This window comes from Carlito syrichta, unplaced genomic scaffold (assembly GCF_000164805.1).
Source record: "Carlito syrichta isolate Samal-C Ts95f unplaced genomic scaffold, Tarsius_syrichta-2.0.1 Scaffold132658, whole genome shotgun sequence".
In the NCBI taxonomy this organism is placed as follows: domain Eukaryota; kingdom Metazoa; phylum Chordata; class Mammalia; order Primates; family Tarsiidae; genus Carlito; species Carlito syrichta.
Window position 1 is genome coordinate 1605 of NW_007076754.1, and position 128368 is coordinate 129972.

The 128368-nt window shown below is 38.1% G+C and overlaps 2 protein-coding genes across 6 annotated transcripts; one reads left to right on the plus strand and one right to left on the minus strand.

The window, feature by feature from the left end:
* Positions 1 to 20947: 20947 nt before the first annotated feature.
* Positions 20948 to 39597, minus strand: COMMD6 (COMM domain containing 6). Of its 4 annotated transcripts, none has more exons than XM_021708186.1 (4): positions 31751 to 31817; positions 31650 to 31661; positions 24176 to 24367; positions 20948 to 22076 (listed from the first exon to the last, which is right to left on the minus strand). In XM_021708186.1, exons 1-4 carry the CDS (start codon positions 31790 to 31792, stop codon positions 22026 to 22028), a joined length of 297 nt encoding a protein of 98 aa, XP_021563861.1. In that variant the 5' UTR covers positions 31793 to 31817; the 3' UTR covers positions 20948 to 22025. The 4 variants fall into 4 exon arrangements, with proteins under 4 accessions (XP_021563861.1, XP_021563863.1, XP_008047542.1 ...); XM_021708188.1 differs by lacking the exons at positions 31650 to 31661; positions 31751 to 31817 and adding exons at positions 37866 to 37868; positions 39594 to 39597 and having other exon boundaries at positions 20950 to 22076; positions 24215 to 24410; XM_008049351.1 differs by having other exon boundaries at positions 20950 to 22076; positions 24215 to 24367; positions 31751 to 31818.
* Positions 39598 to 41387: 1790 nt separating this feature from the next.
* On the plus strand, positions 41388 to 100520 carry UCHL3 (ubiquitin C-terminal hydrolase L3). Of its 2 annotated transcripts, none has more exons than XM_008049352.1 (9): positions 41388 to 41486; positions 41602 to 41613; positions 52105 to 52233; positions 58165 to 58321; positions 58659 to 58744; positions 60578 to 60625; positions 86142 to 86217; positions 99077 to 99135; positions 100303 to 100520. In XM_008049352.1, the coding sequence occupies exons 1-9, from the start codon at positions 41445 to 41447 to the stop codon at positions 100384 to 100386; spliced, it is 693 nt and encodes a 230-aa protein (XP_008047543.1). In that variant the 5' UTR covers positions 41388 to 41444; the 3' UTR covers positions 100387 to 100520. The 2 variants fall into 2 exon arrangements, with proteins under 2 accessions (XP_008047543.1, XP_021563860.1); XM_021708185.1 differs by lacking the exon at positions 41388 to 41486 and adding an exon at positions 47154 to 47163 and having other exon boundaries at positions 41609 to 41613; positions 52117 to 52233.
* The last annotated feature ends 27848 nt before the right edge of the window (positions 100521 to 128368 follow it).

A 128368-nucleotide genomic window follows, 5' to 3' on the forward strand; every position in this document is an offset into this window, starting at 1 on the left:
ATTCAGAATCTATCTGCTGATCCCAGTATCCACCAACAGGTGTATGGGCACACTGGAACCTATTCCCCACTGCCTTACAATCTGTCCTTGCAGTGGGGTGTAGGTTTGGTCCCTGGAACAAAAGGTTTGGTCCCTGGAACAAAAGGAGGTACGAAAAAGGAAACTAATGGAAGAAGGGGGAGTCAAGAGGAAGTTAGAAAGAGAGAAGAGTAAGAGGGAAAACAGACATACATACCAACTAATGGGTGAAATAGAGACACAAGGCTAGAAAAGTGAAAAACAGACACACAAACCAAATTCCCTAAAGCACACCAGTAACCACACAAAGACAGTCCAATAAAATCATGCCTTTTGATGCATTTTCCCCAACACAAACAGGTAGTCTAAATAAAAAAGCAAACAAAAGTGAGCAAAACAAACAGTTAAAATGATAAAAATCCAAAGTCAAAATAAGAAACCAGACTAACTCTAGAATCTTTCCTGAGTGTCTAAAGTCTCTTCAGCTCTGATCTCTAACCTCTCCCCTTTGCTTTCATTGCAGGCAGATAGATTTATTCCCAGCTTGGGTTTGTTCCATTAGCTTACTGCCTGAGAGGTCTGTGACACTGAGTTGCCTGTATCTGATTCAGCATAGGGGAGGGGCTTTTGTCTCCTGTTTAGCGACGTTACCTTAGAAACCTAGGTGGAGGCTGCTGTTAGGTGGGCGGGGCAATGCAAATCTCTGCCTGGAAAATGGCCGAGGTGGGCGGCTCCTCTTTCCCAGATCTCCACCCATCCTTTCTCTCTACTCATCTGGGTCTGTGGGCAATCCACTATGACTGGCTGTGGTGGCGTGTGAGGCACCGGGGGCCAGCAGCACAGCTGGGTGCTGGATCTGGTGTGCCACCAGCGGCCTGGGGTGGAAGAGGGAGCTGGGAGTTCCCTCTTCTGGAGCTGAGAGCTGAGAGCGACTGATCAACACCTCCTTAAAATATACTGTTCCCTTAGATAACCATGGGGTCACACTCTGGGTGCCTCAGCCAGAATGGGACCAGAGCTCTAAAGTACAGGTGGTGATTGGTGACAGCGGCTTTGGGGACCTCACAGGGCACTTCAGCCAGACATGGAGCTGGAATCTCTGAGGGGCGGGTGCCTAGAGCCTCCCTGGGTGACGGCGGCTTGAATTAGGGTTGAGCAGGGGCCCAGAACCCAGGGTGGGGAGCTGGAACTCTGAGGAGTGAGCACTGGGCCACTGGGCTGGGAGTCCAGTCAGGGTGGGAGCTGGCAGCAGCTGAGTGCCAGGCAGATCAGTGTAGCCAGCAAGGGAACCCAGATCTCCACAAGGTGGTATCCAAGCGCCTCCACAGGCAGCAGCTTGGTGCTGGGTGTGACGTTGTAGCCCAGGAGGAAGTTGGGATCTCCGCAAGGCCAGGTCCGGGGCTGCCTATAGTGGAGCAGCAGCAGCTGGGGTCCTAAATAACTGGCCTGGTGTGAGACCAAGGGTCTCCAGACCTCAGACCAGTGCAGCTGACAGTGGGCAAGGGGTTGGGGGAAGGAAAGTAAGAGTCTTTTTGGGAACTCATGTTCAGAGAATCTCACAGTTCCACCTATGCCATCGCCATCTTACCAGAACTCCACCTATTCTTTGAAAGTCTGGTACTGTATGGCTGTGAGTCAGTCAAGGTCTCTGTTTCTGTCTGATTCAATATTAGGAGATTGAATTTCTCCAAGAACTATCCATTTCCTCTAGATCATCTAGTTTGTTTACATAGAAGTATTAATTATAATCTCAGATGATCTTTTGTATTTCCAGCACATCAGTTGCAATGTCTCCATTTTCGTTTCTGAGTGAGCTAATTTGAATTGTTTCTCTTTGTTTCTTAATTTATCTAGCTAGTGCGCTACCAATTTTGTTTATCTTTTCAAAGAACCAATTTTGTGTTTCATTGATCCTTTGTATTTTTTTAAATGTCAATTTCAATTAATTCTGCTCTGATCTTCATTATTTCTTTTCTTCTGCTAGATTTGAGTTTGGTTTGTTCATGTTTTTCTAGTTGCTTATGGTGTGATGTTAGATAGTCAATAGCGATCTTTCAGTTTCATTAATGTAGGCCTTAAGCATTGTGAATTTTCCTCTTAGCACAACTTTGGCTGTTGTTTCACTGCTGTCATTCATTTTGAGGCATTTTAAAATTTCCATCTTGATTTCATTGTTGACTCATAGATTATTTGAAATAGATTGATTAACTTCCATGTTTTTGTTTGGTTTTGGAAGCTGTTCTTGGAGTTAATTTCTAAATTTAATCCATTGTGGTCTGAGAAGGTGCTTGATATGATTTTGATTTTTTAAAATTTATTGAGACTTAATTTGTGGCCAATCATCTGGTCTGTCTTGGAGAATTTTGCATACAGTTTAACTCCAATTTTCTTTGTTGATTCTGCCTTGATGATGATCTGTCTATTGTTGTCAGGGAAGTGTTTTAGTCTCCTGCTATTATTGTATTGCTGTCTATATTTTAGGTATAGTAGATTTTTTAGGTATAGTAGAATTTGTTTTATAAAGCTGGAGGCTCTGGTGTTAGACACATATGTACATAAAATTTATATGTCTTATTGGATTGATTCCTTTATCATTACATAATAACCATCTTTGTCTTATTTTACTGTTAATTTAAAGTCTGTTTTATCTGACATGAGAATGGCTACCCTACTTGTTTCAGGTTTCCATTTGCATGAAGTATGTTTTTCCACCCCTTTACCTTGAGTCTATAAGAAGTCATTGTGCATTAAGTGGGTCTCTTAAAGGCAACAGATGTATGGATTGTGGTTTATTTGTCTGTTTTATCTATTCTGCCAGTCTATATCTTTTTAGTGAGGCATTTTAACCATTTACATTAAGGATTAATAATGATATTTAGGATACCATTCTTTCATCATGCTGGTTTTATCTGATTGCTTTATTTATTTATTCTCTTTATTCTCTTGATGTTCTATAAAACCTGTTGACTTTATTATTTTCAACATTTTTCTACTGGTGTATTTTGACCTTTTGTTTCAGTATTTAGAACTTCTTTGAGTATTTTTTATAGAGCTCGTCTAGTGATGACAAATCCCCTTCGTGTTTGCTTGTCTGCAAAGGAGTTCATTTCTCTTTCATTTATGAAACTTAGTGTTGTGGGTTACAAAATTCTTGACTGACAGTATTCTGTTTGAGGAAATTGAAGATGGGGCTCCAGTACCTTCTGGCTTGTAGGGTTTCTTCTGAGAAGTCTACTGACAGTCTGATAGGTTAACTTTGTAAAAGTTATTTGATGTTTTTGTCTCCTTGCTCTTAAAATTCTTTCCTTCACATTAACTTTGCATAACCTGATGCTTATATGCTATGGGGATGACCTTTTTGCAAAGAATCTTCTGGGGATTCTTTGGGCTTCTAGTATCTGGATGCTTAAATCTCTGGCAAGGCCAGTGAAGTTTTCCTCCATTATTTCCTCAAATAGGTTTTTCAGAAGTGTTGTTTTCTCTTCTTCCATAGAACACTTATGATTCTTAGGTTTGGATGTTTTACATATTCCCATATTTCTTAGAGACCTTGTTCATTTACTTGATTCTTTATTATTATTATTATGGTCTGAATGGGTTAATTAGAAAACTTTGTCTTCAAGTTCTGAAGTTCTTTCTTCTATTCATTCTAGTCTACTATTAGAACAAAATGTTATATTTTGCATTTCCACAAGTTATTCTTTCATCCAGAATTTCAGCTTATTTTTTTAAGGTGTCTATCCCTTTGGATAATTTTTCTTTTTATTTATTTTTAATTTATGTTAAAGATATGTGGTACAATTCAAGACTAGGTATACAAGTGGTCATCATACAGATAAAGACTGGGTCTCCATTTCACCTGGTTTGAGATCAAGTACCCTTATTGATGCTATGTGCCCCTCTGCCTCCCCTGGCAGTGTCCCACTTCTACCAATCCCTTTCTTATAGTACTATGATAAATGTTCAGAGTTTGCTTAAAAGTGTGAACATATGATACTCAGATCTTTGTTTCTGTGATAGATCACTGAGTATTATAGACTCTAAATCTATCCAAGTTGCTACAAATTCCATAATTGTGTCCTTCTTTATGGCTGTGTAATATTCCATCATGTATATTACCACTTTTTTTTTAATCCAGACGAGTTTCAATGAGCAGCACTGTTGGTTCCATGTTTTTGCTATTGTAAACAGTGCTGCAATAAACATGTGTGTGCAGGCATCTTTTTGGTAGAATGATTTGAGTTCTTCCAGGTATATTCCCAGTAAGGGGATTGCTGGGTCATATGAAAGGTCAATTTGTAGTTCTTTTAGAAGTATTTTTCATTCATATCCTGAATAATTTTAAAAATTTCCTTATGTTGGTTTTCAACTTTTCCTGAACCTCATTGGACAATTTTATAACCAGCCTTTTTAATTCTATTTTTAGAATTTCAAAAAGTTCATTTTGGTTACAGTTCATTGCTTAATAGTTAGTGTGGTCTTTTGTGGCTCTTGTAGAACTCTGTTTCATACATATTGTCAGACTTGTCTTTCTGGTTCCTTCTAATTGGGCAGACTATTTCTTCTTATTTGACGTTTTCAGGGGACTGATGTAGGTAATTTATGGTTCCCTTGGTTATGTATAGCCTTGATGTGGTGACTTTCTCAACTGTCAGCTGTGGCAATCCTGTACTGCATACCTGCACAGGTTAAAGATGTCCCAAGTGGCTAGTATGGCTTTGATAGTGGTGTTAGCTTGGGTCTGAGATCAGAGCTTTCCCAAAGCTGAGATATTGTATCAGTTGTACTGGTTTGTGTTTTTGACCTCTGGCCAGGTGGTGGCACTTGCGGGAGAAAGCTAACTGCAATGGTGAGTTTTCTGCCTGACCTGTGCTGCTCCAAGGAAGTGCCCAACCAACCAACTCATAGTTTTCTGTCTTCTTTGAAATTTTTGAGAGGAGAATGCTGGGGAAGAGAGCTCAAGCTCCCCATCTGTGTGCACTGTTGGCTACCCCAGAGGGTGAGAGAGAGTCCCTGGCCACTGGGTTAATGCTGATGTGTCAAGGTTACCAAAAGAGTTTACCTTGGGAGTAAGAAGTTGCTATGACAAAGAGTCCCACCAAGCTCCCCCACTGTAGTCTCAGGCAATCTGCATTCCAAACAAAGTGCAGCTCACCTCAGGGCCTCAGGTGTTCTCACAGTAGCCAGACCCATCATGAAGTTTGCTGCTGGGGCCTGTCCCCTCCCAGGCTGGTTAGAAAGCTGCTGCCAGCAAGAGTCAAGTTCCTGGGATATGGATGCTGGCTTTTTTTCCTGCACCACTCAACATAGGTTTAGGCAGAGCATGGCTGTGGTTAAGGCAGCTTCCCTTGAGAGACTGGGTTCCCACAAAGCTCAGGGAGACCTCCAAGTCTGTGGTAGAAGTATAGAATTCCTGCATTTCCTTCAATCACCTTCCCCAGGGTGTCTGGAGGCTGCTTATGGTCTGTGCCATGACCAGATGCAAGTCCGGTCAGTTCCAACCTTGGTGACCAATTAATTATTCACTCCTAGCCGGGCTCAGTGGCTCAGCCTGTAATCCTGTGCCTTGGGAGGCCAAGGTGAGTGAATTTCCTGAGCCCACAGGTTCGAGACCCGCCTGGGCAACTTGGCAAGACCTCATCTCTACAATAAATCAAAAAATTAGCTGGGCATGGTAGCGCACACCTGTAGTTCCAGCTACTTGGAAGATTGAGGTGGAAGGATCTCTGGAGCCCAGCAGGTTGAGGCTGTGGTGGCCGGGAGCAGCCACTGCACTCCAGTCTGGGTGACAGAGTGATACTCCAACTCAAAAAAAAAATTATTCACTCCTTTGCAGTATGTGGCTATGATCACTTCTTTGATGATTTGTGGGATTCACTGCTGGTTCCACTCCTGTCTGGGTGCCAAGGAAACTATTTTTGTTACTGCATAAAAGAAACACACTCCAACTGCCTCTAGTTGGCCATCCTAATCCTGGTCTCTTATTTACACTTAAATAGTTACATGTGGCTACTGGCTACAGTATTGTAAAGCCAAGATGTATTTTTAATTTTAATTTTAATTTTTTTTTTGAGCTGGAGTTTCACTCCATCACCCAGACTGGGATGCAGTGGCATGCTATCGGCCACCGCAGCCTCGACATGCTGTACTCTGGCGACGCTTCCGCCTCAGCCTTCCAAGTAACCGGAATTACAGGCATGCGCTACCACACCTGGCTGATTTTTTTTATTTATTTATTGTAGAGAGGAGGTCTTGCCAAGTTGCCTGTGCAGGTCTCAAACCCATGGGCTCAGGCAATCCACTCACCTTGGCCTCCCAAAGCACTGGGATTACAGGCTGAGCCACCAAGCCCAGCCATCTAGAATCTTGATCAGACTTAGGGTAGAGTTTTTTGCTTTGAAATAGGGATCGAGCGCTTAATTCACAGACACTGACGCCAAAAGTACAAGTTATAAAAAGGAGAGGTTTATTAGCCAAGAGCCGGCCAGCAGCCACTTGCCTGCTGAACATGCAAGTCCCACAGCAAGGGCCCCCATTTGCTGTAGGGGCTTGCTTAAATGGGCAAAACCACATTGGGACTTGCCAAGTGGGCCAAACCACAATATCCTGGAGGCCTAGGTACTTTTCAAGCAATGCCAGTGGGGTTTACAGAAGTGAAAAAAAAAAACTGTTAAACAGTTTAACCTAACCAGCGGGTGCTGTTGCCAGTTTCCAGGAAGGGAACTTTTTAATTGTGCAAAGGCTGAGTTCATGCTTAGATTTTTTAAAGCCCCCTTTCACATTTCCCCCTTTCAGTTGTTTCTGGAGTCAAATTATTGACTCTTTATACAGGGGATTATATTGAGTTCTGAGGACCATTAATTTTACTGATGAGACACTATTTTTAACATAACCAAGGAGGCTTATGTATGGGTCTTGGTTTTTCCAAGGAGCAATAGTTTTGCACCCCCATGCAGCACAGTGGTATTGTCCTGCTTTGTGGCAATGGGCTGGTCCTGATGCTAGGCAAGCATAAAAACCAACAGATTTAAGTCCTTTTTCATAAGCTAAGGTGCCGCATTTGTCAGTGTGTGTGCCCCCGAGGGTTAGATCTGGCTATAATTTACAAAGGTCAAAATTAAAGACAGGCTGCCCGCTTCCTCTGTAGGTGGCAATTATGGTCCCAGTGATGGTATTTCTCAGTTCCCAGGAATAGCTCCCTGGAGTATAGGGATTACATGGGTTAGGCCAATAGACCTTAAGCTGGGGAAAGTATGCAAGGAATATGATTAAGATACCGGGGTCTACAAAAGTCTTATCTTTAGAGGATTTTCTCCAGTCTGGTTTGATGATTTTTCATGTTTCTGGGGGTGCAGTGGTGGCTGCCTTTACTTGTGAATGATGAATCCAGGGGTGGACACCACTGACTTTGACGGCCGTAGGAGTAGTAAGGATTACTATGTGGGGCCCTTTCCACCTTGGGGTGAGAGCCTCAGCTTTGTGCCATTTTACCCAGACCTGGTCACCAGGCTGGAATGGGTGTGGATGTTCTGGAACTAGTTTCCAGAAGGCTGCCTGCACGGTCTCAGAAGGCTGCCTGCACGGTATCTTTGAAGAGCCTGCTGTGACTGAGTAAATTATGGTTAGACAGTTCTAGTGTTTTTTCCAGTCCAATTTTTGGAAGTAACGGCGGGGGCCATCCAAACAGAATTTCGAAGGGGGTTAGACCCTTGATGTAGAGGGTACACCTGGCCCTTAAGAGGGCATAGGGAAGGAGTGTTACCCAGGCTTCACTGGTCTCCAGGGTTAACTTGGTCAAGGTTTCTTTAAGCGTCACATTCATTCTTTTTACCTGTCCTGAACTCTGGAGATGATAAGCACAATGTAAGTTCCAATTTATCCCCAAGGTTTTTGCAATACCTTCAGTAAGTTTAGAAATAAATTCTGGGCCATTATTTGAACCTATTGAGATAGGTAGATCATATCTTGGTATGATGTTGTTTAAGAGTTTTTTTTTTTTACTGTTACAGAAGCAGTTTCAGTTTTTGTAGGAAATGCCTCGGCCCATTCCAAGAAGGTGTTTACCAAGACCAATAGTATTTATATTTACATTGCCCAGGTTTGACTTCTGTAAAGTCTATTTCCCACTGTCTCCCAGGGGTTAGTTTCCTATCTCAGACACCTTGGGTGGATACACTGACCTTAGAATTATTAGTCTGCTAGCATGACATGCAGCTAGAATGAGCTCCTGGGCAAACTGGTCCAGATGAGGGAGATAGGATTCTTTCCTTACAAGTTCAATTAGTTTTGTTCTTCCTAAATGAGTACCTTCATGGAGCTGCCTTAGGATTTGTTGTCCCAGGACTCGAGGGAGGAAGGTTTTGCCATCCTGAAGTTGAAGCCATCCATCTAGGTTTGAGGTTGTTTGCAATTTTTGTGCAGTGAGAAGGTCCTCTTCTGTATATTTTGGTGGCTCACATAGAATCAGAGGAGGCAGTGCCAGCAGGCAGATGGTTCTGCAGTAAGAAGCTTCTTTGGCTGCTTGATCTGGTTTTTTATTTCCTATTGCCTCTTTTGAGTTTTCTTTTTGGTGGCCTGGGCAATGGATGATGGCAACTTGTTTGGGGGCCCATATTGCTGCCAGGAGGCCTAAGACCTCTGCTTTATTTTTTACAGTTTTCCCCTCTGCGGTGAGCAATCCCTGTTCCCTGTAAATTGTTCCATGAATGTGTGCAGTTGCAAATGCGTACCTGCTGTCAGTGTAGATGTTGACAACTTTTCCTTCACCAGCTTTTAGGGCCTCAGTTCTGCTTTTTGGGCCGATGTTCCCTGTGGAAGAGGCTTAGCCCAAATAGTTCCCTGTAAAGTGACCACTACTGCCCCTGCATACCTTACCCCATTCTGGATGAAACTGCTGCCATTCGAGAAAGCGTTAGGTCAGGGTTTGTTCTCGGGACATTATTTAGGTCCCAGCACAGCTTCTGGAACTCAGTTGTTTCATAACAACAATGCAGTGGTCCCACGGGACTTTCTTCTGGTAGCAAAGTTGCAGGGTTTAAGCTGGGGGTATGCTGGAACTTGATGTGGGGTTGATCTAAAAGCAGTGCTTGATAATGGGTTTTTTGGGCATTTGACATCCATTTGTCAGGGACCCCTTGGAGTAAAGACTCCAATGCATGCGTGGCCATGACAGTCAGATTCTGCCCCAATGTTAGTTTGTCTGAGTTCTTTACTAACATGGCAATGGCTGCTATAACCCGCAAGCAGGGTGGCCAGCCGAAGACTACTGGGTCCAGTTTTTTTGACAGGTAGGTGACCAGCCTGTTCCATGGGCCAAGTTTTTGGGTTAGGACCCCCTGGTTGACACCTCATCTCTCATCCACATAAAGATGGAAAGGTTTTTTAATATCCGGCAAGGCCAGGGCCAGAGCTGAGACCAGGGCATTTTTAAGGGCTTGGAAAGCTTTGTCCTGCTCTGGTGTCCATTTAAAATTAGCCTCTGGTTCCTTGGTTATTTATAGAGGGGTTTTGCAAGTTTAGCAAACTTAGGGATTCATAGTCGGCAGTATTCTACAGCTTCCAAGAATTCCTGGACATGCCTTTTGCTTCCTGGGGCCAGGATGCCTTCTATAGCCTGAATGTGCTGGGCAGTCAGGGATTTTTTACCTCCTTTGAGGTTACACCCAAGGTATGTGGCTACAGTTACACAGAGCTGAGCCTTTTTTGCTGACACCCGATACCACAGAGTTTGAAGTTTTTTAAGCAGGTGTCTGGTGGTACACAGGCACTCACCTTCTGATGCAGCTGCGATTAACAGATCATCTACATACTGTAGCAGAGTCACTTTAGGGTTCTTTTGCCAGAAAGCTCGGAGGTCTTGGCGGAGAGCTTCATTGAACAGTGTGGAAGAGTTTTTAAATCCTTGTGGGAGTCGTGTCTCTAATGGGAGGGTCTCCAGGCCACCCCCAGGTGGCCCACAAATTTGTCTAGGGAAGTGAGGTAACTCAGGGCCCACAGAAATCTCCCATGATTTTTCTGGAATACCTTATGGAGGCCATTAGGTTAACTGGCCATTTTCCCCTTTTTCAGGATCTGTTCATTCAAAGGCAAACAAGGGTTGGCTCTGCTTAGCCAATGGGATGCTGAAGAAGGCATCCTTAAGGTCCAGACAGTGTATACCTGCCTCTCTGGAGTTAACCCGCTGAGGAGGGTGTACGGGTTGGGGACTGTGAGATGGATATCCTCCACTCACCTGTTGACCTCCCTGAGGTTCTGGACAGGGTGGTAGTCTCCCGTGCCCACCTTTTCAACAGGAAGAAGCGGGGTGTTCCAGGATGAGTGGCACGGCACTAGGATTTCAGCTTCCCGGAGATGCTGGATGTGGATTGCTTTGTCTTTTCAGGCCTCTGGGGATATAGGGTACTGTTTTACCCTAATGGGCATTGCCTGACTTTTGAGCTGTACAATGACTGGTGGTTGATGAGATGCCAGCCCAGGGGAGTTTAATTTGGCCCAGACTTGCAGAAACTCAGTCTGCAGCTGAGCCACCAGTATGGCGTTTGAAGAGTCAAGAGGGGCCCCACTTTCTGTTAACATGTATTCCTCACTTAGGGGAACAGTAACAAGAATTTTTGATGCCCCTGGTGGGTTTAGGCTTACTGCTGCCATGGTTTCCTCAAACCCTATGTTGGCCTTAAGCTTGTGTAACAGGTCACATCCCAGGAGTGGGTACAGGCAATCTGGCATTACTAGGAATGAATGAGTTACTTTCCTTTTTCTCAAATTCTTTAATTTTCTGCAATTTCTTTCTTATATCAGGGGCTGACTGGGAGACAAAGGCTATAACTAAAGCTCTCCAATTTTCTGGAGCCTCTGGGTCTATGGGAGTATATGTCCGATAGGCCTCCATAAGGTGTTCCAGAAAAATCATGGGAGATTCCTTTGGGCCCTGAGTTAACTCACTTCCTTAGACAAATTTGTGGGCCACCTGGGGGCAGCCTGGAGACCCTCCCATTAGAGTCTGGCGATAGGTGGTGAGACACTCCCTACCGTGATTGGTGTTCAAGTTTCAACTAGACCTCTCAGCAGGGAAGACACGGTTCACACAGTCCTGCTCTGCCAGTCTGCTGTCCTGTCCCAGGACCAATTTTCTTGCCTCCTGACAGATTCATTCTCTTTCCTCTGCAGTAAAAAGGGCTTGGAGGAGCTGTTGACAGTCATCCCAAGTGGGCTGGTGGGTGAGGAAAATAGTTTCAAAAAGGCCTATGAGGCTCTGAGGTTTTTCAGAGAATGCCAGATTTTGGTGCTTTCAATTGTAAAGATCACTAGTAGAGAAAGGGACATAAACCATAAAGGGCTGGCCTCCTGAACCTCCTGCGTCTAGTCCTGGGGTCTGTCTCAGGGGGAGCACTGTGGAAATTTGAGGTCCTGAGTTCCTCAAAGATGAGTTGGGGCTAGTTGGTTTATCGGGGGTGGTTGGGCCCACGGGAGAAGCATGGGGAAGAGGGGGATAAAGGGGCTGATACGAGTACCCATTCCTGGTGAGTGACTGGCTGAGAACCTTATAGGCCCCCTGCTCCCCCACTCAGATGTAGAGTAGGGTGGGGGAATTTCATCATCCTTCAGTGGGCTCTGGAGGACTGGGAGTTTGGCTTTTGGAGTTTCCTGTAGGGCTAAAACACGAGAAGAATTAGCTTTCTTTTCAGTTTTCTTCATCCATGATGGCTGCTGCATTACCAGGAGGTACCAGGCAGTGATGTACAAGATCTGGTGGTGTCGATAGACGAACTGTCGGACCTTCCCCACTATGGCAGGGTTGAAGGTCCCCTCTGGTGGCCAGCTGCAATTAGGAAATGTGGGCCATTCAAGGGAACAAAAGGTGGTTAGGTTTCCTTGGTTTACTGATAACCCGACTGCTGTGCCACTCCTTGGAAATTCTTGAAGTGGCATAAAACCAGTTGCAGAGGGGTGTCAGGCTTAGAGCACTGCTGCCCCCTAATATTGTTAGCAATGACAGACACAACAGTGACTAACACTGAACAAATAAAGACAATAACACAAACTCAACAGACAGACCTAACTGCCCGAGGACAATACCGGAGGGCCCAGTAACGTAATGTCTCACTGGGACCTCGGACCCAGGAATTAGTGCTGCATTCAGCTTTCCTGCGGGTCCAACCAGAAGTGCACACAAACAGAACAGGAACTTGACTCATCTCTCAGAGGGCTCTGGGGATGTTGTGAGTCTGCCAGAGATGACAATCAGCCATTTGTGACTTCACAGACTCACCAGGTCTGACAAACACTGAGATTTGCGGGTATGCAGACCCACAAGGTCAGCTGGTGATTGAGGCTGGGAATTAAACTCTTAGATATCCTGGATGAGCCCCCAAATGAAATAGGGACCGAGCACTTAATTCATAGACACTGACACCAAAAGTACAAGTTATAAAAAGGAGAGGTTTATTAGCCAAGAGCTGGCTGGCATCCACTTGCCTGCTGGAGGTCTAGGTACTTTTCAAGCAATGCTAGCAGGGTTTACAGAAGTGAAAAAAAAGCTGTTAAACAGTTTAACCTAGCCAGCAGGTGCTGTTGCCAGTTTCCAGGAAGGGAACTTTTTAACTGTGCAAAGGCTGAGTACATGCTTAACTGTTCAAAGGCTGAGTTTATGCTTAGCCTAATTTTTGACATTGTAGATGTTTTTTTAAGCCCCCTTCCACAGCTTGTGCTTTGTTTTGGTTTTGACAAGATCACTTCATAGGCAATGTTTCATACTTTCAAGAATACACTGTCTATCTTAACTTTGAACATAATTTCCTTGATCTATAAATTCTTAGGACTTGTGAAATTTTATTATATTGTGGAAAATGAAACATACATAAAAGTAGACAGAATCATATAATGAATTCATGTACCCAACAACCAAATAATAGTAAGTTGCCTAAACTATAACCCTGCCTACTTTTTTACTGTTATTGTAAATGAAATTCCAGATACCATACAATTTCATTCATAAATATTTCAGTATCTCTAAATACTGAAGCTAAAGATGCTTTTTAAAAATAAACATAATCTTCATTCTCACACCTTTAAAAAGTTAACAATATTTTCTTAATAGCACCAAATATACAGTCAGTGTTGTTATTATAAACTCCAGATTTAAACATATTTGATGTGTTTCACTTCATCTAAGTTATTATTCTTACTGGTGTTCAAATTGTCTCCTCTTTGGGCAATTAGACCTCTTCCCCAATAGTTGGTTTAACAATATGTTCATCTTTAAATTTTCTGCCCTAGACTATGAATCTACCATTTCTCCAGAGTTCTAGTTTATTCTTGCTACACCATAGCAGGGGATATATGATAGCAACATGATTCATAACTTGTCATATTAACCTTGACCAGGTGGTTAAAATAATGTTTGCCAGGTTTTTCCACTCCAAAGTTACTATTTTTTTCTCTTTTCGTATTCTATTATTTTTTGAAATCCATTATTAAGTCCAGTCCACACTCAGAGATGAGGAGTGGGGAATAAGTTCCAACTCCAGGAGGGGGAAGAGTATCTACATATAATATCTGGAAATCTTAGTAAGAAAGATTTGCCCCTTTTCCCCAGATGATTTATTTATTCAATCATTTATTTATAGCATCCTGGATTTGTGAATATTTATTATATTTGGTCTGTAACCCAATATCGTGTTATTTATTTTGTTGCCCAATTTGTTTCAGCTTTGGCAATTGTGAGCTCCTTCAGACTGAGTCCTGTATCCTTTCACATGTCCTACCCTTCCTCCCTCTTCTTGTTAGTACTTCTTTGCTTTTTAGTATTATGAGATATTCTAGGTTCATCTTGTATTGTGCCTGTTCCAGTCCTAGAATCAACCATTTCTCCACAGAACTTATAACAGAATTTTTGCATATCAAATTATGAGGCTATGATTTTACTTACAATATGTTCAAATCTATGTGATGAATCCTAATAGCATCTTAGTGAATTATATCCCAGTAATCCTGTGCCGACCTATGGGTGTCCTTTTTCATCATAGAAAACTCATTATTCTGATCACATGGAGGAATTAGAAGTCTTAAAAGAGATTTTAATTCTGATCTGTCTGAAGTATCTTCACATATAGAAATTAATAGATGCTTGTATTTCCACTTTAATGTGTATAGTGCCATCTCTTGCCCACAATATAAAATCTGAATAATACTGAATGAACATTGGTTTTGGCTGTCAGTCCAGAATGAATTAACAGATTTATTGGGGCAAATATTAAAGTGACTTCTAGTAATGAGTCAATGTTCTCAGTAATTGCCAAAGATTGAACTGCACCAGCAGCTCTATAAATTTTCCATTGATAACAAAATAACACCATAAATCATCTCTAAAATAAGAATGTTTCAGTGTAATATGGCATTGCAACTTGAAAGTTCTGTTGGGCTGACAAGCTTTTCATATTTAAAAAGTTAAGTATGGAACAATTAAATAAAAAATTAGTCTTCCTAATATCCACATCAGAAAAGCAACCTGAGGCACTAAGCAATTGTTCTATCTTGTTCAATCTTATGACTGTTGCCAAAGTCACTGATTTTATAAATGCTGATTTCATTCTGCTGATGCTTCCAAGTTTTTAACTTCTGAAATTTCCTTTTAGGAGACTGACTCACTTTGTCAAAATAAATAACATTACAACTTTCTAGGGATGCATAATTAGCCAGTTTCCTCATCAAATCTGATTGCTAGCTTCAGCAAGGTCTTTAATGCTGCTGTCTCTCCTTGTGCACATATCTGTTAATTACTTTTCCCATTCTTCTAAGCAGTAATTCAAAACCTTTGTCACTTTCTACAAGCTCTAATCTAACCTCACTCCTCCTCTTATTCTCAGAACAGTGTTCATGTTCCATTAATTATGGACAAGAGACCACCAGATATCACTTTCTGTATCAGACAGTTGCAAACAAGAAACAAACTAAACAGAAAATAAATTTATAAATACTTATTGAATAGCTTACAAGCTCTGAAAGACAAAGAGTCAGACTTGAAATTCATAGAACTAACAACTATGCCTATTATACTGAAACTCTGATGTTGCCATGAGTAGAGAGGATTTATTATTTGAAAATATTTTCTCTTCTCTGCAGAAATTGTATATTCTCCCATCCTACCGTATTACTACTGTATTTGAGCTTAGTAATATGACTTCCTGTCAGATTGAATGTGAGTGGAAGTGATGTTTATCCCTTCCCAACACAAATTTTAAGAGCCACTGAGTGGATTTACCGCCCCTCTTTTCCAGATGCGACAAGACTTGCAATTCCATAATAGCAGCTGCTCCTGGAATGAAACTAGCAGAGAACAGAACCTGAGTTAAACAGGGAGAGACACCAAACAGGAATTAGAAGACTAGGGAGTTGTTTGTAACTGCAGCATAATTTGGGTGAACCGACTGATAGAGAACAGCTGAATAAAGCCACAAAGCCCATTGTGGATGGAAACATCAGCTCAGGGAATGTTCCTTAAAAGGTTGATATATTCATAGCATTCTAGAATCTGAAATATGATTTGTGTATTGAGGTCAAGATCGGTGCCTTAATTATCCAAGTATGATGAAACATTGTAAACAAAATATTTTTCCACCTGAGTTACATGCTATTTTACATTTTTATTTATTTTTAATTTTTTGATGAGGGGTCTCATTCTGTTGCCCACACTGGTTCTTTTATGCTTATAAATTGAAGAGGTGACTTGTTTTGAAAAATAGTATTCTAAACCACCATAATATTCCTCAAGAAAGTGACAATTGATAATGTTTTTATTTGTGAACCCTGAAATAACCAATTCATCAAGACAGAGCCTGAGTGGCTGAATGAGTCTAAATCAAACTGGAACCAAGTGCCCCTTGCTGACTACAGGTCACACACTTACTCTGCATTCTGAGAAAACCAACACTCCCAGTAACTATGGGACTGTCATAGCTGTCTGTGCCTATTTACCCATAATCAGCAGCTGGGGGAAAAATCCCCTTTCTTCTCCTGCACCTAACCAATACCCCGTGGCCTGCTTCAACCAATCAGAACCAAATAACCATCAACCAATCAGAACTAAACAAGTATGCATCCCTCATTTACATAGCTGATCAGAGGGGAAACCTGGGTAGGAACTTTCTCTATAAAAGACAACCCCTCAGCCTACAGGCGCGTGCTGTAACAACAACAAAAAAGACAACCCCTTTCTTCATCCTCTTTGAAAGCACATTTCTTTTGTACAGAAGACTGTTTCCACAGTTTGCAAATTGTACACTAGAATAAAATCTTTCCTTTTTAAAAAAGAAAATCCTTTTTAGTGGATTTGTTGACATATTGCAAAACAATTCTCACTGTAGTTCAGAGACTTTCTGAGCAAATGGAATAGGAGCATGACAGTGCTAAAAGTGATTCAAGTAATTCTGTATCCAATTACTCATGATGAAATAGAGGAGGACCAAAAGACAATTGGAAATGCTTTAAGTAAAAAGCAAATATTTTATGAATGCATAGTTATCTGTAGCACAAAAAGATTCATGTTTTCAGTTCTCACTTCAAAAAATAAAAATAAGAGAAGCCATTTCAAAAAGATGTCCTTGTGGGCTCTAAGAAAGACAAAATCTCACCTCTGTGATAGTCCTGCCAAAGATGTAAAATTGTTTCTAGCCATAAGGAAATATCAGGCAAACCTAAACTGAGAAGCATTCTACAAAATAACTGACCTGAACTCTTTAAAAAATGTGTCAGCATCAAAAAAGACAAAGACACACTGAGGAATGGTTCCAGATTAAACTAGGTTAAAGACACATGCAACTAATTGCAACACATCCTCTTGGATTTTCTTTTGCAATAAATGGTATTATTGGGACATTGGCAAAAATTGAATAAGAATCAAACATTAGATGATAATAACAATGTTAATTTTCTGATTTTGATGTTGATTCTGTGGTTACATAAGAGGCCTTCTTCATTCTTAGAAAATATGCAATGCAATATTGAGGGGTGAAAGGTGAAGTGTGAAGACTGTATGAGAATTATTTGTGCTAGACCTGCAACTTTTTATGAATCTGAAATCATGTCAAAATAAACTGTTAAAATAATGTAAATGAAGGGATTGAAATGGGGAGGAAAAAAATCTTAAAGATGTTGATCAGGAGATCGTTTGAAAGTAATAGAATCACAAGTATGTCCTTACCATTAGGAAGTCCATAAGAAATTAAAATAGCAGCTGGAAAAAATTTTTTGTTGTTTTGAGTCCGAGTCTCACTCTGTCACCCAGGCTGGAGTGCAGTGGCATGATCACAGCTCATGGCAGCCTCGACCTCCTGGGTAAGGCAATCTTCCTGCCTCAGTGTCCTAAGTAACTGGGCCTACAGGCATGTGCCACCACGTCCAGCTAGCAGCTGGAAATTTTTGCATACAAATCTGATCACCACACAATAATGACACCAACAACACACTATATCTTTAAGACATCTTTTGAAAAGAAGATAAATATTATTTCATTCTCAATTTTTCATGAGTAATTTTTCATTTCATATAGCACATGGTTTGCTATTTTAAATAATTTACTATATTAATTATATCTGCAAATGATTAATTTCTAGGATAATATAGTGTTCATATTTTTATAAATGTTTTGATTTTTAAAATATTACACATTTTTGTATTTGAAATGTTAGATATTTAGTTCCCTGTACTTTTGATTGTTTGGATTTTGAACCTCTTTAAAAAGGTAATTGTGCAATTTTGGTATTTAACAAAATAGTATGAAAATGTGAAAGTGTCATTTTCTTCTGGTACTGTAGTCACTTGTGCTTTGAAGTCTGATACTGATGCACCTGTTTGGCAGAGTCTAGGTATAATGCTGGCAGCCTCACTGCAAGGGCAACTGGGATAGGATGTTAAGTATCTGGGAGGTAGTACTGGTGTCAATTTTTAAAATTGTGGTAAGAACCCTTAACATAAGATCAACCCTGTGAAGTTTTTAAGTGTATAATAAAGAATTGTTAACAATGCAGCAGTGTCGTACAGATCTCTAGAACTTAAGCATCTGACATAGCTCAAAAGTTATACCCATTAATAATTATTAGCAACTCCCCATTTCACCTTCCCTCAAGTTCCTGACAACCACCATTATACTTTCTATGTGTTTGACTATTTTAGATACATCATATAAGTGGAACCATGCAATATTTGTCCTTTTGTGACTGGCTTATTTCACCTGGCTCAATATCCTTAAGGTTCATTCATGCTGTCACATAACAGGATTTCCCTCTTTTCGAAGGCCGAATTATGTTGCATTGTATGTATATACCATATTTTCTTTATTCATTAATCAATGAACAGTTTAGTTATCTCTTCAGCTTGGCTATTGTGAATAATGCTGCAATAAATATGAGAGTGCAAATATCTCTTTGGGATCCTAATTTAAATTAAGATGAACACCCAGATAGTATTTCTTTTTTACTTTTTGAGGACCATCCATACTGTTTTCAATAGCAACTGCACCATTTTACATTCCTACCAACAGTCTACAAGGGTTTCAATTTTTCCACATCCTCAACAACACTTACCTTTCTTTTTTTTTGAGTTGGAGTATCACTGTTGCCCAGACTGGAGTGCAGTGGCCGCTCCTGGCCACCACAGCCTCGACCTGCTGGGCTCTGATCCTTCCGCCTCAGCCTTCCAAGTAGCTGGAACTACAGACGCGCGCTACCATGCCCGGCTAATTTTTTTGATTTATTGTAGAGATGAGGTCTCACCTGCCCAGGAGGGTCTCGAACTCGCGGGCTCAGGCAATCCACTCACCTCAGCCTCCCAAAGGCGCGGGATTACAGACTGAGCCACCGAGCCCGGTCAACCCCCTAATTTTTAAAGAATCACTTGATTTGAGGATCTGTAGTTTGTACCCCAACATAAGAAATGGTATATAAATGATGTACTAATTAAAAAATAGAAACTCTAAGCATTATAATTCAAGAATCTATAACAATTGATTATAACTGCAACTCTTATGATTTTGTATCAATGCTACAAGCCATTGATAAGGAATTCTCTTTTAACTGCTGTCAGGATGTTGTCCACAATGACATCTGACCCATTATAGATTTTGAGGCAGGATCCACAGGCAAAATTCAGATCTCTGACCTTGAGTAAGTTAGGCTTATCTTGAACTACATGTTGACTTTTACCTTACAGTGACTCTGAGTGGCATGAGTTTTTTTTTTTAACTTTAGAAAACTCAAATTTGCAATCCAACCTAAACTACTGTACAGAATTACCTATACGTACATTTCTCTGCACTAAACTCACCTTAGATTCACTATTTTTTTTTTTTTTGAGTTGGAGTCTCACTCTGTTGCTCAGGTTGGAGGGCAGTGGCACACTCACGGCTACCCCAGTGTTGACCTGCAGGGCTCCAGTGATCCTTCCACTTCAGTCTTTCAAATAGCCAGAACTACTCGCGCACGCTACCACACCTGGCTAATTTTTGATTTATTGTAGAGACGAGGTCTTGCCTAGTTGCCCGGGCTGGTCTTGAACCCGCGGGCACAGACAATCCACTTGCCTTGGCCTCCCAAAGTGCTGGGATTACAGGCTGAGCCACAGAGCTCGGCCACTATTTTCTATTCTTAATGTGTCCTGATTTCCTCAATGTTTTTGTAACTCTTTGTATTGTATGTGTTATTTTTAGGCACATCAAAACCTTCCAGATTATCCATAAAGGAAGACAGGAAGGAAGGAAGAATACGGAATCTGTAACAAGACTGAAGAAATATGTGAGAAAAAAATCACAAAAGTGGAAAACTATTATCATGAAAAACTTGTTTTGTAAATTCAAAAGATAAATGTAAACATGCAATTTAAGTTTCAAATATATCACCCACAGGACTTGAGCCAGGTGCTAACTTTGGGTCTCTTTGCATACAACCTTAAACCTAGAAATGCTACACTGCAAATGGGAAGGGGAAGAGTAGAGAATTAAACTGCTGAGCACCATGGCTCAAGACAGTAATCTCAGCACTACGGGAGGCAGAGGCAAGAGGACTGTGTAAGCCCACATGTAGAGACCAGCTTGTGTAAACTGGTGAGACCTCATCTCTACAATAAATCAAAACATTAGCTGGACATGGTGGCACATGTCTATAGTTCCAGCTACTTGGAAGGCAGAAGCGGAAGAATCGCCTGAGCCCAGCAAGTCAAGGCTGTGGTGGCCGTGAGCTTGCCACTGCACTCCAGCCTGGACGACAGAGACTCCGACTCAAAAAAAAAAAAAAAGAGTTAAACTGGAGTAAAGAGGACAAAGGGGCCTTATGCACAGTTTGAGAAGGCAAGTATGCTGTTTTAGCCCGATAGAGAGGTTTTTACTCTTATTTCTCAGAGTACAATCAAGTTGGTACCCCACAGGAGAGGAAGAGATATAGAAGGGGACTTTCATTTCTCATAATTCTAGAATCATTAATATGCTAGTGTCCAGAGTGTGGGTAATAGAAATGTCTGTGGTCAGTTGGTAGACATAAATGGTTAGTCAACTAACTCCTCAAGCTGGTGGGATCCTGAGTGCACAGGTAGGCTGCAGCAGGCAGCAGACCTGGACTCTTCACAGCACTGTACTACCTAGCAGGAAAAAAAAAAAAAGAAAGTAGTTCAGAAAGGGGATCTGCAGAAATGCCAACAGGTTCTGAAGGGGATATAAATTTCCTCTGTGGAGGATCAGAATGCCTTAATCTGTTTCTAGGCTACCTATTCTATTCCAGTGATCCATTTGCTTATTCCTAAACCAATGTCATACAATGCTATGGCTTTAGGAAACATTTTAACAACAGGTGTATAAATTTGCATTCAGGAGATCATGTAACACAATCAATAACAGGTTAGCGCAGTTATTCAGAGTATAAGATATATATATTTAGAATAAAACGTATCTTTCCAAACCCACACTTTTATTTGAACTTTCTACAACAATAACAATTGAATGTTTGACTTCATACAGGATAACGGAGAGAAAAGAAGCCTCATTCTTCTCACTGATTGCTGTTAATAGGTGAATGTCATAAAATTAAATTTGTAAAGCTATCCTAATCAAATAGTACTTTTCTAGTTCATTTATATTTTATATTAGACTGATGCATAAATCTGTGGCATGTCAACACTGCTATGTTGGGAGATTGTCATTTGGAGTGATAACGTGCTAGTGAATACAACTTGCATTTTACAGATTTGACAAAAGTTAGTGCTACTTGTGAGCTAAAGAAGATGGAGTGTCAAGTGGAAAAAAAACACTTCCAACATATTCTGTTTGAGGTCAACAGAGGAGTAAAGGTAGCAGAGGTGATTCAAAACATTTGTGCTGTGTACGGGAAGAATGCCATCGGGGAAAGCACAGCAAGAAAATAGTTTTGTCATTTCAAAGAGGGCCACTTTGACCTGAGGGATTCTCCATGTTCAAGAAGACCACTGAGCCTTGATGAAGATCATTTAAATGCTTTAATCCATGATGATCCACATCAGTCAACCTAAAAACTGGCAAAAATGATGACTGTGACCAGTCAACCATCCTTTGACATTTGTATTCCATGGGCAAGTGAATGATGCTATGAACTTAATGCATCAACCCAATATGTAGGACTCCATGTACAATTTGCTTATAAAATGGGTTCCATAACTAGTACATTTTAAGACTATGGTTCTAATACATAAATGTGCATTGCCTTCAATATTATTCATTCACCTGTTTGATTTTTTGGAAATATAATTCATATACCACAAAGTACACTCTGTAAAGTATTCAATTCAATCCTTTTTAGTGCCTTGACAAAGTTCTGCTTCAATGACCACTATCTATTCTTGTTTGAGTATTTTATTATTTAAAAAAGTGAAAAAAACCAAAGTGCAATTTTCATTCAATAAATATCATTTGATCCTTATGCGGTTTTGTTGCAGAAAATGAAGTTCAAGATTTTAGAATGATGATAGCAATTTATCAACCAAATAATCCATTTTCATACAGTTTCAATAATTGCAGCAATTTCCTTGAACTGTCTGTAGAAATTCTGGAGATAAAGGGAAAAAATTATATTAATTTGCTTTTAAGGGGATATCAAAATAGTTATTTTAATTATGTCTGACTATCAGACATAATACTAATACTATAATGTGTTAGCTTGCATTTTAATGTCATATCATCAACTATTGAAGATTGCTATAAGAAACAAACAGATGCAATTTGGTACAGCAATCAAAAGTACTATTTAGATTTAGATAACTAGCTTATGACTACATTTAAAAAAAGATTTATTAAATATCCAACACTGTCATAGACACTGAAGTTAGAAACAAAAAATGGCAGGCCTCAAAGACACTTCAAATCTAGTGAAAAACTGTACTTAAGAGTGGTAGGGGCTATTTTATTTAAGATTACGGGTTCCATAATAATAAGTGAGACTCAACATTTACAATGGCGTGGCAAAAATTAATTTTTCTGTCATTTTAAAATTGAGCTGGTCTACTCCAGAAGATCCCAAGAGTTAGAGGCTATAGTGAGCCTTGATCCTGTCACCGCACTCCAGCCTGGGTGACAGAGTGAGACCACAACTCACCAATAAGTAAATTAATTAAATAAATAAAGTTGATGTGGTCATTAACCTGTAGAATTCACCTTCTATTTTCAAAATCTTGAGTAAGAGAGGAATCAAACACTTTGAAAGACATAATTTTTATAGGTCAATTATACCTTAATAAAGCTGGGGGGGTGGAAAATTTGTTTCATTTCTGATTTTTTTCCTTACAGGAAAAAAAATATTCTAGAGGTGGAATCAGAGGGCATGAATGCTATACAGAAAAGTAAGAATTAGGCTGATACTACAAATTACAGAAAAGATTGAAACCCATATTCTCCTTAGAAGCAGTTTCAGCCCTTATATTCACCTGAAGGCTACTTCCATATCACAAAATACATTTATTTCCTTTACCAAGTCACAATTCCTTCCAAGACACTAATCAACATTAATAATGTTAAATCTGTGACCCTTATTTTTGTATTAAAGCGGGGATATATATATTTTTAAAAAAACAAAGGGAAAGAAATCTCTCAAAGTATAGCTTATTTTAAAAAGAAATGAAAAGTATTATGACATAGTGTATGAAAGGCTTTTTTTAGGTCAGGCATAGTGGCTCAAGCCTGTAATCCCAACACTTTGAGAGGCTGAGGCAAGAGGACTGCCTGAGTAACTTGGAGAGACCTCATCTCTACAACAAATAAAAAAAACTAGCTGGGCATGGGGCCGTGCGCCTGTAGTTCCAGCTACTTGGAAGGGTGAAGTGGAAGGATCACCTGAGCCCAGCAGGTTGAGGCTGCGGTGGCCACTCCAGCCTGGGCAACAGAGTGAGACTACAACTCAAAAAAAAAAAAAAGGAAGCCTAGGACCAATCCATTTTCAGCCAGTTTAACAAAGAATTCACTTTTTATTTTAATTTCATTTACAATGGTTGCTTTTCTTTGACTTTTAGAGTACTTACTGCTATAAACATTTTTATCTATTTACTCACGAAAGGTATCAAAACAAACAAATGCAACTGTGCAGGACAGTAAATGACAAAACATCTCCTAATATGTACTTATAAAAGTGTGATTGCCCCCACTTTTTTCTTCTTCCTTGGTTACAGAAGAGGTAGAATGATAATATGAATATTATAATTCTAAGCATAAACTATGATTACTTAAATCTCTAGCTGATAAAACCAGTCAAGTACAGTTGCTCTGATCTGCATTTCGTAAATATTACTAGTCAGAAAATTCAGAGTCAACATTATTCAAAGCAAATTCATTTAGCTTAACATTCCTGAGTATTAAGCCTAAAGAAAGAAGAATGAAGCAGTTAAATGCAAAGTAAATATCCTGCCAGAGATGATGAAAATTTCCTATTTATACTCAGAGGAGTACTCTTCAAGCAATCAAAAGGCACAGTACACAAATTGAGCACATTTTATCAAAATAATTTATTAAATTCCCAAAGAAAAAATGCAGATCTTTGGTGTGGACCACTAATAAATGTAAGGCACATCAATTTACAAATAAGAATTAAAATTTTTCTTAAGGAATATTGTCTACATCGTTATAAACAATAATGAACTAAATGAACTACATTTTTACAGAAAAATGAACTAAAGCTGAATGAGTTAAATCACAAACCTGAAACTGTGGAATTGTCATTTCAAAGGACTTGGTCTTCACTTGGCCTGAGTGATCTGCCACTTTGAGCATCACTGTCACATAAGGATACTTGAGAGATCTGCAACTGTCTGAGCTCACAGCCATTCCCAGTTTCCATTGAAAATCTATAAGCTTTAATGAAACAGTACCAAAAAATACATTAGTAGTAATGGCACTTTGAAAGGAGATATTCAATTTTACTGCTCTCACACTCAACTTTTAGTTTCATAGTAAAATAAAATATCTTTCATTTTAATATTGTCAGAGGAACAATAATCAAATAAAAATGGAGAGGTAGTAAGAAATAAACAGAGTTAGAAAACACTGTCAATGTTAAAAAAGGAAAAAAGCAAAAAGTGAAAAAAACCAAAGAAATCTCTACCCAGCACCTAATGGAAGGGGAACAAAGATATGGCAGTATCAGTTTTCTTTAACAGGCTTAGACTTTGCTGCTGCACCTCAGGGGACTCCAATGCTTTGGAGCATCTCTTACCTCACTTTCCTGTCCCATGTATGCCCTCCCCCATTCCATCCCAAAAGTCCTAAAACAGATGATGGGTTGTATGATCTTCTTAGTTGATTGAGGCACAAATGGGAACCATTCCATTTCTTTCCTAACCATAGTCCTCAAGCTCACACCTTGCATTAGCATAAGTAGTGATAAGGTTTTGAATTTTATCAGTGTTCATGATGAATACATGCCCCAGGTGACATGCTATACAGTTCATATATTAAATATGTCACTGAATCACCATATTACAGGTTATTATTTTCATTGAGCGTATGCAAAATCCAATTTTTTTTAGAGCACTTAGGAGGTTGTGCAGGTTACATCTTTCTAGAATCAGAATTGAAACCAAAGTCTATCTGACTCCAAAGATTACATGCTTATTGACTACTGACTGCCTCAACACTTTTTAATCTAACTCCTGTCAACGATTGTTCAGTGATGTCATGGCACAAAACAGGACTGGGTAATTGCAATTCTTAATACAGACTCTGCAACATAGGACTGTGGGTGGAGGAATCTTGTCTGTCTTGTTTCCAAAGCTGAGCCTGGCACACAGCAGGTGCTCAAAAAGTGCTTGCTCATTGACTAATACCTTTTGCTACCACACTAATGCTGACCAGGTAAAAAGTTTTGCTTATTAATACATTTCTTTTTAAAAGGTGGGATTGGTATGTGGACCAAAATTTCTCCTGTTTCAGACAAGTTTTGGACCTGTCTTTTACATCGTTAACGCCAAGATGGTGCTGATAAAAGGTTAAGTAAAAAGACTGTATAAATTCATTTTAATAAAATTCTCCACATAAAAATAGAGAACAGAAGGTAAATCACAAAATAATTACAAATGGCTACTAAACATGAAAATGTGCTCACTTTCATTAAAAACAGGGAAGTACATGGCAAGACCTTGTCTCTACAGTAAATCAAAAAATCAGCAAGGCATGGTGTGGCACATGCCTGTGGTTCCAGCTTCTTGGAAGGCTGAGGTGGAAGGATCACGTGATCCCAGCAGGTCAAGACTGCGGTGGCCATGGCGTGCCACTGCACTCCAGCCTGTGCGACACAGTGAGACTACAATCCAAAAAAAGAAAAAAAAAGGAGGGGGGGAATACAAATTAAAGCCATAATGTGACACCACTATACATCTACCAAAATAGCAAAAATTTAAGTTTGGTAATTGCAAGTATTGGCAAGGAAGGATGTGAGACAACAGAAGGGTCACATGCTGGTGATGGAAGTCTAAACTTGGCCAATCTTTAAAAAACAAACAAACATAAAAACTGGCTTTACTTGCCTAGTAATACAGGAGTTATACATAACGTATTACAACAATTCCACTAGAAATATGACCTAGGAAATCTTGTGCATATGTACACAGGATACCTATATGGGAATGTCCCTAATAAGTTTATTCATAATAGCCCTAACCTGAAACAACCCAAATGTTCATCAGTAATAAAATAGATAAATGAGATGCTCTATAGCAATGAAAATAAATGAACTTCAGTTCACTCATTTAACAGAACTTAACACCAAAAATGTTAAAAGGAACAAGTCAAAAAGTTATATAAGTCTGTCTACTTACACTTGAGAAAACAACTGGTAAAACTATAAAGAATGTGATTACCACAAGAGGATAACTGCAACACTGGAGTGGAGGGAAGGAGGAGTTGATTGGAGAGGGGCATGTGGTAGGTTTCTGGAGTATTGGTAATACTCCATTTTTTGACTTTTGATTGTGGTTACACAGGTGTTCACTTTTAAATAATTCATTAAACTGTCCAGTTTATGAACTTCTTGATATATATGTTATCTTACACATATAGTCAGGGGAGAGACAAATACAAGTCAATTGGTATCATATTTTTGGCTGAAAGGAAAAATTGACTGTAAACTTAGATTAAGAGTGTGCTTTATAGAGGAGATAAGCTTTATGCTTCATTTTGAAAAATAAACTGAACGAGAATAGGAAAATGTGCTTTATTTATATAGTCCATAAATATACAGCTAGCAAATAAACACATAATAAGCATGAAGCTGATCCAACTACAGATGCAAACAGTAACATCTGGTTTAGGGACAGAACATGTATCCATCTTAAAGTAGAAGGCATTTGTGAGGAATTATGGAAAATAAAGTTGACAGAAGAGATTTTTAAAAAGCTAGTCGTCCTTTGCAAATTGATCTCTCAGAGGTTTTCAAAATACTCTCATATACTTTACCTTATTATGGAAAATGGTAAACAGTGAGGACTCACTGAAAGTTTGAGTAAAGAGAATATCAAAGTATTGATTAAGAAATATTAATCTGGGCCAGGTGTGGTGGCTCACAAGTTTAGGAAGCTGAGGTGAGAGGATTGCTTGAGCCCAGGAATTTGAGACCACTCAGGGCAACACAGCAAGACTTCATCTCTACAAAGTAAAATCAGTCCCACAGGAGGCTGAGGCGGAAGGATCACCTGAGCCCAGGAGATCGAGGCTACACTGAGCTGTGATCATGACGCTGCACTACAGCCTGGGCAACAGAGTAAGATACCAACTCAAAAACGAAACAAAACAAAAACACTAAAAGAAATATTCATCTGATGGCAGCAGAAAACAATAATCTAAGCATGAGGCTCTAAGTGCCTAAATTAAGGTGGTGACAAGTAGGATTAAGCCTTAGCTAGGTCTTAATGATTGTCTACACAGTTAAGGGATACAACTATAAATAACTAAACATTTGTGCCTGGAAAACTGGAAGACTGCTGATATCATGTGTCAATCAGGAATTTATATATTTTAAGTCCAAAAGTATCATTAAGAGACGATGTTAGGGATATCTCAATAGGAATGTTAGGTAAAGTGGCTAAAAGTCCAAGAACACAATTCAGGTAAGTTCATGAATATAGAAAGTTTTTACTTCAGTTCAACAGTGAGATCAAAAAATCAAACCAGGAATTTCATATTCCTATATTATACAGCCTATACAACTCCTTGATGGAAGATGATCCATTTTTACCACCCACATTAAAATGGTAGAGGAAATAATTCTACTTGATAATTCTACTTGACTCTCAGAAACTGAAATAAAACTAGATTATCTAGAACATTGCAAGCACAAAAGCAATTAAGGAGCACAATGTTGGAATTCACTGACCATTAAACAGTAAAGTTGTAAGACAAGGAAATAGGGAGAGCTGCCATCAAGACACTTACTGTGTCAAGTTAGTATTCACAAGTGTAAGAAAGCTAAATTAGGTTTATGAGATGAGAGTTTCCAAAATTCTCAACTCAATACTTAGATGCAAACTAGAAGCAAAACTACTAATAAATGTGGTTTAGCCTTAAATGAGAATTAACTGCAAAGGCGATTTTAAAAAAATAATAAAAGAATCTGAAAGAAAAAAATCAGACGAGAGCATGATTACAATTTACATGGTAGTTCCAAAATTCTTGTAGAATGAAGAAAGTTATTTTCAAAAAAAACATACAAAGGAAAAAAGCTAGTAGTGAAAAAATACAAAAATATCCAGAAGTAAAATGAATACAAAGAAAAAGAATCAGAAAGTATATATAAAAAGATAAAAAAAGAAATTAGCCGTAGTCACACTAAAAATTAACTGAAATATAAAATAAGAAATATAAGAATATCACTATTAAAAGTCCACAAGCCGGACACAGTGGCTCATGCCTGTAATCCCAGCATTTTAGGAGGCTGAGGCGAGAGGACTGTCTGAGTCCAGGGGTTTGAGACCAGCCTGGGCAACTTGGTGAGACCTCGTTTCTACAATAAATCAAAAAACTTAGTCAGGCGTGGTGGCACACACCTGTAGTTCCAGCTACTAGGAAGGCTGAGGTGGAAGGACTACCTGAGCCAGCAGTTGGAGATTGTGTTGGCTGTGAGTATGCCACTGCAATCAGCCTGGGCAACAGAGAGACTCCAACTTAAAAAAAAAAAAAGCGTCCACAATTCACATATTTTGAGTAAGGAAGAGAGGTCCCATTATTCACTAAGTATTTACTAGGTAATACTATGTTCTAGTCATTGGTGGTGTAAAAAATAAAAGTTCCTGTAAATTCCAAAGATAGACATAAATAAATATATAATAAAATTATAGTAAGCATTATAAAGTGTAAAAAATGCAGGGTAAGGTGACAGAGTGACTAGAGAGGCTATTTAGATAGAGGCTGGCTCTTTGAGGAGGTAGCTTTTCAGTAGAGCGACCTGAAGCAGGGCCATTGCCTTGCTAGACTCTGGTGTGGCCATGTGCTCTTTGAGCTATGACTGTCGCCATGCTTCCTGGCTTTGGCCTCCTCCCCCATCTTGGGGAGGTGAATCTTCTTTCTCCCTTCTCTCTAATTTACTTTTAAGTAAATTTTTCTTTAAAAAAAAAAAAAGAAAGTTTGAGCAGTGGAGAAGCCTGGTCTAACTTAGATTGCAAAAGGCACATCCAGAGTTCTGGATGAGGCACAAGTTTAAGAGAGAAAGCAGGAGACCCAGTTAGGAGGCTACTGTATTCTAAAAGAGTATGGTGGCTTAGACTCAGGTGGCTGGAAAGGGAGATGAATTTAGATTATATTTGTTTTTAAGTAGTGAAAACAGTATGCTAATGGACCATATGTGAGGTATGAGAGAAAATGAGTTCCCAAGATTACAACATATAACTAATATTTAAGGCAGATAGATATTAGCTTGAATTCCTTGAACTATAGTGCTTGCTTGCTTTCTTTAAACAATTCTTATAGAATTCTTATATGAATTAACAATTCTTATATGAATTAGCAAGGTTAATTGGAACCACACCTCCAGTAAGTGGCCAGAAAAATGACAAGCTAGTAATTAAAAATCAATGTTCTCAATGCTGTTACTAATAATAGCACCACAGTTACTATAATGGGTCCTGAAATTAAAGCTCTTCAATGGAAAATAAGTATACATTTTTTTACTAAGAGTCTGTTTTTTGGTTTTTTTTAAACTAAGAGTTAATGTAAGAAAGGATTTGGGAACTGTTAACTGGGAGCGAAGTCCTTAAGAAACTTTGAGGTTAATATTACCTTGGGGAATTAGTTAAGTTGCATTCATAAAGAAAAGGCAGCCATAATTTTGGAACTTAGGCTCTGCTTCAAAAATTTTTGATTTGCTTTAACTCAGCCCTGCTCTCTTCCTTAAAGTTATTGATGTTAGTAAATGATAGCCACTACATTTCCCTAAATAAATTTAGTTTACATTTTTTGCTTTTCAGTCAATAATAATGTTTGGTCACTAAAATTGTTCTGAGAGATGTATACACTAAATATAAGTGTCATAATAACCCCAGGGGTGAATACAGTTATCCTCGTTTACTTACTTTTCAGCTCTTTCTTACTTCTCTCTCCAAATCTTGAATATTACTCCCTCAACCTCTGCTGATGACCCTGCTTTTATAACTAATCTCACAATAAAAAAAAAAAATTAGCCGGGCATGATAGCGCGCGCCTGTAGTTCCAGCTACTTGGAAGGCTGAGGTGGAAGGATCACCGGCGCCCAGCAGGTAGAGGCTGTGGTGGCCGGGAGCGGTCACTGCACTCCAGTCTGGGTGACAGAGTGAGACTTCAACTCAAAAAAAGAAAATAGAAACACCTAGAACAGAATATCCTCATTTCTCATCACCACATTTAGCATTCTGCCTGCCTTCCTTCTCTGCCCTTTCTTCTGTAATTATGGTCTGTCTAAAGCCAACCTCTTTCTAAAAAAAAAAAAAAATTTATTTTAAAGTTGTGGGTTACAAGTCAGGATTGGATACATAAGTGGTTTAGGTATAGGTGAAGTTTTGGACCACCCATTGGACCTCACTGGATTAGGATCAGACACCTTTACTGCCTTAAATATTAGCTATACCGGGTATATTTATAAAGTATATACAGAGACTTGACGATGGAGTTACATCCTGCAAAGTCTGTAAACTGAAGATATCATAAGTCAAAAGTACATTTCAATACACCTAGCCTACCTTTTAATGATGCTTAGAACACTTAAACTAGCCTACAGTTTGGCAAAGCCATCTGGCAACATGGCATGCTGTACAGCATAGGTTACTTACCCTTGTCATTGCAAGGGTGACTGGAGTTGGTGATAGCTGCTGCTGCCAGCAATATAAGAAAGTGCCCTACCACTTTCTATGGAATGCATACTGCTTTCACACCATTGTAACACCAAAAACGTGTAAGTCAGACCTTCATGAACCAGGGACCATCTGAATTACAAACCTAAGTGACTCGTAGCTAGGTACTGGATTTTTTCCCCTCTATAACTCTTGAAAACGCATTACCATTTTGTCTAGCAGTCTATTAAAAAACACATCATGGGCAGGGCGCGGTGGCTCACACCTGTAATCCCAACACTTTGGGAGGTCTAGGCGGTAGGGCTGCTTGAGCTCGGAAGTTCAAGATCAGCCTAGGCAACATGGTGAAGATCCGTCTCCACAAAAAAAAAAAAAAAAAAATTAAAAATTAGTCGGGTGTGAAGGGCCGCATACAAAAATATATGCTCTAAAAAGTTAGAAATTAAGTTATACTCTATCTTCAAATAACTTTCTTAAAAATTAAGAAAATGTCTGCAGTGCTATCTTTGTCAACTGTAATAACTGATATCTATCACATTCTAAAATACTGTGTTCCCAGCTTCAAACAAGTGTTGCCAAATGAAACACGAACGATGCGTGGTCTGTATTCTGAGCTGGGATGGGTGGGGGAGCTTTAATGACAATGGCGGCCACTAGCAGCCCAGGTGCAGAGGAAGGCGGAATGCCGGGAGGCGGGCTGAAGATCGTAGCTCACGGACAGGACCTTGCCGTCTCGCAGCTGTGTGAAGCGAGCCCGGTGCTGCCGCCCACCCCTTGTCCAGCGGAGGCCGGCCGAGGACAGGACGGGGCGGCCACTCACTCACCTGGTTGGTGACCTGAAACGGAAGCAGAAAACATAATGTAGGGAAAGACCTTTCTTGCTCCGGAGCCCAGCTGTCCCCTCTCCTTCCAGGCTGTGACTTGCCTGGGACTTAGCATCCAGCCGCGGCTCGCTAGACCCTTCCATGACCAGAGACCAAGGTCTGCGCCGCGGACTCAGGTGGACGCCAGCCAACACTTCCGCTTCCACTTCCTGCCCCTCGCGGGCCGACGCACGCAGAGGACGTGGGGGGGGGGACAGAAACAGGCATTGGTGTAACGCATCTTTCGTCATAACTAAACATCAGCTTTAAAGAAACACTGAGTAAACTTTAATAACTGTGGAGAGAAGGTCCAAAAACTTGGGAGGTCCTTTGTGAAGGGAAGTACTATTGAAATTGAGGATGCTGCCTCCCCCATCGAAGGCTGTAGACGTGGGTTCTTCCAAACCGGAGCTCCACCCCCCCCCCCCAGCATGGCCTCTGCGCCTGCGCGAGCGTGTGGCTTCGCAAGTAATTGATCCTAAGCAAACTTGGAAGTAATTCGGTGACCGCACCTGAGACTTGTAGAGGATTGTCTTGCGAGAAAATTGCCTGTGGGAACTATAGAATGAGCTTCCGTCACTCGGATTTACTTCCCTAGACTAGCTGTGTGCGGGGGACGCTTTTGTTTATCTCCGCCGTCACTGTCCTACTCCAGTTTCATCTTGACTTCAATACCTTTCCATCTGGGCTTCCCACTTCTATTCACCTCAAATCCATTCTACACAAAACAGATAAAGTGATTTTTTTCCTCGCTAGATTTTTGTTTAGAAAAAAATTTTAATTTATCCAGAAAAGCCCAAAAATAAAATGTCAATGAACATCCATATACCCTTCATCTAAATTCTCCAACTGTTAACAATTTATGCACTTGCTTTTTCTCTGCCTAGGTACATAGCCGTGATGTTACTTCACCCCTAAATACTTGAACATGTATCTCTTAAGAACAAGGGCATTCTCCTAAAGGACCACAGTATGACTTTATACGTGGGAAATTTAACATTGATGAAATACTATTATCTAATAAATAGGCCAAATTGAAATGTCCCCAGTTGCGTCAACACCATTCTTTAAAATTATTCCCTATCCCATCCACCACCTGAATCTAATCAAGGACCGCCTTCAATATAGTTATCATATCTCTTAGTATTCTCTCGTCTAGAACTGCATTGGCAAAGTTTCAGCAAGTCGCTGTCCCTTATTGGAAGTTCTGGGGAAGAATCTGCTTTCAGGCTCATTCTGGTTGTTGGCAGAATTCAGCTCTATGCTGTTGTTTTCTTGCTGGCTTTTGGATAGGGATTCTCAGCTACCAGAGGCCGACAACACTCCTTGGCTTGCAGCCCCATTCTTCCATCTTCAAAGCCAAGCCAGCAATGACAGGTCAAGTCCACCTTGCAGTTTGAATCTCTCTGATCTCCTCTTCTGCATCATCTCTCTTGTACCTTCATTTATCACATCTGACTCCTGCCTGGGAAGGTTCACTATTTTTAAGGACTCAGGTGATTATTAGACCAGGCATCCCCAAATAATCCAGAATAACCTCACCGTCTTAAAGTGCATAATTTTAATTATATCTGTGAAGTCCCTTCAGGTTAGTGCCTAAATTAGTGTTTCATTGAAAATCTTTGGAGGGGAGCATCTTTAGAACACCACTTACTGCAAACAGCCTCATAGGATTGTTGGAAAATTACATTAGTTAATGCAAGTTAATCTCCTAAAACTATCCTTAGCGTGTGGCTCTAATAATCTAGACAACAACAACAACTACTGACTCAAGGTTATCGGACCAGGTTAAATGCACTAATTAACTTGGGAACATAGTCCTTGAATGAGTCAGATAATTTATTTCTCATGCAAGTCTGATGAAAAGGTAGAACACTGTTGTGCATCCAGCTTGTCAGTACATCCATTACATTAGTCAGGAAGTCTTTTTCTTAAGTTATCGGTGCCATCAAATGTATGCTTCATGGTTGGGGGCTGAATGTACACATGAATCTCAACTTTGTAAAAATGTTTCAAAAAGTGAAAATAAACAGATTTCAAAAGTTAATTTTTGTTTCTTTGTATTTTTTAATGCATTCTTTAAAAAATTTTTATTAGTAGTAGTATACAACATGAGTGCTCCTTTCAAAAAAACTGTTGATCTAATTTGAGGAGCATAAAATGTCAGTACCTTTTAGGGTAATTTTTGCCAATTGTTACTCTTATTTTTTGTGCACTTGACCCTCCAGTAACAATGTGATAAACCTATGTGATGTGAGTTTTTTGTTAATTTTTCACGACCTCCATCTTACAAGAGGTCAGAACCTATACAAACATCACACTTGGGGAATACAGATTTTATGAATAGAGTCAAGAAAAATGCTAAATATAACTTTTGTTTTACTTATATTTATTTTTACATTATGACATGTAAGTAGAACACATAAATCAGAAAATGCTTTTAGAGCTCTTACAATAAACTTACTACTGTTATATGCATAGGAGAAAGTCCATAGAACATTGGTATAAACTCTGATCGTATGAGGATTATAGTGCAAAGGAGAAAATAAAATTGACATATATGAAGCAAATAATACTTCAGTTCAAGCACGTATTTTTATGAGCTTTTTTGTGCAAAGTAATATACAGTCATTCCTCAGTATTCAGAGGACTGGGGACTGGTTCCAGGACCCCGGAGTGTACCAAAACCCAGGGTTATTGAAGTCCTGCCTTTAGCCCTAAGAAACCTGCCTACAGGAGAAATTGTCCCTCTGTATATATGGATTTTGCATCCCTGAATGCTGTATTTTCCATCTATATTTAGTTGAAAAAAAAATCCCTGTAGAAGTAGACCCATGAAGTATTTATTGCTCAAGGGCCAACCATAATTCCATCTCAAGGTAGCATAAGCAAAATAGCAGGCATGATTGTCTCACAGGGCAGCCTCTGAAATGTGCAGCCATCTGCAGGATCAAGAGAATTGGAAGATTTGAATAGCAAGAGTGCCAGTCTCTGCTTCAGAGTTGTGATCTGGCCTTCTACTTCTCTGTTGACTTCTCTCTTCAGCTTCTCCACATGTTGTTGGGGAGGGTATGTGTCTATAGACAAATGACTTTGAAGGTGTTGTCAGTCAGAGGCTCAACAGGGAGTTGCTGGGCCAATGTCCTCAACATGACCACCATCACTAGGGTCATAGCCTTATAACTCAATCCAAGGACAAAAAAGTTGACCTTTCATCTCGATTCTCAGAGAAGGACTCTGATTGACATACTTGGGTCATATGCCCTCTCCTTGGACAAATATTGGGTCTGGTGATGCACTATTATTTTTGTCCCATTTCCCTTATTGTGTCCATGAGGGGTAGAGTTGTGTTATCAGAAGAGTCACGAGCAGCAAAAGGAGTGAAAAGATGTGTCCTATAGGAGATAGAGCTGAAGATGATATGACAAAACTCGGATAAGATACTAGAGAAACAAAAACAATAAATGTCCACTAAGCATATTTACTGTACTATATTATACTATACTGTACTGGCCTATATTATTAATGGGTGTGGTATACAGAATAATGGCCCTCCAAAGATGGCCACTTTCTAATCCCCATAATCAACAAATATGCTGTTGCATGTCAAACTAAATGACAAACAGAGAGAGCCTTTCTAAAAGAAAATGATATTTACTCTAGAATAGGACATTGCAATGGGAATGTACATGCTATAGTAAACTGTGTGTGCATTAAGGGAGGCAAAGGAAAACAAGGCTTTTTAAAGGAAAAGTGAGGAGAATTATATAATTGTTTTGAGATAATTATTCTTGGCTATAAGAATGAGGGGGAAACCCAAAAAACCTGGAATCTATTTATTTAAAAATTGTGTATTTATTCTTGTATGTTTAAACTTCAGTCACCTTCACTCTCTGTTTCATGCAATACACCTACCAAGACGCTTTTTCTACTGGTCAAAACAGTTTTTGAACTTATCAGTTTTGATGCCTTTTAGTGCTTCTGCCATTTTTTGTTTCACCTTTTCCACATTGGCAAAATGTTTCCCTTTGAGGACTTTTTCCATCCAGAGAAACAACAACAACCAAAAGGCACTTGGGTGATATCGGTTGAATAGGGAGGGCGGGGCACAGGGTTCATGACATTTTTTGTCAAAAACTGTGAACACTCAGCATGGTGTGGGCAGGTTGTTTGTGTACATTATCCGTCATAAAATGGACCAACACACTGAAAGAATCTGCAAAAAGAATTCATTGAAGCTGAATATAGCCTCTCACAACAATGCTAACTGGTACACTGATGGGTTCCTGGAACACTTACCTAACAGGGGTAGCTTGTACTACAGAGGACCTACCCTCCAAAAATAATTCCGGGGTTTTTTGGGTCTCCCTTCGTATGTATAACAAGGGCGTTGCCAGTCAGAGACTGGATAGGCAGTTGATGGACAGATGTCCTCAAAGAATTATTTTTTGTGTAACGGTGCAATGGCCTTTGTGCAAGGTGGTGGTTTGGGCAGAGTCTTTTGTGACAGTTTTTGTTACCAGGCATTTACACACGAAAGTCCTCTCTTCATGGTCTTCCCTGGCTGTTTGTCAAGGTTTTTTGTTTGTTTGTTTGTCTTTTTAACGCAGGTGACTCTATTTTTATTCAGACAATTTTCACAATTACATGGCAAGGGGGAATTAACGATGCTAATCAGTTAACTTTAAAAGAAGGAGAGTTTCCAGATTATTCCGGTGAGTCAACATATTGACAAGGGTCCTAAAATGTGGAAGATGGAAATTGAGCAGTTAGAATCAGAGAAAGAGTGTCAGAGTGATAAATACCATGTAAGAACGACTCAGCTAGCCTTTGCTAACTTTGAAGATGAAAGCAAGTCAAGAGTCAAAGCTGAGGCTGCCGGCTGGAATAGGAAACAAAACGGATCCTCTCATATATCTCCTGTATGGGTTCCAGAAGGAGAAGAGCCCTGTCAACCCTTTGATTGTAGCCTAGTGAAACCCATTTTAGACCTCTGACCTTCAGAGTATACAATAATAAATTTGTGTTGTGTTAAGCCGCTAAATTTGTTAGCAGTAGGAAACTAGTACAGTGGAGAATGAAAGTGTGACTTCAGTGAAGTTAGCCTTTCTGAGCATCAGCTTTCTTATCTGAAAATTAGGGCTATCAATATTTGTCTCACCAAGTTTTTATGAAAGGATAAGTTAGATCTTGTATGTAAAGCATGTAACAAAGTTTCTGAATACATTAAGTGCTCAATAAATACTAGCTGCTATTATCATCATCATAATTGTCAATTGTCCAAAGACGCCTGTAAGATATCTAGATCATACCTTCTCTTCATTTTATGGGTGAGAAAACTGAAGTGCGGGGACATTAAGCAACATCACCTGGTTAATAGGTAAAACTTTAAAGTCAGGTTTTAATTTACGATCTGCAGTCTAATTTCAGACAGCTCTGGAGGGATTCTAAATTCTCAGTGTATCTCCTTAAATGTTTCTCAGTTACTTTCTGCTAATAGAATGTTTTACTTGTAATCCAGGTTATTCAAAAGATGAGTGATTCTGTGTGTGTTATGTGATCAGTGAATAGCATAGACAGGATGCAGAACTGGGAAAAGCATGATCACGAATCATAGAATTATAGAGGTGTCAGAGCTTGAAGTTGGACTCAAATTCCTAGCCCTTGGGCCAAACCTAGCCTGCCTCATATTTTTTTAAAAAACAACAATAGTTTTGTTTTTTCCTCATTCGAATGCAGTGTGCCAGTAAGTGTGCCAATTCACACCCTTACTTGAAAACTTCAAGACAGTTTTCCATCTTTGGCTGTTAAGATAAATAATATAAGATAGTTAGTAGTGAAGGCAATGTGCCATGAATGAGTTACAGGTGTTTGAGAGACTGACCCCACCCTACCCCCATATCCCTAGGGGCAACTGTGGGGGACATGAACCTGGAAGATTCCTGGGCTGGTTACTACTATAACAAACAAGTCAGGTGTGTGTACACATACTGAACTGCATCAGTTCTTAGACATGATTTTTTCACATTTAACATCTCAGGAATTATAATGCACACTGCACCAGATGGCTTCTTACAGTAAGGGTTAACTGGGCAGCAGTTAGGACTCAGTTGTTTTTGCAGGTGTATTGTGAACTGTTCTTCTACACTTCTGTTTTGAATATTGTTGACACTATACTTACTGTGTTTAAGTGTCATTTTAAATGTCTTTTAAAAGATGATGCTGTGATTTGGCATAACAAAAAGTTACAGGGTATGGAAATGGTATGAAAACAGAACAGCCAGTTGTAAACTTGTATTCATGAGGCAAATATGGGTTAGTGGAGGAAGAGCCACAATTCCATGTTTTCTTGAAGCGACTAAATAATTTAAAATTCCTAAAAAAAAAAAAAAAAAAAAAAGGAGGGGGGGAAGGGATAGCTTTGAGCAGATAAAGCAAAAGAGTTGCTTATTCCAGTTTAAGGTGGGAGAAATCACCAAATCCCTCAGAATATAAGAAAGACATTCATAACGATGAGAGAACAATTTTTGAGTCACAGGTATTCTTGTTAAGACATCAAACACTAATTTGTCAAAAATGTCCTGCTGTCTTGACTAGAAGTTACTAAATTTCTAAAAATGTATGATTCATTAGTTGCTGAAAAATGTAACATAATACAACATGAGACCTCATCTCTACCAAAAAAAAAAAAGCCATACAGGGTAACCCACAGCTGTAGTCCCAGCTACTCAGGAAGCTGAGGCAAAAGGATCACTTGAGCCCTGGCGGTCGGTCGAGGCTGCAGTAAACTGTGATATTATGTCACTGCACTCCAGCCTGGGCAACACAGTGAGACTCCAAATAAAAAAAGAGTAAAATATTTATTAAAATTTTCCCCTATGATAATATTGCATATACTCACAAGATGCAACGTTTTAGTTGATGGTATATATAGTTGGCATCAACACTGAACTAACAAATACTGAGCCATTGTTTCTAGTGGAAATACAGGTTAGATTCCTGTGAGCCCGTGGTCACAACATTTTATTAGTCACTCAATACATACCCTTGTTTTATGTGCATTTATGTTCAGAGAACCTTAATATATATTGTTGATTCATTAACATTGAACTACAGCCAATAGCACTGCAACTCAAAGCCTGAACTAAACTTATCTAACACACATAATTCTTTATAAGGCACATTGTAGCTTTCTTGGGCTTAGGAATATTAGAAAGCACTTGAGAATTATGTTTGGGGGCCATTTTAAATGGTTAATTCATTTTAAAAAATGAGAAAAATAGCACCAAAAAGAAAGGGACATTTGTTTACAGTAAGAGAAGGTTAAAAAATTGGGACCAATGATTCCAAATTTTGGGCTTCATCTCAGACTTATTGAATCAAAATCTGCATTTCAGATTCCCTAGGTGTTTGCAGACCCACTCAAGACTGAGAAATACTGCCCTCAATACCATGGTAGGTGCATTCATGCCAGAGGTGGAAGTTAAACTGTACCAAGATTAGAGACTTGCTACTTTTGTAAAGTTTTTATGGGTCCAAAGGGCTGGGGTTTGCTAGGACAACCTCTTCAAAGTGAAAGACAAGTTACTGTCCCCTTGCAATTCCAGGAAAGAGGCATTGGTGGGCTTCTTTGGTTTTCGGAGGCAACACAGCTTCAACACATTAACTGGGTGGCATAAGGCTGCCAGTTTGAGAGCATTCCTGAGAGAGTGTCCTGTGGTAAATCCATGCTGAGATTCAAACTGCCTTGCCATTTGGACCTGTGTTCAGCAGACCCAATGGCGGTAGTGTTTATGGTGGATAAGAATGCTAAGTGGAATCTTGAACATGTCCTTACACAGTGCAGAGCCTCAGGGTTCTGGAGCAAGGCCATTATTTTGACAGTAAGTCATTTGAAAAGCAGACCCTGGAATGCACATGAGATCTGGCCATGCAACACTAATGATAATGCAATTAGGCCCATCATAAGCTAAACATTGCCAGTTTTACGAAGTCAAAGTGTTGGGTGGGTATAGCAGCAATCCATCAGGTAGATAAGGAGAAAGAGGAGTTAAGGGACTGAAATGGCTTTGAGGTCAAAGAACAGTGCCAGAAGAACATGGGTGGGAGAGCTGGAAGTTCTCTAGAAACAGCATGTCCAGCATAATAAAATTATCTTTTTCCTACTCCCTAATGCCTCTCTCCCTGAATTTCCTCTATGAGGTGCAGGATGGTAATATGTATACTACCCCAGGTCAAATTTCTGGAATTTTCATGGATGACTCCTGCTCATCAAATAAATAGTTTTTTAAAAATAGTATCTCTTTAATCTGTGCCTGCCTTTCCTTCTCCATGGCTACTGTCTTAATTTTTTCAGCATTTCTTTCATGCAGATTTTCCCTATTACTGACAAGTGTTTTTTGCATATTATGTATTATGTGTATGTATGTATGTTGAGGTCTTACTCTGTCGCCTAGGCTGGGGTGTATTGGCCTGATCATGGCTCACCACAGCCTTGATCTCCTGGGCTCAGGTAATCCTTCTACCTCCAGAGTAGCTGGGACTACAGGCATCACCACACAAAAAATTTTTTGATTTTTTTTTTTTGTAGAGACAGGAGCTTGCTATATTGCCCAGGCTGGTTTGCATATCTGGTTAACCCATTTATTCTTCAAATATTCACTGTATAGCAGGTACTGGGTTAGGTCCTGGATAAACCATATGAAGAAGAAAAAAGACACTGCTGCTGGTCTTCTGGAATTTACAGTTTGGTGGAGAAGAGATTAAAAAAAAAATTCTTCTTAACATCCTTCAGTGCTTCTCTGCTGTTTTCAGGACGAAGCCCAGATGTCTTGACCAGGTTGCCTCTGCTTATATCACCAGCATCAGTTTTACCCGGGGCCATTTCCTCTAACAAACTCTGCAGGCACCGTGCACTTTCCCTTCTTCAAATATGCTCCTCTCTGCCTAAAGTCTCCTATCTCTTAAAGGAATCCACTTCCTCAGGAAACTTTCTGGACACTCTCTTTTCCTCCTTGCCTACACTTTTTCTGTAATGCTAGTACAACTCTTGCTATCACTACCACATACGTTTAATCGTGATTCTCAGTTGTCTTGTCCAACGCCTGTACCCTGAACTCAGCTTCGCGTCCCCAACACAGTACAGTGTCCAATGTCAGGTACTTGACATGTTCTGTCAAAAGGAACTGAATAGATGTATACAAACTCCTCCACCCCCCGCAACAGCAGACAAGGCCAACACATCACTTCTGCACCCTGACAAAGGGGGCAACAGGGCCATGATTCCAGGCGTCCTCGAGTCTTCCAGTTTTCTGATGGATAGGAAACCTGGTCCCTATCTCTCAGAATAGGACTCAACGGCGCGCCCTCTAGCGCCTCCAGCTGATACTGCAAAAATGGGAGGGCTCCGGCGAGCACGCGGTCCCAGACCAGCATACGGCGCATGCGTAGAACGGAGCGCTGGGCTCTGCTAGGGAGAGTTCAAGTGTGAGGGGAGCGGACTGTGGATCCCTATTCTCTTTTCCTCCCGAAATAGGGATGTGGCTCCTGTGATTTTCCTCTCCGCCTGTTCCTTAATTGGAAATATAAGGCTCGACCTATAGCTGTGCAGGGAGCGGTTAAGGGGGCTAAGAGTGTTGTCAAATTCTTCTTCGTCCCCTGCGAGACGGTGGGTTGGATAGTCCCAGGTCAAGGCGCGCGGGGGCGGAAGAGGCGGTGGCGGCTGTCAGAGCTGGAGAGGGGCCGGGCGGAGCAGCCATGGAGGGTCAACGCTGGCTGCCGCTGGAGGCCAATCCCGAGGTGAGCGCGGCTCGGGTCCGGTCCTGCGGCCGCGGGCAGGGGCGGAGGGAACCGGGCTGCTGCGACGAGTCCACGGCAGTTTGTCTCTAAACCGTGTCCTCTCTTTGGTTTTCAGGTCACCAACCAGGTGAGTGAAGTGTCTGTCGCTCGGGACCCCGGAATCCTTTCTGTCTGCTCGGTGGGCCGGTTTCCCTGCTGGCCTCCCCCTCCACGCTCCCAAGGATTCTGGGATGTCATTCCGCGAGGGCCCCTCTTGTGCTGCTCAGGCGGGTCCGCCCCTTTTCTCCCTGCCACCTGGCTCCCGGGGATGCGCCCAGCTCCTCAGCCGCTCCGGTCCCCTGCCCCGGCCATCACGTTTCCTGGGGATTCCGGGTTTGAGGGACTTTTACCCTGCATCCCTGTTCCTCTTCCCTCTTCGTTTTGCCTCCTGTAAGTGCCGATTCCATGATTTACCTACTCGTGCACCTTTTGGATGACTAATTTGCCGACACTTCCTGACTCCAAGCTTTGTAAACTCGCCCACCTAGTCCATATAATTTCATCCACCGCCTGAACTATGAAATCATCTTCCAACCATCTTCTCTTGCCCCATCAAGTCACTTTGCCGCCACGCCCCCTTTCTCTTCCAGTCTTTTGGAACTGGAAATTTAGTTGCTTTTATACCGCTGGAAGCTCAATTCAGGCGTTCCCACGCCATTGTTTGCCATCTACAGCCCTTCAAATTCCATCTGGGTATTGGAGGTTGGGGGTTTAAGGAGGGAAGAGGGAAGGAACATCTTCCAGCCACCTGATTAGCAGGGCTACCATACATGCACTTTTGATTTGCTCAGGTGTACCTTGTCTTGTCCTGTTTTTTCACTCTCAACAGCTCGGTTTTTTTTTTTTGCTGCCCTTTTAGTTTATCATGTGGCATACTCCCACCATCCCAAGCTTCCTTCTCACCACTAGGGAATAAAGTTTCATCTTGTACTTAAAAAACTCGTTTTTGGTTTTCAAAGCTTGTAGCAAATTCCCTGGAGAGAGGGACATTCTTGTCTTGTTATCGATCTTAGGGCAAAAACATTTGCTCTTTTGCCATTAAGTGTGTTAGCTATAGGTTTTTGGTAGATGCTTTTTATCAGGCTAAGGAAATTCTCTTTTTTCCCTAGTTTCCTGAGAGTTTTTATTATAAATCAGTGTTGAGTTTTCTCTTGATTTACTGCTTCTTTTGAGATGCTTATTTAAGAAAGAATACCAATTCTACTTAGTATAAACCCATTTATGGCCAGTAAAGCCAGACAAGTAGTAGTAAGAAAAATGCAGACTAATATCTTTCATGAACGTAGACATAGAAATTGTCAACAAAATAGAACACAGCAATAAATATATCAAAAGAGTAACATTTTGTGACCAAGAGCAATTTTTTCTGGTGTTACAAAGCTGATTCACCATTCAAAAATCAATAGACTTTTTAAAAAGTACTGTTTTTAGATGATATTGTTTTAATGAAATATTAGCTTATATAACTAGAAACATTCTGTGATTCAGCTTTTAGTGAACCTTGTTAAACTGTCTTAATAAGCTATAAAATACATTCATTCACCTTAATTAAATAATATTTGGGGGGCACCTTTTTTAATGCCAGTAGTCTGAGCAGGAGGTGGTTATTCTTTGATTGCTAAAAATGTCATAGTTTTCTGCTTTTCATTTCAGTGGGAAAACAGTAAACAAGTAAGCAAACATAATTAGCAGTTGTTATAAGAGCAGTGAAAAAAATTCCAGGGTGCTGTGATGGAGACCATCAGGGAATATTTAATAGGTTAGATAGTGACAGGAGATCTTTCTGAAGTGACAAATATCAGAGAAAAGACTATATTTAGTATATGATTGTACACAATGACATGCTTTTGTGTGGTTTAATTTTGAATTGTTTATTAAATAATGTGCTTTTTAGTGAGAGAATGGCCAAATGTCTAAGAAGTGGTTAATTTTAACTAAAAATTTTGTGGTTTTTTTCCTTATTCTTATGTATTAGAAGCAGAACTAAGAGTAGAAAATAAGCAGAAATTTAATAATTGACTTAGGGTTTGGAGAATTAGTATACCCCAACAATATCCATCCCATCCTCTCTTATTTCCTCAACTTAATGGAATTGTAGGATGTTGATCTCACTCTGTTACTATCTGGTAATTGCCTATGTTATTATTCTACTCTTGGTTTAAGCAAATTCTGCTTTATGCTCTAATGATGTCTAGTGTTGTAAAAGAATGGTCATTACATGTCTACTATATGCAGATCAGTATTAATTGCTAGATATTATCTAGTAACCATGGGTCCCAGTAGATGTAAGCGGTGATTTCTCTGGTTGGTTAGGATGTTGTCAACTGTTTTTAATGATGTTTAGTCTTGCTACAGGTAGGCATTACTTAGAATAAAATCAGTTAAGGGATTAAAAAAACTACCTATGCATTTAAAGGGGTAAAAGCCACTTGCAACTGATGGAGAGTTAATTAAGCATCAAAAATTATAACATTCTTTAAAGTACAAAATGTGGTATGGGCAGTCATTATGATGTATGACCACACTAGAGTTTCATTGTGATTATTTTTTGTGATTTGAGTACAGCATAGCCACATTATATGTATTTTATATATTGTGTTTTAGAACCAATGATTGTTTAATATGGACCCCTCCCAGAGTTATTCCTAATTGGGATTTTACCGAAGAGGAAACATGTTTTAGCACAGGGAAATAAATTTACTGCAGCATAACTGCTCTATTTAGCTTAGATGCTTAAGAGTTAGAAAAAGAATTATAGATCATCTGCTGGATTATGCCATGAATTATATAAGAATTCTCTAGTTAGTAGATCCCACTTTAGGAAAGAAACCCTTGCTATCCTGTCCTTCTTGAGCTATTGTTTCATTTCTGTTTCTCTCCTTTTTAAGCTTTCTGCACATAATTGTCCATATCTACTACCACTACTACCTCAACTCCTGTTGTTCTTTTTCTGTATTCACTCCTATATAGCTTGTTCCTGTTTCTACCATTTCATAGTAACCGATTTTGTCAGGTTTACTAATTATCGCTACTTTACCAGATCCTGTGATCACTTTTCTTTCACTGTATTTCTTGACCTCTCAGCAGCATTTGGTAGAGTAGCCCAGTCTATCCTTTTTGCTGTTCTGCTAATGAAAATAGTCTTTATGTGGAGGCTATTTCTCATTAAGAACTTGGGGACAGCATAATAATACATGTGGAACAACCAGTAACTGCTCAGGTCTACACAGGATCATTCACTCAGTGTAACTGTAAACAAATAAATAAGCTATTTGAGGAAACCATAGCAATTTAAAATCATTTATGTAATTGTTAGCTAAAATGTTTTTCAGTAAGTTGTAATTCATTAATCATTATCTTTTCTTAGTTTGTGTGATAATTTTGATTTTCCTCACATTTCCCTGACTGCTTCCTAGAGTCTCCTTTGCTAGGTCATCTGCCTTCCAACTTCTCAGGAGCTCCTCAGGGCTTCATCCTAGACTGCTAATCTTTTCTATGTGCATTCTCTCCCTAATGAGTTTTTTTGCTGTATAGGTTTAATACCATCAATTGTCATATAATTGATCCCATGTTTCCTGACTTCTTCACCAATTTGGAAACCTGTGTACTCAACTACCTCTTTGATATCTCCATCCAAATGTCTTGTAGGTATCTCAGACTTAATGTGGCCAAAAAAGAAGTCTGAATTTTTCATCCTTCCATCTGTCCCCTAAGCCCATTTCTTTCCCAGTCTTCTATCCAATATTCATGTTGATGCCATTGATTCTTCTCCCTAACTATGCTGGTTTGAAGAGGCCATAGTGTATTGATTTGATTTGTTGGATTGGAATCTCTGCTCTGTCATTTACCAGCTCTGAGGCCAGGGGCAGTTATCTAACCTCTTTGTACCTTAGTTTTTTTAATTTCTTATAGTCTCTCCTAATTTTGTAAGGTTGTTGTAAAGAATAGATAAACTACTACATGTAAACTGTGCAGAACGATATCTGGAACTAAGCATGCTCTCCATGAATGTCAGTTGGTTTTAATATTATTTTTCTCATTCCTCAGATCCAATTGATCTGCAACTCTTCTAGACTCTTCTTTCAAAACCTCTTCCAAATCTGACAATTCTCTTCATTTCAGCTAACACAATGCAAGCCATCATTATTCTTAGCTTGGATAACTGCAGTAGCGTAGTTCTTTTGCTTCTCCTTTTGCTTCCTTAAAACCTAATTTCCATACACAGCCTAAGTGGTCTTATAAAAATGTGAATCACATCTTGTGACTCTGGCTTCTAATGGTCTTCCGTTCTTTGTCCTTAGAATACGCTTCAAGCTTCTTACCGTGGCTGAATGAGGAGGTACTGCCCATCTCTGTCCCACTCATGCTGTGCTGCAGTCTTCAAATGCCAAGCCTTTTCCTGCTTCAGAGTCTTTGCACTTGCTCATCCTTTGCTTGAATCATCTACTTCGAGTTGTTTCATGGCTGATTCTTTCTTGTCATTTGTGGCTCCACTTCAAGTCACCTCCTCAGTGAGTCTCTCCTTGACTACACAGCTAAATTATGCCCCACCCCAGTTCTGTACTGTCATCCTGTCTTGTTTTATTTTCTTCATAATACTTCCTACTTTGTGGAATTTTCTTGTTTATTTATGTGTTCACTTGCTTATCGTGTGTATCTTGCCACTAGAATGTCAGTTCTTTGAGGTCAGGGATGTATCTGAATTACCAAGAATTACCTGACCCATAGGGGACTCTCCACAGATATGTAGTTACCAAGTGGAAGAATGAGTAGATCTTACAAGTCTGCTTTCTTTCTCCAGAAATCTTTCCCAAAAGTTATCTTTAGTGTGGTCATGAATGTTTTGCCTGATTATTTTAATGAGCATATTCTATTTTGTAAGGTGGTTGAATTTTTTTTCTTACAATAATAATAATATACAGGTAGACGAATTATATTTATTTTTATTGAAACAAAATCTATTTTCCTATAACTTCCTCCAGCTATCTATCAGTCTTTTCCTATGAAACCACGCAGAGTAAATCTAATTGCTCTTATTTTTTGAGATGGGGCTCTCACTATGTTGTCCAGGCTGGACTTGAATCCCCAGCCTCAAACAGTCCTCCTGTCTCCTGAATAGCTGGGCCTACTGGCATGTGCCACTGTTCCCAGCTCCTAATTTCTCTTTTATGATATTACTAACAATATCTGGTGACAGGGATCATAATAATTTTAAATGTTCCCTGAACATGCTCAGAAATGTCAGCTGTGATGTCTTCTAAAACCTTATCCTTCCTGGTCACTTTCCATTGGACTCTCTTCTCTTGGTCATTGACCTTCATAAAATATGCCTGCCAGAGCTGATATCATATTCCATGCTGAGTAAACTGTGCTGAGAACAATGGGCTATTCTATTCTCCTAAAAGATCCTTTTAAAGCAGACTAGCATTGTATCTATCATCTTTGTTGACAAATTTGTAGTTAGTCCATATTGAGGCCCTTTTTTCTTACTCCCCACATAAAATATTTTCAGTATTTCCATTCTATGCTTAAATAATTTCATTTTTAAAAATTCAGTTGCTATTAAAATTCATTTTTACTAGTTTCCAAGCTGCTATTTTCTCACTTAACTATTATTTATTTTTCTAGTTATTTAACAGTTATTACCAGTATACACCTCCTGGTAGTAATATTAAGCATTTACTAGATAAGTATAATAATATAAGTATAATAAGCATCGAAATTCAAGTCATTAATAAATTAGTAACAAGGCAGAATCTGTGGCTGCCCTTAGCAGACCATTAAAGACCAGAGGGAGTGACTTTAAAACAAATTTGGAAGGATAGCAAATCTTACTTTTCTATTTTTAAAAATTTATACAATCAGAGTTTTTGTTATTTGACCGTCATCTAAAGAATGAGGAGAAATTTGTTTTAAGTTAGAGATGGGGACTAACAGTTTTTTAGATGAGAATTCTAGTTTGTGTGCAAAACCTGGAGGAAAGAGGTTGTTAGGGACACTTTGAAGACTCTTAAGATTTTGTTGTGGGAAAGTTAGAGACCAGGGTATAAAAAGGATACTCTGAGCAGAGAGAGATGAAGCTGGAAAAGTAAATAGCTGTCAATGTCCAGAGGCTTGACTGTGAGTTCTCCAGGGGGTGACCTTGAAAAATCACTTAATCTCCCTGACTTGATTTTCTTATTGGTAAGAGAATACAGTGAAACCTGCCCTGCCAGTGACAGTCAAGGTGAAGTGGGTAAAAGCTCCTAGCTCCTCATGCATGATGGTCTCAAAAAACATGTATAATTTTTTTTTTTTGACTTGGGGTCTCACTCTGTCACCCAGACTGGAGTGCAGTAGCATGACAGCTAATTTTTTAATCTTTTTTTTTTAGAGGCAAGGTCTCACTGTTTCCAAGGCTGGTCTCAAACTCCTGTGCTTAAGCAACCATTCCTCAAATTCCCCAAGTACTGGGATTACAGGAGTGAGCCACTGTGCCCAGCTTATAAATAACTTTAAATATTCTTTACCTGATGAAAAACTAGTCATTGGGCCATTGAATAAAATGAATAAGTTGACTAAAGATTCCTTAATGGCCACTTATTATGATTATTATTATTATTATTTTTGAGTTGGAGTCTCACTTTGCTACCCAGACTAGGGTGCAGTGGCATGCTCATGGCCACTGCAGCCTTGACGTGCTGGGCTCAGGCGATCCTTCTGCCTCAGCCTTCCAAGTAGCTGGAACTACAGGCACGTGCCACCACACCTGGTTTATTTTTTTATTTATTGTAGAGACGAAGTCTCACCAAGTTGCCTAGACTGGTCTTGAACCCCTGGACTCAGGCAGTCCTCTGCCTCAGTCTCCCAAAGTGCTGGGATTACGGGCTTGAGCCACCGTACCTGGCTTAATTATTTTTCTTGATTGGCCAAAATTTTAGCAGCATTGTGAAAATTTAGTGAGCTAATGAGTCAGAATTTTTTTAATACTTTGTTACCCATTATTGAAATTAGAAAAGCCAGAAAACACGGTATTAGAGGTTATAAAACCCTTTATCCTCTGCTTGATGTGAACAGGATGCTTCTAATTAAGTGTATAGAGATGGCTTTACAAATGCATATATGGATAACTCTGTGAGTAGTTTGGAGAGATGTTTTTGGTATTTAAGACTGTCATTTTTGAATTATTCCCAAATTTTCTCTCGTCATCCCACACAAATTCTCCACCTTCAGATGAACACATTACTCTAGAAGCTGGTCAAGTCCATTTGTATATCTAATCCTGAATTGTACCCTACATCCTTAAAAAAAATATATATATATATAATTTTAAAAAGACTGTCATTTTTGATTTTCTCCAATTTTGTAAATTTAAATAAACTACATATGTGTATCAGTTCTATAGACTTATAACTTAAAACTATGTATAATTGTAAAAAAGAATACATTGCCCAAGTTAACTGCTGTTAACATTTTAGAAAATTTCCTTATCTTTCTCTACTTGCATATGATCATTTTAAATACAATGTGTTTTTTAAAATTATAAAAGTAGAGCATTTTCATGTTTTTTTTTAAAGTGAGAGATAAAAGTTAAAGACCCTTAGCCTTTCTCCACTTTCCAGAGGTAGTTATTTTTTTTTTTTGAGTTGGAGTTTTACTCCGTCGCCCAGACTGGAGTGCAGTGGCACACTCCCGGCCACCGTAGCCTCGACCTGCTGGGCTCCAGCGATCCTTCCGCCTCAGCCTTCCAAGTAGCCAGAACTACAGGTGTGCACTATCATACCTGGCTAATTTTTGATTACTGCAGAGATGAGGTCTCACCAAGTTCCCTGGGTGGGTCTCGAACCTGAGGGCTCAGGCAATCCACTCGCCTCAGCCGCACAAAGCGCTGGGATTACAGGCTGAGCCACCAAGCCGGCCAGCCCGTAGTTACTTTTAATAGCTGCTTTTGTTCTTTATATTCATTTGATGACTTCCTGTGAGTCTGACTTACGATAATCAGACTCACAGGGTGTAGTCAGACTCCAGAGTGTAACTAATGTATTTAATAGACATTAATTGAATTGAACGTCTTTATTTCATTTGATTATTGATGTGAATACAAAGAAAAAATATAATTCTGGTTAAATTTAACCAATTTACGATTTAATTTAATCTGCTATTTAATCAATCATTGTATCCTCAGTTTGATACTAATCAGTCTAATTATAGTTGCTTCCTCTGGATCTTGGTATTTTTTGTATTGTTAGTAATGAAATGATTCACAGTACTTACCAATATTGTCTAGACTTTTTTCTAAAATATTTTAACTGTTACTTTTAGTTTGTAGCACAGATGTGAAATTGCTCTGTTATATGCTCCATCTTGTTTTATAACTTTATAATCATATGACTTTTGGGGTACATAAATTTATATTTAGCTTTTTAAAAATCAGGGTTCATGATACTTTTCCTTGTGGTACACCTTGTAGATCTGTCAGTGCTATATTGATGTTATTCAGAGTTGATTAAATGAATGCCAGGTTTTAGATTAGGACCTAAATACAGGGGGTGCCAAAAAATGTATACACATTTTAAAAGATGTTATCTATGTATTACTTTTTGAAGTTGAATTAAATTATGGTAGCAATGTATAATATAACGTTTGCTCAGCCATGCTTCTGCCATTTTCCTTGGCTCCTGCATGGTGACACTAGCATTCATTTGATTAATGCCATCTTTTGAACAAACATCATACTTAAAATGTGTATACATCTTGTTCGCACCCCCTGTATGTCTTTTCTACCTTTTTAACTTGGCATAAATAAAAATAAATATAAAATATTCATTATAAACAGGCTTAACTGACACATGTAGACATACAGATGGCTACATTATCTATTAAAGTAAAGCTGTACTCTTTAGTTAGTTCAAGAAGTATAACTTGGAGGTCTGTGGTTCAGACGGGTACAGTGCTAAGCAGTGGGATTAAAAAGATGAATAAGAGACCCTTTTTTCTATAGTCAGTTTTTATCCTTTTTGATACCTAGGTAGATTTGAATACTGAAAAGGTCCTAGCTAGAAAGTGTGCAGAAGGGAGAGGGAAGTAGGTTGGAATTCTTTAGTGAACTTTCTAAAATTCTGGAATCATAAATAGGAATCAGATGAAGAATGAATATACTATAGAAGAATCCATTGATCTCCACAGCTCAGGACTCTTCGTAGGGCTTGTGACTCAATTCAGGAATAGACTGAATAAATGCTGAGCACATTAAACATACCTAGGCCTTATTTTTAACCAATGATATTGTTATTAAGTAGAGTCTCTTCTGCAAGCAGAAAAATGGAGGGATAAAGGGTGTTGCCCTCTAAACATGAAGGTCTTGTCTTATAGAACACGAATGTGTGTGAAATTAATAATACTTTTTATGTAAACTGGCATGGCTTCCATTGGTTTTGCATTTAATGATCTAAGTACATGTGATCATTCTTTAGGGGGAAATGTCTGGCAAACCTTTTTTTGGAGTGGGGCGGGATTCAGGGTCTCACTCTTGCCCAGGTTGGAATATAGTACCATGATTACAGTTCACCACAACCTCAGAACCTCCTGGGCTCAGGTGATCGTTCTGCCTCAGCCTTCCAAGTAGCTGGGACTACAGGCACACACTTCCATACCTGGCTAATTTTTGTGATTTTTTTTTTTTTTTTTAGAGACTAGGCTGGTATGATGGTATACTTTAAAAAATTACCAGTCTATTTACAGACAGTTATTTTGAACTTGTGAAGTTGGTATTATTCTTGTTATTTTTTTCTATGTGATATCTTAAGATCTGGCATTTTATTTTCCTATGAAATTGTAAGGGTTGTAAAGAACCATTAATCTTTTGGTATAGCTGTCTTGCCAGATATAAGAGAAGCAATGAAGTCAATGACTAGGTTTCATTGAGTAGTAGTGGTTAGGAAGCCAGTGATTTACTTTCTGTGATAAGCATTTTCTGTGGTTTATCCAAGTCACTTTATTTTTTGGCTTATGTTACTCTTTGCTATAATTCTTAGCTATTCATCTGTCTTTAAGCCTGACTTCATTTTTGGTAAATAGGGTAAATTATGTCGATCTTCTACTAAATGATTATTTATTTACTATAACTGAAATGTCTGTCCTTAAAAATCAAGTGCTGGAAAGGAGTTTAGCATATCAACCAAGCCTACTTGTTTTTGGTGAAGTTCTGACTTATAGTCAATCTCAAGGTAATGAACTTGAAAAAAAGGGGCTTTGTTTCACGTGTTATAAATTGTAAATGTTTGTTACATAAATAAATAAATAGTTATCTCTTCTCACCCTATTCATGGAAAACCTGCTTTATTTACTGCATTCTCTACCCCTTGCAGCTTTATTAAAGTACGGTTGACAAGTAAAAATTGCACATATGTATGGTGTACAATGTAGTGTTTTGGTATCTGCAGCTTTACTGTGTCCTTACTGTACATTAGTGATGTTTGTACTATATCCCTTCATATATATTAGATACAGAGTACGTATCAGTTGATAATTTCCCTGTTAACAATATGTAGTTTTTTCTTTTATCAACTAACATTCTACAGTTTTTTTTTCCTTTTACCAGTTTCTCAAACAGCTAGGTCTACATCCTAACTGGCAATTTGTTGATGTATATGGAATGGACCCTGAACTCCTTAGCATGGTACCAAGACCAGTCTGTGCAGTCTTACTTCTCTTCCCTATTACAGAAAAGGTAAGTGTTGAGTAAGATATCAAGTGTCTTGTAAAGAGAATGATTTTGTTTTGTTTTGTTCTTACAAAGTCTTTGGTTAATACAGTCTTTAGCAACAAATGTCCTTCTTGCATAAGATCAGATGATCTAGGCAGTGAGGAAATCTTAAACATGTTTTATTAAAGAGGTGATATTTAGATTTTGATATGTAGATTGACAGTAAAGCCCTAGGTTAGTCTTTTAAGCTTGGATAGTTTCTTCTTTTATAAAATATGGTTAGTTTGCATCAATTGTGGTGTGATGTGACATTTAATCACATTTTGATTTACATATTTTAGAAATTTTAAGTACCAGAATACTCTTTTTAAAAAATTAGAAAATATAGCTTATTTAGAAAGTAAATTTGAGAGAGAAAGAGAGAGAAAGAGAGAAAGGAGATTCACTTCCCCCAGGTAGGGGAGGGGGCCAAAGCCAGGAAACATGGCCTGGCCATAGCTTAGCAAAGCAATGACCTAGAATGCTCTTGAATAAAATTATTGTAATATACATTAAAAACGAAAGCTCTTTAGCTTATTTTTAGGAGGTAAGGGTAACTGGTGATGTGAGTTACATTATTTTCAAACTAAACATGATTTGGTTGGGAATCACTATTTTTTTTAAAGACACAAATTCTTGCTATGTCACCCAGGCTGGAGTGCAGTGGCATGATCATAGCTCACTGTAACCTTGAACTCTTGGGCTCAAGTGATCCTCCCTCTCAGCTTTCTGAGTAACTAGGACTACAGGCATGTGCCATCACACCAGGCTTTTTTTTGTTATTTCTGTTTTTTATTTTCTATAGAGATGGGGTATTGCTGTTGCCCAGGCTTGTCTCGAACTCCTGGCCTTAAGTGATCCTCCTGCTTTGGTTTCCCAAAGCTTTGGGATTACAGATATGAGCCACCTCACTTGGCTAGAATCACTAATTTTAATCACAGTTTAATTGGTAGACTTAGAATGTGTTGGGTATTATAAATAGCTATTCTTAGATCTCTGTATTTAAATTTAAATAGTCATATTTTAGTCCATCTAGAATGATGTCATATATACATACAGTGTGGAACTGAACTTTTAAGTACATTTTAAAATGACTTTTGAGTCTATATTATTTGGATTTTTTAAAAAATTTTATTTATTTATTTTGAGTTAGTGTCTCACTGTGTCACTCTGTCTGTAGTGCAGAGGCACAGTCACAACTCACTGCAGCCTTGACCTCCTGGGCTCAGACTATCCTTCCATCTCAGCCTCCTGAGTAGCTAAGATTACAGGTGCATGCTATCATGCCCGGCTAACTTTATGAACTTTTGTAGAGATGAAGTCTTGCTGTGTTGCCTAGACTGGTCTAGAACTTCAAGCAATCCTCTTGTTGAAATCCTTGGCCAAAGTGCAGGGATTACAGGTGTGAGCCTTGGGCCTGGACTGATTTTTATTTTTAAACTTAGAAACAAGAGAATGAATTCAGTAGTTGTAAGAAATGAGGAAATAAATGTTTAGGACAATGTAGAATAAATATGGTGTTGATGATTTGGCATATACATGCTCAGGTCATCCTTCAGAGGGAAATGGAGCCAAATCTCACAGAAATTAAGAATCAGGCTTTGCTCAATCCTAGAAATTCCTGGATCATTTTCTTTAGGCCATCACTAATTTAGCCTCAGTTAATTTACTCCTACTTAAAGGTTCTACAAAACAAATTATTTAATAGTATTAATAAAAGAAATAGTATTTTTGTATATTTGCTACTTGTAATATTCATAGAAATTTAGAGTTAGCATTTTTCTTTGTAATTATCCAGTATTAGATGAAACTCTTATTTTTAGTGGTAAAGTTGTGATTATTCTGAAATTTGTAGAAGAGTAACTTGTTTACTTTCAATCCAGTGTTACTTTCACTTTTTTTTGATTACTAAAGTAAGCCAGTAGGTAATTATTCCAGGACCCCAATTATAAAGAGCAGGAAAGAACTGAAAAAGTCGCTTAAAGCTTAGGCTTTCTTAGGTGATGTGATACAAATATGAGTTTATTGTTTGAATTGGAAATTTCAAACCATTAATTTTAATTACCTACTTTTTAATTGGTAAAGAATAAATTAGCTGGCCACAGTAGCTCACGCCTGTAATCCTGGCACTGATATTTAACCGGGCATGGTAGGATGTGCTTGTAGTCTTGGCTACTTGGGAGGCTGAGATGGAAGGATTGCCTGAGCCCAGGAAGTCAATGCTGCAGTAAATTGTGATTGTGCCTCTGCACTACAGACAGAGTGACACAGTGAGAGGACTGCCTGACCTCAGGGGTTTGAGACTACCCTGGGCAACTTGGTGAGAACTCATCTTTATAATAAATCAAAAAATTAGCTGGGTGTGGTGGCACGCACCTGTAGTTCCAACTACTTGGAAGTCTGAGGCAGAAGGATCGCCTGAGCGCAGCAGGTCGAGGCTGCAGTTGCTGTGATCATGCCGCTGCATGTGAGCCTAGGTGACAGAGTGAACCTCCAACTTAAAAAAAAAAAGAATAAATTAGATTTGATCTTTTTCATTTCATGAGGCATCAGTATTTAAAACACATATTATCTTTATCGATAGGACTTCTTTGTTTAGTAGATTATCAGAACAAAAAAATTCTTGTTAGGAAGAACATAATTCTAAAGTATTTATGTTTATATGAGTAGAGAATTTATGTAAGTATATAACTAAGTGTAAATACTTATATAGGTAGAGAATATAAGTAGCATGTACTACTTTTTTTTTTTTTTTGAATTAGAGTCTCACTCTGTTGCCCAGGCTGGAGTGCCATGGCACATTCATGGCCACTCCAGTGTTGACCTGCTGGGCTCCAGTGATCCCTCTGCCTCATCCTTCCAAGCAGCCAGAACTATAGGTGCACGCTACCATGCCCAGCTAATTTTTTATTTATTGTAGAGACAAGGACTCACCAAGTTGCTCGGGCTGGTCTCGAACCTGTGGACTCAGACAGTCCACTCACCTTGGCCTCCCCAAGTGCTGCGATTACAGGCTGGCATGTACTACTTTTTGATGCCGCTTACAGTTTTGTAGATCCCTATTTTAGCTCCTAAGTGACATATTAAAAGTTATTCACGACATCTAGTGCATGTTTTAGGAGATACAAATTAGTTGGATCTTCTAAATTCTCATTTAGAAATTGAATGTGTAGTTGTAAATGACTTAATCATACTAATAGCAAAGGAACTGTCATGGATACCTTATTACCCTTTAAATGTCAATGATGATAGTTTTTAAAAAAAATAATTTCATTGTGTATGTTTGAAGTTTACAACATTATGTTACGGGATTCATATACATGTAAAATTCATGTACATGTACATGCTTATAGAGGTAAAGCAGATTAATGTATCTGTCATCTCACATAGTTACTTTTTTGTGACAAGAACGGCTAAAATCTACCTATTTAACAAAAATCCCTAATACAATATAATTTTATTAATTTCAGTTTTCATATACGTAAGAACCCTAGACTTGTTTACCTACATACCTGCTATTTTGTGTCCTTTGACCTACATCTCCTCATTTTCTCCCCCTGTCCCATTAGTTTACATTTAGGTTGCTTCCATATCTTGGCTATGGCTACTAATGCTGCAGTGAACAGGGGAGTGCACATGTCTTTAGGAGGTGGTGATTTTATCTCCTTCGGGTATAATACCAGAAGAGGCATTGCTGGATCATATGGTAGTTATATTTTGCATTTCTTTAGGAATCTCCATACTAATTTTCATAATGCCTGCAGCAATCTACATTTCCACCAACAGTGTACTAGGGTTCCCTTTTTCCCACACCCTTGCCGACATTTGTTATCTCTTGTCCTTTTGATAATAGCCATCAGTGATAGCATTTTGAATGTGTCCTTTATAAGAGTGCACATCAACCAGTGAGTAATAGATAAAGAGGTGATAAATTTATTTCTCTCTGATATTTATGTCTCTTGATCTTGTGCTTTCTCTTTGGTCTGCCATAATTTTCCTTTTTTCCTATATTTTGTATCATTTTAGGATTTTTTTCTAAACATTAAATCTTAAGAGGTTATCAAATCTTTTTTGCTTTTTTAACAGGAGCATGAATATTTACAATCAATTAAATTATAGAACCATAACTTTTTAGTGTAAAACTTTAATATACTGAAAGTTTTTCAGTTTTTATCAATTGCACTTTATATGAATAAGTTAATATTGGTTTATTCTGAAAATATTGCTTAAAGGTTAATTTAGAATCACAGTCATAAAATTCATATTTTAAGCATAATCTATTTGTTGTAAGAAGCAGTTTCTTAATTCTGGGTTTTCTCTAGACATCATTTGTTTCCTTTATTTCAAGGATCAGCAAAATTTTTCTGTAAAGGGTTAGCTGGGAAGCATTCTCAGGTTTGGATATCTTAAAGTCTCTACTGCAACTGGTCAACTTTGCCTTGAAAATAGTTGTACACAATAAATAAATGAAATTTTACTTGTGAAAACAGGCAGTGGGCGGATTTGCCCCATGGTCTGTAATTTGCTGACTGCACTCTATTGAAAGCTGAAAATTATAGAAAAGCACTAAACAGTAAAATCATCTTTCTACTTCCTCTTCTCCCATTTTTTAACCTCTTTTGTTATTTCTTTTTTATTTTTTTGAATTAGGGTCTTACTCTGTCACCCAGGCTGGTGTGCAGTGGCAAAATTACGGCTCACTGCAGCCTCAACCTCCTGTTGAAGAGATCTATGTCAAATGATCCTTCCATCTCAGCCTTCTGAGTAGTTGGGACTTCAGGTGTGCACTACAGTGTCTGGCTAATTTTTAAATTTTTTATAGAGACAGGGTCTCGCTATTTTACCCAGGTTGGTCTCAAACTCCTGGTTTCAAGCAGTCCTCCTGCCTTGGTCTCCCAAAGTGCTGAGATTACAGACATGAGCCACCACCCATCCTAACCTATTTGTTATTTTTAACCTTTTTTTTTTTTTTTACAATTAGAAAACAAATACAAAGACTTTAGTTTGCTGAAGTCACACAGCTCACAGTGGCTAAGCCAGGATGTAGGCCCAGGCACTTATTTTTCTACCCTATTGTTTTTATAACCAGTTATTATAGATAATGGCTAATGTTACTTATGAATAACATAGGATTATATAGTATACATTTTTATTAATATGGTATGATTTTTTTAAAAGGAAAAATATTTTTGCTAACGATAAATATAGAAATGTAAAATAGAAACGATGGAAGGATCGTTGAACCCAGAAAGTTGAAGAAATTAGAAAGTGGAAGTCCTCCAGTAATCTCTTAGCCCAAAGATAGCCAGTTATGTTTTTGCATATCCTTTCAGATGTTTCTATATATATAAATATTTTAGAAATACAAATGGGAATCACATTAATATGTGCTGCCTATAATCACTCTTAGTCATGGACAGAGTTCTAAGTCAGAATATGTAAATCTGCTTTATTCTTTTTAAAATGCTTTATAGTATTCTATTATGATGTGCCATAATGTGTGTTAACTAAATCTCCATTGATGGATATTTAGAATTTTTTCAGTTTTATGTTCTTTGAACTGTATATATCATTGTACATTTTTAAGATTATGTCTTACACTAAACTTCTATAAAGGAAATTGTTTGTTGGAGGATATGAGCATTTAAAATGTTAATACATATTACTATATGCTTTGTAGCATGGTTGTACAAATGTATACTTTTAATAATGCCTTTTTACTATATCCTTACTATCACTAGCTACTACTACTAATTTTTCAATCTTTTGTCAGTCTGGTAGGTGACAAATGAATTATTTTATTTTAAACCTTTTTAAAAAATAATTTTAATTATTTGCATTTTTTCTTTTACAAATGGAGTCCTTTTTAATGTAGATGTCCACATGTAGACAATTGACTTTTTTTTTTTTTAATAGTATGAAATATTCAGAACAGAAGAGGAGGAAAAAATAAAATCTCAGGGGCAAGATGTTACATCATCAGTGTATTTCATGAAGCAAACAATCAGCAATGCCTGTGGAACAATTGGACTGATTCATGCTATTGCAAACAATAAAGACAAGATGCACTTTGGTAAATAATTTCATTACTGCTGTTTTTCCTCCTTAAGATGTAAGTTAATTTCATTGAACAGTAGGTGGTGCTCTAATTCTTCCTTTCAAATTGTAAAACAAAGCCTGCCTCCTTTTTTTTATAGTGGGAATGTATATACTATTAGAATAAATGTTAGTCCTTCCCATACTTCTATTTTGTTGATAGAGGTTCAACAAATGAACAAATAACTTAAGGCCTGTCATTTATACGAAGATTCTTATATTTCTACTTACCAGTGAATGGGTTTTACTTGAAAAATAGTATCGGTTTCTTTGCTATCAAGCCTTTTTAATTTTATCTTCTTTGATATTGTTAGAATCTGGATCAACCTTGAAAAAATTCCTGGAGGAGTCTGTGTCAATGAGCCCTGAAGAAAGAGCCAAATACTTGGAGAACTATGACGTCGGTACCTTCTTTTTATCTTGATCTTATATGTGGGCAAAGTTTTGTGGGATTGCAAATTCTGTGGGGAGGGGTTTGTCTTGAAACCATAGTTTTGAGCAGTTATGGATTTTATTGTATCCATTAAGGCCTTCTGTACTTTTCAGATAACTTTATCTGAAATATCCATAAATGTTGACAAATTGCTGCTTCTTTTCTCAGTCCATAACTAACTGAACAGATAAAAGCAGTTTGATTAATTAATATAATATCTCATGATTGACTATTCTTTACCTTTTCCTCTCCATAATAAATATATGCCCTACATCTTTTACTGGGAATTTGAAACAAGGCTGAAGACAAAAGAAAAAAGCAAATGTAGGCATTAGGCCATTCTCTAGCTATTTTACCAGTTTAATAACCAGGCCATATAAACTAGATGTTATATATAAAATAGATTATATTTAATGCAGGTGGTAATGATTGTAGCAATCCTTCGGACTGTTTTAAAGCAATTTTTAGAATGTGTGACTTTTGGAATCAATTTTTATTTTCAAGTCATGTTACCTTTTAATACCATTATTAAATAGATAGTAAATTCTTTGAAATTAGAAACAATATAATCTGCAAATTATTTGGCTAGAAAAATGTCTTGTGTAGAGTTTATGCCCAATAACTTAATTGATTTGACCATGTTGTTTAGCATTCTAATATACTTTGAGTATTTTAAATTGTTTTTTCTTAAAAAAAAGAAAACCCAAACTGGAGCTATAATAAAACATCTTTATTATACATAAAAATAAACTAACAGCATGAAAGTCACCAGTAATCTTACAGTGAGAGGTAGCTAAACATTAATGCTTTTATAGGGAGTAGACAAGTATATACACAATTTTTAAAACAAATTTGATCACACTGTAATATTGTTTTATAACTTGCTTTTTTCACTTAACTTATCACAAACGTATTACATACCAGTAAGTATATATTTGATATTATTTAATGGCTGCATAGCTTTGTATTATATAGTATTTTATTTAACTGATAAATTGCAGTTAAGAATTTAATCATTTTTTCTCTTTTTCACTATTAAAAAATACTACAAGGTACATCATTGTAGCTAATTATTTGCAAATATCTTTAATTATGTATAATTATGTATGAGTATATGTGAATATATAAACTCCTAGAAGAGAAATTGTTGGATCAAAGAGTTTGCATGTTTTTAAGGCTTGGGTACTTAATCGCTAAACTGCTATTCATAAAGATTTTACTTTCATCTATAATTTACTATTGTGCCCATTTTTCTGCATCTTTGCAAATAGTGGGTATTATAAGAGCATTTTATTTTTTAGTTCAGGAAACTAAATTCTCTAGCTTCTAATAAATGCATGCTTTTTGCTCCACATTTCTAAATTGCCGACTGAAACTGCATGATTAAGCATAAATACAGCCAGAGCTACAGAGGAGCATGGAACCTGGAGAAACAAATGAGATAAGCTTCTTCAGTCTCTGTCTGTGAGATGCTGACTTTGTTTTAGTCTCAGTTGAATAAAGTGTTAAATGTTAGTTCTAAATAAGTTAAGTGCCCTCTACTTACACCCAGAAATTACAAATAATCAGATATTCGTTTTCCTAAGTCTTCAGAAATTTGTGGGTTAGGTAGTACAGCAATTCATTTGATTACCCGGATATCATTCTTAAATACCCAGTGTTAAGCTGTTCCTAGATTTCTCCAATTTGTTGTTTCTTTATAAGACTTTAGATGTTAAAATTTAACTTTTTGCTGCTTTCATTTAAAAAGTTGAAAATAGTCATTTTTTAAAGTATAAATTCCTTGTATTCTTATTACAGGCCATTCGAGTTACTCATGAGACCAGTGCCCATGAAGGTCAAACTGAGGTATTTCACATCTTTTTTCACAATTTTTCTTGGTATATATAAATTTAACCATAGTGTTATTATAGGACATGTAGTTTTAGAAAATCATTTGGCCTTTTTTTTTCCTTTGAAAGAATTTGCTTAAGCAAAAGCCATCATAAAGTAGCACAAGAGCATGTTTTGATAGGCTGTTGGTGTGCTACTATCTGCCATCTGAGTTTGTCTAATCATTTAGATGCAGATTGTGTGGTTTTTGTGTGGTTAACAGTTGGTCTATGTCTCCCCATTACATTCCTGTGACTTGCAAGTATTTTGAGAAAAATACCTGCACTATTGTACAGTTAGATAGCCTGTGTGATTTTTAAGAGTCTTTTATCATGCCCAGCATCCAGTAGAAAACCACCTCATTCTCTTTGCTTAATAAATTTTTTCGGGAGTAATGTAATATTCTTTACTATCTTTACTCTGTTAACTAGTTCGGCAGGGTGACTTCTCCTTTCCTTCTGCTTCTTTTTTTTTCATTTATTGGTTTCTTTTATTGTCCCATTTTTTCTTTCCTGTCTCCTTTTCTTCCAGCCTTTCACTCTACCTTTATAAAGGTTAAGTTTTGTCAGAAGTCAAAGTGAATAGAATTAAATTAAAACTGCTTGGTGTGTTTATAGCACATTTAAATGTTACTATAATAACAGAAAACTATAGATTTTCTTCTTTCTTATTCCATATGTTACTTGGAACCACATTTTTTTATGTACAGGATGTCGTTACCTTTATACTATAAAAGTACTTGAAAAAGCACTGGGTTGAAAAATATTTATTTCAAATATTCACACTGTCTTAAACGATGTTTTTAAGGAGCAATTTGATGCTGTGACATAACTGCAGTTATTCTTAGATTGAACTGGATAATTGTGAATGTTTATACTGAAACCATTTAGGAATTGAAACAATCCTCCCTGAAATTTTATTATACCTTCCTGGTTGCTCTAGGTGCCCCTATAGAAGGTGTGGTCTACTGTTTTTGACTAAGTTTAACACATACACACACAGTGGCATGTCTGTCTTTAACGCTAGTTTAGAAATTAATAAAATGCTCTGTGTTTTTAATTGCTTTATATGATCCTAAGCATACTCTTTTTTTTTTTTTTTTTTTTGAGTTGGAGTATCACTCCATCGCTCAGGCTGGAGTGCAGTGGCACGCTTACAACTACCCCAGCGTCGACCTGATGGGTTCAGGCTATCCTTCCGCCTCAGCCTTCCAAGTAGCTGGAAATACAGGCGCGTGCTACCATGCTCAGCTATTTTTTTTTTTAATTTATTGTAGAGATGAGATCTCTCTAAATTGCCCAGCCTGTTCTCGAACCCATGGGTTCAGGCAGTCCCCTCACCTCGGCCTCCCAAAGTGCTGGGATTACAGGCTGCATTTTCTTTTTCTTTTTTTTTTTTTGAGTTGGAGTCTTACTCTGTCGCCCAGACTGGAGTGCAGTAGCCGCTCCTGGCCACCGCAGCCTCGACCTGCTGGGCTCCAGCGATCCTTCCGCCTCAGCCTTCCGAGTAACCAGAATTACAGGCATGCGCTGCCACGCCTGGCTGATTTTTTGATTTACTGTAGAGATGAGGTCTCGCTGCCCAGGCGGCTCTTGAACTCATGGGCTCAGGCAATCCAGTCACCTCAACCTCCCAAAGGCGCGGGATTACAGGCTGAGCCACTGAGCCCGGCTCAGGCTGCATATTCTTAATCTTCACTATGCATTGCTATTTTATTTGCAAATATGTAGTGTTAAAATTAGTGCTGATGAGGATCAGCATAAGTTTATTGTAAGATACAAAAACAATTACTTGTTATAAAGCAGTTGAATGTTTTAATACCTATTTGCTTCAAAAAATATTTATTTTTGTGATACTTCCTCTTGCCCTTTTTTGGCGTTTCATCCATTATTTTACCTGTTTCTTATAATAGCTTCACCATTTATTTTTCCTACTGTAACTAATCTAATACAAATTTGCTTGACTTCTTGAATGGAAGATCATTCTTATGCAGATTCTTAGTATTCTAAACTTACTTCATTTTACACAACTCTGAATCAGTTGAGTACTCAAATTTTTCTAGAAGCTTCTTAATGCATAGAACAGTGTATTCTCAAGGCGGACAGGAGGTAGCAGTTAGGATTTTCTGGAGGGCCTTTTTAGACTACTGTATTCTCCCACAAGAATTAATCTTTTCTGCTCCTTTTTCATTTCCCTTAATTTAGAATCACTACTAGAGCAAACCCTATTTTTAGTGTTTATCATACATAAATGCTAAAATGGGATCTTCAGACTAGAAGTCCAAGATCAAGGTGTCATTAGTTGTTTCTAGTGAGACATTTCTTCCTAACCGTTTTCCTTTCTAACTTTTTTTTTTTTCTGCGTTGGAGTCTTACTCTGTCGACCTGCTGGGCTCCGGCGATCCTTCCGCCTCAGCCTTCCAGGTAGCTGGAACTATAGGCACGTGTTACCACGCCCGGCTAATTTTTGATTTGTTGTAGAGATGAGGTCTCGCCAAGTTGCCCAGGTGGGTCTTGAACCCACGGGCTCAGGCAATGCACTCACCTCAGCCTCCCGAAGCGTGGGATTACAGGCTGAGCCACCAAGCCCGGCTCTTTCTAGCTTTTTGACAGTATTTCTCTTTAGATATTTCTTTCTGGCCATCCCTGTTTCATTATTGCTGTTCTAGCAGTACCCTGTTTTTGAAACGATCCTTCCCTCCATCTCTGCATTTCTTACTTGTACCCATTTTCCAAGACTCAGCTTAAATATGAATTTCAACATGAAATAGTCCATGATACCAGACCTGGATATATTTCATCCTTTCTATGAACTTTTTTATATGACTACGCCAACTATTTTCATATTCTTTTTTATTTTTTTAAGATGTGTACTTTTTCACATTTTAAAAACTGAATTTAGGATATATCTTAAAATTGATTTCATAGTTTACTTGGTGTTAGTCCCTTCTTTAGTGATACGTAAAATGATATGTTTTATAACTAATGGTGGCTAAGTGTGATGCAGTATGGCATCCTAGCTCCCTTACTGTGCCTCTTAGGCCTGGGTTTGGAGTCTAACTTGTTTTTGCATGGTCCAAATTATCCAACACCATTCCTTGCATATAGGCACAACTCATATATAGTACATCACCGGAATTAGAGCTGTTTTGGTGTAGTAAGAACTACAGAAAATGGCCAAATCTTAATTTTCTTAGTTCCTTGAGGAAATGAAACATATCTATTAGCCATTGTTCCTGAACAGGAGAATGCTAACATTTTGGAAAGCATTCAATTCTTTGTTGTGTGGTACTGTTTTGTGCATTCCAGAGTGGAATATTGTAGTCCTGAGTCACTGAAAGAACAAAAAACCTACACTACATGTTTCCAAATCTAGTTGCCAGTCAACTTAAAACCCTTGCACCAGGGTCTGTTTTTCTGGTCATCTCATTTCGGGTTCATCCAGAGTCTTAAGAGTCTTTGATGTATTATTATCTCCATTGCCCCTGGATTCCAGTCTACTGATTTTTGTCAGTTCCTATAAAGTACCTAGAATTTTTCTGTCTATATTAGTCTGCTTAGGCCATCATAACAAAATATTAGTGGGTGACTTAAAGAACAGAAATGTGTTTTATCACAGTTCTGGAGCCTAGAAGTCCAAGATCAAAGTGTCAGCAGGGTGGTTTCTAGTGAGATGTTTCCTCCTGACTTGTAGACAACTGACTTCTTGCTGTATCCTAACATGGCCTTTCCTCTGTGTGCCCATGGAGAGAGAGAGAGAGACATACACACACACATACACACACATACACACACACACACACACACACACACACACACACACACACACACACAGACACACACAGACAGACAGACTGATACCTATCTGGTTTCTTTTCTTATAAAGACTTCAGTCCTCATGAATTAGCGCCACCATCCTTATGGCCTCATTTAACTTATTACCTCCTTAAGATCCCTGTCTCCAAATACAGCTACATGGGATATTAGGGCTTCAACATAGGAATTTTGGGAGGATACAGTTCAGTCCATAACACCATCTTTGCACTTTCTAACAACTCAGTACCCTTCTGGGTATACCCCTCCCCTTTTCAGAGTTGGTGCCTTCTCTTTCAGGTCTTACCTTAGAGGTAGTTTTTCAGAGAAGCCTTCTTTCATGATTGTTAAGTAGGTCCTCTTGTCTTATTTTCTGTCATAAAATCCTGTTTATTTTCTTCCTGGCACTTTTAATAATCTATAGTAAGTTTTACTTCCTTTTGTTTATTTGTTTATTCTGTTGACTTATTAGAATGTAAATCCCATGAGGGCATAGGCCTTGTTTGTCGTGTTTACTTTGAATCCTCAGGAAAATGCTGGAAATATATGGGCATTTATAAGAAATCACTTAGACTGAGTATGGTGGCTCTTGCCTGTAATCCCAGCACTTCGGGAAGAGGAAGTGAGAGGATTGCCTGAACCCAGGGGTTCAAGACCATCCCGGGCAACTTGACGAGACCTCATCTCTATAATAAATTAAAAAATCAGCGGGATGTAGTGGTACATACCTGTAGTTCCAGCTACTTGGAAGGCTGAGGTGGAAGGATCACCTGAGCCTAGCAGGTCGAGGCTGTGGTGACTGTGAGTGTGCCACTGCACTCCAGCCTGGGCAATGGAGTGAAACTCGGACTCAAAAAAAAAAAAAAATTACTTAATATAAAAGTAAGAGCATGGGATATAGGTTTATATGCTGACTCTAGTGCTTATTACCTTAGATAGGACACTTTCCTCAGTGTAAAATGGAGATGACAGCATCTACCTTATGGGATTGCTATGAATTCATGAGTCAATCATATAACTGCTTAGAATATTGACTGGCATTTAATGGACATTCAGTAAATATTAGGTGGTAATTTTATTTTGCTAGGCATTCAGAAAAATCTGTCTGAATAGCAGGAGGTGAGGGCCGAAGTAATAGAGTAAAGCCATATCAAGGGGGGCATGAATTTTATGGAAGGTGAGCCCCCACAGATGGTATGTCTGATTTCCAGCTTATTATATTTAAGGTGAGTTGTTTGGGTCATCTGTGTAGGAATCTAAAGCTGAGGTGGAATATCTGAAGTCTTTTGTATTGGGTAGTAGTTAGAACCTTGAACATTCTGTAGAGGGAGGATAGTGGTGAACCAACAATAAATCTTGGGGGAATGCAGGTATTAGGGAGTGGGTAGAGGGTGAGGGACCAGTAATAATACCATGTAATAACAATTGCAGTCATCGCTGACATCACTGGTACTTTCTGTCAGAACATTTTCAGGAATGGAGGAGGCAGGAACCTTACTATGTGCTGAGATTTGTAGACTAGATGAGAAATCAGTAAGTTTGGGCCACCAGAATAATGGTAGTTTTTTCAGAAGATTGGCTGTAGTGTACTGCTATAGAGTAATTGTTTACTTACATGTTTTTCCCTACCCTACCATGATTGTCTAGTTTACATAGGCTAATCCAAAAATTTGGGTAGTAGCCCCACCTCACTTATGCTTCATTAACTTATACTGAAAAGTAATGCTTTCATTGTTCACTTAAGATCAAAAAGATAAACAGCAATGTGGTATGAGGAAATAATGAAGAAATTAAATTATTAGTGTCAGAGAGAGTTATTTTTTTTCCCCTTTAATTTTCTACTTGCTACAGCCACCATTTTGTGCTGGTGAGGATAAAATAGTGTTATTGGATTTATATCTCTTTAATAATGGCTACAGAAGTTTGATATTATGTGTTATTTAATTCTTATAGCAGCCCTACAAGGTATTACCATTATCTCCCTTTTACAGATGAGGCACAGAAAGGTGTAGCTATTTGCCACAAAGCCATAAACCTTCTAAGAGATAGAGCCAGAATTTGAGCTTGGGTGGTCTGGCTGCAAAGTCCAATTTCAGTCCCTCTGTCCTCTCCACCCCCCTGTCCTCTTCATCCTTCAAACAAACACTTTTTAATAAAATTTTTTTAGCTGGCCAGGCACTGTGGTTCAAACCTGTTATCCTAGCATTTTGGAAGGCCGAAGTGAGAGGATTGACTAAGCTCAGGGGTTTGAGACCAGCCTGGGCAACTTGGCGATACCTCATCTCTACAATAAATCAAAAAATAAGCCTGGCATGGTAGCACGCTTCTTAGTTCTAGCTACTTGGAAGGCTGAGGCTGAAGGATCGCCTGAGTCCAGCAGGTCGAGGCTGCAGTGGCTGTGAGTGTGCCACTGCACTACAGCCTGGGCAACAGAGTGAGACTCCAACTAAAAAAAAAAAAAAAATTTTTGATAGCTGATTTTGTAACTATTTTGTTGGACCAGTGCTTTGTATTAGTCTAAAGCTTGGAATAGGAAATGGCAACAGATTGAGAAATAGTAAATTGATAGTTTTTCGGTTACTCCTGAATTTCATCTTTCTGTAGTGATTTCATGATTTGATTTTGAAGTGCTATGTTAGAAAAATTAATGAGATATATAAAGGTAAACTCAGTTAAGAAATTTACGAATGAATGCGTACAGTTGGCCCTCTGTGTCCATGGGTTCCCTGTGGATTCAACTAACCGCATATCAAAAATATTTGAAAAAAAGATGGTTGTGTCTGTACTGTACAGGTACAGACATTTCTCCCCTGTCATTATTCCTTAAGCAATACAATATAATAATTATTTACATAGCATTTGCATTGTATTAAGTATTATAAGTAATCTAGAGATGATAGGAGAGTATGCGTAGGTTATATGCAAATATATCATTTTACACAAGAGACATGAGCATCCATGGATTTTGGTATCTGCAGGGGGTCCTAAAACCAGTTGCCCATCTAGGGATGATTGTATATTCATTCCAACCAAGTCCTTTCAGAATGCCTGTTGAATTATAAGTTGGCAGGGAGTTCAAAGGTGATTTGTTCTGGGCTTCCACTAAAGTATCTAGCAGATTAAAAAAATCTCATTTTAAGGTTTTTCTAGTCACAGAAGATTTTAATAATGTGTTTTTTAAATTGTGCACAAATATCAGTGATGCAATAATGGAAATAGTCTGCAAGTTAATGTGAAGTCGAGAAAAATCCAAAAGAGTATTTTTATTTGCCTTTAGACCCTACTATTATTACTTCATTGACACTTGACTAAAAAGTAATTTCTAAAATTTGTGATTTGTTTGTATTAATCTAGGAGCTATCCCAGTTATGAATAGAGATCTCCTGATAATGTTTAACTTTTTACAAAAAGAGTAAGTTTATTGTACTTTTTAGAACCCTCCATGTAAGTTAATAGTAATAATGAAAAATAGAAGTAATAATAGGAAGCACTATTGCTTTATTTATGTTTTAAAATAAGCATGCCAGTGTGAAAAATATGGCAAAAAACATGTTTAACATGTATGTATATTTACTTCCAATTTTACTTTTAGTGCATTTTTAAACCAGTTGAGATCAAGTAATTTTGTAAGATATCTTTCTTAACATATTACCACGAGCATTTTATTGTTTTATTCACATGTCTTCATAAATAATTCTTTGTAACTGTATGTTGTCAGGTGAGTGAATCATAATTTCCTTTCCACTTCCTTAACTTTTCATGTCTAGAGTATTTTCAGTTTTTCAAGTTAAAATACAACTTCATTGAATATCCTTGTTTATCCAAATATTCATCAGGTTCTTTATTTATGATAGTTCTTATAGGTGAAATTGCTGAGTAAAAGGGATGAACATTTTTACAGTTCTTGTAATGATGTGAAATTGTCCTTTATTTGATCAATCAATAACCTGTTTGCATACCTACTATACTAGACACTGTGTTAGGAATTGTATATACACAGATGAATAAGACATAATTTGTGTCTTCAGATATTTTTTTACTTCAGCATTAACAACAGCTTCAAAAATAGCCCTTGCCAGTTCTGAATTCTATTTCTAAATTTTTGCTTGTTTGAAAGAGGGAAATAATGTTTACTTGCTATATTGATACTTCAAAGATGTTTAGTAAAAGTTTATAAAATTAATTTAAATCATGAAATAAACTTTATTCTTAAAACTGAAAAATGCTCTGGGAATTTCTAACTTGCTTCTGTCACTCTTTTTGTTTTTGATTCTTTGGCATATCATTCCCTAGATAGACGCTTTCCTCTTCCCCTTCCCCTTCTCCCACACTCTTTTCTTCTCTATCCCTCTCCTTCTCCCACTCCTTCTTCTTTCAATCTCAGAGTTTTAGAAATGGAGATATTAAACTTGACTTATTCTAAAGAAAAATTCTTAGACCAAACTCATCTGTTTGCTCTTTCAGGTCTGACTAGATGTAACTCATCTGTCTAAAAATGTCTTCAGAAGTAAAAATAGTATTGAGGTAGTGTTTGGTGACTGTGAGGTTTTTCTGTTTGTTTTGTTTTAAATCACAACTTTCCAGAACAGAGAGTTATGTTAGGATTTAATATATTTTTTATTGTAACAAATGAGAACTTTACTGAGGGCTACTCTTATATTATAAAGAAAGGAACTTCTGGGAATTAGTTTAAGCAGCTTAGCAATAGGAATCTTGAATTTAACATAATATGTAGAGATATGGATCATTCTATTAATAGAAATTTCTAACATGGAAAATTCTAAACTGAAGTGAGAAAACATAATTGTTAAACCAGTAAGGGAAAAAAAGTCTTTTAAGAATTTAAATCTTGAAGTCTGTGGTCATCTTGATTTATTAGGTGAGCAAAATGAAGAAACTTGCCATTATTCATATTTTCCATGGACTATGTAGTGGTATTTTATGTATTTTGATATCTAGCCCATATTTAACTTTGACTTCTTTGCCAAGTGAACATGGATGCCCTGTAGGAAAGTTTGCATCTTTTGCATGGATCTGGTTTTTCTTTCCTATTTTAAATTTGAACTTTAAATTTCTATAGTCCAATAAATTGTACTGAAATTGACTCAAATATGTACAGAAATCCATTATAATTTTGATTTTGCACTCTTAATGTTATATATGTATATACGTGTTCTCATGCGTGTACACACACATTTATAATCTTTTTATAGCATTTGGCAGCCCTGGAGACATTCCCAGTTATTTTCTTTTCTATGTGCCATATTCAAGACTCGTGTCTCTTTCTTTTCTTTTCTTTTTTCTTTTTTTTTTTTGAGTCAGGGTCTCATTCTGTCGCCCAGGCTGGAGTGCAGTGGCTCGCTCATGGCCACCCTAGCATCGACCTGCAGAGCTCAGGTGATCCTTCTGCCTCAGTCTTCCAAGTAGCTGGAACTACAGGCACGTGCTACCATGCCTGGCTAATTTTTTTAATATACAGTAGAGACAAGGTCTCACCAAGTTGCCTAGGCTGGTCTTGAACCTCTGGGCTGAGGCAATCCTCTCGCTTGGATCTCCCAAAGTGTTGGGATTATAGGCTGGAGCCACTGCACCCAGCCTCGTGTTTCTTTCTCTTAGTTGGGTGCTCTCTCTGTCACCCAGGTTGGAATGCAGTGGCATGGCCACAGCTCACTGCAGCCTTTATCTCCTAGGCTCAGACAATCCTCTTGCCTCAGGCCCCCAAGTAGCTGGAACTATAGGCATGTGCCACCGTGCCCAGGTAATTTTAAAATTTTTTTTGAAAGACAGTGTCTCACTAATGTGCTCAGGATAGTCTCAAACTCCTGGACTCAAGCAATTCGCTCACATCGCCTCCTAAATTACTGCGATTACAGGCCTGAGCGACCATACCTGGCCTTTTTTTTTTTTTTTTTTGAGCATAGGGGATCTCACTATGTCTCCCAAGCTGGTCTTGAACTCATAGGCCAAACAGTCCTCTCACCTTAACCTTCTGATTAGCTGGAATTACAGGTGTGCACCACTTTGCCTGGCTAGAGTCAGTGGTGTTTTTTTTTTTTTTTTTTTTTTGGAGTCACACTGGTCTCCCAGGCTGGAGTGCAGTGGCATGTTCATGGCGATCCTTCCACCTGAACCTTCCAAGTAGCTGGAACTACAGGCATGCACCACCACACGTGGCTAATTTTTTTATTTATTGTAGAGATGAGATCTCGTCAAGTTGTCCAGGTTGGTCTCTAACCCGTGAGCTCAGGCAATCCTCTCCCCTCGGCTTCCCAAAGTGCTGGGGTTATAGGCGTGAACCACCGTGCTCAGCCTCAGTGGTGTTTCTGAAGTCTAAAAGGACATGCCACATTCAGAAAATAACTATTAAATTTAATTGTCATGATCAAGTGTATATTTTATTAAAAAGTCAGTAAAATGAATTGTGATTCTAATAATCATGTTATGAGTAACCAAGATTCTTTTTTTCAAATCATGGAATTTGTTTTTTATTCCCATTTCTACCCTGTGAAGGTATTGTGAAGGCAGTGCATATTGTTCCCTACTAGAAATCCAAAAATGTTGTAGGCCCTCGATCCAGAAGAGTCTTACCACGAATTTATAAATTAAGTAGCTAAAACAAAAGAAAGAAAATTAGATTTTTTAATTTAATTCTACCCTGAAAGCAGCTAATAATGTAATGCTGGTATGTAATAAACTACAAGTGATCATTAAGAGTTGTGCTGAATACTTTGTTTTTTGTTGTCCTAACAGCTAAATCACTTCGTAGTCAGTGTAGTAAATTTTTTCTTTGTTAAACATGAAGTCTTACCCATAAACCAGCCATAGTCGTTGGTATTCATGTTACATATATTTTAAAAAACAGTAATTATTTTAAGTACCTACTAACTGGTGATTCCTACATGTTCAGGAAATTGCATGGTTATAATAATTTTTCTTAATAACAGTATGTCAGTTTAAACAATGCTTTTGGGTATAAACCAAAATTTACATACTTTATTTTAGTATTTCAGAATAATTTAGATTTAAGCACTTGTGCTTACATACCAAACACTTGATTTCTTAATAGAGAAGTACTTTTAGGCAGACCCTTCCCTACCCCCCATTTTTAAAAAATCTGGGTCATTTCTTTTTTACCTTCACAACACTTCTAATATTTTTGTAATTATTAAACAGTTTAATGAGTAAGTTTTTTATGTTTTTGTATAAAAAAGTACTTGCATGTTAACTGTGAAGGAAAAGTAATTTGACCTTTTAGGATCTGAGTGGTTGTTTTTTTCTGATTAGTTGTAAGTTTGACAACTAGAAGATTAGATTTGAATTGTTTTAGAGAATACAGATAGAAATAGTAATAGATGTGTCTCTATGAATCAGTCATATTAGTTGACAGTGGGTCGGTAGCTCTGCGTATAATGGAAAACACTGAAATTGGAGCCCAGGGTCATGGGTCTGCCTCTGGCTTTCACAGGCAATAGTTATGTGACTTTGAGCAAGTCCTCGTGCTTCTGAATATGTAAAAAAGCAAGCAAACAAACAAAAAGAACAAAACAAAAACCCTGTAATGTTTATGGTTTGTTTCCAGGTAGCTTACTCTTTCTGTGAGAGAGAGAGAGAGAGAGAGAGAGAGAGAGAGAGAGAGAGAGAGATAGAGAGAGAGAGATTACGATTTAAACTGGGAGGATTTCAGTCAGAATCAGAATGTTAAAAATCTCTCAAAATAAATGCCTTTGCCTACTTCTTTCATGCAACAGTTACCAAATTTCTTAGCATTCTTCTGAAGAGAAATACCTGCTTTTGATCTGCTTTTAAAAATGATTGAGCTTTCTGAAAAGCTTATTCTAGGTTTTTTGAAATATAATGAAGAGATAGGTTTATATTACATGGAAAGTGGTATATAAAGTCACACTGTACTGTTGCAGTACGCATACAGTCAGCAGAGGGAACATGGGTTCACTGTTAGTGTCCTGGCAAACACTGATGTTATTAATAGTTTTAATAAAATAATTGTTTGTGATTTTGTATTCCTCATCAGAACTGAAAAACTGAGGAAGTAAGTTCTTTATTCAGATCCTCTAGAAAGTAAGCTCTTTATTACAATTCTTCTGAAAGACTCAAACCGTAGATATTTAATATTTTCCAATTCGTATGGAAAATACTGTGAAAAATTAGATGTATGTAGTTCAAGATTCAGCTCCAGTTGTCATATCTGAAAGCAGAGTTAACTTAGATTAGATTACTTAAGCAATTGCGTTTGCAGCTATATTTTAAAGGTTAAACGTTGGTATATATGCCCCTAGTCTTTGTGATTCTAAGAAGAAAGTCTAGAAATTTTAAGTCTTCATAATACCATGCTTCATTTCAAAGCCCTTCTATCATTTGAAATGATACTGCTTGGAAATCTTTTTCGAATTACCATGTATACTTTCTTTGAAAATGAAAATATATGATGTATGGTATTATGTCTATATTATGAGTTATCTTTACAAATTGTACAGCTGAAAATATATGTAGGTTGTGCTATTTAGCATTAGAAGATAGAAATAAACATGACTAAAAATTTAGAATTATTGGTTCTAATGCTTAACATTTATTTTTATTTTTATTTTTTGAGTTGGAGTCTCACTCTGCTGCCCAGACTGGAGTGCAGTGGCACGCTCCCGGCCACCGCAGCCTCAACCTGCTGGGCTCTGGGGAATCCTTCCACCTCAGCCTTCCAAGTAGCTGGAACTACAGGCGTGCGCTACCACGCCCAGCTAATTTTTTTATTTATTGTAGAGAGGAGGCCTCGCCAAGTTGCCCAGGCAGGTCTCGAACCCGTGGGCTCAGGCAATCCACTCACCTCAGCCTCCCAAAGCGCCGGATTACAGGCTGAGCCACCGAGCCCAACTGTGCTTACCATTTCAACGTATGTATTTATTAATGATGTTTAATATGCTGTCACTGGGGCATAAGATAGTGGATAAAAGCTTTGCCTGCTCACAAGCCTTACAAAGTATTTGCAAATAAAATAGTTGTAGTATAGTGATGTGCCAACCTATTTTGAATATTGTAGAGCAGTGGCTAGATTCAAACCCATGCTCATACAAACTTTGATGTGTGAAGCTCATTCAACAGGGTATACTTTTAGACCCTTTATTTTCTTATTTCTTCTTCTGTTATATAAGGTTTTTTTGTTTTGTTTTGTTTTGTTTTGTTTTGTTTGAATTGGAGTCTCACTCTGTCGCCCAGACTTTGGAGTGCAGTGGCCGCTCCCGGCCACCGCAGCCTTGACCAGTTGGGCTCGGGCGATCCTTCCGCCTCAGCCTTCCAAGGAGCCGGAATTACAGGCATGCACTACCACGCCCAGCTGATTTTTGGATTTATTGTAGAGATGAGGTCTCGCCAAGTTGCCCAGGCAGGTCTCGAACCCGTGGGCTCAGGCAATCCACTCACCTCAGCCTCCCAAAGGCGTGGGATCACAGGCTAAGCCACCGAGCTCGACTGTTGTTTTTTTTTTTTTTTTGAGTTGGAGTCTCATTCTGTTGCCCAGGAGTGTAGTGGCACGCTCATGGCCATTGCAGCCTTGACCAGTTGGGCTCAGGTGATCCTTCCACTTCAGTCTTCCAAGTAGCTGGAACTAGGGTGCATGCTACCACTCCAGCTAATTTTTTGATTTCTCACCAAGCTGCCCAGGCTGGTCTTGAACCCCTGGGCTCAGGCAGTCTTCTCGCCTCAGCCTCCCAAAGTACTGGGATTATAGGCTTGACCCACTGTGTCAGGCTTTGTTATATAAGTTTTTATTGGAATATATGATGATCAAAAAGAAGGCTAAAATCACTAATACATAATGATAATGTTTAAGAAAAAATTTTATCTTCATTTTTAAAATAGAAATGATCAGCCGGGCTTGGTGGCTCAACCTGTAATCTTGCGCCTTAGGAGGCTGAGGTGAGTGGATTGCCTGAGCCTGCGGGTTTGAGACTTGCCTGGGAAACTTGGTGAGACCTCATCTCTACAATAAATCAGAAAATTAGCTGGGTGTGGTAGCGCACGCCTGTAGTTCCAGCTACTTGGAAGGCTGAGGCGGAAGGATCGCCGGAGCCCAGCAGGTCGAGGCTGCGGTGGCTGGGAGCAGCCACTGCACTCCAGTCTGGGTGACAGAGTGAGACTCCAACTCTCAGGGAGGAAAGGATCCCTGAGAAAACCTTGTCCTTTGTATCCATGGACAAAGGATCTACCTATGACAAGCTGAACCAAAACAATAAACAATGCTTTCACATACCCAACATTAGACTAGCAGGCACCAATAAACAAGTGTCAAAATAGTGGGAATGGATCAATAACATGCAGAGAGACCTTCTCTGAGGCACAGACTGAGCAAAATCCTAAAATTGAGGATGGAACAAGAACGTTGAAAAAGAAAACATCCAGCATCCCAGCTTCCACCATAAGCCCAAGGTAATGCCAGATGAATTTTAAGCAAGTGTTATGCTGGGGATAGTAACCATAGCAACAATAAAACCCAAATAGCTCAACTCTTGACTAGGTAGGCTCATCCCCACACACTAGTCCTAGTAGAAGATGAGGCCTGCCAATTTCCAGGCATAAATATTTATCTCAGTCATTATGCTCTTATACAAGGTTTCTAACTTTTAACCAAAGATTACAAGATAATAAGAAAACAAGATAAGCACCAATAAAGTGTTAAGAGAGAAAGCAGTGATAGAACTAGACTCAGATATAATCCAAATGTTGAACTACCAAACAAGGAAGTTAAAATAATTGTGTTAAAAGGCCAAGTAGAAACAGTGGAAAACATGTACCAATAGGTGGAAAATATCAGCAGAGTTGGAAACTATAAGAAAGAATCAAATGGAAACAAATGCTAGTAATGCAAAACATGGTACCAGCGATGAAGGTTGCCATTAACAGATTCACTGGTAGAATCAACCAAGTTGAGAAAACAATCAGTGAACCTGATGATAAGTCACCAGAAACAACCCCGACTTACCCACAAAAAAGGGAAAAAAAGGAAAAAAGGAAAAACCAAAACTAGCAGAGCATTCAAGAGCTGTGGGGCAATTTCAAGTAATATAATATGTGGAATCCCAGAAGGAAAAGAGAGTGGATAAAGGTGGTGGGGATGAGAGTGGCTGGGGCATGGGGCCTTGGGACAGAAAAGATATGTTAAAGTTTAATAACCAACTATTTAAAAAAAAATATTAAAGACATCAAACCACAACTTTAAGAATCTCAGAGATACTAGGTAGGATTAATACCCCAACAACAAGTAGGATTAATACCCAGATTCTCAAAAAAACAAACACAAATACACACCCACTGAAATACATAAAATTCAAATTGCTAAAAAACAAAAATAAATATAAAATGTTTAAGGCAGCCAGATGAAAAAGGCACGTTAGATGTTAAGAATAATAACATTAATAACATAATAATATTAACATTATAATATAACATTATATTATATAACATTATAATTATAACATTATAATAATAATAGTAACATTAAGAATGATAGCAGATTTCTTACCAGAAATTATGCAGGCCAGAGCCCAATGGGAAGATATTTTTAAAGTCATAAGAGTTCAATAAAAATAACTTTCAAAAATAAATAAAAACTTTGAGACAAACAAAAACTGAGACAAACATTACCAGCTTGTCTACACTACAAGAAATGTAAAGGAATTTCTTCATAATGAAGCAGTATAACACCAGACAGAGACTTGGATCTATGCAAAGAATTGGGAAATGGAGCAAATGATGGTAAATATAAAATAAATTATGTTCTTATTTTACATTTCTCTAAAAGATGATTAGGATGACCTAAATAAAAAATAGCAGCCATGTAATTTAAGTTTATAGTGTATATAAAAATAAAATATGACAGTAGCACAAAGGATAGGAGGGAAAAATTTGTATAATACTGCTGTGAGGTTCTCACACTACAAATGTAGTGGTATAATATTATTTGAAGGCACACTGTGACTAAAGATATATAGTAAAACCTAGGGAATTACTGAAAAACTTAGAAAGTATAAACAGTAAGCCCATAGTGCAGATAAAATAGAATCATAAAAATAATCCCTAAAAAGCAAGATAAACAAAGAGCAGATGGAAATAACAGATAACTGACAATATAGAAGACTTTAATCCAACCATATTAAACATTACATGAAATTAATAACATGTAATGGTAGATAGATATAGACATGCAAATTGAAAGAAAGATTATTAGCTTGGTAAAAAGCAAGACTAAATTATATGCTGTTTACAAGAAAGTCACTTTTAAAGACACAGGAAGATAAATAAAAGATTGGGAAAAGATATTCAATGCAAACACTAATCAAAAGAAAGCTGGAGTAGTTACATTAATGTGAAATGAAGCAGACTTTGGAACAAGGAATATTACCAGTGACAAAGAAGGCCATTAGACTGGGCACAGTGGCTCACGACCTGTAATCTTAGCACTTTGGGTAGTGGAGGCAAGAGGATTGCCTGAGCCTATAGGTTCTAGACCTGCCTGAGCAACTTGGCAAGACCTCATCTCTATAGTAAATCAAAAAGTTAGCTGAGTCTGGTGATGTACACCTGTAGTTCCAGCTACTTGGAAGGCTGAGGCGGAAGGATCGCCGGGAGCCCAGCAGGTCGAGGCTGCGGTGGCTGGGAGCGGCCACTGTACTCCAGTCTGGGCGAACGAGTGAGACTCCAACTCAAAAAAAAAAAAAAAAAGAAAGAAAGAAATAGATCTATAGCATTACATGCTTATAGTAGAAAGGGAAAAAAGACTTCAAGTCAATGATTTTTACTTTAAGGTAGCAAAAGAGCCAGGCTCGGTGGCTCAGCCTGTCATCCCATGCCTTGGGAGGCTGAGGTGAGTGGATTGCCTGAGCCCGCGGGTTCGAGACCTGCTTGGGCAACTTGGTGAGACCTCATCTCTACAATAAATCAAAAAATTAGCTGGGTGTGGTAGTGCGTGCCTGTAGTTTCAGCTACTTGGAAGGCTAAGGCGGAAGGATCGCTGGAGCCCAAAAGATCGAGGCTACGGTGGCCGGGAGCAGCCACTGCACTCCAGTCTGGGCGATGGAGTGAGACTCCAACTCAAAAAAAAAAAAGGTAGCAAAAGAAGAGCAAATTAAATCCAAAGTAGAAGGAAGAAATAATAAGGATAAGAGCAGAAATCAATGAAATTCATTATTGTACTGGAGTTCTTAGCAAACACAGTAGGGCAGTAAAAGGAAATAAAAGGCACATAGGTTAAAAGAGAGCATGACTTAAAAATAGAAGATGGGGAAGGGATTAGTTATTTAAAATGTCACACACACAAAAGACGGTTAGGAATGTTCCAGGTTAAAGGATACAAAAAAGACAAGATGAGTAAATTAAATATCTGCTCCTAGATTAGATCCTGGGGGAAAATGCTGTGATGTACATGACTAGATTAACTGACAAAATTGAAAGATGGTGGGAAATTAAGCAAAAGTGTGATATCAATATAAATTTTGAGGGTGATAACTGCACTGGTTTTAATGTAAGATAATTTCCTTAGTCTTAGGAATTACTCAAGAATTTACAAGGAAAGGGTCTTAATGTATATAACTTACCCGCAAATGATTCAGGGAAAAAATTTTGTAGACCAAGAGAAAGAGTTAAATGCTGGTGGTAAAGCAAATACAGACAAAATGTTACAGGCAAATCTGGATGTTCCCTGTACTATTTTTGTTTTTGTAACTTTTATAAATTTGAAATGATTTAATAAAATAATTTTTCAGAAGGTTCTTCAAAAATGGCAAAAGAAGAAGGCCATCATATGAAGTTGGAAATCACATTTCTCACAGGTGTGTTTGTGGTTAGCAACATTATGGGATGTCTTTGCCTCCAGGACAAAAAGCAGATTTGCTTACTACTTGTTATAAAACAGTGGTTTCCCCAACTCAACGCTCCTTCCTGTAATGCAGCCCACTGCCTGTGTAGCCATCTGTCCTGGCCCTGTCTGTTACCCTTATGTGAATTGACACAAACATATTGATGTTCGTGCTCCTTGCTGTGCTATGAGTAATAAAGTCTTTTTTCTCTGACTTTTTCTCAGCACTCATGAAAAGTAGCAGGCTAACTTATTAAGTTGAAAGGGTAAAATCAAATTACAGACCTGATAATCTAGTCTTCTGAGCATGTCCTCCTTGTTTCTATTTCTGTTTTTTCTCACACTGGATTCTTTGCCAGGAGTACCTCTTCATTTCACTTGTCCTAATCTTATGTATTTTTTTCAGTGTACAATTCTGGCTTAAATTCTTAGAAAAAATATTTTTCTCTAGTATTCATTAGTGACCTCTCCATTCCTCTCTTCCTTTACTCCATTTCTTTTTCCTTTTCATTCATTCTCCCTCCCATTCTCTCCTTTTCTCTTCCTATTACTTGAATGTAATCAGATCAGATGTGACAGACTTACGATTAGACTCTGTCTGTGAGAGCAGAACTTATAGACACTGTTGTCCTGATTTTTGTAGAACTAAGTATAGGATTCATTTACTTATTTCTGATTTGTTTTTATTATGAGCAGCTGGAGTGTTCAAACATTTTGTAAAACCCCAACAAAAGGATAGCTTTGTTTTATGTTAATGTATTGTTTACATAGATTGAAAGTACTAAGTAGGATTATAGAATTTTCAGGGTTGAAAGAGTTTTAGAAATCCTTCAAAGAGTAAAACTCTTCATTTTCCTAAAGAGAATAGGTTATGGTTAGTGAAATCTATTATCATTAAGCAAGGACTTATGACACTATACTTTTTATTCCTTCCCACTGTGCTTATAGAGATTGTAATTTTTTCATATTCCTTGAAATTAATTTTATGTACTGGTGTTATTAATTGAAGGTAACAATTATAAAGTCATTTGGATTGCCACTATTAAATTAGTTATTGTACCCTAGATTATTTTATGGAAAACTGTTGGCCAGGTTTGGCTTTTGTGGTACAATAGTGTTCAAAAAGATGATTTCCAAAATATCTAACTTTATGATAATTATTCCTCTCCTTGTTAGGATCTGCTTTAGTAAGTTAGTATTAAAACATTTTTCTTTGCTACTTAGGCTGTACACCATAGTGATTAAAATCATTGGACTCTAGAATCTAATTTCCTGGGTTTGAATCCTAGCTCTGCCACTTGCTGGCAACTTAACTTGTTTGTGCTCTGATTCCCCATTTATAAAATGGGGATAGTTGTACCTATGGGTACTGTGAGGTTAAATGATTTGATAGATGTAAAGTGCTTAAAGTAAAAAGTACCTGACATAAAATAAGAGATACATGTTTTAATTGATGTTATTGTTTACTAAAAGATAGCTAATAGGCCATGATATTTTCCATGGCAGCCTAAGTAGAAGGATAGTTTATTCAGGTCTTCAGCTTTAGAAAGGTTAATTTCACTCATGTTTATATTTTGAAGTTTTTTTTTCTCCTTGGAGTGTATTTCCTTCAGAAAATTCTTTTTACCAATGCCTATCATCATATAGTTTTCTTCTACATATTATTCTTCGTGTGTTTTGTATTTGTTACATGGTTCTTCTGTGTGTGTTGCTTTTTAAAAACAATTTGATGTAATAATTCCATTTTAGGGACTTTTCAATATTCAGCTCCCTAAGTCTATGCAAATGAGGATATGTGAATATTTCAAATGTGCACTAACAGGACTATAGCAAATAACCTGATACTTGGTTATATATTTTTACTTAACCCGCTTTTAACCAATATTCATATGTGGTCTTTTTGCTAGATTATGCTTATTAAAGGTAATAGACCATATGAATATAAGTCATGACCATACGTTGCTTTTAAGAATACATGATCACCTAGTAACGTGGTCTAAGTAAAATATTCTCTTTTTCAATTATGTAGTCCTCCTCGCCATCCTCATCACAGCCTCATTCTAGCCACTGCAGAACGAAGGCCTCATCATTGTGTCACCATGCATCCCTGCCCTGGGTCAAACGTAACCATGTAGGCCCTGCAAAGGCTGCCAGTCCATCTCTCCGTCTTCGTCGCTGGCGACCCTTCTTACGCCTACCATCTATGGGTCTCCATTCTGTTGTAAGTGTAGTCAATCTTCCATCTCTTCTTCCAGTGACAAGGGCAGTCTGTATTTGTTTTTCCTTAAACGTCTTCAGTCTTCAGAGTGCTTTTCTCTTGGTTCACTCAACCATTAGCTTTTTCTCCCCCAATAAGATTGCAAGCATACCTCTATGCTTTGCAGTCCAGCTTGACTTGCGCCAGTGCCTTGGTGAACATCCATCTTTCCATTCCATATCCTGCCAACATAAGGGCATCTGCCTTTTGATGATTACTGATTCACATTTGTGATAATGTTTAAGTTCCTTTTAGTTATTAAAGTAAATATGTGTTCTCTTACCCTTCAGCTTTCTGATTTCATTTAGTTGACTCAGGTCAACAAATGCTATGTACCTTCTGAGTTCTTTGCCATCTATTTATTTTTTTCATGTTTCTGAGCATGACTTTAGTCTCTTGCCATGCTCTGGGGTCACTTTACTTACTCTATCCTCAATCTAAATCCTTCATGGTGTAGGGTGTTTCATCTAAGATATTTTATTCCCTGAGGTGGCTCAGGTACTTGGTTTAATCTTGATCCGATCTTCCCTGCCTATTCAGTTTCTAAAGATCTTTTCCAAGTGGGAGATGAAGATTTTCTCCTTCTGTATTGATGTAGGCTTCCCACAAATTTTATGATTTCTCTTTCATAGGCTAATAATATTTGCAAACTATTAAAAAGTATATTTTTCATATAATCTTGCTAATTATCTTAAATGTTGAGGTTGACAATACAATTCTAGTTCCCATAATTGAAATAAGTTGCAGGATTAAACAACTACAGTTCTTGTCTTTGTGATGTTTTAGACTATGAAAGGCATGACTGTTTGGCATAGCATACCTGGAAATGCAGTATCTAAAAGCTTTGATGTGTGCCACACATTTTTAAGAAACTTGACATTTCTGTAAATCATCATGACTTTTAAGCCAGAGGAAGTCTAATTATGCATACATTTAATACTTAAAAGCAATTAATAGTCATTGTCAAACATTCTTTACTTCTCCTTATTTAACCTTCTAGAGTTATATCCAAACTGTGAAGTGGAGTCTTTCCTTAAACATTTGCTTTCACCAGATATCAGCATAGCCATCCATTTGTGCCAAATATCAACAAACTGGTCTGTCTGTCTCTCTCTCTCTCTCTCTCTCTCTCTTTCTCTCTCTCTCTCTCTCTCTGTCTCTCTCTCTCTCTTCCCCCCCCCCATTTCATTATTCTCATTGGGTCACAACATTCATTTATCATTTTTTTTTCCATTCATCCATTTGATATTTGTTGTCTCCCTACTGTGCTATGCACTGTTTGGCACAGTGAGAGATAGAAGGTGAATTAGATGTCCAGGGAAAAAGCCTAAATTTGTGAATTCTGACCTGGCACAATTGATTCAATTCTAAACATGAATAATTTCCTTTCTATTTAAAAAATACTCTAAATATAAATGAGTGTCATAAAATTTGGCATTTTCAGTTTTATATGTCTTTATATGTTGATCTTTGCTCCATATTAATTCCATTGCCTTATAGCTTTAAATATGTTCATGGCATAGTGGTTAAGAGCATGGATTCTGGAACCACACCGCCTGGGTTTGAATCCAGATTCCATCATTACTACCTATATGACCTAGAGCATATTACCTAATGCCTCTGTGCCTCAGTTTTCTTGAGAGTAAGATGGATATATTCATCTTACCTACCTTATTGGGTTTATACAAGGTGCATATCCTTCATCTAAAAGGCTTGGAACCAGAGGTATTTTTTGGGATATTTGCATTATACTTACTGGTTGAGTACCCCAAACCTGAAAATCTGAAATGGTTCAGTGAGCATTTCTTTGAGTATGAGGTTGGCGCTCAAAATTTTTAGATTTTGGAGCATTTTGGACTTAGGGTTTTTGAATTGGGATGTTCAACTTGTATGACAATTAATTGTTCGATACATATAAAACACTTAGAACAGTGCCTGGTATATATTAAGTGTCATGTAATTATACATTTAATTTAATATGTATTTTGATAATCTGAAATTTATATTTAATATGCAATTTCTCATTGATTTATTATACCACTTTTTAATTCATTGAGATAACTAAGTGTTATATTCTAAATTAAGGAATTAAAAAAATATAAAAATATAAGCAAAAAGATCCAATCCATTGCCTCTGTATTTTGACCTTTGTGTAGTTATTAGTTTGTTATTTTTTGGAACAGAAGACTTGCTGGAATTTGCTTTTTATTTGTTGTGCTTGTTTTTAGTGGAATAATTTTCAAGTAAAATTGAATAATTAACAGATTGAAGACTCTCAGAGTAATTGATATTGACCAAAGGAAAAGGCTTATAAAAGGTACTGAGGTTTTGTGGAAGGGTTAAAAATTTTGAGATTTACTTCTCTTTTATAATAGTTTGAAGACTTTTCATACTCTCTTTTGTATTTTTAGTATGCACTTTTAATGGTACAGTGACACACAATTTTGAGTCACTAGATTTGGTCATTGCTTACATTTGTGTTAGTAGAGTATTATTATTATAATGATACATAGGCTGGGTGTGGTGGCTCACACCTGTAGTCCCAGCACTTTGGGAGGCTGAGGCATGAGTTTGAGACCAGCCTGGGAAACATGGTAAAATCTTGTCTCTACAAAAAAACTAAAAAAAAAGAAAAAAATTTAGCTCAGCATAGTGGCACGTACCTCTAGTCCCAGCTACTCAAAATGCTGAGGTGAGGCCAGGCTTGGTAGCTCAGTTTGTAATCCCAGCACTTTGGGAGGCCAAGGTGAGTGGATTGCCTGAGCCCACGGGTTCGAAACCCGCCTGGACAACTTGATGAGACCTCGTCTCTACAATAAATAAATAAAAAAAAATTAGCCAGGCATGGTAGCACACACCTGTAGTTCTGGCTACTTGGAAGGCTGAGGCAGAAGGATTGCCTGAACCCAGGTAGAGACTGCAGTGGCGGGGAGCGTGTCACCGCACTCTAGCCTGGGCAACAGAGTGAGACTCCAACTCAAAAAAAAAAAAAAAAATGCTGAGGTGGAGGAATCACCTGAGCCCAGCATGTCAAGGCTGCTGTGAACTGTGATCATGCCACTGAACTCCAGCCTAGGTGAGAGTGAGACCACCAACTCAAAATAATAATATGTAAAGTTTACATAGCACTAACAAATTACCTTCATACATCTCACTTAAACCTCAAAATGGATAAGAAGCCAACGCTTACTGGTATTGGGTACATATTCAGTTCTCTGATTCCAGTGGTATTACTTTTACCTCTAGCATGATTGTATTTACTGGCAAAATATGAAAAATAGAAGCTATAAGATGTGTAATTCTTAAGAAGAGATGGTGTTAAAGCAGTTGATAATTTATGAAAACATAAAGCTCAAAAGATTTAAAATATTTGATATCCTGTTGGAAAATGGCCTTAAAAATGAGTAAAACGAAACTATTTCCCAGTTGAACGAAGAATTCTTTACTGCATTTTTGTTATAGAATTAAAGTTATAGTATGCAGAATTGCCTAGGTTTAGCCTTGAAAAATTGAATTCTCTTCTAGTCATTGATAAAATGAAGGTATTGGATTCAGATCACTAATGTTTTCTGATTCCCTAACCAAGAACATAAGGGAATCATTATAACTTTCTTTAAGTATTTGAGGAAATATGTTCAGGAGGGATTAGATTTTTTTCCTAAAATGGTGGAAAAAACAAAGAGATGGCTAAATTTTTTTTTTTTTTTGATTTATTGTAGAGACAAGGTCTTGTCAAGTTGCTCAGGCTGGTCTCGAACCCGTGGGCTCAGTATGAGGGAAAGTTCTAACAAAACTCCCTCAAGGGAATGGATTGCCTCAAAACCTAGAGGAGGTCCCCTGTAATTAGAAAGGCTACCACAAGATGGCGCTGTGGTAGAGAAGAGTTCAGTATTGGAGGTTCCTGCCAAGTGTGGAATTCTGTGGTTCTAGATTGAGGTTAGGAAGAGCTAGTTTGCCACATCAGTATATGTTGAGTTTCTTCCATTCATAATTTTAGGGAAATTATGAAGAGTAATATGAAATTAGATGAGTCACTGTGTTCTATAAATGTTTTAGAAGTTTTCTGTAAATCCAAGATAGTAATGTTTATTCTGTGCCCTTCAGTATCTGCATCAGAAAACTTTGTATTACAACCGCCTGAAAATATGTAATCACTTGAGGGTGAAAATACAGGGGGTGACAAAAAATGTATATACATTTGCGAACATTATGCTTAAAATGTGTATATACATTTTTTTGGCATTCCATAGGTATAATTTTTTGAGTTAAGATGCTATCTATGTGTCTTCCTGAAAGGACAGTAAGTAAAATGAGATATGATTGAAAATGTTTGTCTCTAAAATTTGTGTTCTACTTGTATTTAAGTGACTGTTTTTCGTTTCAGACTATTTAGATTTTATATATAGCTAGCACCTATTATTGTTGGCTGCATGGTTTCTGCATATTACAGACAGTGCCAATTCATCAGTGTATTGACATTGCATAAGTTATTTGGATGTCTAAGAAATGTACGTATTGCTCATGCAAACTGAATGTGATAAGCTAAGTAAACCTAGATCTAGTTTCAATTTTAAGCTGTTTATTAAAAGTAAAAGCAGAGATAAATCACAGGCTGTAATGAATTGTACTTTAAATTGTTCTTATCTGCCGGGCTCGGTGGCTCAGACTGTAATCCCGCTCCTTTAGGAGGCTGAGGTGAGTGGATTGCCTGAGCCCGTGGGTTCGAGACTCGCCTGGGCAGTGAGACCTCATCTCTACAATAAATCAAAAAATCAGCCGGGTGTGGTAGCACATGCCTGTAATTCCGGCTACTCAGAAGGCTGAGGCGGAAGGATCGCCGGAGCCCAGCAGGTCGAGGCTGCAGTGGCCGAGAGCGGCCACTGCACTCCAGTCTGAGTGACAGAGTGAGACTCCAACCCAAAAAAAGAAGAAAAATTGTTCTTATCCTTCCCCACCCCTTTTAATCTTCTGGGTTATTTTCCTGCATCTATTCATTTTTAAACTTTTAAAATCTAGAGTGAGTTAAGGTACTTATTTCACTCAAAGACTGCTTACACTGCGTTGTTCAAAACATGAGATTATCAAGTTCAAATCATTAAAGGAACAACTTTCTTGATGTCTTAAAATTTAACTTGAAAGGAAGTTTTTAAAAACTGCTTATGCATTATTAAAAATGTTTTAACTAGCTTTTTGCAAATTTTTAAAATTATACAGATAAGTTAATGCATTTATTTTGCTCAATAAGTATGCTTTATGCATATGCTGTGTACCAGGCATTGTGCTAAGTGCTGAGGCTTCCAAGGTAGATGAGACTTTTGGTTTTTAGATCAGTTGAGATTTAGAGAGATGTGCTTTTAGTCAGTGTTTTCCTTGTTGGTGAGTGAGCACATTGTCACCAAACATAGGCATGGTCACTCTTTGTCTACTATATCAAAGATTAAGTTTTGAATTATAGTGAGTAAATGTTCTCTTATATCATTTGGTGTTATTTGTATGTATTTATATACAGTTGATTGATTTGTTTGACTACTACTACATAATATATATTTTTCCTTCCTATTCCAGGCACCAAGTATAGATGAAAAAGTAGATCTTCATTTTATTGCATTAGTTCATGTAGATGGGCATCTCTATGAATTAGGTAAGAACTGTTTTAATTTGTCCTGGGGAGAGAAATGGTAAATGTGGAAGTCTCTATGATAAACAGGGCTGTTGATACTTATTGTATTTATTTAAATTAATTGATTGCCCTATAAAGTTGAGTTGACTTAATGACAGTGTTCCTTTTAAGATATTTTACTAGAAAAAAATCATTTTGTTTAAGCAATTTATAAATCAAGAATATTTGCATTTTAGCAAAGCAAGAAAATAAAAACTATTACAGGAAACTTTGGCAAGCCACTCTGGCAGTTGCTACTAAGTTGTTGAATTATTATCATCAGCATCTAGATGAGTTGCCGTTAGTTTTAAAACATAATGTAATAGTTACAATGGCTTGATTTGGTAGTCAGTAATGAGTGTCAATTTTGTACTGTCCCTATATATTCCATCTGATTTTTTAAAAAGACTTTACAGGAGCCTATGTTTTCTGGCATTGGCTCCTGCAGGCATATGTCAAAGTACCCGTGATTAATTACTTGTTACTTGGGCCTACACCTGCATTCTTTTTTTAAGTTTATCTATAGGTGGACTATTTAATGGCATGTTGGAGGACATCCACATAATTTTAGCTAATTTATTCAGTCAGAGGAAACTTCTTTTATTTTTTTCATAATTGGTATACAGTTCTTATTGTAAATCCTTCTAATTCTTTTTCATAAGACTTCTTGAGTTTAAAAAGGCCAAATAAACAAAAAAAGGAAAGTCTTTTTCAGTAATTCTAGATACTATAATTTTTGGTTCTCATACCTCTCATTTGCTATTTATATATTAACTTTCCACATTCATATTCCTTAATCTATATAAAGGCAGAGATTTCTGAAAGAATTCAGATTGTGACTGTAAATATGATCCGTGAATTTTAGGTGGATTTTGTTTTTGGAGTAGATCATATACTTTATTTTTAAAATGACTCTATCAAAAGGAATGAGGAAAAGAAAGAACATTTACAGAAATGTACAACCCTAAGGGTTGTCTACAATAGTTGAGTTATTTGAGTAGGAATCAAACTTAAAAGAAGTCATTGCTAATGGGAGTATATTACAGATTTGCAGAATAGTTTGGAAGACATGCTTTGCTAGTTCAGCCTACAAAATTTACAAAGAGATAAAATTATGCAGGACTTCAAATGTCTAAGTGATTCTGGAAGCAGAGTGTCTACTCTTAATTGTGAATAACAAGGAATCATTAATGAAAAAGGAAGTAAAGAGAATGCTGAGACTTATCGGACACATTCTGTTGACTTCAAGAAAGATTTGGGAAAGAGCAGAGCAAAGATAAACATGATCCATAACCAAGACTATAAATGTGATTGTGACTTTCAGAATGAGAGACTTATACAGCAAACAATACATCTAAAAGATATTTGTAAAAATATATTTATATCTAATAACCTCAATGAGAAGGAAAGAGTTGTCTTTAAAAACTTCGTTTGCCTGGCTAGATAGTTCTCTGAGCTCAGAGGCTAAAAGAGCAGTTAGAAGGAAGGATATATATGAATAGTAAGCTATGCATGAAGAATGATGCTCTTTTGGAGCATTTCAAGATCAACCAAAAAGGATTTTAAAATTGGTTTGAAGTAAGAATTTCAGAGAAGAAACAGAACTACTGAGGTCTTGTTTGGTTTAAGTATTCTTTATCAAAAGAATGAGCAATGTGACAGAGAGAATTAGAGGCCTGTTGGGATTAGATTTTTAAAATGAATTTAAAGAATTTCAGAGTTGTCAAGACAGGCCATAATCTTTGTGATGTCATATAGAGCAGGGATAGGTACAAGACAAATGAAGATGGGTAGTTGCTGATTACATTGGAAGAGAAATTGACAGTAACCCTGATGTGGCTCTATTACAATCAAAGGAATATTGAGCAACAGTAGTACTGAGTTAGTGAATAGAAAAACAGACCACGAGAACAGCAGCTGGGCACAGTGTCGTGCGCCTGTAGTCCCAGCCACTCAGGAAGCAAAAGCAGGAGGATGGCTTGAGCCTAGGAGTTTGAGGCTGCAATGTGCTATGATTGCACCTGAATAGCCACTGCACTCTTGCCTGGGCGGCATAGCAAGAGCTGTCTCAAGAAAAGAAAAGGAAGGGAAGGGAAAGGAAGGGAGGGAAGGGGAGGGAAGAAGAGGGGTATACAATTTTTAAGGAAAAAAATCATTTCAAAGTACAGTTTGCCTCCATATCCACTGGTTCTGCATCAATGGATTCAATAAAATGCAGGTAGAAGATGATTGAAAAATAAATAGCACGACATTAAAAAATAATAATTTTAAAAATACAGTTTAATAGCTATTTACATAGATAGCATTTATGTTGTATTAGGTATTATAAGTAATCTAGAAATGATTTAAAGTATCTGGGAGAATTGTGCAGATTATATGCAAATACTACACTATTTTAGGCATTGTATGTCAAGGGACTTGAGAACCTCAAGGTTCTGGTATGGTGGTGGGGTGGAGTCCCGGAACCAGTCCCCCACAGATACCAAGAGATGACTGTAACTTTATTTTTAAAAATAAGGCTATGTGATTGTAGACATGTGCAAGTTAATTTCTGTAAGATAAATATTTAACGGAGGATGCTGGTAGTCTTTCTTATATTCATTCCCTACTATACTAAATTATAAAGTTACTGATGAAGAGGTGTGAGTTATTTCTCTTTTTGTTACCACTCCTTCTTTTTTCCTTGGGGGCCTCATGTAGTTCCTGGCATATATTAAAAGAGGAAGAAGTACTTATTTTAAAATAGATATAAGGACTCCTTGTAGATTAACTGGGTTTGGAGATGAATTCAGAAATGAACAATCCATTTAAAAACTTTTCACTAATGAATTATTGCCTACCTGAAGTGATAGGAATGCTTTGAAACATTTTAAAATTTTTTTATTTTGAAATAATTGTACATTTTCAAAGAAGTTACAGAAATAATACACAGAGCTCCCATACATCCTTCCCCAGATTACCCAGATTCAGTTAGTATTTCTAAACTGTTTGAAAATAAATTGTAGACATGATGCCCTTTTATCCTTTAATACTTCTGTGTGTATTTCCTCAAAACAAGTGGATACTCTCCTACATAACTACAATATGATTCTCAGAATCAGGAAATTGCAATTGATCTGTATTACCATCTAATCTACAGATCCCATTAAAATTTTGCTGATTATCACAGTAATGTACTCTGTAGGTTTAGGAGCCAATCCAGGATTTGTGTTGAATTTAATTGTCATGTTTCTTTGTCTCCTTTAATCTGGAATAGTTCCTCAATCATTTCTTGTCTTTCATATCTTTGACATTTATTTTTAAGAGCATAAGGCAGTTACTTTGGTGTTCTGGTTTTCATTATGGTTTATACGTTTTTGGCAGGAATACCATGGAAGTGATGCTGCATTCTTCTCAGTGCATCATATCAGGAAGCATACATGTCAATTTGTCTCATTACTGGTGATGTCAACTTTTATCACCTGGTTTATATGATATCTCTCAATTTCTTCCCTATAAAATTAATAAGTATGAAGAGATATTTTTCAGAAGGTTCTTCGAGACTATGTAAATGTGCAGTTTCTCATTAAACTTTTATCTACCAGATTTTACATTTATTGATGATTCTTGACTGTATTACCATCGTGATAATTTCTAAATGGTGATTTTTAAAAAAATTCCTCCAACATAGGGTGCTTTCCTTTTTCCCCAATTTATTCATTCATTCATTTATGCCGGAATGGACTCATGGGTTCATATTTTACTTAGAAGATTATAATTCATTATATCCTAAATAATTTTATTATGTTTTAAGTGTTATATACTAAAATTATCCCAGACTTGGGCTTTGAAGGGAACCCCTTTAAACTGACCCTTGTTTTGTTTTGTTTTGTTTTAATATTCCTGTCATTCTTTGAGCACTTTCAGGTGAAACAAGATGTTCCAGGCTCATCTTTTATTTTTCATTTCCCAGCCTTATGTTCAGCCACTTCTCTAAGGAACCATGTTCCTTTAAGTGGAAAATGGTACTGAGAACCAAGATCTGGGTGCTAAATGTGTTCATTGCTACTGAGATCTCATTGCTTCTAGACTCTCTTGGCCATCCTGATCTAGAGCTCATTCCCAGACACAGTGCTTCCTGCTATCCTGCACACCAATCCTGGCCTGGCCCAGAGAAAGCTATAGCTCTCTAAAGTGGGCAGCTACTTTCTTTCTAGTATTTTGCAAATTCTAGCTGCCTCAGTCTCCTTGAATTCTGCGCGTTTCTCCTGAGCTCATTGAAACTTTTGTGCTTTGCTTGGGTTTCCCTTTCTTGTACTGGGGTCAAGTAAATGTTTCCTGGCAAAAAGCTGGTGTTGTAGGGCTTTCTTATAGTTCTGGGCAACCTGTTTCCCAATTTCCAAACAACTGTTTCATATGTATTGTCCAGGTTTTTAGATGTTTCAAGTGGGAGGCCTAGTCCAATACCAGTTATTAAATCATGGCTGGAGGTGGAGGTTCCCAAATGTTATCTCTTAACTTCCCTAAGTAGAAGATAAGGATTTCACTTCACCACCCTCTTTTCTTACTCCTTCTTCCCAATCACAAAACACATACTTTCCTTTTTCTTCTTCCCCCAATATAGTTATGGTTGTTTATCTTACTCTGACTACAGAAACATTATTTGCAGCTGAACCATAACTAATGCATTTTAACATTTTTATTTCTCCAGAGTTCTTGTTTTGCTTAATGGTTTTTTGTTGTTATTGTCTTACATACTTAAAACTAAGTCTTTCCCAGGCTCTTTTTCCATTGCTGTAAATCTCCTTTCTGTACATTGAAACATCTGGCATCTGGCATTCTGGCTGTCTCTCTCAGTGCCTCCTTGTCTGCTCCAGTCAGGACAGGTTGTACTCTAGGACTTGTACTCACTTGCTGTCATGGGATGTCTCCTGATGATCATCCTGGAGATTCCATTTGATACATTCCTCTGCTGAAGCTCCTGTATCTAGATGTCTCTCTTATTCTTTGTTTACTCATTTTTAAAAATTACCTCCTCCAGTAGTTCCTTGAAAGGGAAGATGAGAGGGAGACAAATACTTTTAGACTTTAAAAGTATGACCTTGCATAGCTTGAAATACTCGAAAGTCCTAAATTGGAGAATAATTTTCTTTCAAAATATTGATGGCACTGCTCTGTTGTATTTTAACTTACTTGAGTTACTGTTAAAAAGTCTAAGGTTATTATGATTCCTGATCCTTTGCATATGACCTATTTATCCCCCTCAAACCCTGCAAACTTTGTATACTTTGCTTCTGTTTGGTGTTTATCCTGTTGCATATCAATAGATCTTTCAAGTGGAAAATCTTCCCTTTACCTAGGGCAGAAGTGTCTCCTAGTTTAAAATATTTAAGTATGGTGGTAACCAATGCAGAACCTACTTGTATGTTGAGTTCTTTCATAATGTGATGCAAAGATTTGGTTTGTATGACCCTTTTCACTCTCTGTGATGATGATCTATTGCTTCTATAGTAGGTTAAAACCCACCAGATTTTCTTTTTTGTTTTTGAGTCGGAGTCTCACTCTGTTGCCCAGGCTGGAGAGCAGTGGCACACACACAGCCACCGCAGCCTCTACCTGCTGGGCTCAGGTGATCCTTCTGCTTCAGCCTTCCAAGTAGCTGGAACTACATATGCACGCCACCACGCCCGGATAATTTTTAAGTTTACTATAGAGGCGAGGTCCCATCAAGTTGCCCAGGCTGGTCTTGAACCTGTGGGCTCAGGTAATTCTCTTGCCTCTGCCTCCCAAAGTGCTGGGATTACAAGTGTGAGCCACTGTACCTGACAGGATTCTTTTTTTTTTTTTAAACCAAAGTAGTCTGACACTGTATGGAAATAAATCTTTGTTGGGGTCCATTTTTATCATAATATTGAACTTAAGTGGATCTTCTTACTTTAGAAACTCCTGTATTTCAATATGGAAAATTTTCTTTCTTTGGGTTTCTCTTCTGTTTCCCTCTATTCTTGTTTTTTTGGAACTCCTTATCATTTCTCTCCTATTTTTCATTACTCTGTCTCTTGTCCTTCTTTCTGCGATTTTTCTTTAACTGTATATTCAAACCCCTTTCAAGTTTCTAAATTTTTCTATCATATTTTTAATGTTTTCAGAGCTCTCCTGTTCTCTGAATTTTTATAGCATTTGAAAATACTGTTCCTTCAGTGGCTCAGATTTTAATCCTAGCACTTTGGGAGGCTGAGGCGAGTGGATTGCCTGAGCCACTGATTCGAGACCAGCCCGGTCAACTTGGTGAGACCTCGTCTCTACAATAAAATAAAATAAAAAATTAGCTGGGCATGGTAGTGTGTTCCTGTAGCTCTGGCTACTTGGAAGGCTAAGGCGGAAGGATCACTGGAGCCCAGCAGGTCGATGATGGGGTGGCTGTGAGTGTGCCACTGCACTCCAGCCTGGGCGACAGTGAGACTCCGACTCAAAAAAAAAAACCAAAATACTGTTCTTTAATGTATGTAGTATTTTCTCATTTAGGGTAATAATAATACATGCATACCTTGTTTTATTGTACTTTGCTTTATTGTACTTTATAGATAATTTGTTTTTTGAAGATTATTTATGGCAACCTTGCTTTGTGCAAGCAAAGCAAAGGTCGTCATTTTTCCGACAACAAGTGTTTGCTTTGTGTCTCTGTATCACATTTTGGTAATTCTTGCAATATTTGTAATGTTTTCATTATTATGTTTGTTATGTGATCAGTGATCTTTGATATTACTATTGTAATTGTTTTGGAGTGCCATGAACCATGCACATATAAGATGGCAAACTTAACTGGTAAATGTTGTGTGTGTTCTGACTGCTCCACCTACCAGCCATTCTCCTGTCTGTCTCCTTTTCCTTGGACCTCCTTATGCTCTGTGACACAGCAATATTGACATGAGAACAATTAACAATCCTACAGTGGCCTCAAAGCATTCAAGTGAACGAAAGAATTGCATGTCTTTCATTTTAAGTCAGAAGCTAGAAATGATTAAGCTTAGTGAGGAAGGCATGTTAAAAGCCAAGAGAAGCCGAAAGCTAGGCCTCTTGCACCAAAAAGTAGGCTAAGTTGCGAATGCAATGGAAAAAAAAGTACTTGAAGGAAATTAAAAGTGCTACTTTAGTGAGTACACAAATGTAAAGAAAACAAAACAACCTTACTGCTGAACATGGAGAAAGTTCGAGTGATCTGAATAGAAGATCAAACCAACCACAACATTCTAATCCAGAGCAATGACCTAACTCTCTTTAATTGTTTGAAGGCTGAGAGAAGTGAGGAAGCTGCAGAAGAAAAGTTTGAATCTAGCAGAGGTTAGTTCATGAGGTTTAAAGAAAGAAGCCATCTTTATAACATGGTACAAGGTAAAGCAAGAAGTGCTGATAGAGAATCTACAGTAAGTTATCCAGAAGATCTAGCAAAGATCTTTGATGAAGATGGCTATACAAAACAAATTTTCAGTGTAGACAAGACAGCCTTCTGTTGGAAGACAGTGCTATCTAGGACGTCTGTAGCTAGAGAGGAGAAGTCAATGCCTGACTTCAAAGAACAGGCTGTCTCTCTTTTTAGAGGCTAATGCAGCTGGTGTCTTTCAGTTGAAGCTAATGCTCATTTGCCATTCCAAAAATTTCAGGATGCTTAAAAATGATGCTAAGTCTACTCTGCCTATACCCTATCAATGGAATAAAGTCTGGATGACAGCACATATGTTTATGTCATGGTTTACTAAATATTTTAAGCCCATTGTTGAGATCTACTCCTTAGAAAAAGATTCCTTTCAAAATATTACTGCTCGTTGACAATATACCTGGTCACCTAAGAGCGCTAATGGAGAAGTATAAGGAGATTAAAATTGTTTTCATGCCAGCTAATACAACATCCATTCTGCAGCCAATGGATTGAGGAGTAATTTCGACTTTCAAATCTTATGATTTAAGAAACAGTTCACAAAGCTATGGCTGCTGTAGATAGTGATTCCTTTGATGTGTCTGGGTGTAGGTAGTAAATAGAAAACCTTCTGGAAAGGATTCACCATTCTAGATGCCATTGATAACATTCATTATTCATGGGGAAGAATTGAAACATCAACATCAACAGGATTTTGGAGGACGTTTATTCCAACCCTCGTGGATTCCTTTGTGAGGTTCAAGACTTCAGTAGAGGGAGCAACTACAGATGTGGTGGAAATAGCAAGATAACTAAAATTAGAAGTGGAACCTAAAGGTGTTACTGAATTGCTGCAGTCTCATGATGAAACAGATGAGGAGTTGCTGCTGCTTTTTTTTTTTTTTTTTAATAGAAACAGAGTCTCGCTATGTTGCCCAGGCTGGAGTTCAGTAGCACAATCATACTTCATTGCCTCAAACTCCTGGGCTCAAGCAATCTTCCCACCTCATCCTCCTGAGTAGCCAGGACTACAGGTATGCACCACCATACCCTGCTGACTTTTTTTTTTTTTTTTGGTAGAGTTAGTGGTCTTGCTGTGTTGACCTGACTGGACTTGAACTCCTGGCCTTAAGAAATCATCATGCTTTGGCCACCCAAAGTGTTGGGATTACAGGTGTGAGCCACTGTGCACTGTCAGGAGTTACTTCTTATGGATGAACAAAGCAAGTGGTTTCTTAAGATAATCTACTCCTAGTGAAGTGAAGGTGTGTTAAAATGACAACAAAGGATTTAGAAGATAAAAGTTAGTTATTAAAGCAACAGCAGTGTTTGAGAAGATTGACTCCAACTTTGAAAGAAGTTCTATTGTGATTAAAGTGTTATTAAACAGCATCACATGCTGCAGAGAAATCCATTGTGAAAGGAAGAGTCAATTGATGTGTCAGACTTCATTGTCTTCTTTTAATAAGTTGCCACAGCCACTGCCACCTTCAGCAACCATCTCCCTGATCAATCAGCACCCATCAGGGTTAAGATAAAACATTTTCTAGGAATACAGTATTTTTTAGTTCAGGTGTATACATTTTATTAGACATAATGCTATTGTACACCAAATAGACTATAGTATAATGCAAACATAACTTTTATATTACACTGTGACTCATTTTATTGTGATATTTACTTTATTGTGGTGGTCTGGAACCAAACCTGCAGTATCTCTGAGGTATGCCTATACTTTTTATTTATTTTTATTGTTAAGTCTTTTTTTATTTTAATTTTTAAATTTTATTTTAAAGATATGGGGTACAATTCAGGGTTAGGTATACAAATGTTCATTATGCAGGTATCCTTGTTGATGAGGTATGCCCCTCCTTCCCCTGGCAGTTTCCCTTAACTGCCAATTCCACCCCCTTTCCCCTGGCAGTTTCCCACTACTGCCAATCCCTTTCTTACAGTATTATGATAATTGTTCAAGGTCCTCTTATGAGTGAGAACATATGGTACTCTGTTCTTTGTTTCTGTGATGGATCACTGAGTATGATTGACTCTAAACCCATCCAAGTTGCTGTGAAGTCCATATGTTTGTTCTTCTTTATGGCTGCATAATTTTCCATTGTGTATATGTACCACATTATTTTTTATCCAGTCCAGCTTCAATGGGCAGCATGGTTCCATGTTTTTGCTATTGTGAATAGAGCTGCAACAAACGTGTGTGCTGGTATCTTTTTTGTAGAATGATTTGACTTCCTCTGGGTATATTCCCAATAGGGGGATTGCTGGGTCATATGGAAGGTTAATTTCTAGTTCTTTCAGAAATTACCACACTATCTTCCAAAGAAGTTGCACTAGTTTGCATTCCCTCCAGCAGTGTAGAAGCGTTCCTTTTTTTCCTGCATCCTCTCCAGCACCTGTTGTTTGTTTTATTAATGATCACCATTCTCACTGGGGTTAGGTGGTATCTCAACGTGGTTTTGATTTGCATTTCTCTGATGATGAGTGAGTCTGAGCACTTTTTCATGTGTCTGTTGGCTGCCCGTATATCTTCTTTTGAGAAGTGTCTCTCTATGTCTTTTGCCCACTTTTTAATGGGGCTGTTTGTTTTTTTCTTTGCGGCGTTTTTGAGTTTCTTGTAAATTCCAGATGTTAGGCCTTTGTCAGATATAGTTCGCAAATATGTTTTCCCATTCTGTGGGCTGTCTCCCTACTCTCTTGATGGTTTCTTTTGCTTTGCAGAAGCTCATCAGTTTGATGAGGTTCTACTTGTCTATCTTATTTCTTATGGTATGGGCACTTAGGGTTTTGGTCAGGAATTTGTTGCCAGTTCCAATTTCCATGAGGGTGTCGCCTGTGTTTTCTAAGGTTCTTATAGTTTGAGGTTTTATGTTTACATCTTTGATTTAAGCTCCATCATTTCATTTTTTAGCTGTCCTTGAACATTTAATGATACTTGATACTTGGTGATCTGAACTATAGGCATTTTATTGTGTTGTAGTATCTGTTGTGTCTCCTGTCTCTTGTACAGCTCTCTTGCCTGTCTTTCTCTGGGGTCTTGTGAAAAAGACAAGATCTGAATGAATTGTTTAGTCACTACCAAAGAGCTGGGCTAGCATCCTCTTTCCTGTCCAGCCTATAAAAGGTACAGCCCATTTGGACTGAGGTTACTGGGTCATTGGACCCACAGACAAGGTACAGCTTTTTCTTGCCTCTTTTAGAAGGGGCCTTTAGGTTTAGCAGTGTCTGAGCCTCATGGCTTCTTCTCTAGAACATACATTTGCTTAAATTATACCCAAAGTTGTTGAGAAATAGCAGTTTTGTGGTAGTGGTGGTTAGAACAGCAACTTTTAGATTTTATTGTTTTGGCAAAATTTTTCTGTGAAGAGCAAAGTAGTAAATATTTTAGGTTTTGTGGGCTACACACTTTCTCTATCATATATTCTTCTTCTTTTTTTTAAATAACCTTTTAAAAACATAAAAACAAGTCTTAGCTTAAATGAGGTATAAGTATAGGCTGAAAGCAGTATTTGACTCATGAGCTGAAGTTAGACAACCTCAGGATTAGAACAACAATAAAGATAATTATTAGTCTTTGCTCTAAACTGTTATTATAACAAAAAACAATACGGTTTCTTTTTGTTTATATTCTTTTGACATTTCAAGATAAAATGTTTAATAATTCTGAGTCTATAATAATATCTGAAATTACTTATATATCACTTTAAACAGTAGCTGCATATGAAGGAAAATCTTTCACTATAGTTTACTAGCTCACCAGTCTATTGAATGATACCAATAAGTAAATGATAGGAACTAGGAAATTATGTATATTAAGCTAGGTGCAGTGGCACACTTGTCCCAGCTATTTGTGAAACCGAAGCAGAAGGATTGCTTGAGCCCAGGAGTTCAAGTCCAGCCTGGGCAACATAATGAGATTGTCTCTGGGAAAAAAAAAAAAGAAAAGAAAAAGAAAAAAGAAAAACATATATTAATACATAATTAATTGAGAGAAAAACCTACATTCTTTATTTATACTTTACTTTTATGCAAAAATTTAAAAATAAAACCATACAAAATGAGTCAACACATAGCAAATATAATAAAGTCATATAAATTTAGATTAAATAGTTTACTGAGGCCTATGCCTTTGCCATAAAAGGATATTTTTCAGGAGATGTTTTAGTGTATATTACTGAGAAATATGCATTATAATTAGAAAAATAGATTTATAGAAATGTGGATAAATAAGCATACCTGTGTAATATTTAGTAGGAAAATATTTCCTTTATGGTTCTTGTAAACTTTAGGAATAATGTCTAGGCACTGTAACTTATGTTTCTTTTGGATTTTGAATATTTATTTCAATGTTCGCCCAAAAATGAGGATCACAAATGCTGATGGTATAATTAATGCAAATTAATGTTACTTTATGTGGAGATTTATTTGTCAATTTTTACTCATCATTTTTATTTAAAAATATGTCTTAACAACCAAGTCTGTCACTATGCATGCATCTTCATACATTTTTATTATACTTAGAAACTATGTAATTGTAAAAGGGGCTGTGTTTCATGGATTTAACTTGATGAAGTGCCAATTATAGATTTGGATATAGAGTATCAGTTAACTTTGGGTTAGCATGAATTTATGTAATTCTGGACTTTTTCATTTTTTTTCACAATACAGTAGGTCCCTTACATACAGACCTTTAAGTTATGAACTTTAATTATATACACCTACATTTTTTTATGTATAATTTCTCTCTGCCAGGTTCAGTATAGCCTGTTAGATACATATTGTACTATATAACCAATTGTGTTGGTTACCTAGGTTGACTTTGTGGGACTTAACATACGTGTTCTTGGACTGGAACTTGTTCGTATGTTGGAGGCTTCCTGTATTGGAAAGTATTATTTAGCTTAATTGTGAATTTGGTTATTTGTTGTCGGTAAAATAATCCTAGGTTATTTGGATTATTGTTCTATATTACTGCATTGGTAGTATACAATTATCAGTAGCATTATATAAGCCATGATAGTGTGGCTCCCTTTCATTGGGGTAAACATGTCAGTCTTACTTAAGATCTTCCTATTTAAAATGAAAAAAGAAATTTAAAAAATTTTTTAAATAAAAGCTGGGGTAATAACTTTTTTTTAATTGCCTATTAATTTTGCATATTCCTTTCTGGAAATTAAAGCCAGTATTTATTTGTAATAAATTCTATTCATGAAGATACATAATTTAGGCTTTTAAGCATGGAAGCAAAGTTCTAATAATCCTGAATATTATAAAATATTCATAGGTAGCACATATAAAATATTTGTTTTAGTATATATTTTTAAAAATATCTTGTAACTTGTCTTGTCTCACTGTGAGAAAAGGAAAATGGAAGTTTGAAAGTACATTACCCTGTAAGAACAGCTAAGCATTCAACTGTTTGTCTGTTTTCCACAGATGGGCGAAAACCATTTCCAATTAACCATGGGGAAACTAGTGATGAAACATTATTAGAGGTAACAATAATACTTGTTGGTCCACCTTCAGTGTTTTTTTTTTTTTTTTGAGTTGGAGTCTCACTCTGTCACCCAGACTGGAGTGTAGTGGCCGCTCCCAGCCACCGCAGCCTCGATGTGCTGAGCTCCGGCGATCCTTCCGCCTCAGCCTTCCAAGTAGCTGGAACTACAGGCACGCGCTACCACGCCCGGCTAATTTTTGATTTATTGTAGAGATGAGGTCTTGCCAAGTTGCCCAGGCGGGTCTCGAACCCACGGGATCAGGCAATCCACTCACCTCGGCCCAGTGTTATTAATATTATGTCATCTTTAAAACATCTCTAGCTGGGCGTGGTGGCTCAAGCCTATAGTCCCACCACTTTGGGAGACCGAGGAAAGATGATTACCTGAGCCCAGGGGTTTGAGACTAACCTGGGCAATTTGGTGAGACCTTGTCTCTACAATAAATAAAAAAAATTAGCTGGGCATAGTGGTGTGCGCCTGAAGTTCCAGCTATTTGGAAGGCTGAGGAGGAACGATCACCTGAGCCCAGCAGGTTGAGACTGCGGTGGCCGTGAGTGTGCTACTGCACTTCAACCAGGGCGACAGAGACTCCAGCTGAAACACACACACACACATACACACCCACACACACACACACACACACACACACACACACGTCTGTAAAGAGCACTTGTATAACACTTTCTCTGTATTTGGATGCTTCTTTATTCTTGCTCTCTTCAGAAAATCTAAAAGGAAAATTTGAATTAGTGTTAAAAGTCTACAACAAAGAGATTTCCAGAGCTCTTTCTGTGAACAAGTGTCAGATTTGAAAAAGATGAGAACAGTATTTACATTCCATAGTCTATTGAGTCCAAAATACCATTAATCATATCTTGATCCTGATTTTAGAGATTTTAAAATGTGAACAAATTGTGTAGGTTAGAATCAATGCAACATGTAATATTTCCTTAAAAGCATTTTAAGAACACTTACTGTATCTTACATTTTTGTGTCAAGCAGACTAGGGTACCAACTGTTCACTCTCTTGGTGGTCTTTGTCATTTGGAAAAGGAAGTTTGCCATTTAAAGTTAGTATGAATTAGAAAAATATGAAATGCTTGTTTGTCATTTGTAAGTCACATGGTTTTTAAACTAAAAAATTATACTTTTTTTTCCTCATAGGATGCCATAGAAGTTTGCAAGAAGTTTATGGAACGTGACCCTGATGAATTAAGATTTAATGCGATTGCTCTTTCTGCAGCATAGCTTATTGATAATGGAAACACCAAATACTCTATTATTTGCAACAAAATTTAAATTCCTGCTGCCATACACTAACTCAAAAATTTTGATATTTTCATTAACTTGACTGATTAAACTTTATGTGAATTAAACTTTGACTTAGCCTGTGTTTTATTTTTTGCCTCAAGTTAATGCTGCAATTCTTTCCTTCCCTTTCATTCTTGTGAAGAATGTATCTTGTTTGATAACGAGCAATGACTTTCTTATTCTTTTCAGTTTCATAGGAAATTTTGTATTGGGATACCAGGCACAATTCCTATCTACACAGTATGAATATACATTATATCATATGTTAACATATTTATGTATTTATTTTTATTTTTATTTTTGAGTTTGGGTCTCATTCTGTTACCCAAACTGGAGTGCAGTTGCACTCATGGCTACCGCAGCCTTGACCTACTGGGCTCAGGCGATCCTTTCACCTCAGTCTTCCAAGTAGCTGGAACTACAGGCATGCGCCACCACAGCCAGCTAATTTTTTTTTTTTTAATTTATTGTAGAGACAGGGTCTCGCCAAGTTGTCCCAGCTGGTCTTGAATCCCTAGCCCAGGCAATCCTCTTGCCTCCTCCAAAATGCTGGGATTACAGGTGTGAGCTCCTTGCCCAACCAGCATACTTATTTGTTAAGCATCTACTTGAAATGATATGAACACTGTTCTGGGTTAGGAGTTAAAGCAGTGAACACTGTTGACAAATTCAATAGTCATAGAGCTTATGTTCTTGTGAGAAGAGAGAAATAACAAACATGTAAGGAAGAGAAATACCAATGATAGAGACCATGTAGAGAATTAAAGTATGATTTATGTTAGGGAATGACTGAGCAGATCCTTTAGAATGTGTTGTTATGGCAGGCTTCTGTGAGGAGGTCATTCTCTGAAGTTGAGATCTGAATGGCAAAAAAATAGTCATATAAAGGTGGTGAGGAAGAGCAGAGGAAGTAACTAATGCAGAATCACTTTGTTGTTGAAACATTTTTTTTCTTTCTTTCTTTTTCTTTGAGTTGGAGTCTCACTCTGTCACCCAGACTGGAGTGCAGTGGCCGCTCCCGGCCACCGCAGCCTCGACCTGCTGGGCTCCAGCGATCCTTCCGCTTCAGCCTTCCAAGTAGCTGGAACTACAGGCACGTGCTACCACGCCCGGCTAATTTTTTTTTTTTTTAATTTATTGTAGAGATGAAGTCATGCTTGCCCAGGCGGGTCTCGAACCCGCAGGCTCAGGCAATCCACTCACCTCAGCCTCCCAAAGGCGCGGGATTACAGGCTGAGCCACCGAGCCCGGCTCTGTTTTCTTTCTTTTCTCCTTGTTCTTTAAAAAAAATTTTTTAATTTTAAAGATGTGGGGTACAGTTCAGGGTTAGGTATACAAAAGTGCATTATGCAGGTACTCTTGTTGATGAGGTGTGCCTCCCCCCTCCCTGGCAGATTCCCACTACTGCCAGTCCTTTTCTTATAGCATTATGATAATTGTTCAAGGTCCGCTTATGAGTGAAAACCTGTGATACTCAGTTCTTTGTTTCTGTGATAGATCACTGAGTATTATAAACTCTAAGTCCATCCTAGTTGCTGTGAAGTTCATAATTTTGCCCTTCTTTATGGCTGCATAATATTCTGCTGTATATAGCCAATCCCTTTCTTATAGTATTATGATAATTGTTCAAGGTCTGCTTATGAGTGAGAACACATGGTATTCAGTTTCTGTTTCTGTGATAGATCACTGAGTATGATCGACTCTAAATTTATCCCAGTTGCTGCAAAGTCCATATGTTTGTCCTTTATGGCTGCATAATATTCCATCATATATGTGTACCACATTTTTTAATCCAGTCCAGTTTTGATGGGCAGCATGGTTGGTTCCATGTTTTTAACGCAGAATCTTTAAGGTGGGGACATCCCACAGTATTGTAGGACCAGGAAGAAGGTTCATGCAACCAGAGCATAGAAGGTAATGGGGAAAGTAGCAAGAGATGAGGTCAAAAAAAGAGGAGCTTAGTGATACTGGAAAAGGTATTTGGATTCATTACAAGTGTAATGGTGAACCATTGTCAAGTTTTAAAGCAGGAAAGGGACCTGATTTGATGTGAATTAAATACTGGGTGGGGGTGGGTGGGTAAGAATGGAGGTAGGGGAACATGTGAGGAGCCATGTAGTCAATGAGAGGTGGTGAGAGGGTCTTAAAAGTGGTAGAAATTAAGGTGGAGATCCATGAGTGAATTTGGGTTGTGCTTCTTTTGAGTCTAAGAATAAGTAGAGAGTGGAAAGGTGGAAGGGCATTTAAAGGGTTGGGTCAAAATACAGGGTTGATGGCAGTGTTCTATGTTTTGGGGGAGTAGTGGTTACTCAGATATGTACATTTATTAAAACTCTTTGGATTGTACGTTTAAAATCTGTACTTCACTGTATACATGTTTTACCTAAACAAAACAAACCAGGGTGGATTGAAATGAGTGTAGTAAATTAGGAGAAAGACAAGATTGGTCCAGAATGAAGTTCTGGACTGATAGAGTATAGTTGCATTTATACATGACTCATTGAGTTAATATGACTTCCTGAGGTGGTAATATGAGAGAAGTGGTTTTGAGGCAGTGGCTTACAGGATGCATTAGCTCTCTGTTATTCAAAATGTGGTTGCCTGGGAACTTGCTAGAAATGAAAAATTTCAGACCCCATCCCCAGAACCTGTACTGTTAACAAGGTCCCTGGGTGATTATTATATATTAAGTTTGGAAAGCACTAAGTTTGAAAAAATAGACTCTAACAAGGAAAGTAACTTTGAAAGAGATTTAAGTTTACCACCACTCTATGGTGAAGAGAGCCTGGATAAAATTATGGCAATAAGGTTGAAAAAATAATTGAAACAATTTGATAGCTATGTAGATGATGCTTTTGTCATGCCAGTAACAACAACCATGTGTTCTACTCTTGTTGCATTGTTTTCATTTTGTACTCACATCTGTTTTGTATATTGTCTTAAGTATTTCAAAGCAGTTCTCTGTTGCCCTGCTGGATTTCTCCTACTTATACAGTATAATTTCTTAATGGATCCTAAATCTGTGGCACATTACCTAGCATTTACACAGTGTCTCTAAGTTTGCCAAGAGGTACACTGTTTGCAGATTTTTTTTTTTTTAAGATGGGTACAATTCAGGGTTGGGTATACAAGTGGTCATCGTACAGGTAAAGTTTGGGCCTCCCTTTGGTCCCCATTTCACCTGGTTTGAGATCAGTTACCCTTATTGATGTTCTATGTCCCCCCACATGCCCCCCACTTTGCAGATTTTTTTTTTTTTTTGAGTTGGAGTCTCACTCTGTTGCCCAGGCAGGAGTGCAGTGGCACACTCATGGCCACCCCAGCGTCGACCTGCTGGGCTCAGGTGATCCTTCCACCTCAGCCTTCCAAGTAGCTGGAACTACAGGCGCGTGCCACCACGTTCAGCTAATTTTTGATTTATTGTAGAGATGAGGTCTGGCCATGTTGCCCGGGCTGGTCTCAAACCTGCAGCCTCAGGCAATCCACTCTCCTTGGCCTCCCGAAGTGCCAAGATTACAGGCTGAGCCACTGAGCCCAGGCCCCTGCAGATTCTTAATGGGAAAAAAAGGTATGTAGTCAAGTATCTTGAAAACACTGGATTAAACAATTTTTTTAGAATCTACATATATAAGAGGGGACCCCCCAAAACAAATTATTTATTTAAAAATTGTGTATTTATTCTTACTTATTTAAACTACATTCACCTTCAAAGTACTCTCCATTTGATGCAATACACCTGTCATGATACTTTTTCAACTGCTCAAAACAGTTTTTCAGTTCATCGATTTTGATGCCTTTTAGTGCTTCTGCCATTTTTGTTTTGTTTTGTTTAGCCTCTTTCACATTGGCTAAACGTTTCCATTTGAGGACTTTCCCATCAGGGAAGCAAAAAAAAGTTACTTGGGGCAAGATCGGGTGGATAGGGAGGGTGGGGCATGGGTGGTTATGCCATTTTTGGTCAAAAACTGCTGAATACTCAGTGTAGTGTGGACAGATGCGTTTGTAAATCACCCATCATGAAATGGGCAAATACGTTGAAAGAATCGCAAACAAAAAAAAAATTCACAGAGCCGAACGCAACCTGTCTCAACAACCCCAGGTGGTACACTGATGCTGATGGGTTCCTAGGACAGTTACCTAGTGGGGTAAGCCTCTTCTACAAGGGTCCAGCCCTCCAAAAAATAATTCCAGTTTTTTGGATCTCATCTCATATATTTGGTGGAGGGCAACTGCAGACTGCCTCAATGTTTAAAAAAGTTATCCTGTTTTATGAATAACATTTTCTAAACATTTTAAGGAGCAACAATTAGGACTGGCATTCTTTCTCACACACTTTAGGGTGATAGGCCCTTGTGGAACAGAGAACCTGAAATATTTCTCTTGCTTCTCTCTTTTTAGGTTTATATTCAGACTTTTAGTCCCCACTCAACTCTATTCCCTACAGTGCTCTGTTTAGTCACTTTCTCAAAACTTGGTACTTGTAGAAGAAATTAGTAGTTTACTTGGTATGGAAACTCATAAAGATGGAAAGGTTGATTAAGTTGTGGGTCACTTCTGTGTATTGCTGTTAATGACCATGATAGATTTGGAGGAAATGGAACTAAAATGAGAACAAAAATTAAATGTGTTTGCTTTGTGGGCTTTTGGGAACATCATCTTTCACTGGGTATAATGGTTTGCTTTAAACTATTGAAATAGAGGAGTTTTTGTGAGCCTCATAATATTTAACCCTAATATTTGCAGGGTTCATTTGTGATTAAAACAGAAATTATTTGTATTCTATAGCAAATAAAACTTTAAATGTTTTAAATGAAAATCATCTTTAATTCCTTATAAAAATATTTCAAGAAATCTGATTTTTTTAAAAAATCTTTTGAGTTGGGTCTTACTCTGTTGCCCAGGCTGATCATGGCTCACTGCAGCCTTCACCCTTTGAACTCAGGCAATCATTCTGCCTCAGCCTCTCTAATAGCTGGAACTACAAGCACACACCACCACACCCGGCTAAATTTTTTATTCTTTGTAGAGACAAGTTCTATGTTGCCCAGGCTGGTCTCAAACTCTAGCACTCCTCCTGCCTTGGCCTCCCAAAGTGCTGGGATTACAGGTGTGAACCACCGTGTCTGGTCTTCAGTGTCTTTTTTGTTCCATCTTTGATTTGTGTACAGTGCTTTTTAGGTAAGTTTTGTCACTGGGTTATGTACAGCATACAACCTGCTTATTTAATGAAAATAATACAGTTTAAAAGATATTTTTAGGCCAGGCATGGTGGTTCATGCCTGTAATCCCACCATTTTGGGAGGCAGAGGCGAGAAGATTGCCTGAGTCTAGGGGTTTGAGACCAGCTTGGGCAATTTGGCAAGACCTTGTCTCTACAATAAATCAAAAAATTAGCTGGGCGTGATGGTGCGCACCTGTAGTTCCAGCTACTTGGAAGGCTGAAGTGGAAGGATCACCTGAGTCCAGCAGGTCGAGGCTGTGGTGGCTGTGAGCATGCCACTGTACTATAGCCTGGGTGACAGAGTGAGACTGATTCAAGAAAAAAAAGACATTTTTAGCAATTCATGTTTGTCTACTACTATAGCTTTCAAAAGAAGTATTGAAAGGCTTAGGATTCCTCTATTGGTGCTGGTAAGAATTGCAAAGAAAAAAAAAACTTGTATTTATAGAAATTTATTTCCTTTAGAAAAATCTTATTGTGCACATATGTATACCCATATATACATGTATATACAGAAGATGCCAAAAAAGTATACACATTTTAAGAAAGGAAAACACTATCAAAATTGTAATATTAAATATATACCAATAACAAAAGATTAATACAAGTCACTTGTATTCTGCAATTACAAGAGGTGCTCAAAGTGGTTACCATTCACGTCCAGGGACTTCTGATTATGGCAAACAGCTTTTAAAATGCTTATACTTTTTTTGGCACCCCCGTATGTATATGTGTATATGTATCTATGTCTATGTACACGTATTCACACACACTCATATCTTGAAAAGGCAAATAGCTTTGGGCCTAGGTTATCTGTATTATTTAAATCTTGACCAAAGTTAAACTACTTTGAAACATGTGTAATTATTGCATAAGGTATTTAGAACTAGTTTAGAGGGATTTATACACACACACATAAAGTTTAATGGTTAATGTTTTTATCTTATAAGATTCTCTAGTAAGATCTTAAAAAGAGATTCCTTGTACTCTCAACCAAATTATTACTAAAAACTAAGTGGGGTGTATACTATTTGCAGGGAGCCCCAAATGTTTTGTCATTTCCTTTGCTTCTATTGATTTCAAAATTTGACTCCTTCAAGTGCATAAGCTATTGTGTTGGAGAAAATTTCACATCATGAAGGGCAGACCCCAGCGGGTCGAGGCTGCAGTGGCCGGGAACATGCCACTGCACTCCAATAAGGGCGATGGAGTGAGACTCCAACTAATAAATAAACAAACAAACAAATAAATAATGTAACTCTTGTAATCTACAAGGTAGATACGAGTCTAAACGGAATTATTATTTTTTTTTTAAAAAGAATCCTCTCAGATTAACTGAAGGACTAGTAAAAATAAAAAGAGTCCAAACAGTTAAGAATAAAGCTGAGTGATGTGAATGGCATAGTTTAGCTTGGTTCAAAACTGTGTTCTTTATCAACATGTGAACATGTTGGTATTAAACATGTTGGTATTAAAATAAGTTATGTTTAATAGTTTTTTTGTTAAGAGTGACAGGATGTGTCTTGCACATGTTTTGTGACTACAAGATGAAAACAGATTGCTTGAGGTTTTATTTGTACCTTAAACATGAAAGACTTGAAGTACATGCAAAGAAGGAAAATTAGACTATTCTTTAAAAATGTAGTAAAACCTGTCTGATGAAAAGTTGCGTTGCTTACCGAGCATTTAACTACCTGTGTTAAAAGATGACAAAAAAAATTGTCTATATTTTCCTAAGGAGACAAAAAAAAGTGTCTACATTTTCCTAAGGACTAAGTAGAGAAAGTAATTTTTCGAGCAGGGTACTTTTCTTTATTCTCCCTGAATAAAAAGCACTTGGAACCAAGAATCTCTCCCTTCCTCCTCCACCACCACTGTAGAAGTATACACATTTGACCATAGTCTGTGCAGTTCATGGGAAGGTTACATTGTACATATTTTTTACCATCGAGACCAAAATATGATTTTTCATGGTCTGGGTATAATTTAATAGAAGGATTCTTATGAAGAATTGATTTCTTTTTTAAAAATGCGGATGCCTTAAATAGTTCTTCATTTTAATATGATGAAGATATTTGTTCTTACAGCCATATTCTGGCATGGCTTGATAATTAGGTACATATGAAGTATTCAAGATACAAGCACAAAAGTACTGCTTTTACTTTTAACAGCTTTAGAAAATACGGCCTTTGGACAATGTAAACTCAAAGAATGTTTAAAGCGAATTATTCACCTTACTGTTTCAGTTTCTATCTTGTTTTTTCCATTTTATTTCCTTTTTTTTTTTTTTTGAGTCTGTCTCACTCTGTCACCTTGACTGGAGTGCAGTGGCACACTCATGCCCACCGCAGCCTTGACCTGTCAGGCTCAGGTGATCCTTCTGCCTTAGCCTCCCAAGTAGCTGGAACTACAGGCATATGCCACCACACCCAGCTAATTTTTTTATTTATTGTAGAGATCTTGCCAAGTTGCCCAGGCTGGTCTTGAACCACTGGACTCAGGCAATCCTCTCGCCTCTGCATCCCAACATGCTGGGATTACAGGCGTGAACCAACATGTCTGGTACTTTTTCCATTTTCACAAGACTAAAGCATATACTTCGGTTGCCACAAGTATTCCAATGAAGGCCTTTAGTTTTTCAGGACTAGTAACCATCCTGTTTTTTACTCCGCATGGAATGCCTAGTGAAAGTACCTTCTTTAATTAAACTAGCAAAAAATGCTTAGGCAATTTATGCAAAACTGTCACACATTCTGTAGTTGAAACTTAAGTGGATATTGAGGATTTGTTGAGCAGTAAACCTGGTTTTAAAATGGAATTCAGTTGTTCTCAAACTATCTGATGTCGGGAGCCCCTTATACTTTTTTATTTATTTGTTTGTTTGAATTGGAGTCTCACTCCATCACCTAGGCTGAAATGCAGTGGCACAGTCACTGCATTTCACTGAGGCTGAAGCCTTCTGCCTCAGCCTTCTAAGTTGCCGGAACTAAAGGCCTGGCTAATTTTTTATTTATTGTGGAGACAAGGTCTCGCCAAGTTGTCTGGGCCGGTCTCAAACCCACAAGCTCAGGTAATCCACTCACTTCAGCCTCTCAAAGTGCTGGGATTACAGGCTGAGCCACCTAGCTTGGCCAAGAAGCCCTTTATACTTTTAAAAATTGTTGAGGAGCCCAAAGAACTGTTGATCCACCAGGCGCAGTGGCTCACACCTATAATTCCAGCACTTTGGGAGGCCGAGACGAGAGTATTGCCTGAGTCCACGGGTTCAAGACCAGCCTGGGCAACTTGGTGAGACCTTCTCCACAATAAATCAAGAAAAATTAGCTAGGCATGATGGTGCATGCCTGTAGTTCCAGCTACTTGGAAAGCTGAGGTGGAAGGATTGCCTAAGCCCAGCAAGTTGAGGCTACAGTGGCTGTGAGCATGCCACTGCACTTCAGCCTGGGTGACCGAATGAGATTCCAACTCAAAAATAAAAATAAAAATAAAAAACTGTTGATCATCTATAAGTACTAGAGATTAAAACAAAACTTAAGAATATGTGTTCATTTAAAAATGCAAATAAACTTACCAGATGTTAACATAAATAGCATTTTAATAAAAATTATTTTCTTAAAAATGTTAGAAAAGTAGCACTGCCTTATATTTTGCAAAATCTCTTTAACTTCTGACTTTAGGAAGACAGCTGGATTCTCCTGTTGAAAATGAATGAAAAGTGGTTACTGGAATTGGCAATTTAAGAAATCAGTGATCTATGTCAAAGTAATTTCAGAGATGGTCATTCAAGGGCAAAGACTATGTCTTTCTTGTGCACCATTTTATCCTCCGAATCTAGTACAGTGCTTGGCATATAGCAGTGGCCAAATATTTGGTAGGTGACTAAACCACTGCAGTAGGTTGAGAAAAGAACAGGAGGAGAAGGTATTCAGGGAATGTAAAAACCTCCTTTAAGGTGGTAGGTTGAGAAAAGAAGAGAAATGAGATCATAGCTGAGGGTAGGGAGTGCAGGATCAGCAGAGGGCTTCATAAAAGAATTTTTCTATGTGAGGAAAAAAAAAAAACCAATAGAGAGAAATTGAGAACGTGGGAAAGAAATGGAATGATTGAAGAAATCAGGGTGGGGCAACGTTTATTATCTGCACTTGATCTTAGCCAGAAGGCCAAGAAGTCATACATGTATTATCTGGCAGAGCATCTCAAACTTTAATGAGCATGTGAGATCCTAGATCTTGTTAAAATACAAATTCTGATTCACCCAATAAAGGGTGCCTGGGATTGCACATTTCTTTTATTTTAAAATTTTTTATTATAAAGATGTGGGGTACAGTTCAGGGTTAGGTATATAAACATTGATCATGCAGGTACCCTTGTTGATGAGGTGTGCCCCTCCCTCCCCTAGGAATTTCTCTCAACTGCCAATCCCACCCCCCATCCCCACAGTTTCCACTAATGCCAATCACTTTCTTATAGCATTATAATTGTTCAAGGTCCGCTTGTGAGTGAGAACATATGGAACTCTGTTCTTTGTTTCTGTGATAGCACATGTCCAGCAGCACTAAGGCTGTTGGCCCCATGGCCACACTTTGAGTAGTGATTTTCCAGAAGCCGTTCAGAGAAGTGAACCTTAGGCAGGAGTCTCCAAACCTTCCATTGAGTGTAGAGATCCCAGCTGATGAAACTTAAGAGAGAAAATTAATTTTCCTAATATCCAATGTATACCCTTTCCCACTAAGTGGCTGCGTAGTAAGCACTGCTTCACTGTGAAATTTCTGGTGTTGATAATATAGAATTTCAGTGTTCTCACAGTGCTTGGTTGAGAGCATGATATTGAGATGATGGCACAAAATATAGTGGTTCTACAAAAAAGAGAGATGTCATCGGGATTTGTAACAATTATGTAAAAGTTGTTGCTTCATGAACAGAGTTCAGGCTTTGGTATAAGACCTGGTTTTATTCTTCGCTCTGATTCTGAATGGTCTTGGACAAATTATTAACACCTTAAACCAAAGTATTCTCATGCAGATTTTGTATGAGAATTATAAATGAAGTACATAAAGACCAGCACTTACAAATGATAGCTGTTATTATTACTGTCATCCTAAGACTGTAGTAAACTATACTGAAAGTAATCTCAAAGTTTGATTCATCAGATTCACCTAACTTTCAAAAGAATTTAAGGAGGTGGAATAAATAGACTGCATTTTGTTTCTATGCACAAGGGAACTGTGCATATTTCTTTTGTGACTCGGAAATGGTTTAACTTAAAAAAATCCCAAAATAGCTGAAGTTAGCAGACATGCAATTTAGCAACGATGATTGGAATTTTGGTCTTTCCTGTAATAATACTATACCTAAGCACACTGCTCATTAGGAAAACATTTTTATCTGAATCTTTTACTCTTGGGGACAAAGAATGTGTTTTTCTTTTTGATAACTGTGTTTATAGAATCTAAATCATCCTGAGCAATTATTTCAACATTTCAAGTTATTATTACCATTCATGCTTCAAGGTCAAATAAGTTCGATATAGGGGTAAGGTATAAACCTACTTTAATTTTTTTATTACAACTGCTGTGAATTTACAGTTGAACTTCCTGTGATGTTCTCTTCCAGAGAACAGAGCTCTTAGCTTTGGAATTTTGGAGGCCATTGTTCAGTGCCTATGCCTGCATCTGTGTGGGTTGGCTGTATCCTGGTGGGTAGTCAGCACAGAGACAATAGTAACAATTATTTGAATACTTATATATTGTTGCTTTGAAAGAACTGAGTCAGACCATCTCCATTTGGCTTTTCTTCAGATGTAGTTGGAAAAGAAGTCAGGAGGAGGGCAAAAAGTAAATACTGCAACTGAGACAAAATTAAGTCAACTTTACAGACTATCCCCAGGCATTTTCAACCTGAACTTTTTTTTTTTTTTTTGAGTCAGAGTCTCACTCTGTCGCCCAGACAGGAGTGCAGTGGCCGCTCCCGGCCACCGCAGCCTCGGCCTGCTGGGCTCCAGCGATCCTTCTGCCTCAGCCTCAACCTGAACTTTTATTGTCGGTAACCACAAGATTGGAAATATTTAACTCCCTCTTATCAGTTTTATAATCATTGTTCCCTTGCACTGGTGGAATATGCCTGGATGGTAGAAGATATCAGAAAACATAAAGCATGTTGTAGTTTGTAAGGTGCTTTTACATACTGTGGTCAGGGCATGCAGAAACGTCAACTAAGTTACCCAGCCCATTTAGGTTTGTGTGTCCGGTATTATTAAGTCTGGCAGGACTTTGCTTTGAAAAGTTTTTTTCTTGTTCTTTTTCTAAATCTTGTAATTGTCTGTAAGGACTACCTTTGTAATTAAAATGTTCCTACTCTAATCATGCTTTTAAGTACTTTAAGAATTATAAGCTTAGAGCTCCTTTCAAGGGATCAAACAAGAAATGGATGCTTTGGGCAAGTGTCACGTTGATTTACAACCACTATCTGTTAACCTGACATTGGATCTATTCAACAGATCTGGCAATAAGCATAGAGGATACTAATGTCTGATTTTGTATAATTTAGTTGTGCATAACAAGAGTTTATTTTCTTTCATTGTGTTGGTTGAATATGTCAGGATACCAATTGAAAGCAGATCTTAAAATTAATAACCCCTGCTTTTTTGTTTAACAGTCAGTAAGCTTCTCTTTGGCCACTAGTATTTAATGAACAAAATGCCTCTTTGGTAAATAATTTTGCTGACATGAAATATTACTATAAATTATTTTGTTGGCTGGGTGTAGTGGCTCAAGCCTGTCATTCCAGCACTTTGGGAGGCCGAGGTGAGAGGATTGCCTGAGCCCACTGGGTCGAGAGCAGCCTGGGCAACTTGGCTAGACTCATTTCTATAATAAATCAAAAAATTAGCCAGGCGTGGTAGCGTGTGCCTGTAATTCTGGCTACTTGGAATGCTGAGACGAAAGGTTTGCCTGAGTCCAGCTGGTCAAGGCTGCGCTGCTGATGAGCATGTGACTGCATTCCAGTCTGGGTGATGAAGTGAGACTTGAACTAAAAAAAAAAAAAAAAAAAAAAAATTATTTTGTTGTAGAAATTAAAATGAAAGAATAGACCAGGCATGGTGGCTCATGCTTGTAATCCAAGCACTTTGGGAGGCAGAGGCAAGAGGGTTGCCTGAGTCCAGGGTTTCGTCCTGAGCAACTTGGCGAAACCTTGTCTCTACAATAAATTTAAAAAAATTAAGCCGGGCTCAGTGGCTCAGCCTGTAATCCCGCGCCTTTGGGAGGCTGAGGTGAGTGAATTGCCTGAGCCCGCGGGTTCGAGACCCGCCTGGGCAGCGAGATCTCATCTCTACAATAAAATTTAAAAAATCAGCCAGGCGTGGTAGCGCGTGCCTGTAACTCCGGCTACTCGGAAGGCTGAGGCAGAAGGATCGCCAGAGCCCAAAAAGTCTATCTGGTGAGGCCGTAAGCGTGCTACTGCACTCCAACCTGGGTGACACTCCTCCTACTCAAAAAATAGAATGAAATGAAATAAAATAAAAATGATATGAAATTTAAAAATGATATGAAATTTCTGCAAACCACTAGAAAAGCAAAATTATTTTAAGTGTGTCTAAACTTTGAATTAAACTTTAAATATTCTTAGTATTTTACTGGGTACATAATTGTGTTAGACTTTTTTTGGGACCAGCATTTATTCAGTTTTGCATCTGTTAGCCAATATAGTGCCTTGGAAACTCAGTAAAATATTTGTTCTTGCTCAATAAATACTTGTTGGTTAGTGACTTTATTTTTCTCCCCCCCCCAACAATATTGGCTTTTTAACATTCTCAGTCATGACTTTTTACACATCTAAATTTGGGGATTGACAAAAATTCATGAAGAGCTATTCCCATTAAGGTAAAATTTTCCTATATTTTCTAAGGCAAAATCAGAAAAGCCAAAGACTTTTTAAAAAATAATTAAATGGGTAATTTATTTTAGGTGTCATTGAGTAAAATTTTTCTTTCAAAAGTGAAAATCTTAGCTATTGAAGTTTACTAACTAAGATTTGTTTTTAAATGTGTGATAGGAAGATTAAAATGACTTAAAACCTGACCGTGGTATAATGAGGAATGATACTTTGGAAGGTGAAGAGATGGGTAAGTACCAATCTTCTCTGTCTGTTTCTACACTAGGAGACTAAAGTCAGTTCATGATGTATAATAGCCAGGTGTCTCTTGGGTTTTGGTTTCCCTAAATCTCTGACCTTTTAGAATTACACCCACCTCCTTTTTTTTTTTTTTAGAGTCAAAGTCTCATCCTGTCACCCAGGTTGGAGGGCAGTGGCATGCTCACAGCCACTGCAACCTCGACCTGCTGGGTTCAGATGATTCTTCTGCCTCAGGCTTCTAAGTAGCCGGAACTACAGACACATGCCACCATGCCCAGCTAATTTTTTCATTTATTGTAGAGACACGGTCTCACCAAGTTGCCCAGGCTGATCTCAAACTTCTCTGGAAATCCTCTCGCCTCTGCCTCCCAAATCCTTTGATTTTTAAATAGAATACTTTGAATGGCTATCCCAAGCTTCCGCCAATGTCTCCAAGGATTCTTGGAGTGAGAATAACTCCAACCCTCTCTGGTTCAATTGTTTGCTTTTGATGAATTCTCAATTTCTGTTTAAGTCTCATCTGTGACAACACCTTCCCAGATGACACTATGCTTTGTACTTAGTATTAGCATATCTTCTATATACCACTAAGATAAAACCATGGACCCACCTTTACTGAAGCTTTCCACATATCAGGAGAAAATTAGAATATGGCAATGTTCACCACTACCTTAAACCCATATTTAGAATATAACTTTTTCCAGAATCCAGTTTCTCCAGGCAAAAACGTTATATACTTTGTGGGTACATCCAGCTTCCTTGCCTTTTTGCTCAACATCAAGGTCCACCCTGCTCTCATTTGTTGGAGAGAGCACCTTTCATAAATGCCTAACCCTAACCCTAACCCTAACCCTACCCTAACCCTAACCCTAACTGATCTCCACTTTACAGTAAGAATATTTCTTTCACTACCTACAGGAGTTGGTTTCACTCTCGGTCTTCTTTTATTTTTATTTTTTAGTTTACTTCTTTATTTTATGAGACAACTTCATTGAGATATAATTCATGTATCATACAATTCAGCCACTTAAGTTGTACAAGTCAATAGTTTTTAGAGTAGAGAACCATCACCACAATCAATAAAATTTAGAACATTTTTAACATTCCCCCAAAGTAATCCCATACCCATTAGCAGTTACTTTTCATATCCCCTTAACCTCCCCAGCCCTAGAAAACCATGAATCTCCTTTCCATCTCTATAGATTTGCCTATTCTGGATATTTTATGTAAATGGAATCATACAATATGTGGTCTTTTGTGATTGGCTTCTTTCACTTAGCATAATGTTTTTTTTTTAATTTTTTTTTTTTTTTGAGTTGGAGTCTCACTCTGTCGCCCAGACTGGAGTGCAGTGGCCGCTCCCAGCCACCGCAGCTTCGACCTGCTGGGCTCCGGCGACCCTTCCGCCTCAGCCTTCCAAGTAGCTGGAACTACAGGGGCTACCATGCCCGGCTAATTTTTTTTGATTTATTGTAGAGATGAGGTCTTGCCTGCCCAGGTGGATTTCAAACCCGTGGGCTCAGGCAATCCACTTACCTTAGCCTCCCAAAGGCGGGATTACAGGCTGAGCCACCGAGTCTGGCTTTTTTTAAATTTTAAATTTTGAAGATGTGGGGTACAATTCAGGGATAGGTATACAGATGTTCATTATGCAGGGACCCTTGCTGATGAAGTGTGCACCCCCCATCCTCTGGCAGTTTCCCACTACTGCCAATCCCACTCACACCCTACCTCCCTGGCAGTTTCCAACTACTACCAATCCCTCTCTTATAGTATTATGATAATTGTTCAAGGTCCACTTATGAGTGAGAACATGTGGTACTCTGTTCTTTGTTTCTGTGATAGATCACTTAGTATTATAGATCACTCTGAGTCTTCTCAGGCACCCTTAGACATAAGGATCCACACAGAAGTGCTTACTCCAGAGTCTTGGTTGCAGTGATAGTGGTGAGAATGGTGGTGCATATCTATAGCAGAATAGTACAGGATGGCTGTCGTCGAGAGAAATGGGGTCTGTGATGAAGTCTCTGGGCTGGTAATAAGTTAACTTGACCTTTCTTATTTTCTTGATTTCATTGGATCTTCTCTGAATGCCTTTTAGATAAAACACACATTCCCGTCCCAAGGTCAAACAATTACTCTCAAGGATTGGACAGTTTAAGTATATATTCATGGAGAGAAACAGTTCTCTGAAGCTCATGTACTAACAAAGACTATCTCCTTGCACAATACATGGCCTTTTATATTTATGTAGCATAGCTCAAGCCATTCCGCTGAAAGTTTTCAGATTATCTAAAACAGGAGTGTCCAACCTTTTGGCCTCCCTGGGCCTCATTGAGTAAAGAAGAATTGTCTTGGTCTGCACATAAATTAATAAAAAAATAGCTAGTGTATATATATATAATAAGACTTTATTTTTATTGTAAAGTTTAGAAAAATTAGAACAATATAAAACTCTTGGGAAATTTGACCTTGTTTTTGAAAAATTGATCTATCAATGTCTGCTTTGATAGAAGTACTTGCAATTTTTAGTGAGTTCTCAAGGTGCTTGCCAGAAATGTTTGAATTTTGCTCTTCGTGTGCTTTATAATTGAAAACATCTGCTCACAAATATATGCACAAAAACAATGCATGAATAAGGTTCAGTGATAGTGAACTTCAAAAATGGAATTATGCATGGTGTCATGAGGAAAATAAATGCTAAAAAACACATGATGTTAAAAGATTTTGTGGGACTGCATTACTAGCGGGTTGAACATGCCTTATCTAGATCATGCTCAGAGATCTATCTCTGCAAAAATAACATGGAGTCCATGGTACATCTTTAAAAAATAGAAGCTTATAGTCCAGATCACTACCTTTAACTATGCAAAGATCTAGTAGAAGATACGTGTGTGTGTGTGTGTGTGTGTGTGTGTGTGTGTGTGTGTGTGTGTGGTCTTGATCCATATCAAAGTCTTAGGCATGGCTTCCTCCTCAGTTTTCTCAATAAACAGAAATGGAGCAGTAAATAGATGTCTTTTCTTTCTGTTCAGAAGTCCCATGGATATTTTTTAAAATTTCCATTACATAGGATTGGAATAGTTTGGCCTCACTGGTCTATTTCTCGCCACAGGAAACAAAGAGGTTTATAATAGAGTCCTGGGTAGAACATTCCTAGTTCAGGAACTCATGAAAAACTTTAATGGTTTAACTTAGAGACCATCTGATTTTGTTTATAATCCTTATGTGCATTCTAAACTGATCCTCATGTTCAGGGAAACCCCTCACCTTGTTTCACAGAGAATCTTCTGATGGAGCAGGTTCCAAGACTGCCCTCCTCCATGATTATCTCCAACTTTTGAGGTAGTAGCAGACTTGTCTCCATACTGGTCATGCTGGCCATACGTGGCCATACTGAAATCTGAAGAACAGCCAAGAGCTTCATTTTATAGCTATTTGTAAGGTTTCTTCACACTGCATAGAGGTGGGGGTGAGATTTGCATGAGATAACTGATTTTTACAATGGAGACCCAGATTAGAAGTAGTGGTAAACCTAGGAATACAACTTGGATCTCTTTTTGTTGTTGTTTGTTTTTTTGGTTTTTTTTGACAAGTAGAACTTCATTAAGCTAAAAAGCTTATACATAGCCAAAACAAATTTTCAACTGAGTAAATAGACACTCCACCAAATGGGAGAAAATATTTGAAAACTATGCATCCACAAAGGCATAATATTCAAAGTAAGTAAGAAATTTTAAAAATCCCAGAAAGAATCAAATAACCTCATTAAAAAAGTGGGCAAAGAACATTAACAGACACTTTTTTTTTTTTTTGAGTTGGAGTCTCACTCTGTCACCCAGACTGGAGTGCAGTGGCCACTCCCGGCCACCACAGCCTCGACCTGCTAGGCTCCGGGGATCCTTCTGCCTCAGCCTTCCGAGTAGCTGGAACTACAGGTGCGTGCTACGACGCCTGGCTCATTTTTTGATTTATTGTAGAGATGAGGTCTCGCCAAGTTGCCCAGACGGGTCTCAAACCCGTGGGCTCAGGCAATCCACTCACCTCAGCCTCCCAAAGGTGCGGGATTACAGGCTGAGCCACCGAGCCCAGCTAACAGACACTTTTTATTATAAAACATACAAGCAGCCAGCAAACAAATTAAAAGAATGCTCAACATCACCAATCATGAGAAATGCAGACCAAATTCCCAATGAGATATCATGTCTCACCAGAAAGATGGCTATTGCTAGTAAGTCATAAAATGACAGATGTTGATGAAGTTGTGCAGAAAAGGAACACTCATACACTGTTGGTAAGAATGAAAGCTAGTTCAGTCCTTTGTAAAGCGGTTTGGAGTTTGTTCAAGGATTTAAAAATAGATTCACCATGCAACCTAGCAATACCAATACTGGGTATATATTCAATGAAACATAAATTCTTTCACCAAAAGATGCCTGCATACGTATGTATGTTGTGGCAGTATTCACAGTAGAAAAGACATGAAATCAATCTCGGTGTTCAAAAGCAGTGGATTGGATAAGAAAAAACATAGTACAGATACACTATGAAATGCTACACGCCATAAAAAATGAACTTACATCTCTCTTGCAACACCATGGATGCAGCTAGATGCCATAATCCTAAGAAAATTAATGCACAAACAAATCCAAATACCACTTTCTCTCACTAATACAAGAGAGCTAAACACTAGGTTCATATGGACATAAAGATGAGATGATGGCTCAGCCTATCATCCCAGCACTTTCAGAGGCCAAGGTGAGAGGACTGCCTGAACCCGGGGGTTCAAGATCAGCCCGTGCAACTTGCTGACACCTTGAATCTACAATAAATAAAAAAAATAAACCAGGCGTGGTAGCACATGCCTATAGTTCTAGTTACTTGTAAGGTTGAGGTGGAAGGATTGGCTGAGCCTAGGCAACAGAGTGAGACTCCAAATCAAAAAAAATAAAAGAGATGATACTGGGGAATCTGATGGGGGGAGGTAGAAAGGGGAGTAAAGATTTAAAAATTATCCATAGGATACCACGTTAACTACTTGGGTAAGAGTTTCAATAAATGTCAGAAATCACCGTGTAACAAACTTGAATTAAAAAAAAATTATATATATAGCCACACAACACCCATAAAACATGTCTGATCAAAGACAGAGGAAACAGAAATATGTTCAACAGGAAACTAGCAAAGTGCAGCGCCATTCTTGACATTTTCCTAAAGTAAAAGTGAAATGAGATAACTTGCATTTAAAAAGGATCAAAGTCATCTAACTGGAAAAATTTTTTTTCATAATCAATATTTTTTATTATGATATTGTGGGGTACAGTTAAGGGTTAGGTATACAAATATGCTTCGTTCAGGCACCCTTGTTGATAAGAGGTGTCTCCCCGTCCCCAGACAGATATTTACTACTATTAATCCCATCTCCCTTCCCCTCCCCCCACCATAGTTTCCCACCACTGTTCGTCATTTTCTTATGGTATTACACTGGATGATCAAGGTCCACTATATGAGTGAGAACATGTGATACTCAGATCTTTGTTTCTGTGAGAGGTCACTAGGTATTATAGACTCTAGTTCTATCCAGTTTGCTGCAAAATTCATGATTTTGTTCTTTTTTATGGCAGCATAGCATTCCATCATGTATATGTACCACGTTTTAAAAATCCAGTCCTCTTTTGATGGAAAGCATGGTTGATTCCAGGTTCTTGCTCTTGTGAACAATCCTGCGATAAACATACGTGTGCAGGTATCTTTTTTTATAGAGTGATTTGAGATCTTCAGGGCATATTCCCAGTAGGGGCATTGTGGGGTCATATGGGAGGTTGATATTTAGAGCTTTTAGGAATCGCCACACTGCTTTCCACAGAGGTTGCACTAGTTTACACTCCCACCAACAGTGTAGAAGTGTTCCCCTTTCACCACACCTTCTCCAGTAACTGTTATTTTTTGAGTTATAGATAATTGCCATTCTGACAGGAGTTAGATGGTATCTCAGTGTGGTTTTGATTTGCATTTCCCTGATGATAAGTGAGGTTGAACATTTCTTCATGTGTCTGTTGGCTACTCGGATGTCTTCCTTTGAGAAGTGTCTGTTCATATCCCTTGCCCATTCTATAATGGGGTTGTTTTTTTCTTTTCAGCACGTTTGAGTTCCTTGTAGATCCAAGATGTTAAGCCTTTGTCAGACCTAGAGTTGGCAAATACTTTTTCCCAGTCTGTAGGCTGTCTCCATGCTCTCTTGATGGTTTCTTTGGCTTTGCAAAAGCTTGTCAGTTTAATGAGGTCCCACTTGTCTATCTTATCTCTTTTGGCCTGTGGGTTTCAGGTTTTATTCAGGAATTGGATGCCAGTTCCAATTTCCATGAGGGTATGTCCTTCATTTTCTAAGGTTTTTATGGTTTGAGGTTTTACATTTAGGTATCTGATCCATTTAGAGTTAATTTTTGTGTATGGGGATAGATAGGGGTCCTGTTTCAATCTTCTGCATGTGGTCAGTCAGTTTTCCCAGCACCATTTACTGAATAGGTTCTCCTCTCCCCAGTGGTTGGTGGTGGAGGCTTTGTTGAAGATGAGTTGGTTGAGATATTGAGGTTTTGCTTCTGGAATCTCAATTCTATACCATTGGTCTATATGCCTGTTCCTGTACCAATACCAAGCTGTTTTGATTATTGTAGCTTTATAACAAAGTTTGAAGTCTGGTAATGAGATACCACCTGCTTTGTTTTTTTATGCTGAGGATTGTTTTGGCTATTCTTGGTCGTTTCTGTTTCCATATGAATTCCTGTGTTGTTTTTTTCTAGGTCTGAGAAGAATGTTGCTGGTAATTTGATGGGTATTGCATTAAATCTGTAGATTGCCTTAGGTAGGATGGACATCTTCACTATGTTGATTCTTCCAATCCATGAGCATGGGATATTTTTCCACTTGTTTGTGTCATCTTTGATTTCTTTGAACAGTGTTTTGTAGTTTTCCTTGTAAAGGTCTTTCACGTTTCCGGTTAGGAAGATGCCAAGGTATTTCATTTTTTGCATGGCTATTGTGAATGGAATTGTGGTTTTTATTTGGGTTTCTGTTTGTTAATTTTTGGTGTAAAGAAATGCAATTGTTTTTTGCACATTTATTTTATATCCTGAGACTTTGTCAAAGGCCTTTAGTGTAAGGAGGTTTTTGACAGATTCTCTTGGGTTTTCAAGGTACACAATCGTATTATCTGCAAAGAGAGATAACTTGACTTCCTCTTGGATTTGGATACCCCTGATTGCTTTCTCTTGTTGATTGCTCTAGCCAGGACTTCCAATATTATATTGAACAGGAGGGGTGAGAGTGGGCATCCTTGCCTTGTTCCAGTTTTCAGGGGAAATGGTTCCAATTTTTGTCCATTTAGGAGTATGCTGGCTGTGGGTTTCTCATAGATGGCTTTTACTATTTTGAGGTATGTTCCCCATATGCCTAGATGTTTGAGGGTTTTAATCAAGAAGGAGAGCTGGATTTTATCAAAAGCTTTTTCTGCATCTAATGATATAATCATGTGGTTTTTGTTTTGACATCTGTTGATGTATTTAATTACATTCATGGTTTTACAAATGTTGAACCAGCCTTGTATCCCAGGGATGAAGCCTACTTGGTCATGATGGATGATTTTTGAGATGTGTTGTTGAATCCGGTTTGCTAGGATCTTGCTGAGAATTTTAGCATCTATGTTCATCAAAGATATTGGTCTGTAGTTCTCTTTCTTTGTTGGGTCTTTACCTGGCTTGGGTATCAATGTGGTTAGCTTTGTAAAATGATTTGGGGTGAGTTCCATCTTTCTCAATAGCCTGGAATACCTTCAGTAGGATTGGTATCTGCTCCTCTTTAAATGACTTGAAGAATTCTACTGGAAAGCCATCTGGTCCAGGGCTTTTTTTTTTTTTTGTAGGTAGTTTTCTTATTACATAGTCAATTTCCTTGATTGTTATTGGTCTATTGAGGGTCTCAATTTCTTCTTGTTTCAACTGAGGCAGGTTGTGTGATGACAGAAAGTCTTCCATTTCCTTAAGGTTTTCAAGTTTGTTTCCATACAAGTGTACATAGTAGTGTCTAATGATCTTTTGTATTTCTTCAGGGTCAGATGTGACTTCATCTTTTGTGTTTCTGATTGTGCTTATTTGGGTTTTTTCTCTCTTTTTCTTGGTCAGTCTAGCTAGGGGACCACCAATCTTGTTTATCCTTTCGAAGAACCAACTTTTTGTTTCATTGATTTTTTTATATTATCTTTTTGTCTTCTATGTCCTGGATTTGGGCTTTTATTTTGGTGATCTGGATTCTTCTGCTGAAATTAGGGTTTTTGTGGTCTTGCTTTTCCAGCTTCCTTAGGTGGCTTGTTAGGCTGTTAATTTGTGATCCTTCCATTTTATTCATGTGCATTTGTAGGGATATAAATTCCCCTCTTACTACAGCTTTCATGGCATCCCAGAGATTTTGGTAAGATGTTTCTTCATTTTCATTTGTTTCCAGGTATCTTTTTATCTCTGTTTTGATTTCATCATTGACCCAAGAGTTGTTTAGCATCATGGTGTTTAGTGTCCATGTCTTTGTGGGTTTTGGGGGGACTTTGTTGGTGTTAATGTTTATTTTTATTCCACTGTGGTTCGAGAAGGTGCATGGTAAAATTTTGGTCATCTTAAATTGGCTTATGCTTGATTTCTGGCCAAGTATGTGGTCTATCTTAGAGTACATTCCATGTAGCGATGAGTAGAATGTGTATTCTGTGGTCTTTGGATAGAGTGTTCTGTAGGTATCAATTAAGTCCATTTGGTCAGGAGTCACATTGAGGTTCCAGATCTCATTGCTGATTTTTTGTCCTGATGATCTGTCTAGGGTTGTGAGTGGGGTATTAAAGTCCCCAGTTATGATGGTGTTAGAGTCAATATCTTTCTTGAGCTTTCCTAGAAGCTGCTTCATGAGAGTTGGTGCTTCTATGTTTGGTGCATATATGTTTAGGATAGATATTACTTGTTGATGGAGTGAATCTTTTATCATTATGTAGTGGTCCTCTGTATCTTTTTAAATTTTTGATAGCTTAGTATTTTGTCTGAAATTAGGATCGCGACTCCTCTTTTCTTTTGTGTTCCATTTGCCTGAAAATTTGTTTCACATCCTCTTACTTTGAGTCTGTGCATGTGCTTTCTAGTGAGATCGGTCTCTTGAAGGCAGTATATTGTTGCCTGGTGATATTTTACCCATTTTGTTATTCTATGTTTTTGCAGTGGTGCATTTAGTCCATTCACATTCAGGCTAATTATTGAAATGTGAGAGTTGGTCCCTATCATAAAGTTCTTTATAGAGTTGTTGTTCTTCCACTTGGTTTTTTGTCTTTCTTTTGGTTTTGGGGTTGATTCATGTGTATTTTATTCTTTTTCCTGTACTCTTGTGAGGAACGTTGTTCTTTTTTTCCTTTTCTTCTGTGTTTAGTACTTTCTTAAGTGTTTCATGTAGAGGTGGTCAGGTGGCAGCATAAGTTCTTAGGGACTGAATATCTGGGAAAGATTTTAATTCTCCCTCACTGATGAAGCTTAACTTGGCTGGGTAGGTTATTCTTGGTTGAAATTGTTTATCTTTTAGAACTTTGAAGATAGGGCTCCAAGCTCTCCTAGCCTGTAGGGTTTCTGTAGATAAATCTGCTGCTATTCTAATTGGTCTTCCATGGTAGGTGATCTGGCCTTTTTTCTCTTGCTGCCTTTAGCATTTCTTCTTTTATACCTACTTTGTTTAGGTGAATTATTATGTGTCTGGGAGTTTGTCTTCTCATTTGTTGTCTTGCAGGAGTTCTCTGAATCTCTTGTGTTTGAATTTTTGCATCACTGATTAGATAAGTGAAGTTTTCTTGAATAATCTTGTGGAAAGTTTGTTCCAGTGTGGTCTCTGTCTCTCTTTCTGCCTCAGGAAGGTCAATTACTCTTAGATTTGGTCTCTTGAAATAATCCCTCATCTCTTGAAAGTTTTGTTCTGTCTTTTTAAGCTTGTTTTCTGTGTTTTTAACAGTTTGGCTCCTTCCTAGTTTCTTTTCTCTCCTGAATTCTTTTTAATCTCTCCATTAATGTCTTGATATCTAGGTTTGTAGTTTGAGACCAGTCATTCTGGGGCTCTTTACTGTTTGCATTCCAAAGTCAATTTTCTCAGTGTCTGCCCTCCCAGGGGTCTGGGAGACCCATATTCTTCTTTTGGTTTTTCTTCATATGTATAGATTTTTCTCTCTCTCCCCTTTTCCCTCTCCTTCTTTAATTCTGTTTTTCAGGGAAGGTGGGGTGCTTTTATTTCATTTGTGCAATCTCCTGTTCTTCCTTATGAGGGTTCTCTGGCTTTGTTCACTTTTGAGTTTGGAGTGTGGGCTGCGGGCTGTACTTTTTGCAGTTTTGAGGTTTAATTGAGGGGGAAGCTATGATTCAGAATCTATATGCTGATTCCAGCATCCACCAACAGGTGTATGATCACACTGGAACCTATTTCCCACTTCCTTATGATCTGTCTGTGTAGCAGGATGTAGGTTTGATCCCTGGAACAAAAGGAGGTACAAAAGAGGAAAGTAATGGAGATGGGGGTCAACAGGAAGTTAGAAAGAGAGAAGATTGAGAGTGAAAACAGACATACATACCAACTAACAGGTGAAAAAGAGACAGAAGTCGGAGAGAAGTGAAAAAAACACACAAGCAAAATTCTCTAAAAAATACTGGTAACTACACAAAGACAGACCAATAAAATCGTGCCTTTTGATACATTTTGCCTAACACAAACAGATAGTGTAAGTCAAAAAGCAAACAAAAGTGTGCAAAACAGTCAAAATGATAAAATCAAAAGTCAAAATAAGAAATCAGACTAGCTCTGGAATCTTTCTTGAGTATCTAAAGTCTCTTCAGCTCTGATCTCCAGCCTCTCCCCTTTGCTTTCATTGCAGGCAGCTAGATTTACTCGCAGCTTGGGTTTGTTGTTTTAGCCTGCTACCTGGAAGGTCTGCGACTCTTAGTTGCCTGTATCTGATTCAGCGTAGGGGGGGATTTGTCTCTGGTTAGTGACATTACCTTAGGAACCGAGGTGGAAGCTGCTTGTAGGTGGGCAGGGCAATGCAAATCTGCCTGGAGAATGGCGCAGTGGCAGCTCCTTTTTCGCGGATCCTTTCTCTCTGCTCATCTGGGTTCCTGGGCAATCCACTATGATGGGCTGTGGTGGTGTGCAAGGTGCCGGGGATCAGCTGCACAGTTGGGTGCTGGATCCAGGGTGTCACCAGCAGGCTGGTGTGGAGGAGGGAGTCAGGAGTTCCCTCCTCTGGAGCTGAGAGCCTCCGATTAGCACCTCCTTAAGATATGCTGTTCCCTTACACAAGCATAGGGTCGCATGCTGGATGCCTCAGCCAGGGTAGGCCCAGAACTCCAGAGCTCCAAAGAGCAGGTGGTGAGTGGCAAGGGTGGCCCTGGGCCCCTCACAGGGTACTTCAGCCAGAAATGGAACCAGTATCTCCGAGGGGTGGGCACCCAGAGCCTCCCTGAGTGACCAGCGGCTTGGTGCTGGTGCCGGGTGAGGCGATGTAGCTAGGGAGGGATCCGAGACTCGAGACTCCCGCGCAGGCAGGGGTCGGGTATAGTGGAGCAGCAGTAGCTGGGGACTGCAATGTCGACCCTGCATTGGACCCAGGGTCCCCAGGCCTCGGACCAGTGTGGCTGGTGGTGGACAGGGGGATGGGGGAAGAAAAGTAAGAGTCTTAGCTGGGCTTGGTGGCTCAGCCTGTAATCCCACGCCTTTAGGATGCTGAGGTGAGTGAATTGCCTGAGCCCGCGGGTTTGAGACCCGCCTGGGCAACTTGGCGAGACTGCATCTCTACGATGAATCAAAAAATAAGCCGGGCGTGGTAGCGCACACCTGTAGTGCCAGCTACTTGGAAGGCTGAGGCAGAAGGCTCAACAGAGCACAGCAGGTAGAGGCTGCAGTGGCCGCGAGCTGCCACTGCACTTCAGTCTGGGCAACAGAATGAGACTCCAACTCAAAAAAACAAAACAAAAAAAAAAACAAACAAAAAAAGAAAATTAAAGTCTTTTTGGGAACTCACGTTTGGAGAATGTCACAATTCCACCTATGCTGTTGCCATCTTACTTGAACTCCCAATTTGGATCTCTTATCTCCCAGGCCAGTCAGTTCTATAGTCTTTAATCCTTTCCTTAGAAAAAATTTATTTGATTTTATTTATTGTGGTAAACATGAGACCTACCCTCTTAATAAATTTTTAAGTGTACAGTACATCATTGTTGACTATAAATCCTATTATTTCCTTTTTGAAGTTAAAATTTTATTGGTATCTGCCTAGTATTCACAGAATAGGAGAATGAAGGGGTTATTATAAAAATCATAGTTTGAACATTTTTTTGATTTTTTATCTTTAGAATTGGAGTCTTACTCAGTCTCCCAGGCTGGAGTGCAGTGGTACGCTCATGGCCACCCCAGGGTTGAGCTGTCAGGCTCTGGCAATCCTTCCGCGTCAGCCTTACAAGTAGCCAGAACTACAGGCGTACAATATCATGCCCGGCTAATTTTTAATTTATTGTAGAGACGAGGTCTCGCCAAGTTGCCCAGGCTGGTCTCGAACTCATAGGTTCAGGCAATCCACTTTCCTCGGTCTCCCAAAGTGCTGCGATTACAGGCTGAGCCACCAAGCCCAAACAGTTTGAACTTCTATACATTTCCTATAGTGGATGGGCTATATCCTCTCTGGATCCATTTTTGGACTATAAACAAGAATTCCTATTACAATTCTAAAGGACAGATGGTCACTGACTTATGATGGTTCGACTTAATGATTTTTCGACTTTATGATCCTGCAAAAGCTTTGTGCTTTGAGTACCCTTACAACCACTCTGTTTTTTTACTTCAGTACGCAAGTCAACAAATTACACAAGATATTCAACAATTTATTATAAAATAGACTTTGTGTTATATGATTGTGCCTAGTTATAGACCAATATAAATATTCTGAGCATGTTTAAGGTAGGCAGGGCTAAGCTATGACGTTTGGTAGGTTAGTTGTATTAAATATATTTTCTATTTATGATATTTTCAACTTACTAAGGGGTCCTAGGGATAGAACCCCAAGTCTGGGAGCATCTATATTAATAATTCAATACATACCATGCTTAAATATTTTTCTCTGTTTTTTTAGCAGAACAATTTGAACTTATAGTAAGGTTTTTTTTTTCTCTTATCAAATAAAGTTAATGAGAAATCATGTAGAAATTCCCTACCAAAACATAAAAACATAAAGAAAAAAAATATGTTTTGGAGAAAACTGGACACGACTATTTTTATCTTTGATTACCCTGGCTAAAGATATCCTTCTTGAGGAAACAGTTGCTTTTTTTTCATTTTACTGGGTTTCAAGAAGAAAAGCTTAGTAAACATGTAAACATGTATTCTCTCCTTCTTCTTTCCCAGAAGCCCCAAATAGTTTATTTTAAAACTAATTCTAGGGTAAGTCCTTTTGATCTCACTGCTATCACTTAGAGAATTATAATGTGGCTTTGCAATTCTGGCTAGAATGCAAGACCTAAAAAAAATCTTAGATTTATGCTAAATAATTTGAGTTCAATGATAGGAAACCCTTCTACATGCTAAAAAAAACAACAACACCCAAATAACTCTTAAGATCTTTATAGTAGGAAGAAAATAGCCAACCACTCTTCAAATTATGGGGTTGGTCCCATGTTTTGAAAGATACCATCTCAGCTGATCTCTTAATGAGATGTCTGTGCACACAGAGAGTGGGAGGGCAGGTGGAGGGGTGGGGAGGTTAGATAAGAACCAAGGGCTTTTCATTTCTTCATCTACCCCTTCTCTGTTAACAATCCAGCAGATTCAGAAGACAAATTTAGGACTGTTGCCTTCCTCCACTGGGCAAACCATTCATCATCTTAAGGTTGTACTGAAAACTTCCTTTTGGGTAAGTGATAATATGAGATCCACCTTGGTTTTCTTTTTCTTTCTTTTTTTGTCTCCTCTTGCTTTCTGGCACATCCACGATTTCCCTCTGATGTTCATATCGTAATCATTATCTGTAACATTTTGGCTTCTTTTTTCTGACTTTCATTTCCAAATATGGAATTGAACCTACTTGTCTGAATGCCATTATGTAGATACTGATAACATCATAATCTTCTAATTACCACTGAAAGGTCTATTTTGTGGGTAGAGGTGGAATAATTAGAGATGGGATAAATATAATGATTACTATATTTAATATATTTATAACCTACCTTCAAGGAGTGTTTCTTTTTGTTAATTGTTATATAAGCATGAGAAATATACACGTAATCCAGATTGGTTATCTCTGAACCAATGAGGGCAGACACTTTTTTTTTTTTTTTTGAGTAGTAGTCTCACTCTATTGCCCAGGCTGGAGTACAGGCCACCTCAGCCTCAACTGGCTGGGGTCAGGTGATCCTTCCGCCTCAGCCTTCCAAGTAGCTGGAACCACAGGGGTGTACCCAATGCCCGGCTAATTTTTTTGATTTATTGTAGAGATGAGGTCTCACCAAGTTGCCCAGG

Excerpts from the sequence above, each read along its gene's own strand:
- COMMD6 (XM_021708186.1), bottom strand. The coding sequence starts at position 31,792 with ATGGAAGGGTCTAGCGAGCCGCGGCTGGATGCTAAGTCCCAG. Across the intron at positions 22,077-24,175 it reads CAGCTTTAGTTCATTTTTCT|AATTTCTACAGACAGTTCAA; the intron begins GTAAAAATGTAG and ends CTTTATCTCCAG.
- UCHL3 (XM_008049352.1), top strand. The coding sequence starts at position 41,445 with ATGGAGGGTCAACGCTGGCTGCCGCTGGAGGCCAATCCCGAG. Across the intron at positions 52,234-58,164 it reads TCTTCCCTATTACAGAAAAG|TATGAAATATTCAGAACAGA; the intron begins GTAAGTGTTGAG and ends TTTTTTTAATAG. Across the intron at positions 60,626-86,141 it reads CCCATGAAGGTCAAACTGAG|GCACCAAGTATAGATGAAAA; the intron begins GTATTTCACATC and ends TTCCTATTCCAG.